Source organism: Phoca vitulina, unplaced genomic scaffold (genome assembly GCF_004348235.1).
Source record: "Phoca vitulina isolate PV1807 unplaced genomic scaffold, GSC_HSeal_1.0 scaffold25, whole genome shotgun sequence".
NCBI lineage: Eukaryota > Metazoa > Chordata > Mammalia > Carnivora > Phocidae > Phoca > Phoca vitulina.
The window spans coordinates 12411691-12555869 of NW_022589728.1; the positions used below are offsets into that span (position 1 = coordinate 12411691).

The 144179-nt window shown below is 40.0% G+C and overlaps 1 protein-coding gene and 1 pseudogene across 2 annotated transcripts; both read left to right on the forward strand.

Moving 5' to 3' along the window:
- The first annotated feature begins 5412 nt into the window (after positions 1 to 5412).
- Positions 5413 to 94776, forward strand: RAB2A (RAB2A, member RAS oncogene family). Its single transcript, XM_032421528.1, has 8 exons — positions 5413 to 5749; positions 38031 to 38102; positions 46712 to 46779; positions 55664 to 55746; positions 56156 to 56248; positions 65988 to 66099; positions 91430 to 91498; positions 93569 to 94776. The coding sequence occupies exons 1-8, from the start codon at positions 5704 to 5706 to the stop codon at positions 93662 to 93664; spliced, it is 639 nt and encodes a 212-aa protein (XP_032277419.1). The 5' UTR covers positions 5413 to 5703; the 3' UTR covers positions 93665 to 94776.
- Positions 68802 to 71176, forward strand: LOC116642911 (annotated as a pseudogene). Its single transcript, XR_004301431.1, has one exon. The product of XR_004301431.1 is annotated as a high mobility group protein B1-like (transcript).
- Positions 94777 to 144179: the final 49403 nt, after the last annotated feature.

The following is a 144179-nucleotide window of genomic DNA, read 5'->3' on the forward strand; positions in this document are numbered from 1 at the left end:
GAAAGATTAACTGCAACCCCATGAGAGAGCCCATGCCAGAACCACCCAGCGAAGCTGCTCCCTGACTTCTAATGCACAAAAATTGTATGAGAATCAATGTTTATTGCTGTTTTAAAGTTCTGGTGTACTTTTTCATAATGTTTATCTGAAGAGGTTCTTCTTTTTTTTTAAGATTTTATTTATTTTGAGAGAGAGCCCACGCAAGCAGGGGGTGGGGCAGGGGCAGAGGCACAGGAAGAGAGAATCTCAAGCAGCCTGCATGCTGAGCATGGAACCTGACGCAGGGCTCGATCGCATGACCCTGAGATCATGACCTGAGCCGAAATCAAGAGTCAGGTGCTTAACCAACAGCCACCCAGGTGCCCCTCAAGTTGAGAATTTAGAAGAACAGAAGTGCAGAAGTAATTCTTGGCAGAAACCTAAATTAGCCTTGCAGGTTATTAAATGTGAGAGCCTTTAGATCTCATCTCAATTTTGAAGAAGATATTTGTTCTTTGAATCATTTTTATTTTTTAAAAAATAAGAAAGTGTGGGAAAATATATTTCTGTGTTCTCCAGCTTACAAGTGAAATAATGATTCTGTGGTGGTCATTTTCCCCTCTTTCAGTCTATATGTTAAAAATTCTGACAGTGAGATTGTTCGAAGCAGAGATAAAGAGTGCATCGGAGGGAGGGGGGATAGCCGAGGGGTGAAATGTGATCTCATGATGCCCTGTACCACTTACTTTCTATGTTCTCTTCTCACTCAAAAGACATCAGTGACAGAAGGTTTTCTGTGTCTACATCTCCCACTGGGACACAGCCCGCTTATCATTTCCTCAAAAATGGAGAGAAAATGGATTTCTCTTTATCAAAATTTGAAGACCTTTACGGATAGAGATTAAAAGAAATTGAGGCACTCATGGGACAGGAAGTGGTTCTGTCTTCAGCCAATGTGAGATATACGCCTCATGCATCCCCATTCACATTCCAACCCCAAATTTGCCAAAACAAGGAACGCCTACCAGTTAACACAAGACTTACAGCACATTAGAGATAAATGGAGAGTAGAGTCTGAAGCAGTTGCATGCTGTAGTTTCTGCTGACGAAAAAAACTGACGTTGCAGATAATAAAATACTGCTGATATTTCACTGTTCTGTAGGAGTTGGTCTTTTATCTACTTATATACATTTGCAAAAAATCATTCACCTGCAATTTCGCATCTATGCTTGCTCCTGGGAATGACATGCTTTTCAGAGTGCTCTCACGTCTACCTCTCAGCAGTTTTATTATGTAAGCAACCAGAATTATTATCTCTTTTGAACAGATGACAAAAAAGTTTGAAGAGGATTTTCTCGAAATCAGCTAGTTAGCAGCAGGGAAGACTGTAATTCAGGCCTCCTGGAATTCAACATTAGGCCTTTCTCTAGACCACTTTCTCTGCTGAAAACACCAGGCAAAGGTAAAGGACTTAGAAAAGTAGTTAATTAGAGCGCCTGGGTGGCTCGGTTGGTTAGGCGTCTGCCTTTGGTTCAGGTCATGATCCTGTGGTCCTGGGATGGAGACCTGCATTGGGCTCCCTGCTCAGCTGGGGAGTCTGTGGTGGGGAGTCTGTTTCTCTTTCCTTCTGCCCCACCCGCTACTTGTGTTCTCTCTCATGCCCTCTCTCTCTCTCAAATAAACAAATAAAATCTTAAAAAAAAAAAAGTAGTTAATTAAGACCACTGTCCTGGGTTTTAGCTCACTTTAAGGTTTTTTTTAAATTATTAATTCAAAGTATTTTATGTAGTTATACTTTTTAATCTACTATTTTATAACATGAGCTTATTATTCTAATATTCACTGTTTCATCTGTGCACTTATGTAGGTCTCCTTTATTACAAATGATCAGTCCATTGGTAAAAAGAATAGCCTATGTATAAAAGAAAGTTTCTTCAAACACCTACACACACATTGACTAAGGATATGAATTTGTGATCATTAAATTTATATTCTTCAAGTAAACTTTTGAAAGATAAGCAGAATGAAGTGGAAGAGAGAGAATAGTCATTTCTGGCTTTGACAAGGGGTCAGAAATAGGCCACAAATAGAAAATAAAATAGGGAGGGGGGGCCTGGGTGGCTCAGTTGGTTGGGTGACTGCCTTCGGCTCGGGTCATGATCCCGGGGTCCTGGTATCGAGCCCTGTGTCTGGCTCCCTGCTCGGCGGGGGGTCTGCTTCTCCCTCTCCTTCTGCCACTTCCACTGTTTGTGCTCTCCTGCTCTCTTGTTCTGCCAAATAAATAAATAAAATTTTAAAAAAAGAAAACAGGGAATATTAAGTGTGTTACCCAACTAGAATATAAATGGTAGATGAGGTGGATAAGCTGAGTAAAGAACAAAGGGGAGGGCTGTTGGAGCATCTGAAAAGAATCAGTTAAAGCAATAACTATGAAAGATGATGCCCTTTAAGGCCCAACTTAAATGACTCTCCCTCTGTAAAAATCTACTCTCATTTCCCAGAACAAAATTCTGTCCTCTAAAATGACACATTACCTCTCCTGTGGACTTCATCAGGCCAAAGCTACCCATGACTTAGCACAAAGAGAGTCTAGTCTACTTTAAGGCAGGGTCTCTCTTGGGCTCATGGGAACTCCTAATCATTCTTAGTGACAGGTTGGAGGTGGAGAACAGGGAAAGGATGAAAGGAAGGAGGAAATAATTTTAATGTTTATTTAATGTCTACTATGAGCTTGACATTGTGCTAGAAACTTTGTGTCATCTCCTGAGACAACTAAGGCTTAGAGCGTTTGGTAATTTATCAATTTATCAACTGATAAGTACTAAAGTCAGGATTTGAACCTAGTTCTTTCTTTCTCTAACACTGACACTGAGCTGATTAAGTATTTCCTGGAAAGTTAGTTCCATCATGGCATTTACAAATGGCTGAAAGAAAACATTTCACAGTGGTTCTTAATGATTTCTGGGTCACAGCCCCGTACAAGAATTTCCCCCATAAAATTACATATATGCAAACACATACAACATTTTGCATACTATTTCTGGAGGATCCCAGAGCCCTCAGCGTGCATTCAAGGACTAGCTAAGGAACCACGGAAACTAAAGTAAGAACCTGTGGATTCCACTATTTCAAACCACCCCTCTCCCATCCCACCCACCCCACTGCTTCTTCTTTCCACAGTCTGAGAGCAATCAAAACCAGCGAAAATGTAAGCACAGAAGTTTGATTGGGAACAGTAAATGCAAAATTTCAATATAATACTGTATTTTAAAATGTCGTGGAGAACTTCAATGAGCAGACCTTAGAGAATGTAGTCTAACAATCTTTAAACTTCACAGTTTTGACCTTCAGACCAAATATGATGTAAGACTGAGAGATGAGGTTATCAGAATTCATGCCCAAGGGAGTGAAATAGCTGAGAATCAAACTGAATGGAAAATCCCAGAAAGTACACTACCACTTAGGGGAAAAGAGGTTTATTTCTGTCATTTTGCCTGAGGAATTTTTCTCGAAAAATGTTTTTGGATTTTGGGGGCTAAATCAAATGTTTCAAATGAAGCTTGTGGTTTTTATTTATGCCCTGTATTGTTTCAAAGAGGATTTAAGACAGCATATAGGCATAGAGCAAATATAACAAAATATTATGAATTAAATATAGAAAGAAAATAAAGGTAGAGACATAAAGCCAGGAATGGAGCTGATTTTAAAACATGAGTTCTTGGGGCACCTGGGTGGCTCAGTGGGTTAAGCATCCGCCTTCGGCTCAGCTCATAATCCCAGGGTTCTGGGATGGAGCCCCATGTCAGGCTCCCTGCTCAGCGGGGAGTCTCCTTCTCCCTCTGCCCCTCGCCTACTTGTGCTCTCTCTGAGTAAATAAAATCTTAAAAAAATAAAATATGAACTCAAGGTAATTTTAAATAATTATTCAGTACTAAAAGTTATGTATTAAGTATTTTTCATAATTTATAAAATACCTCCACATACAATATCTTATTTGATCCTAAATTGACTTTGTGAAGCAGTTATTATCTACATTGTCCAGATAAGGAAAATGAGGCTCAAAGGACTTGAACATCGAGTCTTTGCTGTTTTCATCAGATTATACTGGCAGGTAGCAAGCTATCATTACAACTCCTGTGCATCTCAGGAATGGAGTGATGCTATTCAGTACATATCCTCTACTACATTAGAGGATATGGGTTGGTAAATGAGCTTCCTCAAGCAACTTTAAATTCCATCAACCGAGCCATGAACTTTGCAGACTCTGCTCCTTTGCCTGAACTTCATCTCTCATTCCCAAACCTTTGTCCTTTCGACAAACTCTTACTCATCATCCATAAGCCTGGTTCAAACAGCATCTTCTCTAGGTAACCTATCCTAACACTTAAACGAACTCTACTACCTCCTCCTCGAAAACCGTGCTCCTTTGAACAGGGTCTGCCTTCAGTTGCAATGCCTAGCAATGCAGAAACATAGTATGTACTTAATAAATGTTAGTTGAATGAACAAAAAAGTTGCTTTGTTTTTTCCTTTACACATATTTTTTCAATGGGTAATTCATGAACACTGCAAAAAAGTTCAAACTGCACGTGGAAAATTCAGGGAAAAGTAGATCTTTCCTCCATGCCCATCCACCCTCCCCTTGGTGCCAGTTCTGTTTCCTTTCAGGTTGACTACACACATACGGGTATTTTGGTGCACCCCTGTCATTTTTTTTTTTTTGTAAAATGGTAAAAATATATATATTATCTATATGCCAATAAAATATAATTTACAAACATATGAACACATTTAGCATAATATAATAGCATAATTACAATAACTATTTAGCATAACATAATTGTTACACATCTTCTAGATAAGTAATACATATAACATAAACATGCATGTATGCACCGATTTCTGTGGCTTGTTTTTGCCTGTCAGGCTTTTTTTTAAGAGCCGTGTAATATTCCACCATAGGGCATACCATAATTTACTTCATATTCTCTGATTTACGGTTTGCAGTTTACAAATAACTCCATTTTCTCTGTCAAGCCCTGGTCCCCAAACACGGAAATATCATCGCCCTCCAACCCACCATTTTCAAACACCTTTCATAAGCCCAGGGCGGGGCCCCGCACCGAACGCGACCTCCGCCTTCCCACACGTGCCCCGCGCCCCCACTGCAAGGCGGAAAGACGCGGCGCCCATGCGCGTCGCGGCGACGGAACCGAACGTTCCACTTCCCTGCCCTCCCCCAGCGTCTCCCGGCCGCCGGCGTCGCCCGCTCAAACGTGCCGGAACGACCGGCGCCGGGCCTCGCCCGGCTCGGGGTGGACGGGGCGCGGCCGGGGCGCGGCCGGCTCGGCGCTGGGCGGGGCTCCGGCGGGGCGGGGCTCTGGCTGGGCGGGGCTCCGGCCGGCGTGCGGGGCTCCTCCCCTTTCCTCCGCGGCGCCGACGGCCGCAGCACTTCCGGGTCGACGCGGAGGCGGGGCGGAGGCGCCGCGGCGGCTGTTATTGTTCGACTGAGCTCGGCCAGGAGCTGTCTCCATCGGCTCTGCGGGTGTCAGTTTGTCCGGCTTCCTCTCGGCCCCTCACTCCCGGCGGCTGACGGCGACGGCTGCGGCGGGCGGGGCCTGGCGTTTCGAGGCCGAGCGGCGCCGGGGTGAGGGGCGCGGAGGAGGAGGAGGAGCAGTAGCCGGAGGAGGAGCCGTGTGCCCTGGCACCGAGCGGCCGCGGCCATGGCGTACGCTTATCTCTTCAAGTACATCATCATCGGCGACACAGGTGAGGGCCGGGGTGCGGCCAGGCGGGCGTCGGCGGCCTCCGGGCCCGGGCTGAGGGGCAAACGGTGTCTGGCAGGGGCGCGGGCGCCAACGCCGCCCGGCGCCTCCCTCCCGGCCGCGCCGCTCCATTTCCGCAGTGCTGGAGCTGGTGACGTGGGCACTGCGAGCGGCCGCGGCCTGGCCAGGCCCTGTCCGCGGCCCCCGCCCCGGGCAGCCCTGCAGCTGGGGGTCGCGGCAGCCGTTTGCGGCTTAAGATCTAGGAACTGTGTGACAGGAGGAGCGGCCCAGCCGAGGGCGGTCAGGACCTGACTTAGATGATTGCACCCGCTCGCCAGGGCCCCTTACCTCACCTTGGGCCTCTTCGCCGCCCTCGAGAAAGAAAAAGGCAGGCAGAAGAGAGCAGAAGGTGATGGGAGGAGGGTCTTGGATTTCCTGATCAGTCCCACCTTTTCCATCCTACACGCATCTGTCAGGGGCTGGGCAAAGTGCTCCTGGTGGGGGACAGCCAGCTGAAAAGGAGAGCAGGGAACCTTTAAAAATTTTTTGTTCAACACCCTCAGATCCCAAGTCAGAATAAGTCATATCCCATCGCTTGGCGGCTGGGGAGTCCCCGTCGAGGTCATTAAAGCGTGAAAGTTCTGTCGATTTTGCCACGTGTAAACTGGGGTTATTTGGTAGTAATGCAAGGCCGTTCAGTGCTCTGGGTGTGTGCTTGCGTGTAGTGTGCCTGTGCGTGTGTTGGGGGCACTGTGATTTCTTGGATATATCAGATTGAGGGTCGCAGCTGCCAATTTTCAGGTGACCCGATGTACATTGGAAGCAGAAAGAAATTCAGCTGTTCTCACTTGAAATAACATCTGAGTATATTTCACAGATAAGTAAACAAACTCATTGTAAAATATTTATTACCTGTGATTTTGGCATTATTTTGAATCTAATAATAAAACTAAGGCTTGTTCAGGTGTTATAACTATTTATATACCAGAGTCTGATTTCAGTGAGGGCTCTTGCACAACTTTGGGCCCTTTGCACAACTTTGGAAACGTAAGCAGCAGCTTGTGGTTGCACTAGTGATGTAGCAGATTCAATAAGTAACACAAGAAGCATGTTGATTGCAGCCTAAAAAACTTGCTGCTGTAAACATGTCTTTTTAGCAAGGTTTTTTTGATGTGTGTCTGTACAGAGTCTGGATGGTTTTCTATGTAATGTCTTGGGTAGAGGAATGTTTTGCAAATGTTTAGTAGCAAATGTATGTACTTTTTAAAAAAAAAAGCTGTGGCATGTTTTGAAGGAGAAGGAATTGGGTCCAAAGCCTATTAGAAAAGTTTTATTTAGGCTGTAAACCGAGTTGGAGAGGGAATTTATGTTAATTATGATATGAATGTGTTTGAGAGGTAGAAAGAAGAGTGAATGTAGACATTTAGCAGTGGTGAAGATGCAAATTATCCTTTGCAGGTTGCCTTCTTTCAGCTTATTAATTGAGCATCTACTGTGGGTAGAGTATTGTTCTGGGAGTATTGGAGCTACAAATCGTAGCAAGCTGGCGCTCTGTGCTCTTGGAATTTGCCTTCGTTCAAAAATAAGCCCCAGGCAGTTTAAAGGGAAGACACTCCTTTCTTGCCATTGCTATTCAGCACTGAATACTTGACAGCAGTATTTTCTCCCCACTCCAGCCAATCTAGTTTACTGTCAGATTAATCTTCGTGAAACCTGGCTGTTAGGAGACTGTTCCTCTGCTCACATTCTTTAGTTTGACCTTCCAGGAACTCCATTATTTTAGCCTCTGTTTTCTTTGCTAGCCTTCTTTCCCACTATTCCCTGCCTTCTGCCAGTGAGGCCCAGTGGCTGATTTCTGTGCTTTTTCCTGGTTCTTTCTGCTCCCTCTGCTTGGAGTGCCTTCTCTGTGGAAATTCTCTCAGTCCTTCAAAGTCTAACCCAGGTCTTCCATAATGCTTTCAGAGTCAGCATACATTAAACTCTTTGATGTGTCAGGCTTTTTCTGGTATCCTGGCTGGCAGTGACTACTACTTTATCTGGATGTTTCACACTTTGTATTTTTCTGATATTAATGCCAGACTGTTTTACAGATACTTGTGTAGACATCCGTATTTGATTATGTACCTCTGGAGAGCAGAAAAGATGTTCAGTATAGCTTTGCATTTCAGGAAGAGCCTAGTAGAAGGCCCTGTACATTTAGTTAAATTGATGAAAGAATAGCCAAACAGGCCACTATGTTCATGTTAATATACATTAATAACTTGACTGTAGGATTTTTTAGCCCGATTCTGCCACTTTTTTAACCGACTTTGGCTAAAATCCTTTACCGTGTTTCCTTAATTCCAAATATATGCACAGTTGTAAGGTACACTTAATGTGGCCCTCCCCACAAAAAAAGATGATATTAAATCAGTAGTGTGATACCTATCCTGATGTCTTCAAAAGTCATAGTATGAAAAATATGTGTCTTAGAATGAGGGAAATTTCTACTTTTCCTGTTTCTCACTTGCCATTGCTATTCAGCACTGAATACTTGACAGCAGTATTTTCTCCCCACTCCAGCCAATCTAGTTTACTGTCAGATTAATCTTCGTGAAACCTGGCTGTTAGGAGACTGTTCCTCTGCTCACATTCTTTAGTTTGACCTTCCAGGAACTCCATTATTTTAGTTAATGGAGTTAGTAAATAATCGCTCATTTTTAACTTTTCCTTTTCTCTCAGTAATGAGATAAAATGAGGACAAATGTGAAAGTACCATGCACATTTTGTTTTTCAGAGTTCCAGCTTCAAAGAAGAGATTTTTTTTAAAACTTTTCCCATGATCATGATGATACTGTTGAAATATTTGTTTTCTTAACTCTAGGGCCAAATGCAGTTAAATGTAGCTTTAAAATTTTTCATTGGTAGTGTCTTGTTCCTGAAAAATCATTTAGGTAAACGTGTCATTTAAATCTAGATATAAAGTGGAAATTGGTTTTTAACAAGCCTGGCCTAATAGCATAACCAGATAATTATCAAATATGGAAAGAGAAAAATTGTAATAAACCTGTAATTGTTGCTCCTAAAATTCTGGCAACTGCCTACCATTTTAACCAGATTACTAACTGTCCCTTCTCTTCTGTGCCACTCAACTAGGCACACAAAAGCTTAAACCCAGTTGTATTCTATCTGAAATGACCCTCTTGCCTTGCCCCCCCCACCCAAAAAAGAAGAAAAGGAAGGTTAGGTCAAAACTTTTTCACCTGACCAACTCTTGTTCATCCATTCTTTTAAGATTGTTAACAAACCCCACTCCTCCCTATTGCGTCATACTCATCCCCTCCACTCTTCCTTCATTCTTTGTTTCCCCTTCTCCCCACTCCCACACGCTTTTATTTTTTTTATTTTTCTTAAAATCTTTAGAGGACAAGTGCTATATAAGAAAATAAGTAAAATTTATAATAGGTAAGTAGCTGGGTCCTTGTGGGGGTGCTGCAAGGCTTTATTTGGAAGGTGATACTTGAGCTGAAATTAGAAGGATGCGTAAGGATTTGCCAGGTGGGCATGGGGGAAATGTCTGGTAGGTAGTTGGAAGTGCATGTTTACTGCTTGATCAGTCAATCTCACATATACTACTTACTGGTGATTTTAGAAAATTAAAAATAGAGCCATAGTGTGAACCATTTTATTGAAGACTGTGAAAGAGAGGGAAAGAGTGAGAAGTGAAGAGTTGACTGCAAGATCAGGCTGGCAGGAATGTGAGAGGGTGTTGAGTGTGTATGTGTATGAAGATAGGGGAGACCTGAAGTTGAAAGGTCAAAAAAATGCAACATAGAGGCAAAATCTTAGAGGACTTGGGGAAGGATGGCATCAGATTCTGTAGAGCTTTAGAGCTGTGACAGAAGGAAGACCTGTCCTCTGGGAGACTCAAACTTGAGTTTCTTTAGGTTCTTGTGAATCACCTAGGGTGTTTTTTTCTTTTTTTAAAATAAAGATTCAGTGGCCCAAACCTCAGAGATTTTGATTCACTAGGTCTGAAGTGAAGCTCGTTGTTGCAAAACCTGAGGCCAGAAACACCAACAATTTTATTTAATTATATGAACAAGTTTGTTAGATTATCTTCAAAAAACAAACGGGGAAAAACTAAGAAGTTCGAAGGTAGAAAAATTCCACTTATTTTATGATGAAATATAGCATGCATATAAAAAGCATATATATGTATATATTACGTATGTATAGTTTAATAGTTCTAAAGAACAGTAATGAATTATTACACACCCATGCTAAAGAAACACAGATCCCCGTCACCTATGTCTTCCTTTCCCAGGCTTCCACCAGCTTGAATTCTGTATTAATCCTGCCCTTGCTTTTCTTCATAGCTGTGGAACTTTTGCATCTCTATATTGTTTCATTTTGTCTGTTTTTAGATGTGTTTGTTTTATTCAGTGAGAGAGCTAAAACATGTCTGAAGCATACCTTTTAACATCATCTAGAATTTAGACAGTATATTATTTTTTTTAAAGATTTTATTTATTTGGGGCGCCTGGGTGGCTCAGTCGTTAAGCATCTGCCTTCGGCTCAGGTCATGATCCCAGGCTCCTGGGATCGAGCCCCTCATCGGGCTCCCTGCTCAGCGGGAGGCCTGCTTCTCCCTCTCCCACTCCCGCTGCTTGTGTTCTCTCTCTCGCTGTGTCTCTCTCTGTCAAATAGATAAATGAAATCTTTATCAGAGAGACAGCACAGGTGGGAGGGGCAGAGAGAGAGAGAGAGAATCTGATGCAGACTCCACGCTGAGCATGGAGCCCAACGCGGGGCTCGATCCCAGGACCCTGAGATCATGACCTCAGCCAAACTCAAGTGTCGGCTACTTAACTGACTGCGTCACCCAGGCGGCCCTAGACAGTATATTCTGGTCTACTTAAATTGTTGCTTTATGCATGTTATTTGTAGTCTTTCAAGATCTTTGACTAGCCCTTTCCTTTTCTCTTTCTCTTCTAACCAGTTTGTTTGCTGCTTGCTTCCCCTAACATGTATATTGCTACTGAGACTTCTGTTGAATCATAGATGCCATGGTCCCGTTCTTGTCTTTTTTTCCCTCATCTCTCCTGGTGAACCTGCTTCCTCCTCATCTCAAATAATGCCCCTCTCTTCTTCCTCGGTGCTCTTGTCCCTTTTGTTCTCATTCTGTTCCTGCTCCACCATGAAATGAATTTTCTCCTCTATCTGCAGCTCTGATCCCTTTCTCCCATTTTATCTCCCCAGCTCATTGCCTCTTGCAGTAGCCAGTAATTTTGCTGGGTTTTTTTGAGCAGATCCTAATTTTGCCAGCTCAGCTGTTTTTCCCTCTCACTCTGGCCCAGCTGTGCTTGCTCCATTTTGTTATTCTTTGCTCATCCTGATCTCTGAGGCTGTGTCCTTTGCTACAAAAGCTGCAGCCGAATACTGACCTCCCTTGTCCCCCTTTCTAACTTTTCTTTGCTTTCTATGTGAAACTTTCCCATTTGGTTCATCAGCCTCATTTATTTTCAAGTTTTAGAATACATTCTAGCTGCTGTTCTTCACTTAAAAATAAAAGACACCTGGCAAAAAGATGCTAGATTCCCTCTGCTATTGTTCACATGTAGTCACCTCCCTTTTAATTCTTACAGAATTTCTCAATGCAAACAGCTTGGGTATTATCCTTGGAGATGCTGTTTAAGAAGACCTGCAGTGAATCCTGGACATCTATATTTTTTAAAAGCACTATTTTTAATTTTTTTAAAGATTTTATTTATTTGAGAGAGAGAGAGCACAAGCAGGGGGAGAGGCAGAGGGAGAGAGAGAAGCAGGCTCTCCCCTGAGCAGGGAGCCCGATGCGGAACTCGAACCCAGGACCCTGGGATCATGACCTGAGCCGAAGGCAGACGCTTAATGACTGAGCCACCCAGGTGCCCCTACAAGCACTATTTTTAGTGGTAGTACTATGGCATTCCTCTGCAGGTCCGTCATAGGCCTTTGTATATATTTTTCTAGAATTTATCTTTTTTTTCCTATTGTCAAATTTTCTGCTGTCTGGAATTTTAAATCAATCCCTAAAGTATATCCAGGCTGAATTTATATGGAATTCTTCATCACATTAGTTTTTGGTACTGTTTATGTAGTAGATTCTTATGAGCCATTCTTCACACTTCTTCTAGTTTGTACACAGTATCAAAAGCTTTTCATTTTTTATTGCTTCAAAAGATATATGAAGTTACCATTTTGTAGATGAAGAAACTGAGCGTCATTTGGGGCAAGTTATTTATGTACTTCTTCCCTTGTAAGTTTTTACTCTTCACAGCTATGATGTAGCTCTTTAAGTTTCTCCCAGTTTGCTCTTCAAAATGTTCCTATTTTCAGGTGTGACTGACAGTGTGTTTCTGGTCAAATCTGAGGGAGAAAGGAAGAAAATGAATATTGATGGATGCACACTGCAGTGAAGCTCTTGGAGCAAGACAGTGCCTGGCGCAGAGCTGGTGCTTCAGAAAATCATGAGTGTGTGCTGGGTAGCCTACTGGGTAGGCTACATGCATTGGCCAATTTGTTTCTTTTTGTTTCAAAAAGGATTTAAAGGGACACCTGGGTGGCTCAGATGGTTAAGCGTCTGCCTTCGGCTCAGGTCACGATCCCAGAGTCCTGGGATCGAGTCCCGCATCGGGCTCCCTGCTAGGCAGGGAGCCTGCTTCTCCCTCTGCCGCTGCCTCTCTCTATCTCTCTCTCTGACTCTCATGAATAAATAAATAAATAAATAAAAATGAAGAATTTTCTAAAAAAAAAAAAAAAAGGGATTTAAGGACATTTATATAAAAACTTGTGATCGTTTTTATTCAAATGGGAGGAAGAAGGTACATTAGTTTTGCTACCATAACAAACCCCCATACACTAAAGCAGCTCAGAGAACACAAATTTATTATCTTATAGTTCTAAAGTTCTATATAAGTTCATGTACATATCAGCATATGTCGGAAGTCTGATATGTTTCTCAGCAGGCTGACATCAAGGTTTCAGCAGGACTGGTTCCCTTTTTGAGGGATTCAGGTTGCTCTTTCAGGTTGTTGGTAGAATATACTTTCTTGCAGCTTTGGGGCTAAGATCTCCATTTTCTTGCTGGCTGTCGTCTGAGGACTGCTCTCCGCATCTAGAGCCCCCCGCATACCCACATTCCTTGGCCTCCGGTCCCCTTCCTCCATCTTCAGGCACAGCAACAATAGGTCAGGTCATCCCATCTCTCTAACCGAAGTTGGGGAAGGTTCTCTGCGAGTAAAGACTTGTGTGATTAAATTGGCTTTATCTGGATAATCCAGGATAATCTCATCTCAAAGTCTGTAATTTTAGTCACATCTGCAGAGTGCCTTTTGCCATGTAGAGTAACATAGTCACAGGTTCTAGGGATTACGGTGTACATTTCTTTGTGGGGAGTGGCATTCTGCCTACAGCTGAGGGCAAAGGAGAAACAATAAAGTCAGAAGCAACATTAATACTTCACTTTTTGTGTACACCTTTTTGAAGTGGGCACTTAAGCTATGCAGAGAACCCTGCTCATTTACTTTAATTATAGTATGCATTATTTTTTTTTTCAAAGCATGTATGCGTATACTTAATTATTCCTGATCATGGGTCTTGAAAGGCATTTTTCCTCTGATTCGTCTTTAAAAGGCTACAGTGTAGTGTAGTAAAGAATGTAAATATACAACCAGTATATTTAAATATTTATAGGGCCTTTTCTACTGGTACAACTCATTGAATCTGAACAGTAATATCCATGATGAAGGCTCCGTTTTACAGGTGAGGAAAGGGAGGCTGTCACATCACAGAGCTAGTAACTGACTAAGCTGGAATTTGGAATTTGAACCCAGGTCTTTCTGACTCCAAAGTCCATGCTCTACCATATCATACGTATTTCTTGATTCCCACAAATTCCGTTCAGACCTCTTTTGTTGGCTTACCAACAGCTGCTTGGTTCGTTGAGTTGTTACGGGAGTACATAGTCCCTCAGTCGCCTTTACTAAAACAGACACCACATCCAATCATGCAAAATGGGGATAAAGGATAAAACAACAATGAAGTCCTATATAAAACAAGAATAAAGTCCTTTCTCTGCTCCTTATCAGCTATATGAGCTTGGGCAACATCTTTAATCTGCCTTGGTGTCCTCATCTATAAAATGGAATGAATAAATGAGATAAGATACATAATAGTGACTTGAATGAGAAATGGTTACTATTTTGTCTTAACTTTATATCCTGCTTCTTTGAATGTTACTGTAATTTCCCCCATGTGTGTTGAAAGAGTAACATGAACTTGACCAGTGCTGTATAGGTTTGAGTAATGCTGTTCATAGCAAAAATAATTTCTTTTGTCCTCTGTGTATCCTAATATGTTGATCTTTTTCCCCCCACATCCCTGCTTAGCTTGCTAGTTTGTGGCCACCTGATACTTTGAGGAGTCTAATATCCTTGACTCTTAATCGTTTCTTTCCTAACTATATTGGTGTTTTCTTTTTTTTTTTTTTTTTTTAAAGATTTTATTTATTTGACAGAGAGAGACACAGCGAGAGAGGGAACACAAGCAGGGGGAGTGGGAGGGAGAAGCAGGCTTCCCGCGGAGCAGGGAGCCCGATGTGGGGCTCGATCCCAGGACCCTGGGATCATGACCTGAGCTGAAGGCAGACGCTTAACGACTGAGCCACCCAGGCGCCCCTATATTGGTGTTTTCTTGCGCTTACTATATTTTTACTATATTTGTTTGCATGTAGCAGAAAGTTTTTATGGAAAGTTCCTTATTTTATCAACATTGTTTTAACAAGATCCAAAATTATTCATCAAGATTCATTCTATTCCAGATATATATATATATTTAGCACCTTTGCTTAATTTAGTCTACATGACCATTCAAGTCCACTAATGATTTAGAAAGATTGTAGGGTTTTGTTCTAGAAGGACCTTTTTGATTATAAAGAATGGAAATCTACTCCACCTAGCTCAAGAAAACAAGTTTTGATAATAATTTAAAGAGTGCCCATAGGAAACTAAGAAAAATTATAAACAAGTGTTAGGGAACTGGCCACTCTGAAATGTTTTCCTGTCATGGCTTTTCTTTCGACCCTTGAGATAATTAGGGATGTGTGTTTTTTGGGTTTTTTTTTGTTTTTGTTTCCAAAGATTTTATTTATTTGAGAGAGAGAAAGAGAGAGCCAGCATGAGCGTGCGAGCAGGGAAGAGGGCAGAGGGTCAGGGAGAAGCAGACTCTCTGCTGAGCAGGAAGCCCGACCACACGGGGCTCTATCCCAGGACCCTGGGATCATGACCTGAGCTGTAGGCAGACGCTTAACGACTGAGCCACCCAGGTGCTTTGTGTGTTTTTTGTTTGGGGGGGTTTGTTTTTTTTTTAAGATTTTATTTTAAGTAATCTTTATACCTAATGTGGGGCTCAAACTCCCAACCCTGAGATCAAGAGTTACATGCTCTACCGACTGAGCCAGCCAGGCACCCCATGTGTTTTTTGTTTTAAACATGTTTTTTTTTTTCTTTTTAACAATGTTTTTATTATTGATTTCTGACTTTATTTCACATAGGTAAGAGCATGTAGACTGTGTTTATTGATTCTTCAGTTTTTGAAGCTAATTTTGTAGCCAGCTACTTGGTCAGTGTGTGTACATATTCTGTGTGTGCTTGAAAAGTGTATTGTGTACATGGTTGGTTCAGGGTTCCATACATGTTCATGAGATCAGACTTGCTATCTGTATATTCTTGATAGTCTCTTGAGTTTTGGGGTAAGATGTTAGCATCTATTATGACAATGGTTTTGTTTTATTTTATTTTTAGTTTTGTCAGAGTGATTTTTTTCCCCCCCAGTAAATTTGAGGGCTAATTTGTAAGGTGTATATGGGGCTCAGGTCTTTACATCTCACTGAAGAGTTCTTCTTTGTCATTAAGTTACCCTCCACTTTTTACATACTGTGGAGTTGTTTGTTTTTTACATATATTTATTTGGTAGTGTAGTTTTGGGTACTCAAGTGTTTGATATTAATTTTGAATCTTATTTTTTGGTTCATATTTGCCTAGTGTATACTTTTTCATCATTTCTCCTTTTTTCTTTGGAAAATAAAGAAGGGTTTATTTTGTTGTGCTTTGTTTAGAAAACAAATATTACAGATACAGCTGAAGCCCCTGTATACCCTTCACTGCCCTTTGTCCCTGGAGGTAACTACTCTCCTGAATTTGGTGTTTATTATTTCTATGAAAGTTTCCAAATGATTACTACATATGTATGTGTGTATTTGTAAACAGTGAACAATCGTTTATGTATTTTTTTCAACTTTATATTAATGGAATTTTACTGTACTTGCTCCCAAACTTTTTTGTTCAACATTATTTTGGGAGATTTATCAGTATTAATATATTTTGTTCTATTTTACTGGTATTAATTGCTAGGTTGGTTTAATTTTAATTACATTCTGTTGGTTTAATTTTAATTATATCCTGTTGTTTGACTATACCACACTTTTCCCATTCTTTTCCCCTAAGGAAATTTTTGGCTGAGTTGTCTGTCATGTTACAAAAGACAGTATAGGGGCACCTGGGTGGCTCAGTTGGTGAAGCAGCTACCTTTGGCTCAGGTTGTGATCCCAGGGTCCTGGGATGGAGCCCCATATTGGCTCCCTGCTCAGCAGGGAGCCTGCTTCTCCCTCTGCTATTCACCCTGCTTGTGCTCGCTCTCTGTCAAATAAATAAAATCTAAAAAAAAAAAAAAGGCAGTATACTACATGGATTATTTTTGTGTGTGCCTCCTTGAACATGTATGCTAGAATTCTGGAGATAGACCTTGAAGTGGAATTGTGGGTGCGAGGTGTGCACATGTGCTTTATCTGTGAATCTAAATCATTCTTGAGAGTAGTTATCAGTTAACTCTCATTCTTGTTCTTTCAGCCCTATTGTCATTTTTCTTTTTTTTTTTTTTAAGGCCTTTAAGACCTTTTTCTTTTTTATAAAGCCCATTGCTATTTTATTAAAAGATTCAGTCTGAGAGGCTTTTACTAGGAGAATTTAATCATTGGTGAATTTATTTATTTATTTATTTTTAAGTGGAATCCATCTCGGGGTTTGAACTCAGGATGCTGAGATCAAGACCTGAGCTGAGATCCAGAGTTGGACACTTAACCCCCTGAGCCACTCAGGCGCCCAGTCATTGATGAATTTGAATTAATTTATGCTATCAGGTCCCATCTTTGTTCAGTCACATGGGCAGGGATCAAGGCATAGATCACAAGCATGCCCATTTGCCATGGGCTTTCAGATAAGGCAGGCACTATGTCCTGTTATGTCCTACTATGTCCCACATAGGAAGCAGTATGGTGGTCAGATTTCCCAAGCATGTATAATGTCACCTCTTCTTTTTAGGACAATGTAGAAAGAGTCTAATGGAAAGAGGATACCTGTCACTAAATCTTATTTGCCCAAATGAACAATTAATTAAAATTCCTGAGTTTCCTGTTTATGAAATGAATATAGTACCTGCCAAGTACACCCTGTAGGCTTGTTCACCAATGCTGTGGGTTTTTGTTTTTTGTGTTTTTTTTTCAAACTTTGTAGCTGTCTTTGAAATTCAAATGTCATTAATTTGTTTCCCTTCATTTATTTACAGTTGATATGTCAGTGTAAGTGGTGTATTCACGCTTGTTCTGCTGCCCCCAGTGTTATTAATGTCGATGAATGACTCCTTTAGCATTTGTCCACCTTTAGCAATAATTACTATGCATCTAGGAGGCAAATACAGTTGACCCTTGAATAACGTGGAGATTAGGGGCACTAACCCCCACACAGTCAAATCCACATACGACTTTGACTCCTCAAAAATTTAACTACTAATTGTATAGTGTTGATCAGAAGCCTTACCAATAATATAAACAGCCAATTAGCAAATACTTTGTATGTTATATATACTGTATTCTTATGATAACGTAAGCTAAAGATAAAATGTTATAAAGAAAACCATAAGGAAGAGAAAATACATTTACAGTACTTTATTTATTGAAAAAATCCACATATAAGTGGACTCATGCAGTTCAAACCCATGTTGTTCCAAGGTTGACTGTAATATGTTATTCTAAGTTCTCTCTGGTTATTTTAGCTTAGACTGCACTCTTGAAAATTTTCGAAGAGCCTAATACTTGTAATTACAATATCTTGATTTGTTCAGAGGCTCCTCTGCTTGTTACCTTGGTGAAGTTCAAACCTCTTCAAATTCTGTTTTCTTATTCCAGAAAAAGACAGCAGGAATGCCTGGCTTGTATCTACCCCACAGGATTTTTGTATTTGAAGTAAAAAAAAAAAAGTGTGCAGGTGCCTTGTAAGCTGCAAAGTGCTTTATTAATAGTAATATCTTAGAGATAATTTTTTTAATCTGTTGAGCATCCTAAAATTAAGTTAGTGGGGGAGGGGGGAGATCTCATCTGTAGAAAAAGCTATTCATTGTGCTGACTTCAAACTGTAATTACTTGAGTTGAAGGAAATAAAATCACGTGTTAATATGCAAAATGGCGATTCTTTGATCCTGAAGTTTTCTTTGGACTCCATAAAGGAAAGTCATTTCCTATCTCAGATATCCTTATAGGCCACTTGAGATTGAGAATAATATCAAATAGGAGGTGCTCTTTCTCAGTAGTCTTCAGGAAAGGGATGTTAAGATCAATTGTTTCCTCGATTTCTTCTACATCCACTCTTGGTACCCTGATACACCTCTTGGATGAGTTCTCTCGATTTTGAACCCCTTTGGAAAGAGGCAGTTTTTTTAGGTCTACAGAAGTCTTCAGTATAATGAATCTGTTGATCAAAGGTTATCTTTTTATCTCCTTGGACAAAGTATTGTTAGTTCAGTTGTAGTCTTAACCATTTCAAAGGTCAAAGTAAACGTACACATTTCCAAAATCACTGTGCTCAAAGCTTTACTTAACTTGATTCAAAAATTAAGAAATAGGGAAATGAGTTATTAATTATAAATTAAAGCAATAATTGTATACTTGGTGAATTGATTCACCTGTCTTCAGAGTAAAAGTATGTGTCAATATAACCCTTGGTATAAGGTGAAGAAATTCTGGTTTCACAGCTAGGTGGTTTTTTTTGTTTTTTTTTTTTTTAAGATTTTATTTATTTGACAGAGAGAGACACAGTGAGAGAGGGAACACAAGCAGGGGGAGTCGGAGAGGGAGAAGCAGGCTTCCCGCTGAGCAGGGAGCCCGATGTGGGGCTCGATCCCAGGACCCTGGGATCATGACCCAAACCGGAGACAGACGCTTAACCTACTGAGCCACCCAGGCGCCCCAAGCTAGGTGGATTTTTCAGTGGTTGAATAACTGTGTCCAGAAAGGGCTGTCCTTGTAGGCAAGCTGGAGGGAGCATGCTGCTGCATTCAGTCCTGGTTATTTTACATTTCATATTAGTAACAACTTGGATAAAATCCAGTTTGGTTAAAAGAGCTAATGTGTGGATTATACCAGATAGAATCCAAAATTACCTTAACAGGCAGAACGATTGGCTAAATTTAGCAAAATGGAAATTAATGAAATTAAAGCCTTATATTTACTTTAAAAACAACTGTACAGGGGCACCTGAGTGTCTCAATCAGTTGAGCATGCGGCTCTTGATTTTGGCTCAGGTCATGGGATGGAGGCCTGCATTGGGCTCAGTGCGAAGTCTGCTTGGGATGCGCGTGCGTGCTCTCTCTCTCTCTGAAATAAAAAAAATATATAAAATCTTTTTAAAAAAAATAAAAACAACCATACAAATACAAGATGGAGGTCAGCTGGTAAATAGCACATGTCTAAACACTTAAAGTTTTACATGACTTGATTCAGTATGAGTCAGATGAGGAATAAAACCAACAAAGGAATATATGTGATGCTGGGTTAATAAAAGTATAATGTACAGACAAGGTAGGTAATAATTCTACTCTACAATTCAATTATGGAAACTTGTTGCAGAGGGATATCTAAACATTGGTGTCTACGCTGAAGAGACCAGTCAGGGTAGTATGAAGACTGTATCAACCATGACATTGTAGGAACAACTAATGGAAACATTTAAAAAAATTTTTTATTTATTTGAGAGAGAGCAGGGGTGGGGAGGGAGAAAGCTCACATGAGCAGGAGGGAGGGGCAGAGGGAATGGGAGAAGCAGACTCCCCGCTGAGCAGGGAGCCCCATGTGAGAGTCTGTCTTAGGACCCTGGGATCATGACCTGAGCAGAAGGCAGACACTTAACCAACTGAGCCACCCAGGCATGGGAAACATTTTTGTTTTTAATTTTCCCTCCCCCTGCTCCGAAATAATGGAAACATTCTAACCTAAAAAAAGAGAAGATTTAAAGGAACATATAATAATGACTTTTAATACTTAGGTATTCAAATAAAAGAGATTTAAACCTACCCTTTGTAGGTTTTCATGGGCAGAACCAGGACCATGAGTAAAAGAGATACTTGGACTCCCTATGAAATGGAAAGGGGAGGGGGTGCCTGGCTGGCTCAGCTGGAAGAGCATGCAACTCTTGATCTTGGGGTTGTGAATTCAAGCCCCACATTGGGTATAGAGATTACTTAAAAACAAAAACTTTAAAAAAAAAAAAAAAAGAGGGAAAGAATTTGTTAAGTGGTGAGTTGGTTTGTTACTGGAGTTGTTCAGATAGAGGTTTGATTGACACATATTAGGGCTTGGAGGATGGAATTTATGCAAAGATTAGAGGATTTGATTAGTTTTTATTTTTTGGTTTTGTTTTTTGGGTTTTTTAGAGAGTGTGGGTGCACACACGAGTGGTAGGGGATGGGGAGGAGCTTAGGGAGAGAAAATCCCAGGCAGGCTCCGTGCCCAGTGTGGAGCATGATGCGGGGCTCAATCCCACAACCCTAAGAGCACAACCTGAGCTGAAATCAAGAGTTGGACACTCAACCAACTGAGGCACCCAGGCACCCCTCATTTTGTTTTTATTTTTTTAATTTTTATTTACTTTTTTAAAAATTTATTTGAGGGGCACCTGGGTGGCTCAGTCGTTAAGCATCTGCCTTCGGCTCAGGTCATGATCCCAGGGTCCTGGGATTGAGCCCCGCATCAGGCTCCCTGCTCAGCGGGAGGCCTGCTTCTCCCTTTCTCACTCCCCTTGCTTGGGTTCCTTCTCTTGCTCTGTCTCTCTCTGTCAAATAAATAAATAAAATCTTAAAAAAAAAAAAAAAAGATTTCTTTATTTGAGAAAGAGAGCATGAGCGGGAGGGGCAGAAGGAGAGGGAGAGAGAATCCCAAGCAGACTCCACGCTGAGCACAGAGCCCCACTTGGGGCTTGATCCCGTGACCCTGAGATCACCACCTGAGCCAAAACCCAAGAGTCAGACGCTTAACCAACTGTGCCACCCAGGCCCCCCCACCTCGTTTTTGTTTTAAAAGAAATTTAAGGTACTATGTGGGCAGTCCTTGTGCTAGAGTTAGAAAAATGGACAGGACTATCTCATCCTATTGGGAAGACCACTTTGCCACAGAAATTACAAGATAATGTAATAGCACTGGGCACAAAGTACTGAAGGAGCATGGAGAGGATTCATTCTAATTGCAGTGAATGGCTTGTAACATACTCAGATTTTCAGCAAACATTTATTGAGCACCAGCTGTGTGCTGAGTGCTGTGCTTTGGCTTTCATATTTGTTCTCACAGTAATCCTAGGTACCTGTTGACTTCATTTTACAAATTATATATCAGGTATGATACCATCAGACATGGTCTCATTTGTTTGAATAATTCCCCCACCTAACAATCCTGTAGAATCAGTTTGTACTTTTGCCCCTGCTTTTATATTTGTTATGTGGAGAACAGAAAATTGAGCTGAGCTTCTCGAAGTTAGATTATACAGAGTGGCAGGATAGGGTTTTTTTCAGGATTTTGTGGAGGCTTAAGACTAAAGGAGATCTGGGGACCATACTGTGAAGAATACTGTGTGGCATAGTTTAAAGAGTTGGTTTGTTTCTCCTCTGGATAGCTTTACAGAAGCCTTATTCCCCATCTCTAAATGGTATAAATTTCTGCCCTTCACTCAGATTTCTGGCAGGAATTAGTGATCCCTTTCCACCTTTTAATCTTTTTTTTCTTTTTTGGCCTTTTCCCCCCATTCTTTCTGGCTTCAGGTTTCCTTTCTTGGAGAATTTACCTTAGAAATGGAAAAACCATGTTGGATTTGAGCATGAATATGTGAATTTTCAGTCTTAGCTATGAGTAAATCTTGTTAAAAAGTACTACTGATTAGTATTCTTCAGCGGCTTTTAGGAATTTAAAAAAAAGGAAATCAAAATCTTTTCATAGCACATTATTTTACTCACAGGCTCTCATGATTTTCTCCTCAGACCAACATTTAATGTAACTATTTTTGGTCACACGGAAGTTTGCTAATTATTTAAAAGCCACATCAATATGGAGGTTGTTAGATGAGGCCCGTAAAAGTATTGCTTATGTAGTGTTTGATGCTAAAATAGATCCTTTGAAAAACTTATATATATTTTTAATGGTGCAAGTGATAAATGCTCATGATAAAAAATGAAAATACTCTACCACCTTATGTAAGTATGGTAAAAGATGGTTTTGTCTATCCTTCCAGAAATTTTCTCTCCATCTCTAAGCTTGTGTGTATGGGTGTGTCCCAATTTTACCAATAGCATTATACACTTAGTACTGTTCTACGTCTGTATTTTTTTTCTCTTGAGGGTACATCTTAGGTGTCTTAACATATCACATATATAAATCTATCTCATTCTTTCTAAACACCTGCATAGCTCAACCATAATTTATTCAGTTCCTGATTCTGTTATTCCTTGTCTGTGGTAGCAAACAGCAGAAACCTACTGTGGTTAATTTAAGCAGAAGCTTTTATTAGAAAGATTGAATATTCATAGATTGATAGGAAAGCAATATAATCCAGCTTGAAAATGGCAAAACCAAGGAAGGCAAGGCACAGTCAAATTCCTGCTGTCAGTGCAACCTGCTGAAGAAGATGCTGGGGACATGTCAGTGGGCTCTCATCTGCACTGTAGCCACCATGGCTTCTCTCTTTAGGTCCCTGATACTGGAGCACTCCTTCAAGATTCCAGATTCTGGACAAGAGCATCTGTTTGGCTAGGCACGTGTTTATACCCTACCTGCTGGGGCGTTCAAAGAAAAGTGCTCTGATGCTAGGTTGCCCAGAAATAACAAATGTTCACTTACGACCTGTTGATGAATATTGTTTTACACAGTATAACATGATTCTTGTGGGTTTGTGTAAGAAGTAAAATCTGTGGCCAACTAGGATTTATATTTGTATTTTGATAGATACTGCCAAATCACCTTTCATTAAAAATAATGGACTTAGAAAGAATATCTAATTTTGAGTGTGGTGTATATTTTATGTACAATTTAATTCAATCAACAGGCTAATCTCAACATTGTCTCTGTTGACTGATGCCTAGTCTTTGTTTAGGAATTTAGTAGTTTGATTTAGTTACTATTATGTGCTTCCTTGGGCTCTTGCAAGTTTCATCTAGCAACTGCATGAAATAGTTCTTTCTGCTTACAGTCTTTATACCATTTATAGCATAGCATACTACTTAGAGATCATGTACAGTAAATTTATTGTATAATATAGTGTACAATAATATCACAAAACACCTTCCTTCCTTCCATTACATCATGGAAAAGTATCCTCTGCAAGCTACTTGATTGAAATGTGATTTTGAGATGCTGCAGTTCTTATTTGGAATCTTTGCTTATGAAAGGATTAGGAAAATGGTCAGATTAAAGTGTAATATACCTGATATATTAACTGAAATGTTGTTGGGATAAAGTTAGCGTCAAGGAAGTCGTATTTATTTTTTTAAACCTTCCTTTTTACATTTCTGCTCTATGAGTCATTTAGTTACAGAGTATTCCCTTCTTTCTCTTAGTATTGCTACTAATAATACTTGGAAAGTGAGATAACATAATTTTTCGTTAGGAAAGGTATTGGTTGCCATCTATCTGAAAAGAATAAATTGAGGAGGTTGGGTGGTAGAGTGGAAAAATATGATTTAAGGGGCGCCTGGGTGGCTCAGTCAGTTGGGCACCAGACTTGATTTCGGCTCAGGTCATGATCTGAGGGTTGTGAGAATGAGCCCTCATTCAGCTCTGTGCTTAGCACAGAGTCCGTTTACGATTCTCTATCTCCCTCTGCCCCTCCCCCCACTCACATTCTCTCTTTCTCTGTCTCTCTCTCTCAAATAAACATAATAATAATAATAAAAAGAAAAACCGATTTGGAATTTCAATTCTGCCTCTTACTTGAGGCATATCACTTAAACCTCAGTTTCTTCGTCTTTAAAAGGAGGTTATCATTTCTGCTTTACTAACCTAGGCTTACTATTATGGTCAAATAAGATTGTGTGCGAGGAAGGAGCATATTTAGACCTTCAAACTGTCAAAAGCCTTGCAGATATTTTAAATAAGACAAAAGTATATTAGCATAACTTGATTACAGGACTTCTTAGATGCAATAAAAAAGAAAAGAAAAATATCTGTATTGAAGTGAGTCCTTTGGGTATTTGGCAGGTAGCATGTAGCCCAGCTATTCTAAGCCAGGTAATTGGCAAAGATACTAAGTGGAAACCAGGATAACTATGTTTTGAACTTTACCCTGTACTGTGGGGAAAACGTATCTCCAGTATTTTTAGTTGTGTCCTACCAACCATGTAGGGGCTTCACGTTAGTTATAGCTGAAAAACTAAACTGAAGAGTATTGGCCACTGAAACCAGCATTTTTGTTGGCTATATCTAGGGCACTGCTTCTCAAACTTCGGTGCACATCAGCAGCACCTGGACAGCTTGATAAAACACAGATTGCAGGGCTTCACCCCAGTTTCTGATTCAGTAGATCTGGGGTGGAACTGATTATTTGCATTCTAACAAGTTTCCAGGTAATGCATAAGCTTCTGGTGTGAGGACCATATTTTGAGAATGAGTGCTTTAGGGAAACCGTATAATTTATCATCCAAGCTGATCCATAATTTATTAGGAAAACAGGAGTTACTGAGCCTTCCCTGGCAAACCAGAGTGTAGGGTCATCCTAATTTCACCTAATGGAAAAATCTTTTTACAAAGAGGTTTCTGTAATAGAATTATCACCTGCTGGGTGACTCATGATACTGAAGTTTCTCTATTTATTTGTGTAGGTATGTACATTAAATTGCCAACAGACGATTCAGTCAGATTTTTCCCTTGATCTCTGTCCTTTTAAATGTTAATTAAAAGAGAATATAGGTATTCTGGATTCTTCAGCTGATTTATTTTGCCATGAATGCTAGCAAAAGTATTGGAGATGAGTTCTTTCATTGGATGTGTGGTTGGATTAGACACTGGAGAGTAATTTCCAAGTTTGGTTTTGTAAGTCACGGTAATAGGTACATATTTGATTGCAGCCCAGGGTTAAGATATGTGTGTAAGTGCATATATGTCTTTAAAATAGAAGTCTCCAAATAGTACTCATCCTTGTATAGTACCTACAGTCTCATATTTGCTATTTTCTAGGTCTTTTTTAATGCTGGTTGTGATCCACTAAATTGATTTCATGACCTAACTGGTTACAGTCTACTACTGTTTAAAAAACACAGCACAGAGGACCTCTATGGTTCCAGCAAACTGTGACACTCTTAAGATTCTGAGAGGTAGTTGTACTTCAGCTTTCTTCATTCTGATTCTTCTCAAACACTCCAGCCTTTTTCCACCATTAAAACAAGTGGGGGGAAAGTCCCAGGAGTTGGGGAGAAGAAAGGAAAGGTATGTTATTTTTACCACAGGGTGCTATCTTACTTGCTATTAGATTTAATATTTTATCAATTATTTCCTGTGGACATTAGCAAATGCTCCATTTTATTTTACAATTTTTAACAATTTAAATTGTATCTGGCTTTGTAGTTTTTGAAAATATTGCACTAGAAAACAAAAAAAAAACCACCTAGACCTTCCCTAAGAAAATCTAAACTTGCTTAGATTCAAAAACCTTCTACTTCACCAAATTAAATTTGGTTTGTCTTAATGAAGGATCTATTAACCATACTGGTTGGATCAGTCAGAGTCGAGCTAAGAGACTGAAACCACACAGGAATTTGCATAGGGAAAATCTAATGTAAAGAATCATTAACTATACCATGGGAATAGAGTAACAGGGAATTGGCTCAGAGGTAAAGAGAACTTTTAAAGAGTACAGTAACAGCAGATAGAGGGCACAGTCACTCCCCCAAGTCCCAGGCAGAGCCTGGAAGGAAGGAGCCAATCTGGCATCCAGAGCTTTTTGGAGGGGCACGGCTGAGGCCCGCTGGGTGGCAGAGAATTTCACTGAGGGGCTGTGATGGATTGGAAGACTGCCGTCTGTGTGCTGTGGGAAGCCTTCCGTGAGGAGGAGCTGTGTTGGGACCTTCGTGGGAAGCAGCCCGAAGGAGTGCCGGGGAAGCTGGCTGCGGAGAGGTGTGGAGGGCTGCCTTCTGCGGGTGACACTTGCTGTCTCGCCAGCTGGCCAGGGGGAGGTGTTCTGGCCTCTCCGGCAGGGCAGTGAAGGTTTGGAACTGGGAGGCCCTTGACTGGTAACTCCTGTACACACTGAAACGCTGAACTCCTCAAAGGAAAATCACATGGAAGTTAGGGACCGATGATAATCAGAGATGGAATTCTAAGTCAGCACAGTAAGGTTTTCATTCTCTAGCCTCATTTTCGTCTCTGAAAAATTCACTGTTGAGGAAAAAATTTTTATTTATTATTATTTTTTGAGAAATTGAATTTTTTTAAATGTAGACTAGAGTTTGTCATTACGTAGAAAAGGCTAGTTTCACTTTGTGACCTTTTCAGTGAGCATGCGGTACATTAAGCTAGTATTCACTGAGCATCTGCCTTCTAAATTGGGCCACAGTGCAACGTGGTTTTCAAAATACAAAAAGGTGAATGTTACTGCTCCTGAAGGAAGAAGGTAGATGTGTAAACTGATAATAAAGTATGATGTGATAAGTGCTTAATAAAGTATGTATAGAGTACTATGGCCTTAGCATGGGATAAAGTGTCAGCCTGCCTTTCAGCACTGGCGAAGGAAAAAGCAGCATAGACATGTGATCTGTGTGCTATCTCTTGTATTCCTCAAATAGCCTTATGAATAAAGTAGGTGGTATGATTACCATTACACAAAGAAGCAAATAAGGTCTAGAGACCTGAAACAGCTGTTCCTTCCAGTGTCACACACAGGATCCTAATCTAGTCCAGAAGATTTGTTATCTCTTAAATTAGTGGTGTACTTTGAAATGCAGAAGGCTTTACAGTAAAATTTTCCAAATGTAAAGCACGGGACTACTACTGTGAAGGATTTAAAAAATGAATTACATATGCCTCTGCCTTTAAGGGGTGTATAGTCTAGCCGGGCTGATTGAATACGAGAAGGGCTCTGATGGAGGTACTGGAGAAAGCTTGGGATTTCATGAGAAATTACACAATCCAGAACGCCTGTCTTCCTTCTTGGAAACCTTATGGTAAGATGACATTTGAAAGAAAAAAATTTGAGCATTGAAAGAAAAGAGAAAAAAAAAAAAAAAAGATGGCATTTGACCTGGTCCTTGAAAAATGGGTAGAGTTTAGACAAGTAGAAATAGTAAATAAGCAAAATGTAAAAATAGGGGGAAAAAAGTTGTCGTTTATCATCTATCTGTTAAGTGCCACACCTTGCACCTTCCTCAGTATAAACCATCCAGTTTAACTATAGTAGAGTCTCATATCAAACAATTACTGGAAATAAGACTGGAAAGATAAATTCATTAAACATATTGGACTTAGGTTGTGATAGAGTGTGGTTGAATTTGAACTTTATTCTGTAGGCAGTAGAAAAGGTAGAAGTTTTTTAAAAGAAGAGAGTACCAGACTGGAGTTATGATTCCATTAGAAACTAAATACACATGTGTGTATATTCAGATTCTAATACAGTAGCAGAGACATTCTAGATGTTAAATGCAATCCTTTCCTTCTGTCTTCTTTTCTCATCCATCCCTGGTACAGTCATATGTAGGATGGATTAGGAAGCTGGAGTGTATATAGTGAGGTGGTTATTACAGTGGTCCAGGTGGGTGGTAATAAAGGTCTTATGTAAGGCAGTGGTAGTGAAAATGAAGAGGTGGTTACTGGTGAGAGTTGGAATTAACAAGGTTTAGGGAAGGGCATTGTAGGGAGTGAAAATAAGGATGAAAGTAATTTTCAGGCATTTTTCCATTTTAGAAGAGTACTTCAAATACAGGCTATTTTTCATTTATTTTTAAATATAAAAGTAATAAGTACACATGATAACGTTAAAGCACTGTGAAAGGGCAGAAGATTGGCTAGGGGCAGCAGGACATGGTGGTGAAAGATGACAACATAGAAAGAGAAACAGGTCAGTGGTTAAAACTTTGGTAAGGTCCACTCCCCAAAGGAGTGGTCTATGGAAAGAGTGTAGTGTGGAAAGAGAAGGAAACAGTAACTTTACAGTGGAGAAACCTGTCAGACTACCTCAGGCAGGTGATCAAAGTTAATGTCAACAGTAATCAGTCATGTCGACGGTATGTACCCTTGTTATGATAGTGGGTCCACCTTTGAACAGGTGAGAAAATCTACTTACCTCTGTGGTCTTCCTCCCAAATGTCAGTAACTCCAGTCAGTCATGGGGGAAAAGTCCAACAGATCCCAATTGAGGGACACTCTATGATGCCTTGACCAGTACTCCTCAGTAATCCTCAAAACTGTTATGGTCATCAAAAACAAAGAAAGTCTGAGAAACTGTCATAGCCAAGAGACGCCTAAGGAGACATCACCAAATGTAATATGGTGTCCTCTATGGGATCCTGGGACAGAAAAAGGACAGTAGGTGAAAAACAAGTGAAAAAAAAATCAAAACTTGGGGAGAGGTAAAAGCAAAGAGGCTTCATAAAGAATGCAGGGTAAGGAATAAGCTATGAAGATAAGGCTTCTTCACTCACTATTATGTGTCCGTCGTAGGTTCTCAGCAAATAGTGGCTGAATAAATAGTAGGGTTGGAGCTCTTCCTAAGCCTGTTTTTAAAAATGAATTGTGCTCCTCAGTGAGGCCTGACTTCATCTTTTGGTCTTGAGCTCAGGTCTAGATTTGGTTTCCTAGAGTCCATGCCACACCCAGGGCAAGTGAGGTCATCATAGAAGGCCATCAGTGTTCTTCCTCCCCAGCATTTACAGCAGAGGATATTGTTTTTTTCCCCTGAAACCAGACAATTATATTATTTACTTTATACACACAGCCAGAAAGTCTCCATATTTTAAAGTTAGAAGAATACCTAGCTCACTTTGTGAAGGTAGGTTATGTATTACGGAAGCTTCCTAGGGGTTATGGCACTTGAGTTAAGTTGAAAAGATAAGTAGCTATTAGCTAAGTGGAACAGTCACTGAGTATTGGGGAAAGAACACTTAAAGTATGCTAAATAAATATGTGCAAACAGCCAGATGTGTAAGAAATACTGGCATTATCTGCTTTAGTCATTTTCATGGTTTTGGTCTCATCCCAGAGGTGTTTAAAGTACTTAGTGTACTTTAATATTTTAACACCAAAGATAACAGAAATGGGAGTAGATAATTTGCTTCAAGGGAAGGAGGGCTGTATCCTGACAACTTCCTATTTCCTTTTCACTTTATCAATTCTTTTCTTTCTTTAAAGCTTTATTTATTTATTTATTTATTTATTTGAGAGAGTGAGCACGAGCATGTGCCTGTGTTTGTGTGCTAGCAGAGGGAAGGGCAGAGGGAGAAGGAGAGAAGCAGACTCCCCGCTGAACACGGAGCCCCATGCAGGGCTTGATCCCGCGACCCTGAGATCATGACCTGAGCTGAAATCGAGTCCCGACACTCAACCGACTGAGCCATCCCGGCACCCCTCACTTTATTGATTCTTTAGCAACTCTTTCAGCCTTGTCAGCATACTTGTTTCCATACCTTCCATTTTCAGGGAAAAGATACGTTGTGTTTTGAAAGCTACATGTTCTTGGAAACTTTCTTTAATTTCTTTATTTTTATTACTAATTTATTTTTACTAGTGCCTGGAATATAGTAAGTACTCCATAAATGTTTTTTGAGTATCTCTAACCTTTGCTCCTAGCCTTCACTGACAGATTTCTCAAATAAATGTTCTATAGTTCCTGTTTCCTCTTCCCTTACTGCTCTTAATATTTCTGGTGTTTGAGGCACTTTACTGATTACAGTAAAATTATTACAGATGATGTCAACAAGCCTGGAAGACTAACAACATAAAAGTCCCAGGAGGAGGAAGAATGAAAGATGATTCTTGATAAGTGTATTGGTTTCCTAGGGCTGCTGTAACAGATTATCACAAACTTGTTTTAGGGCTTAACACAACAAAAACCTCTTCTCTTATAGTTCTGGATGCCAGAAGTCCAGAATCCAGGCATCTGCAGGGCTACTGTCCCTCTGAAGGCTCCAGGGAAAATCCTTTCTTGCCTCTTGCAGCTTCTGGTGGCTCCGGGTGTTCCTTGGCTTGTCATAGCCTGACTCAGTCTCTGCCTCTGTCTTCATGTAGCCTGTCACCTGTGTATCTGTCTTTGTCTCCCCCTGCCTTTCTCTTATGAGTACGTTTGTCATTGGATTAGCCAAATCCAGACTGAAATTATCTCAGAATCCTTAATTATATATGCAAAGATCCTTTTCCTAAATAAGGTCACATTCACAGGTTCTAGGGGTTAGTGCTTGGACATATCTCTTCGGGGCCACTCTTCAGCCTACTACAGTAAGGAACCAGATCAGTATCTAATTGAAGTAGTTGAGAGGACTGCTATCTTAGATGTGAGGGAGGACGATGTAAGGAGAACCAATAGTATAAGAACAACTCTGAAATCATTTTATTTAAAAGAAACTTAGAGATATGTGAATATTTTCTTCAGTTAATTTTAGAAAATATGTATTTAAAATTTTGAACTCAAGATCAGATGGGTTTGGTGGGAGATTTGCTGCTTAGCTGTATTCATCTTGAAGAATCCTCAACATTTTTATTAAAACTTCTGAATTTGCAAAATTTGAAATTTTCACATTTGAGCTTTATGGTATTCCTTTGAAGTAGGAATACTATATTTTCTTTTTCCATTTTATAGATGTGGAAATGGAGCATAGTTTCTATATCTAATTTGTCCCAGGTCACAGGTTATGAAATGATACAGATGGACTTGAACACTGGTGTTTCCCCTGTAAAGCTTATGTTCTTTCTAATACACTCTGCTGAGTTTATTATTTTCTGTTTAAAAAAAGCAGACTTTATTGTTTTTTCATTACGTGTTTCTCCATTTGGAATGTTAGTGCAAAGAAGAAGAAAATTTTCTCTGTTTGCAAAATAAGCTACTAATATTTCAGCCAGGTCACCACATCTCTGAATGATCTATGTTGGAGGTCTATCAGTTTTTTGGTATGACTTTAAAACATACAGTTCTTAAAACAAAAAAACAAACATACACCCCACAAAAAACAAAGAACGGTAGAACAGATCAGTGAAACAAAGCTGGTTCTTTGGAAAGATCAGCAAAATTGATAAACCTTTAGCCAGACTCATCAAAAGAGAGGCCTCACATAAACAAAATCAGAAAAATAAAATATACAGTTCTTCAGTGGTTTACTTTTATTCATTCATGGAACTTTTGTCACATTTTGTTTTTGAGAGCCAAATGTGGTAGATGAAAATATGCAGCCATGATTTCAGAATGATAGTTGGACAAAACTTTTCTTCAGTGGTTAGGAATTGGCTCTGGGAGGGCGCCTGGGTGGCTTAGTTGTTAAGCGGCTGCCTTTGGCTCAGGTCATGATCCCAGGACCCTGGGATCGAGCCCCGCGTCAGGCTCCCTGCTCCGTGGGAAGCCTGTTTCTCCCTCTCCCACTCCCCCGCTTGTGTTCCCTCTCTTGCTGTGTCTCTTGCTGTCAAATAAATAAGTAAAATCTTTAATTAAAAAAAAAAAAAAGGAATTGACTTTGGCTCTGGTACTTTTCATATGAACCTCAGTAGAATACCTGGCACTTGAACCTCAGTAGAATACCTGGCACTTACGCCATTGTTTCTTATGGAGAAGAACACCTTGCCTAAAAACCCCTGGAGGGCTTATTAATTCGATTTTTGGTCCAAGCAAAGAGTTCCTGAATCAGAAGCTCTGGGGTGGGGCTTTAGGAATGCAGTTTAATGAGTATTACTTGTAATTGTTTGGCATTCACGTGGTACTTAGGTACTCAGTTCTCACCACAATACTGTCCTACTGAGTGGATGGCAATGTGGACCTAAAGTAAAAGAAAAAGTTAAGGTGACTTCATGGTAGGCACTCTGACAGTGGCATTATTAAGTATATTTGTATTAATCAAAGAATGAATAGCCAAAGCGATCTTGAGAAAAAACAAAGCTGGAGGCTTCACCATGCTTCCTGATTTCAAACTATATTACAAAGCCGTAGTAAATCAAAACAGTATAGTATTGGCATAAAAACATAGACAAGGGTCAGTAGAATAGAGAGCCCAGATGAACCACACATATATGGTAAACTCACTCATGACAAAGGAGCCAAGCATATACAATGAGGAAAGGGCAATCTCTTGAATAAATGGTGTTAGGAAAACTGGACAGCCACATACAAAAGCATGAAACTGGACCACCAACTTAACATCATACACAAAAATGAACTCAAAATGGATTAAAGACCTCCTCAATGTAAGACCTGAAACCATAAAACTTATAGAAGGAAACATAGGCAATAAGCTCCTGGACATTGGTCTTGGTGATGATTTTTGGATCTGACACCAAAAGCAAAGCAATGAAAGCAAAAATAAACGAGTGGGACTACATCAAACTCAAAAGCTTCTGCATAGCAAAAAAACCACAGAGGTCAGTGGTTCATCCAGGGCCACCCAGCTAGTGCTTTTAACCACTACATAGTGCTGGCAATTCATTCAGAACCTCTGGGGTTGAGACCTCTTATGGATTTGGTGATTTTTTGGGTAAAGATCAAAAACTTCAAATGGGTAGAAAGTGGGAGCTACTTTACATAGAATGGTCAGGGAAGGAAGGCATCTGTGGTGGTGAAAAACCAGCCATGGGAGTCCGTCTGCATGGAAAGAGAGAGAAGAGGATGTTTGAAGGCCTTGCAGGTTCTAGATATAGAATGAAAACCAGGGGTAGAAGGATTGGGAGAGGCCACTTTTATGTTTGTTTTGTTTCTGTTTAATTCTGCTATTACATAAAACCAAACGTGTTTTTATAAAACATGTCTTTTTGCTGGTTCCTCTCTTTCTGTGGCTTTAAATACCATCTTATGCTGACAATTCTAATTTTTATCTCCAACCTCAATATCTTTCCTGAAGTCTAAACTCATATATTCTATTGCCTACCCAGTTTTACCATAAACTGGGATGTCTAATATCTCAACTCAAAATAACTAAACTGGAATTGATAGTCCTTCCTGCTCCACTTAAAATTTTCCCCATCTTCATTGATTCTTCCATTTGATCAGGCAAAAATATTGGAACCATTCTTAATGCAGTTCTCCTTCTCTCAAAACCCAAGTCCACACTGTCAACATATTCTCTTGCCTCTGCTTTAGAATGTTTATAGAATTCAGTCACTTCAAACCCCTCCACTGCTACCACCCTTGTCCAAGACACCATTTCTTGCCTCATTGAGAAAGCCTCCTTAACCAATCTCTGCTTCTCTCATCTGCATATACTTAACAGGTCATTCTCAGTATAGCAGCCACAATGATTATTTTAGAATTAAGGTCAAATTATATTACTCTTCTGCTCAAAACCCTCCAAAAAATCACCCATTTTATCACAAGTAAATTTTAAAATTCCTATGGAGTCTGCAAGATCAGGCCCTATGATGCCTGCAACCTCACGTCTTAGGGGCAGGACTCTCCCTTGCCTTCTGAGCTGTAGCCATATTTGGCTTCATGGCAGTTTCTCCAACACATTCCACATACAGCTTTTTCTCTAGCCCCCCCCCCCTTTTTTTTAAGATTTTATTTGAGAGAGCCCACGTGTGGGAGAGGGAGAAGCAGGCCCGATGCTGGACTCGATCCCAGGCCCTGGGATCACAACCCGAGCTGAAGGCAGACACTTAACCGACTGAGCCCCCTTTAGCCCTCTCCTTAGCCTAAAGTGCTCTTCTCTCAGTAATCCACCTGCCTGTTTCCTCACCTCCTCGAGTCTTGACTTAAATCTCACCTTCCCAGTGAGAGACCACCTCATTTAAATACCTTTTTCCTTTCCCCCAGTATTCCAGGTCTCATATATTTGCTCAGCTTTTTCTCCATACCATAACACATAACACTCTGCACTACCACGTCCACTTCATCCATCCATCTATCCATCCATCCAACCATCCACACTCCCCACCTCCCCAGTATATACACATACATACAAACATGCACACACACATTTAAAAAAAAAAGTTTTTTCATAGTCTCTTCTCACTCCAGAAGGGCAGACGCCTTTATCTTATTGTTTACTGATATTCCAGTTGCTTAGCCTTAGAACATAGTACATACTTAAATATTTCTAGAAAGTTTGAATTTTGGCATGCATTGGAAGTACATGTTGTGAAACTAAAAATGAATAAAATGTGCTTCTTGCTTTTAGGGAGCTTGAAGTATACATAGACATAGTAATAAGTAATAGTAGCATTAATAGTAACAAACATTTATTGAATTCTTTATTGAATTTTATTATGTGCCAGATACTGTTTTAAGCACCTAATGCATGAACTCATTTAATAATCCCAATAAACATCTGGGATAAGTATTATTAGCCTACTTTTTACAGATTAGGAAAGTGAGGCCCTGAGAAGATAACTAATTTGAGGTTCTGTTGATAGTGATTGGCAAGGCTGGGGTTGGAACCCGAGGAGTGTGGTATGGCTTTGGAGTCAGAAATGATAACCGCTATGTTATGCTGTTCTTAAGCATTAAATGAGCTGACATATGTAAATTGCTTAAAACAGTATCTGGCATGAGAGAAGCTTTATATAAGTTTATTTGTTGTTGGGAATCATAAATTTTAAATATTTCAAAGTTCTTGACAGTACAGTTAAAATAACATGAAAATATTCATTGGCCACTTAAACTATTCTTCATTATGTATCTTTTCTAAGTGTCTCCCCTCAGGAAAATCAACATATTTGACTATCATTCTCTATGAAAATGAAGGACGAATCAGTTACAAGTCCCGCAAAATATATAGGATTTCATGAAGTATGTAAAAATGTTGGAGCACTGCTTGAATTCCATATAATGCCATTGATGAATGGGGATCTGATATTTAGACTAATAAATAGCTGAAGAAGAGGAAAGATATGGAGGATGCTTTTAAAGAACTATCTGAATATCAAGGATTAAGAGAGGCTCTTAGGAAAATTGGTGAAAGAAACCTTGGAGATTTTTGCCAATTTTATATTATAAAAAGGACAAGTATTAAATCAAAGATGTCCTGCAAAGGATGCAAATTACCCAAACCCTCTAACGTGAAAGATAACTTGATTACCTGAAGAAGGAATATGGAGTTTTTAAAGTGAAGAACCAATCAGCAAGCCTTTTCTATATTTAACTAGCACTTGGTCAGAATAAGTGGTATCACTTAAAGTATCACTAAAGCAATACATGTTCTGTTGTGAGGTAAGAAAGATTTTTAGGCTCTTGTATTACTTAAATAATTGCCAGTCTGTTAGATGATTCTTGAGGTTTCACAATAAAAATCAATAAATCACAATAAAATGTGATTTCTAATTATAATTTTTTTGTATACCACATGGGAAAATTTGGATGTTTAAAAATAGAAATGAAGAAAAGACACAGGAATCTTAAATACATGGTACTGAGTGAAAGAAGCCAATCTGAAAAGGCTACATATACTGTTGATTCCAGCTAAATGACGTTCTGGAAGAGGCAAACTATGGAGACAGTGAAAAGATTAGCATTTCCCAGGGGTTGGAGGTGAGAGAGGGACTAATAAGCAGAGCATAGAGGATTTTTAGGTCAGTGAAACTATTCTGTATGATACCATAGTGGTAAATACATTATACATTTGTCAAAACCCGTAGAATAGACAACACCAAGAGTGAACCCTAATGTAAACTATGGACTTTGATAGTTATGTGTCAGTGTAGGCTCATGGATTGTAGCAAGTGTGATGGCTCTGGTATAGATAGTATTGGTGGAAAAGGCTGTGTTCCTGTGGGGCAGAAAGTATATGGGAACTTCGTACTTTCTGCCCACTTTTTAGTTTTAGTGAACCTAAAATTGCTCTTCAAAATAAAAAGTAAAAAAAAAAAAAAAGGAAAGAAAAACAAAAAGTCTACTTAAAAGGGGTGGGGGGCTGCCTAGGTGGCTCAGTCAGTTAAGCGTCCAGCTCTTGATTTGGGCTCAGGTCATGACCTCAGGGTTGTGGAGCCTGCTGAAGATTCTGTCTCTCCCTCTCCTTCTGCCCCCTCCCCCTCCCAATCTGGAAAAACAACAGCAAACCCTTGGGGCACCTGACTGGCTCAGTCCTAGAGCCTGTGGCTCTTGATCTTGGGATCGTGAGTTCAAACCCCATGTTTGTACTTAAAAATATTTTTTTTAAATCTTAAAAAAAAAAAACCTGAAGATTCATATCTCGAATGTTCACTTATTTTGTACCTTCACACTTAAAAAATGATTTCCTTTCTATCCTAGATCTGAAAGGCTATTCAGAGGAGCTAGAAATCTGATAAAATGAGTTTGGCTTTACACCTTTTGTAATGTAAAAAAGAAATCATGGATAAAAGAAAAGAAGAAAATTAAGGTCAAATATGTTTATTTTTAGTTAAAACATTCAGAAAACTTTGAACAAATAAAGTATTTCCCAAAGCATAACCATATACACACACATTTCTTTGATTTATTTACTGGGCATTTTGACAATCTTTGTAACATTTGACACTAGGGCCAATCATTCAGCAAAATCATTAATTGCCTTATCTCTGCCATAAGACAGCAAGGTATTCATCATCTTCTCTCATTGAGTTTATAATCTAGAAGACCTTGAACAGCTTAGTTTAAGTGTCACTTCTTCAGAAAGACCTCCAGCCCTTCAGTCTAAATTAATCTTGTTACTCTTCCTCATAGTCCTCTCTTCTTTGAAATGGCAGTTATAATTATTTCAAATTACAGTTCATATAGGTTGTCATTTGTAATGTTTAATTTTTCTACCTGTACTTGACTGTAAGGAAGGAAACATTCCACATGATTGTATCTTCAGGTCCCAAGTGCAAAGCACAGTTAGCATTTCAGTAAAGCCTTTTGAGTGCAAGAATGAAGGAAGCACAGGATGCTCTCAAGTAAGCAGAGTTGGTTGAGTGTGAAGATAAGGGCCTGAAAATGAGTAGGAAGATGGTGTGGTATTCAGTAACCAGTTCTCAGAGGATGAGTAGGATGAATACAGAAAATGTATCTTTAATTAGGACTGTGGAAGTTATTCATGACCTTAGGGAAGTGTAATTTGGTGATAGAGTGAAGGGATGCAATTCAGATTAGAGTTGATCCTGGGGGCGCCTGGGTGGCTCAGTTGGTTAAGCATCTGCCTTTGGCTCAGGTCATGATCCCAAGGTCCTGCCAACATTGGGCTCCCTGCTCAGCGGGGAGCCTGCTTCTCCCTCTGCCCCTCCCCCTGCTCCTGCTCTCTCTCTCTCTCTCTCTCTCTCAGATAAATAAAATCTTAAAAAAAAAACAAAAAAAAAAAAACCAGAGTTGATCCTGAAATGAATTAGCCAGAAGATAGAGCAAAGTAGATCCCACACATTTAACTGCCAATTTGGTTGGTTGGTTGTTTGTAGGAAGGTAAGATAAACTACAAAAAGAGATTACTTTGTTTTTAAATATTTTCACTACTACACAAAAAAACAAAGGCATTAACCCTTAATTGCTAGAGTACTGTGGTAGGGGCTACTAGGGGGACCTGCCTGGTTGTCTCCTAAGAGTTCTTGCCAGTTTTACCTTTCAGATTAAAATGTCGAATGAATAACGAAGGATGAAAAGGTGTTTTGGATTGGTTAACACCTTCCACCTGAATCATCAATCCCATAATTTCCCAGGAAATCAGAGCACCGAGAATTTCTGGTTAGATTGTTTACAGAGCACCAGAAACCCTAGCTGCCTCCTTTCTCTGTGCTTTCGTAAAGTGTTTCTTAATTTTTGTGAGTTTTGTCTCATAATATATATTTTTTTAACTTTCAGGTGTTGGTAAATCATGCTTATTGCTACAGTTTACAGACAAGAGGTTTCAGCCAGTGCATGACCTGACTATCGGTAAGTTTTATACAAGAGATGAGAAACATTCAGAAGTTTTGGGTAGTAGAAATGGAATGTGCTAAAGGGGTTCCATTCTATTGATGATGAATCAAAAAGAATCCATGAACTAGATTTGTTGCTGTGCAGTTTCATCCCATCACTTTTTAAAAATATGTGAGTATGGTAAAAATATTATCCAACTTTGTAAAAGTGGTCAGAAAACAGCAGGAAGACATAAATATTTTAAGATTTTGATTGTATTTAACAATTAAACAAATGATTGCAAAACAATATAGCATAGGGGTATGATCAGAGACTAGACCAGCTTGCCAGGATTCAAATCAAGGCTGTGCAACTAACTAGCTGGGTAAGCCACATTACCACTCCATGCCTCAGTTTCTTTTATCTGTAAAATGAGAATAATAGTGGTACCAATCTCACAAAGTTACTGTGAGCAATAAGTGAGTTAATAAATGTGAAGCATTGGAACAGTGCCGGGCAACATGGTAGATGCTTTAGGTTTACCTATAATTACTAATTGAGAAAAACTGCCAGCAGGCATTTTTAGTGTCCTAAGTTGCAAAGAATAAATGAGACAGTTACCAGTAACTGTTAGACTGAAATCTACTTTGATTTTATAACTGATAGCTTGGTGTATCTTCTCAGCCGGTGACTGCTTATTTTCTACAGATATCTTTAAATCATCCTTAAAAGCAAGTTGATTCTCATGTCCTGTGTATTTTTAGAATATCAAATCAAACATAGAGTTTGTTAATCAAATTATTAGATGAATTAATAATTTTCAGCCAAACCACATGTACTTTGTGGATATGTGGAAATCTTTTCCTAAGTGGCTCCTATCAATGAGAATATTCAGATTCCATTTTAATTTTACTAGTTTTAAGTATATACAGTAATGAAGGGTAAAACAGGTACTATTGTTTCATGCTGGTCCTTATTTCATTTCATAGTTTAACTTCAGTGAGCTCAGTTTTGTGTAGAATCTGCTCTTTGCCCAGATGGTCTAAACCTGGGTAGCTGTCTCTTAGGCCTGACTCAGTTGGTTTTAATATAGGGAACTAACCGAAAGTGTCTCCCTTTTCGTGAAGTTTTCGTATACATTTCTAAGGTGTTAGGGCACCTTAGAAGGAGAGGATGGGCTTAAGCCTGCTGTCAGAAATCGGCAAGGCCGATGTGGAGAGAGAGGAGGTGGACCAAAGGGGGTTGTTTGGAACTGTAAGTCCCGCAGCTGTACCAGCTGGCTTCCCTCTGGGTTTGTTGGTGGGTGGCTTTGGGAGGTCGGAGGCTAAAAGCAAAGGGAAGCCAAGCGTCTTCTTTTCTCTGTCTGCCTGGATTAACTTTATGTCCTCCAAGACTCTAGCCCCAACCTCTGGTGGTGACAGGCCCACTGATGGTCTGGCTTCTAAGGTCTGCCAACCCCGGATTCTCTGTTCCCCCAGCCTCGGGATGGTAGCACTTTCCTGCTGGTGTTAATCTCTCGGCTTCTTCACCATCCCTTCTTTGAGCTTCTTAGCTCTTTCTTTCCTGTAACTAACTCCCTACATTAAATTCCCTCTGTTTTAAATATTTAAATATGGTTTCTGTTTTTCTGGTTGGACCCTGACTGCTATACCTTATGACACCCATCGTGGCAATTTATTTTTCAGGTTAGTGGCATGTATTTGTTTTAAAGGAACATTGGAGTGTTTGCTGAAATAGGCATAAGACATTCTCTTGATTCTGCTGCATACTTTCCTTTGTCTGATGAATAGAAGAAGGTGAAAAAGCTAAGGTCGGGTCATGACTAAGAAGTATTAAACAGGGGAGCATAGAAAGTAAAAGACAAGGATGAGTCTATGAAATACCCCTTACCCTTTGACTACTGTCTCAGTGAGAATTGTTAACATAGGAATCAAAGAAGCAGTTTACAAATAGCATCCTGGATCCAGTTACACTGAAGGTCTAGACTAGAGCCTTGCTACTCAGAAGGTGTGTTCAAGCGCTGTTGCACTGACCAGCAGCATCAGTATTCTGTGGAAGCTTGTTAAAGAGTCTGCGGAGTCAGATTTTGCATTTGAGCAGGATCTCCAAGTGATTCCTATGAGAAGTTTGAGAAGCACTGGAGCAGTGGCTTTTAAATATTGATTACCCAGCTAGGAATTTGTTTTATATTATTGACTTATGCATACATGTGAGTGCACCCCCCATTCCCCCCCGCCACACACACACACATCCTGGCCTCTCAGTTGCTTTACTTCCTCTCCTCCTGTGATCTTGCTTCCCCTCTGCCTCAGCTACTCACTCCCATAGTCACGCCCAGGACCTGTGCATTACCAGTATCCGGAAGCACTCCAGAATCTGTTTCATGCATCTGGCCTTTTGACTGTTCTCCCATCCTTCCAACTCACACCCTCTAGTTGCTAACACTAACGATTTATTTGGCCCATCAGTCCTATAATCCATTGATCCTACTGTCTTTCTACTCTCACGCCTCTGGTGGTCCTGCTCCCCTCCTTACCCAGCTTTAATTCTAGCCACTGTAATTAAGTCATTCTAATCACTCCTGCATGCACCCTCAATCCCCCGTCCCCTCCTTTGCTTCATCACATTCTTGTGGCTAACCCATAAGTAAAATCTGACTACCCACTCCATCCTGCTTGGAGAAGAACACAGAGCTATGCTAACTAATGTCCTGTTAATTTCTTAGACACTAACTTCCAGCTGCTTGACAATTACACTTTATTCCCAGTCCATTCATTTTCCACTGCCCTGTACAACTGTGTTAGACCTTCTTGCTCTTGAAGCATGCAGCACCTTTCTTTCTCTCCTATAATAACCTTGGTCTCTATTTCAGAAAATAGAGGCAAGCAGAGGAGCATTTTCACAAGTCTCCATCACCACGTAGACCTACCTACCTGTGTTGGGCCCATAAACTCCACCTTTTCCTTGCTACCTGGATGAACTAGGAGATGCTAGCCAAGGCCTGCTCAAGAACACTGCTTCAGCAGTTCTTTTTTCTCCTAGGTGTCATTCATTTTTCCCTTTTTGATTGTCATTTTTCATGACTTACCTTTTCCAGCTTTCAATCCTTTTGTTCCCTTTTAGCAAAAGTCCTCAGAAAGAATTGTTTGTATTTTCTATCTCTCGTTTTTCTCCTCCCCTCATTCTTTTTTGAATTCACTCCGACTAGGCTCTCTCCTCCCCATGTGTACATATCCAGCTGCTGCCTCAGCATTCTCCTTTCTCTTAGGTGATCATTTAACGTGATCCAAACAGCTCCTGATTTTTTTCCTGCTACGTCTTCGCAAGTGTACCTGTATGCACGCACACACCCTCATACCCATCCTCTCGCCTAGATTTTTCTCCTTAACTTTTTATATAAGTGATTTTAAGTGTATATTGTCTCCCTCCAGTATAAAAGTTAAGTTCATGATAGCAGAGTTATCTGTTTTGTTCATTGCTGTATCTCCAGGGCCTGGTACATATAAGGATTCTATATTTAGAATATACTATCTGTCTGGGTAGAAAGCTTCATAAAGTAACATTTAACATTACAGTTCTTGATGGGTACATTTGTTTAATGCTGTTTAATTACATTGTATAGAGATAATTCTAGTTACAGTCCACTAATTCCCACTACATTTATTTGACTACCTACTAATGGACAGTTTGACAAACACTGATCTAGAGGCCAGGCCATTTATATGTTGATGCCATCTTCCTGCCTATCTCCCCCACGTTCTTAAACTAGTCATCCTATAAGAAATGACTGAGAGTAGTCATTGGGGGGAAAGGTGGTAGAATCAAAGCATTATTTCTTGTATCTGGCTTCCCACAAATCAGTTAAAAACGCATCTCATTTATTTGGGATTCAGTTTTCTGAGATAACTCTAGTTACCTAAAATAACATTGCCAAGAACTAGGAAGGTAGTTTAGAGGACCTGTGAACATCTAATTTAGAGCTCACAAAGTCTATGTTACCTGAATAATAAAATGTAAATGTATTTTCTTGACAGGGTGTGGTTATTATGAAAACATTGTTAAAAATCCAGAGAAAGTTAAATTCCCCGTATGACTTGCCTTTGGCCCTCCAGCATCCACTGGTGTGTATGTCGCCTTCTAGAATTTTAAAATGTATTCATAAGCAATCACACAAAGCTATTCTGGTTTGCACTCCCTCCACCGGAGTACTGAAAAAAGTACCTGTTGCTGTTTGTCCTTGCCCTTCGCTGCTGCTTCTGTGTTATTACTCTGTGAAATGGAGAGAGAAAAGTGTTTTTTTTTACTTTCCAGTTCCTGAATTTTTAGTGAGGCTGAGCATTTTTTATATGTTTAAGAACTACTTCTATGTCTTTTCTCTTTGAATTGCCTGTTTTTATCTTTGCCCCTTCTAGTACTAGTTTGTTTTTTGTTTTGTTAGATCCTTTGATGTTTTTCTTTATATCTTTCAGGCCTTATTAAGGAAGGCTCCCCAATACAAAACTTATATAATATTCTCTTAATTATTTTTCGAATACTATAAATTTGTACCCTATCTGGTATATGGCCATGTATATGATTTTCTTTAATCCACGTATAACATGTGGCCCCATACTATTAATTAAATAAGCCATCTTTCTTTCCTGTTTGAACTATTACCTCTATCCTATGCTAAATCTCCATATGTAAGCAAGCCTGTTAGGGTGCTCTCAAATCTATTCCATTTATGTTTAGGGGTTTTTCTTTTTGTTTTGGGGTTGTTTTTTTTCCCCCCTCTTTCATGAGAAAATATCACAGTGATATTTATAGTAACTGTAGTCTACTTAATTTGTGATGGGCATTTTTCCTTTTCTAAGTTTTCTTGATCATTCTTGTGAATTTGTTCTTCCAAATGAAATTTAGTCTCAGTTTGCCAAAATGCAAAATTTCTAGTGAGGCTTTTAAAGGTTGAGAAGAATTTTATTTATGGGTTAATTTGGAGACAATTTACATTTTTTAGTATATTAAGATCACCTGTTTATATACACGTGTGTTTTCATTTTTTCCAACTTTTTTAATGCCCTTCAGTAAAGTTTTATAATTTTCTTCATACAGGCCTTGTGCTTTTTTTAAGTTTATTTTGGTATTTTATAGGTTTCATTACTATTGTGGATAGAGGTTTTTTTCCACCATTATTTTTGTTTACTTAGTTTGCATGCTCTGGGTAGCCTGGTCATATCTGTAAGTCATAATTTTTTCTTTAGCTAACATTTGCACCTTTTAGTTTTGTTCTTGTAATTTGTGACCAAAATCTCTAGAATAATGTACAAGTTGAGGGCATTATAATCATTTTCTCTGTAATTTGAATTTCTCTAGTGGTTTACCTTTAAGTATGGCATGTGCTGTTCATTTTTCATAGAAAATTAGGGGAACTACTCTTTAATATCTCATTTTCCTCTTGTTTCCAGAATTAGGGGAATAAAGTCTTCTTCCCACAAGTCCCTGTTTTGAACCTCTATAACGTCTAGGTCCTGGAACAAGTCCATATGTTCTCTTGCTGGTCTACCTCTGCTCTCTGCTTTGGCAGCCCCACAATCACCTGGCTCCAATAGGTGGCTCTTTCTCAAACAGGCTGTCATCATTAGTTTATATGAGTGGTGGTTTAGAAATTTTGGTGTACAGTATGGAATAATAATAATAATAGCTCACACATACTGAGTACTTTATGCCAAACACTGTTGTGTTTTTGTGTGTAATAACCATTTTAGTCTTGAAAAAAGTCTTAGGAGATGGGTATCATTTATACCATTTTACGATAAGAAAACTATGACGCAGAAGAGATTTAACAATTTGCCCAAGGTCCCACAGTTAGTAGGTATCGATCATTGAATGCTCAATAAATGGTTACTCTGCAAGGTTTCAAGTTCTTACTATGTAAGGATGATAATGATCTAGAGAGAGGTAAAAAGTGTATGTATTTACATTCAGAGTATTTTGTTCTGGAAGGTTGCAAGTGAATAACATATCTGAAAAAATCAGAATTGCTCCCTAACAATGTCAGGTAAATGAGGCCTTCTTGCATTTGGCTCCACAGACAATTTCTCTGGCTGCCAAATTGGCTGTTAATTGAAAATGTATCTGGGAAGAGAGCCTCAAGGGCATAGAGGATGATGGTTTATCCCTTGAAAAAAAGATAGGGAAAATGGGATTCTCAAGCATATGTATATACTTAAGGAAAAAGATTAAAAAATTTTAATAATGCAGAAGAGAAATAAGGTTTTCAGTTTTTTGTGTGTTACCGAGTCTTACAGGACATTTAGGTTTCAGTATTTTCTTTTGCCACATAGACTACAAAGGTAAAACCCGCATTGAGCCCAGTTACAAGTAGGTAAATGAGAAAGAGTTACGGTTCTGAAGCTGAAATCAGATTGTTTTTGTTTCGTTTCAAACAACCTTTATTACCTTGAATAAAGAGATAAATGTACCAAAATGCAATTGTGGCTAAGTTAAGCAAAAGGGGATATATATTAGAATACCTGGAGTTTTATATAGAACCTACAGAAGAGGGAAGCCTTGGACTTGGGAGTGGGCAGGAATGAAGCATGTGAGGGGCCAGGAAGCAGGAGCTTTTCTGCGCCTTTCATCTGCTGGGACAGAATGCATGCTGGTCACTTGTCATATCTGTGTCCCTGTGCTCAAGATGTCAGTTCCCGAGAAGGAGCATCTGCTTGCCCTTGCTTGCCTTGCCTGTCCAACCTTGGTATCAGTCCAAGGGTCTATTTCTAGTTTTTAGTTGTTTGTTGTTGTTGTTGTTGTTTGTGAAATTTGACATTATGCGTTGGGTTGAAGAAATCTTTAATCCCGGTGAACAGTGCATCATTTTCGGATTATGGTTAAAAGCTCGCCTATGACAATGAAAGGAAAAACAGGATTTCTCTCTCTCGTTTGTGGCTAGAAACAATAGAGTCATGAAAAGGCTCCCACCTAGTTAAATGTCTAGCTATGTAGAATTTTGTATATTAGTACATTCCTTTTAAATACTGACACCTCAAAGAACATTTGTATAATATTTAGCCACTGGTTTCTCCCCTCAGCTACTCTCGTTTTCATGTCATTAATGGTAAGCTGATGGGTGGTTGTTTTGTGTGTCTCCCACCTTGCAGCACAGAATACATGTGAATATATGTATGTATGTATGTACATGTATTTGTAATGAATATATAGTTAGGTAGATATAAAAAATGATTTTATATGGCATAATTTTGGAATTTTGCATTTTTCATTCTAGTACATCATGACTCCTGAGCCTAGTCTCTACCTTTTCTTTATTTCTGAGGCTGAGAAACATACCATTAGTTTTTTGGTATTGGCTATGTCCCTAGGATGGAATCAGTATTAAAATGTAGACTAAAACCTTCAAGTTACATATCATGAAAGGACAAATTACCTGTCTATCCCATCCTCCTGATCATGGTTGGGGGAATTACAGGAGATGCTGAAATGGAATTCTGACACTGGGCAGTATGCCCTTCCCTGGGCAACTAGAAGCTGTTTTTCTGCCAGGATGACATCTGGTTTCTGAGGACCATGTGTGTCTTCCCTTCACCCTGACTCTGATCTAAATACTGATAGAGCACACTTCAAGCAGTAATGACTTGGTGTAATATATGTGATAGACTTCTTTCAGAATCTCCTTCACAGCTGTGTGCTGTTCTGAAATTATCCTCTTTTCTCCTCCTCCTGTTTTGATGATTGCCTGAGTGCTTTCAAAAAAAGATGATAAATGAAGGAAAAAAGCCTAAGTAGTTAACTTGTAAGTGTAAAGTATATACTCCCTTTGACCTACAATTCTGTTTCCTGTAATTTGCCTAAAATCATAATCATTGGCTGAAAAAAGTATGCAGAAAGTTCATTTCCATTTTAACTACTTAGTGAAAATTTGGGAATGACCTGAATTTGTAGCAATAGAGTACCAGCTCAGTAAAGTTGGCTTATTATGCAGCCATCAAAAATAATGGCATAGTTTTATATATTTATTGATGTGTAATGAGATTTGTGATCTGGAATAATGTTTATGTTATTGACTGAAAAGCAGATTGCAGAACAGCATTTATATGGTCCCATTTATATAAATTGTATACTTTTGTGTGTATACACAGAATATGCTACCTATGGAGCAATGTTCGGAAGTATGTTTAAACAATGGTTATCGCTCCTGGGTAGATTTGGAGATTTCTTTTCTAGTTGATAACCCACACTGGGAACCAAAACTGTGATGTTGAAGTGCATTTATCCCTTTCAGTGATTTTTATACCACATTACTAGTTTTTAAGAAATTTTAGTATTTGTTACTAATAATTATGGTTCTTGAATCTCACTTCTAGTTGTTTTTATATTATTGAGCCTGTGAAACAGGAAGACCACAGTTTGTTTTCTAACTGTACTAGACTTGAATATCTTAGTATTTTAATTGTGTCTTTACCTTATGCTTTTTAGCACCTCTGCCTTCGATTATATGTTTTCTAAGGATAGGAGCGATATTTGTTAAAGTTTATCTATGTATCACCTGGCATAGTATGTCCTGGAAAAAGACATCCTTTTTTAAAAATCCTTAAATGTGAAATATAGTCCTTCTAGTTTGTGTAACAAGTCATTTTTTGTCTGTTCAGGTGTAGAGTTTGGTGCTCGAATGATAACTATTGATGGGAAACAGATAAAACTTCAGATATGGGATACGGTAAGTATAGTAAATACATTGTATGCCCTCAATAAAGTTGTTTTGTGAAAGTACAGTATATGTTTTGTTTTGTTTTAATGTCATTTTATGCCTATTATGGTTTGTTGGATACCAACACCCCTGCAGTCATGAGATGAAATGTGGTGCCAGAAAAGATTAGGTTATCTTATGCAGCGTTTTTCAACAGGTGTACTGCAGGTGTTGGGTGTTAGTGAACATATCTGAACAAATGCTCAGGCTATGTGGTCTTAAGTGGAAATGCTCTAGAAACTATGTTTTTAAGAAAATAAAGCAGCAGCGTATTTAAAGTACACGTATGAGATAAAATAACGAATGTAAACCCTGTAGAGTCACTTGATCTGACAGTTTGTTAATATTAAACGTTTGATTTAAAAATAAAAGTTTGCGAGGCGCCTGGGTGGCTCAGTCGGTTAAGCGTCTGCCTTCAGCTCAGGTCATGATCCCGGGATCCTGGGATTGTGTCCCGCATCGGGCTCTCAGCTCAGTCAGGAGCCTGCTTCTTCTCTCCCTCTGCCTGCCTGCCTGCCTACCGCTCCCCCTGCCTGTGCACGCGTGTGCTCACACTCTCACACTCTCTCTCTCTCAAATAAAATTTTTTTTAAAAAATTAAAAAATAAAAAGTTTGATTTAGTCCCAACCACTTGAAGCCACCTTGCTTCTCGCACTTATAGTCACTGAGTGCCTGTTCCATTCCCTGCCAGGCTGTATGGCCTTTTGTTTTTTTGGATAGAGAGAGCACAAGCCAGGGGGCAGTGGGAGAGGGAGAAGCAGGCTCCCCGCTGAGCAGGGAGCCTAGTGCGGGGCTCGACCTGGGATTTGAACCACAGAACAGGATTTGAGTGACTGTTTTCTCTATTCTCCCAACTTAAATTCATAAAAGAGAAGTTACTTTATTACATACAATGGATGCCTTAAGGTAGTGGTTCTCAAACTTTTTGGTCTCAGAATCCCTTTCTTTATGCTTTTAAAAATTAATGAGGACCCCAAAGGGCCTTTGCTTATGTGCCTTATAGCTATCAGTATTTACCATAGTAAATAGTAAAATTGAGAAACTTTTTTTTTTTTTTTTTAGAGAGGGATAGGGAGAAAGGCTGGGGGAGGGGCAGAGGAGGAGGGAGAGAATCTCAGGCAGGCTCCCTGCCCAGTGCAGACATTTAAAAATAACCATAATGGGGCATCTGGATGGCTCAGTCAGTTAAGCATCTGCCTTCGGCTCAGATCATGATCCCAGGGTTCTGGCATCGAGTCCCTCATCAGGCTCCCTGCTCATCGGGGAATCTGCTACCCCCCTCTCACCCACTCTGTCCCTCCCCCCTTTGCCGTGCACACTCGTGCTCGTTCTCTCTCTCTCAAATAAAATCTTTTAAAAAATAAGCATAATAAACTCATATGTTAGGATAAGCAAAGCAGTTTTTATGGGAATTGACTATGTTTTTCCAAAACAAAAAATTGACTGTTTTTCGAAAACAAAACTTTTATTTTTCCAGTGAGAAGTGTTGGTTTGTTACATTTTGAAAAATCTCTTCACTGTCTACTTAATAGAAAACAGCTTGGATTCTCATATCTGCTTCTTCCTTGAGTCTTATGTGTGTTTAGTTGGAGTATAGAAGAAGATACACCCTCACACAAATAGGTAGTTGGGAAACAGAGGACCTCATGGACCCTTAAAGAGTCGGGGACTCTGAGGGGTCCTGGGATCACACTTTGAGAACCACTGCTGTAGGGCAATTAAGACTTAATTCTTCATGGATCCCCAGTTGAGAAAGATCAAAAAAGGTCACCTGTTAGGACAAAGAGCATATTCTCTAAACTATTAAATGAAATATAAAATACGGGGAATTTTGGGGCACCTGGGTGCCTTCAGCTCAGGTCATGATCCCGAGGTCCTGGGATCGAGCCCCACATCAGGCTCTCTGCTCGGCCAGGAGCCTGCTTCTCCCTCTCCCTCTGCCCTCCCCCCTTGTGATATCTCTCTCTCTGTGTCAAAGAAATAAAATCTAAAAAATAAATAAATTTAAAAAGTAAAATATGGGGAACTTTATCATTATATACCCGTTGTTGTTTTTTTTTCTCTTGTCACTCAGTCTTGGTTTCTTACCTGTCACCTATAATAATTACTGAAGGAAGCAACCTTGGAGAATATTCAGTCTCACAGACTTGATTCTCAAGAAGACCAAGAAAGTTGCTGCAGGCTGTCGTGAGACCGAGGTTTCCTTACCCTTTCTGCGTATCACATAATCGTCCCTGAAATGGAAAACTCTACATCTCTATCTTGCTCTGTCCCAGAGTTATACATTGGACTCTAGGTTCTTGTGGTTTCTTACCTCTTCTTTTTAAGTGGAGATTTATGCTTTTACTGTTTCTTAGGGTCCCTCCCCGACCCCGAGCCTGTAGTGTCTCATAACCTTTTTGATTTATATTCTCTCAGGCAACATGATTTCAAAACTGCATGGAAAAGAGAAAAATGAAATATGCAAAGTCCCTTCCTTCCTAGAGATTTAAAATTAATGCTCTCCAGCCAAAAGGAAGTATTTTCTACTTCTATATTAAAAGAGTTCACTCTTCTTTTTCAGAACTGATTGTTTTGCATAAGCTAGGTTGCTTTTTTACCTAATCAACCAACCAGTACAGTGAAGTGTGAACCAGACTACTTGCTATTCTATAATAAACACATTTTTCATACCTTGTACTGTGCATGAATACTTGCTTTGCTCGAAGTACTTTACTCCCTTTTTCCATTTAAGACCAGCTCAGATGTCAACTGTTGTGGAGCCTTTCTGACACCCATGGGTTAGCTGAGTCTCCCCATAGTATTTTATGCATATTTTTGTTGGAGCTCTGACCCTGCTGTTACTATAGTTGTTTGTTTACCCTCCTCAGAATAAGCATGAGGGAAAGGACCATCTGTATTGTACTCAGCTTTGTGTCTACATTCATAGATTGTTGACTGATAAAATGTTTGGTAGATTTTATTGAATGAATGAGTAAAGCATCTCATTCTAAGCAGCTGGTAGGATCATTGGATATGTTCAAGAGACATCATTACTGGGGTGCCTGGGTGGCTCAGTCGTTGAGCGTCTGCCTTCGGCCCAGGTCATGATCCCAGGGTCCTGGGGTCGAGTCCTGCATCGGGCCCCCTGCTCGGCGGGAAGCCTTCTTCTCCCTCTCCCACCCCCCTGCTTGTGTTCCTTCTCTCGGTGTGTCTCTCTCTGTCAAATAAATAAATAAAATCTTAAAAAAAAAAAAGACATTATTACTAAAGTACATAGTTCCAGAGGGAAGATTGATACTGTAATGAAAAGTATGTGACGTTAGAGGCACAAACGACTTCATTGTAGTTTATTCTAGTGTATTCAGTCATTCTTCTATCCCTAAGGTGTTCTATTAAATAATCCCCTGCCCTCCAATTTTTGAAACTTGAAAAAGTCATTCATTCCCCCAGTTGTTTCTTTTATAGATTAACTAGTCCTGCCTTTTTCCCCCCACCTTAGCTTATGAGTTGATTATTTTATACTGCAGTGATCTTTCAGAAGAAATCTGTAGTAATTACTTATTTTGGACCAGTATGAAAGGGAAATAGAGAAGAAAACAAACAAACAAACCTTGCTCACACTTCCTCTGTAAAGGCAGAGGAAGTCTTCTCTCTATCTAAAAGAGGAGACTAGTACCTTTGAAGACATCATGACTCCCAAAAAAGAATTCCGGGGCTTCCACATGGAGGGTGCTAGGAACACAATAGCCTGTTTCAGATTTTAAAGAATGTTCAAACAACTCTATTTACTTTTGAAAATTGCTTCTTGAGTCTCTGCCTTAGAGGTTTGCCTCTTACTGTCCATGGTTTTCTTCTTTCACCTAACTTCCAAAACTCTCTAATAGACATTATCTGACACACATTAAGGTTGGTTCCACACTTAGTTTTATATCTGAATGGAACACAGTTTCCCATATCATCAAATGTCTATACCTTTGGATAGGAAACTACATTTTTAGTAGCAAGGATAATGTCTTTTTCTGGCCCAGGACATTTACAAAACCATCCTAGGATCCTTCAGACAAAAATTTGCCAAATATTATTGTTTCATCAGCCTTAAAGAAATGATTTTTTCTCCCCCAGTGACTAAGTCCCAGTATCTTGGGATGTTTGTCATCCACTGTATATCCATTTCCATTCACAAAAAGTAAAAATAAGTTTTCCTTGCAAGATTTCCACATCCACCATCCAGCATCTTTGCTTTGTTTTGAAAATAGTAAGTATAGTTGCCAGGAGATCCTCCCCAGAGGCCTTGCTGCAAGCTGTGGTAACAGTTTATCAGTGCCTCCCATAAAGCACTTTCCTTTGGCCCTGTGTAACTTTTTTTCTTTGGTCAAAAGTCAAATGTGTGATATTCTTAGTTTCTGTCAGGGTGAGTCAAAGAAGAAAACAAGTTGCACCCAGTTCTTACTCCTTGACTGATGGAACGAGGGCCTAAGAAGTCCATTCTCACTCTTAGACCCTCATCCAGCCTTTCCCCGCCTTTTTTTATTCTTACTCCTCTTTTTGTTTTTTGTCACATTTTCAGTTGCCTTCCTAGTATATCCAAATAAATTTTATTCTCTCCCCCCAGATTTATAGTATGGATGTTTTAAGTCCATGTTTCTGCTCAACTTCCCTCAAAATATTTTAGATTTACCAATATTTTCCCCCTCAAATGAGACATTGGAACTGTATAAAAATAGTTGTGTGTGACCTATATGCTGAAAGTACCTTCTCAGCAAATTACAGGCATTTTTTTGGTCCTTTGTAAAATGTATCCATTTATACCCAACTTCTTACCCCAAACAATGAGTGTTTTTATATATCAGTGGGGTGCTAAGGATGGCTGACCAGAATTCAGTGCGACCAGGGAAAGGGCCTGGAACCAAGCACCAGGACCCAGTTCCACCTCTGCCACTCCTCTCCACTCCCAGCCCCACAAGCCCAGGGGTGGAGAGGCTTTTGCCTCCTGTGGCAGCTATTCATCAGCCTTCTCTTGAACAACTACAGGGACGGGAAACTATCTTAGACATTTCATTCTACACGAATATTTACTTCCCACCTGTAGTCTCCAGTTTCTCTTATTATGGCAGTGTTAAAAGAATCTGAAATCCTTTCTTTTTCAAAGTAAATATGCTTAATTTTTTAAAGAATTTAAAATCGCTATTCTTTCTAGATATTAACAATCCTGTTTCTCTTCTCAGGATGATCCACTTTTGTTTCTGCAGGAGACTCCCTTAGAAAGCCTAGACTTAAATAGTCCAGGTTGACTTTTTATCTTGCTGTGGACCCAGGCAGCCTAAAAATCACTTTGACTTTTACTAATGTTATTGTCATCCAAAAGAAAAGTTTTGTTCATGTGTGTTCATTTCAAAATCTTTTTTCCTGAATGATAGCAGTTACTTGATTACAGGTCTAGATTTTTAAGTTGAATCTTTAGTAAAAAGTACCCAAGATTTTATTCTTGGGCACTGGACAACTTACTTGGCTACTTATAAGTCCTTTTCTTCTTTTTGGTTCTTGGCTGGGTTCTTTGTAGCTGGAATTGTTAGAGAAATCATCAACAATGAAAGTAGAGGTATTATCTAATACTCATTCTCACAGATCTTGATTTTCTAACTTTATTGGCCCTTTGGGATCAGTCAAGATAACATAATGTGAGTGCCTACTGTATAGACTTGAGTATTCTGAGTTAGGCTATCCCTCAAAGAGAACTAAAGAGGAAACAAGACCAGCATTTGAGCAGTGTGTACCTTTTATATAATCAACAGTACTAGAACCAAATGATCACATGGAAGTGCTCTTGGGTTTGTGAGGAGAAATGGGTAACTATGGGCTATAGTAGGCAAGCTTCCTAGCTTTGTGAGAGAATCAGGGAGTTTGAGCAGGTCCTCAAGGAGAAGGGAAATTGGGTAGGTGGAGGAAAATAGTTTCTCAGGCAGAGTTACACAAGCCCAAAAGCAGGAATATTCAGAGTACGGGCATGATATCAGTAGGAAAACAGATTGGCTTTATGAACAAGACTTTTATTAAAGAAGATAAGGTTCTAGAGAAACAAATAGCAGATTCCCAAGAGCTTAAGACTTAAAACCAGGGTATTTAGAAATATTTGAGCAGTAGCTTACTGTGTATAAAGTTGTATGTTATGGAGGTAACAGGAGAAGAAGAGGAGTTAAATTCCCAGCCAGGTTACCACAAAAATTGTTGGCAAGAGAAAGACTCAGGCAAATGGGGAAGTGAAATTGGGGGATCTTTATCAGGCAGTTGGAAATCACTTTTAAAGGTACGGGCTAGGGGTGCCTGGCTGGCTTAGTCAATAGAGCATGCTACTCTTGATCTTGGGGCCATGAGTTCGAGTCCCACGTTAGGTTGACTTAACTGGGCAAGATTTGTTTCAAGGGTATCAATACCATTAATAGAGAGACTAGGCCAGTGTGTGGGGTGTCTTTCTTACCAGGCAGGTCTCAAGAATTCAGAAACTTCTGAATACTGATCTTTGCTTATTTTAAAGTAATCATAGATTTTAAGATGCATGGTTATGTTCATAGACCTTACTTGGAATGTTTGATTTTTATTTGCTCGAGTTTTTGCTTAATTTGTAATGGTAGGCAAAACCAGATTGAATGGATTCAGTATAAAGTGATCCATTATATACAGTATTTTCATATTATAACATGTTCTTGGTAAAGCAATATAGGAAGAATGAGAATGGTGTATAGACATGTGCTGTTCTCCTTTTTAAAAATCTGTTTTCCCGGGACGCCTGGGTGGCTCAATCGGTTAAGCCTCTGCCTTCAGCTCAGGTCATGATCCCAGGGTACTGGGATCAAGTCCTGCATTGGGCTCCTTGCTCAGCGGAGAGCCTGCTTCTCCCTCTGCTTGCTGCTCCCCCTGCTTGTGCACTCTCTCTCTCTCTCTCTGACAAATAAATAAATAAAATATTAAAAAGAAATAATAAAAATGTGTTCCCTTTTACTGTTTTTTTATCTGAGCTATAAACACTGAAGTTTTAAATCTTACAGTGGTATTCCTCTTGACAGTGTATTCATTTTAACTCATTTCACAAAATGTCCCTGCAAGATTGTTTTAAAGGACTTTTGCCTTTTCTCAATATTTAGAGCGCTAAACCTGATGACTAACTAAAGAAAAAATTGCCTTTTTTGTATTACCAAGACTCCTTAGTTGGTATATGTAATTCCCAGTGAAATAAATCTCTTAAAAATGTAGTCCTTAGTTTTCCCGTGCTAAGCAGTTAAAAAAGAAATTCCCATAATGCTTATATTTTGAACTTGGATTCATTAAAAGAACTTTTTTGGAAAGATACATCTCAATAAATTATACAAAAATAATTTTAATGAAATGTCGTGCTTCCAACTAGTATCATCTAATGTTTTAACCTCAAACTATGAAATGAGTTGGTTATTTGTACAGTTCTTTTGTGTGATGGCTTTCTCAGTTTTCAGTTTAGCCTAAGACATTATTTCAATGTGCCAGAATTGCTTGCAAGTTACCAAGAGAGGGCCTAAGCTTTAGTTTCCACTTAAGAGAAGTTATTTTTACTGTATCTTAGCATGTTAGTATTTACTGATGTCCACTTATTTAGGTGGGATGAGAGTAATGACCATTTTGTGCACTTGATTAAGACATTAGGATTCATTCTTTCATTGGAAAGGCTTTCTCTGCATGCCTGCCGTGTGCCAAACCCAGTGCTAGGCGCTGGGGTGGGGGGTATGGGAGGGAGAGGAGAGGGTATGTTGCCAGGGCCAAGAAGAACAAGGAAGTGTGTGGAGTATTAGAACAAGGCAGAACTTGGTCTGTGTGAGTTCTGAGGGGTGGAAGGGCTTCGTAGTTACACTGAAAGATCAAAATTCAGCATACAAACATGAATGTTTTCCAGGTTAGTGGATTTGAATACAAAAATTGTGAAAACTGGCTTTGTGTTTACTTAATTTACATATTTATTTTTTTCTCAAAAGTAGAAAAGTGATTAAAAATGCAAAAGTATTTTTGATAAGAGCCATCTCAATTTTAAACTCAGAGGCAGTATGTATATTCCTTACCAGCCTTTTTAAAAACCAGAACATTAGTGCCACCAGTAAAAGAGAGAAATTAACTAATTTTGCATAATCTCTGAAGTCTGTTTTCACAAGTGGATATAAAGATGACTTCTACATCCTGTTGCCTTTTGACAAGCATTGTATATCACATACAGAGGAAATTGATTAAGTGTGGAGAAAAAAATATATAAATTAAATTCAGAACCATTTTCTGTTTTTCATAATAAAATGATTGCTCAAAGAATTCCATCTGATGACTGTTGAAAGCTCACTGCAGTTTATGATATAACTGATAAAATCTGCATCCTTGGCCTTCCAACAACCTTTACACCAGCAGATGGTGGGCGTAAAGATGTCATTCATCATTTATTTACAATGGACTTTATTTATTCTAGTGTCAACAGCTGCCCCAGGGAGTGGGTTATTGAATTCAAATGTGAGGCTCTGGGTTATTTGCTTCCTTTCAAATTTGTCTTCAGAGCTTAGTTGCTAGGAGTCCATTCTGTGTCCTAATAATGATTCATGTATTGTGAAGCCATTCAGTAAATTGGGTTGTCAGGGATTGCCAAAAAAGGTTTAGAGGTCTTGTTGGGGGGGTGGGGGGTGCATGTGCGTCTGGTTGACTTTGAGCAATAGTGGTATTTTGTGACTTTTTCCTAAGACTGGTGAAGTTAAGTTTTCTTTTCCTTTACACGCTCATTCCCTACATGCCCATATCCTATATATGAATAAAAAGAAAATGTAGATGACAGTTTTTATTAAAGAAAACTCTCAACCTTTTCTTTCCTCACAGGCAGGGCAAGAGTCCTTTCGTTCCATCACGAGGTCATATTACAGAGGTGCAGCAGGGGCTTTACTAGTGTATGATATTACAAGGTGAGAACTTGGAAATGTATCCGTTCATTTGGTCAATGCAGAGACTTTCTCTAAATAAACATGATTGCCAGTTACAAAAGTATGGTTTTGCCTTTATTCCCTGGCTATCTGACTTTAAAACTTGTGTGTCTTTAATTAAATTTAAATTTACTACAGAGATCTGCAACAAAATTGTTTTCTTATATAAATAAGCACCCCCAAGTTAATCAATTTGGTAATATTGTTTATACATTGGAATTTTCCAAAGCAAGGTTACATTTAATTTCCAGATACTGTACTTGAGATCTGTTTCTCATTACATAAGTGGATATGGCTAAAAATAGTTACTTTTAATGGAATGTATACTGTTCATTGTACACTACTGGGGAAACACTTTGAAAATAGTAATCAAATTTTCTTTTATATTTAGGAGAGATACATTCAACCACTTGACAACCTGGTTAGAGGATGCCCGCCAGCATTCCAATTCCAACATGGTCATTATGCTTATTGGAAATAAAAGGTAAAAAGACTAATTTAAAGCTTTTGTATTAATGATGAAGACTGTGGATAGCTGTTTATGCAATAACTGCTTATCTTACATGTTTGTCCAAATGTAAGTTATTGGTTTCTTAAGTTTCAAAATTTTGAAAATCCTAAGATGTTTCTTTTGGTTTTTAAAATACAGATAATAAGCTTTGTTGGAAATCATTATCGTCATCATCATCATCGTTATTATTGTAAGAAATAGTTTTTGTTGGAAGGTAAACTTGAAAGAATAATCTGAAGGAAGTTCATCTGATTAGTAATTGAAAGAAAACCCACTGATTAATTTGGAGGATGGGTCACTGTTAAATATTGTCCAAATTACTTTAAATACTTCACAGTTGAAATATGTGTGCAGAACTCAGAGAAATACTTTTTCTCTTTTTTATGACTTAATGTGAATTATGAGTTCGTGCAGTACATCTCTTAAATCAGGTTTATTTCCACTTAAAGTTCTGAAATACTTTTAATATTGTTTAGTAGTAAGGCTTTACATTAGTGTCATCCTAATGTTGGTTTTTGTTTTAATCTTATTTCATTTTATAGCTCCTGAGAGCATGATTTGCAATGAATGTCCTTGTGCTCTACATTTAAAATAATAGTACATGGGAAAAGAGTTTTTTGGCCATAGTTTCTCTAAACTTTAAAGATTGTAGGAAAGTTTTCACTAATTTTAGTTGAAAATTACAGTGGCAACAAATAAAAGTAGCACTTTTACATGTTCATACTTTTATCTTACCAGTATTTTCCTTGTGTGAAACATGGTGAGTAACATCTTATTGATGACTTAAAATTCGTTGTTCCCCATGAGGACCTTATAGTCCCAGTATGAAAAAAGAAAAGCATAATATGTACAAAGATGTTTCTCACTACAAAATGAAATAATTATGTGATGTGATGGAGGTGGGAGAGGGAGAAACAGACCCCCTTTGGTGGTAATCATATTGTGTTATATAAATGTATCAAATCAACACATTGTACACCTTAAACTTACACAGTGTTACATGTCAATTATATCTCAATAAAAAATAAATAATCCCTGGGGCACCTGGGTGGTTCAGTCTGTTAAGCGTCTGCCTTTGTTTCAGGTCATGATCCCGGGGTCCTGGGATCAAGTTCTACATTGGGCTCCCTGCTCAGTGGAGAGCCAGCTTCTCCCTCTCCTTCTCCCCTCCCCCCAGCACATGCTCACTTTCTCTCTCTCTCTCTCCCTCTCTCTCAAGTAAATAAAATCTTTAAAAATAAATAAATAATCCCTAAATAATTTTTAAGAAAGTATTTTTTTCACAGCTATTTGATCCCCCAACTGTAAGCTGTAGTTACCACGGTCTTCCTAAACTTCCTATGTGAGATGACTACTTTCTTAACTGTAGAGTCCTTCAGTCAAAAACAAAAACAAAAACAAAAAAACCCTGAATTAATGGAAGGATATACTGTATTCATTGATTGGGAAACTAAATATTTTTAAGATGGCAGGTCTTCCCAAATTGACCTAAAGATTCATTGTAATCCCAGTCAGAATTCTTCAGGCTTTTTTTTAAGGAGGTAAAAATTAACAAGCTGTTTTTAAAATTTGTATGAAAATGCAAAGGTCATAGAATAGCCAGAGTTGGGGGATTTATTGGTTTCACTATACTGATTTCAAGATTTATTATAAGGTACTGTAATCAGTTTTGGCATAGATAGAGAGAAGTCCAGAAGTATATTCATACACACACACACAGTTAATTTTTTGACAAAGGTGCAAGGGCAGTTCAGTGGGGAAAGGATAATCTTTTCATCAAATGGTGCTGGAACAATTGAATAGCCATGTATCAAAAAATGAACCTTGACCCTTACCTCACATCATATACAAAAGTTAACTTGAAGTGAATCATGGACCTAAATGTAAGAAATACAAATATTTAAAAATTCTAGAGGAAAACAATTTTAGTGACTCTGGTTTTGTCAAACATTTTTTCTTTTTTTTTTTTTTCTTTCAAGATTTTGTTTAAATTCAAGTTAGTTAACATACAGTGTAGTATTAGTTTAGTGGTAGAATTTAGTGATTCATCACTTGCATATAACACCCAGTGCTCATTACAAGTGCCCTCCTTAATGCCCATTACCCATTTACCCCATCCCCCCACCCACCTCCAGTCCAGCTACCCTCAGTTCCCTGTAGTTAAGAGTCCCTTATGGCTTGCCTCCCTCTCTGTTTTTATCTTACTTTATTTTTCCTTTCCTCCCACTGTGTTCACCTATTTTGTTTCTTAAATTACCCACGAATGAACTCATATGGTATTTGTCTTTGACTGACTTATTTCACTTACCATAATGCCCTCTAGTTCCATCCACTTTGTTGCAAATGGCAAGATTTCATTCTTTTTTATGCTGAGTAATATTCTATTGTGTGTGTGTATATATATATATATATATATATATATATATATACCATATCTTCTTTATCCATTCATCCATCGAGGACATCTGGGCTCTTTCCATATTTTGGCTATTATGGACATTGCTGCTGTAAACATTGGGGTGCATATGCCCCTTCGAATCATCTAGTAGTATAATTGCTGGGTCATAGGGTAGTTCTATTTTTAACTTTTTGAGGAACCTCCATACTGTTTTCCAGAGTGACTGCACCAGTTTGCATTCCCACCAACAGCGTGAGAGGGTTCTGCTTTCTCTGCATCCTCACCAACATCCATTATTTCCTGAGTTGTTAATTTTAGCCATTCTGACCAGTGTGAGGTGGTATTTCATTGCGGCGCTTTTGTTTCTCTTTTTCTTTTTTTCTTTTTTTTTTTTTTAGATTTTCTTTATTTATCTGAGAGAGAGAGCAGGGGGAGAGGGAGAAGCAGATCTCCTGCTGAGCAGGGAGCCCAACATGGGGCTTGAGACCATGACCTGAGCTGAAGGCAGACTCTTAACTGACTGAGCCACCCAGGCACCCCCTCATTGTGGTTTTAATTTGTATTTCCCTGATGATGGGTGATGTTGAACATTTTTTCATGTGTCTGTTAGCCATTTGTATGCCCTCTTTTGAGAAATGTCTGTTCATGTCTTCTGCCCATTTTGTACCTGGATTGTTTATTTTTTGGGTGTTGAGTTTGGTAAATTCTTTATAGATTTTAGAGACTAGCCCTTTATCTGATATGTCATTGCAAATATCTTCTCCCATTCCATTGGTTGCCTTTTAGTTTTGTTGATTTGTCAAACATTTTTTAAATGGGACAGAAAAAAGGCATAAAAGGGAGAAAAAACAACTGTATACTTGACCCTTGAACAACACAGTCAAAAATTTGCATGTAACTTTGATTCCCCAAAAACTTAACTGCTAATAGGCTACTGTTGACTAGAAACCAGAGAGCAAATAGTCGATTAACACATATTTTGTATGTCTTATATATTGTATTCTTACAATAAAGTAAGCTAGAGAAAAGAAAATGTTATTAAGAACATCATAAGGGAGAAAAAATACATTTGCAGTACTGTACTGTAATTTGGGGGGAGGGGCAGCGGGAGAGAGTCCTAAGCAGGCTCCACACCCAGTATGGAGCCTTATGCAGGGCTCAGTCTCACAACCTGGAGATCATGACTTGAGCCGAAATCAAGAGTCAGACACTTGACCAGCTGAACCACACAGGCACTGCCCTGTACCATACTGTATTTACTGAAAAAAATTCACGCGTAAATGGACCCTTGCAGTTGAAACCCATGTTGTTCAGGGTTCAAATTCAACAAAATTGAAAACTTTTGCTCTTAAAAAAAAAGTTTCTTTTTTTTATTTAAAGGTTTTATTTTTTCATTTTTTTTAAAATTTATTTGACAGACACAGCGAGAGGGAACACAAGCAGGGGTAGTGGGAGAGGGAGAAGCAGGCTTCCCACTGAGCAGGGAGCCCCATGCGGGGCTTGATCCCAGGACCCTGGGACCATGACGTGAGCTGAAGGCAGATGCCTAACAACTGAGCCACCCAGATGCCCCCCACCCAAAAAAAGTTTCAAAAATGAAAGAGAAACTACAGACTAGGAGAAATATTATAACATAAAACCTATATCCGACAAAATGTTTGTATCTAATATGAAGAATTGGTACAATTCATTAATAAAAAGATAACCCAGTTTTTTTAAATGAGCAAAAGATCTGAACCAGCACTTTACTAAAGAAGATATGTATTGTTGGCAAGTAAGCACATAAAAATATTTAACACCACTAATCATGAAGGAAATGCAGATTAAAACCTCAATGAAGGGGTGCCTCGCTGGCTCACTTGGTTGAGTGTCTGCCTTTGGCTCAGGTCATGATCCTGGAGTCCCCAGATCGAGCACCTCGTCAGGCTCCCTGCTCAGCAGGGAGTCTGCTTCTCCCTCTGCCCCTCCCCTCCGCTCATGTTTTCTCTCTCTCTCTCTCTCTCTCTCTCTCTCACTCAAATAAATAAAATCTTTAAAAAAAATAAAACCTCAATGATATATATACCATTACGTATTCATTAAAATAGCTAAAATTAAAAAGATTAACATACCGAGTGTTGGCAAGGATGTAGAACTGAAACCCTTATACTGCTTTTGGGAATGTAAAATGACAGAACCACATCGCAAAACAATTTGGTGGTTTCTTTAGAAAGTAAACATACATCTAATGTACTACCTGGGCATTCCATTCCTAGATACTTACCTAATATAAACATGTTTTCATAGGGCCACACACAGAATTTTACACAAATATTCTACCAGCTTTATTTGTAATAGCCCAAAAGTGGGAAACCAACCCACATTTCAAATGATAAGTGAATGGGTAAATTGTGATATAGTCATACAATAGAATACCACTCAGCAATAAAGAAGAATGAGCTATTGATATGTGCAACAAAGTGGATGAATCTCAAAATAATTATGCTGAGTGAAAAAACCCAGACGAAAATGAAGACATATCAAGTGATTCCATTTATATAAAATCCTGGAAAATGCAGAAAGCAGATCATTAGTTGCCTGAGGTAAAGTGGGAGGAAAGGATGGATTACAGTGGGGTGTGAGGAAACCTATGGGAGGTGAATGGCTTCATAGGTAAACATGTCAAACTCATCATTTTATATTAAATGTGCAGTTTCTTTTATGTCAATTAGACTGCAGTAAAGCTGTAAAAATAGTAAGATAGCAAATAGCATTTTACTGTATAGGTTTAATTTTAGAAAGAGTTATTTTAATAGAAATCAAGGTTTGCTGTTAAGAGAAAATATTTACTTAAGTGATATTTCAATTGTAAAAGGCCAATTACTGATTACTTCTTTGTAACTGGAAATATCTATCATCTTGGCCTTTGCTCAAGGCCTTTCATGGTTATTCTTTCCTCATTTAAATTATCTCAATAAAGCTTTTAAGATTAAGACTATTGTAGGGAAACTTTAGTCTTTGTGATATAGAAGTATTCATACTACCATTCAGTGGTGATGTGTGAAATAATAAGAGGAGAATATTTGGAGAATAAAGAGAATTTTCATATTTTTAATCTTACCAGTGTTTTCCTTGTGTCTCAAACATGGTGGGTGGCAACTTAACTGATGGCTTAAATTTTGTTCCTGCCCACGAGGAGCTTATAGTCTAAATGTAAAAAAGAAAAAGCATATTATATACAAGAGGTGTTTCTAATGATTGTAGGTGGGTGGCCCTTATAATTAAGAGTATAGTAGCTATGGAAAGACATTTTAAGGAAGAAACTAGGAGAATGGAACAAAGAATGTATGACATGCAAAGAGTGAATGGGAATGAACAGAGATAAATGAGGTGATTATTATTAGATGAGGTGAATTGGGGTAGACATGGAAACAGGGAATAGGCAATTTTTGAATTAGATGCATTAAGCAGTAGGGAGCCAGTGAAGGGATTTGAGAAGGGCAGTGACCTAGTCAGAGTGACAGATGATACAGATTTTTCTTACTATGGCATTTTAAATTGGTTATACAAGAAATAGGAAGCAGAGTCTACAAAGATGAAAAATTCTTAATAGTCAAGGATTATAATACAAGCCTTAAACAAAAAGGGGGTGTGAATTAAGAGAATGGTTTAGGAAAGAAGGGTAATTAAGTAATGAAAACAGTTTAAATGTTTTATTTATGCCTGGAAAACTGAAGAAACAACCAAAGTAAAGAAGGGTGTGATTAAAAAAAAGATCATGCATCCTAAATTGCCACTTCCTTTTTTTTGAACAATCCCTCAAAGGTACAAGTCTTTAACCCTCTTTGCTAAGATAACATTTGCAAATGCAAATGTAATCAGAGATAATGGTATGGAAAACAGTAATTTTATCCCCAAATACAGTATTGTTTAAATAAGATACGGCATAAGCTTAAAATAGGATAAAGGGTACTTAAGCGGAGAGGTGTTTTCTTGAAGATTTTGTGTAATTGAAAGCTAATTTTCCCTTAAGAATGACTGTCAGATAAGGGGGCTGAATTCCAGGAGCATGTTACCACATCACTGTTGCTAGTGTTTTCCCCCCATTTTTTATTCCTACTAGAATATGAGCTCCTTGAGGCCTCTGGGGGTTTGGGATTTTTGTCTGTTTTGCTGAGTAGTCTGTCCCCAGATACAGGATAGGGCTTGGCACACAGGAGGCCCTCAGATTATAGCTGAGCATATTACCCCTACCTATGCTATAGTATTTGTAAACTTAGTTTGTCTTCCTTTTTGCTCTCATCTTACCACTAGTATTTCATAGCATGGGCATCTAAACAGCATGTCACATTCTTGTGGTTCCCTTTGTAATATTGTATATCAAACTTTCTAACATTTCAGAATTTTAGGAGTGTTTTTTGAGCACTTGCACCACTAAATGCTTAGATGAATTTTTATAAATTGTAAATTATTTTTTAAGTATAACAACTGTGAACGTTACAAAATCACTCAAAAGTTTCAATTACATAAACAATGGTTACTGATAATGAGCTAAGTGACAACTTTGTAAACATAATTGACAGCTCATCTGGTCAGCCAGCTTTAAAGGTATCCAATTCCTGGTGAATTTTGTAAAGTTGAAACAGTGATACAACTTAACACTAGGTGGATAAGACTTTAACATCTTTGTTTTGTTTTATCCCTAATTTGTGTGATGTCAGTTTGCATAAAATACCACCATTCTTTATGCTCAGTAAAAATAGTATTGTAAAAGACTGCAAAATGGGAAAATGATCCACAATATACAGTAAGTGAAAAAAAGGCAAAATACAGTCGTGGGTATGAGCATCTTCCAGTAGGAAGAAATAGCCAGTAATAAAGGAATAACATAGAATTGTATTCAAGATATTAATTACCTGTGGAAATTGAAATTATGGGTAGTTTCTTTCTTTGTATTTTTCCATATTTGACAAAAACTTCTTCAATTATTATGAGAAGTAATCCTTGTAGAGCACAGTGATCCAGATGGTGATTCTACCTCCTCCATCAGCTCCTCCTAGACTGTGAACTTGGTGGTTTCGCCTACCCTCTGTTCCTCCATTTCCTCATCTGTCAAGTGCATTAAATGAGATAATCCATGTAAAACACTTCACAGTGCCAGTTTTATACTTTATTCCTCATCATCCAAGGACATGGTTAAGTGAATTGTGATGGGATATTATTAATTAGTCACTAAAAATTGTGTTTATGGAAAAGATACAATGATACAGACCCTAATATTAAGTGAAGAAAGTTAGGACATGAAATTGCAGATATAGCATGGTTATGCATATATGTGAGAAAGGTCACTGTCAGGTAGAAAAACAGGCCAAAGAAGAAAGATTAAGTCAGTCAGTTTTAGGGTGACTACACTATAGAGTAACCTTCCTCCTCTCCCTGGCATTCCTGATTCTGCTTACTCTGCTTTTCCACATTTACCACTTGCTAACATACTATATTCTTTACTCAACATTATTGTCTGTCCTCTACTGGAATGTACACTTTTTTGTCTGACTTCTTCATTAATACATCCCAAGCACTTACTGAAATTCCTGGCTTATAAAAGGCATTCAGTAAATATTTGTTAAATGAAGGAATGATTTCCTTTTCTTGGATTTTTCTGTATTTCTAATTTAATAATGATGATAATAGGCATTTATGAAACTAATACTGAACTAAAGGAAAATTAACATAAATGTACAATACCATTCACATTCATCAGAGTGGCATATATTAACAAGTGTGATCTTACCATGTGTTGGGGAGGATGTGATGCAATGGGAACTTTCACACATTGCCACTAAGAGTATAAATTATACAACTGTTTTGGAAAGCACCTTTGTACTAAGTATATATAATCAAGTGCAATGGCTTTTGAGCTTTCTGATTTGACTTAAAATAAATATATTTTATATCATATCCTGGTACACAAATATATGTATACCTACATCAAAAACAAAAATTCCATGGAACAGTGGGTAATACACTCTGATATTTTCTCTCTTCTGTTCTGAGTCATGGTGCATGTACACCAAATACTGTACTTGGAAAATACAGTACTTTCTAACATTTCACTACATGGGAAAAGTTTTGGCGTATATGTACATGAAAAAGTATAAAATTTTTATTGTAACATTGTTTATAATAAAAAATTATAAATAACTGTCAGATGGACAATTAAAAATGTGTTGCATTCATTCAGTAGACTGTATAATATAGCAATAAAACATTAAGAAACTAGATCTACATATATTACATCGATAAATCTCAAAAGCATCATGTTGACCCACATCAAAATTAACACATTGCAAAGTAATAGCTACATCTGAAAAACCCTCTATTGTATGGCTATAAACATGAGTATACATATAAAAAACATGCATGAGAGTGAAAACACCAAATACAGAGAAGTGGTTACCTTTGAGGTGAAAGGGGGAAGAATGAGATCAGGAACAGACAGGTATACAGGACGTAAATCCATTTCTCCACAGTGAAGAAATCTGATATAAATGTGTCAAAATAATGTCAGGGCTAGATGGAAGTACATGGGTATTCTATTATTCTCCATCCTTTTTTGTGTGCTTAAAATATTTTATTATAGTAATAAAAAATACTTTATAATAAAGTTTTAAAATTTTTACAGTAAAACACAGTTGAAAGAGACCACTACTTTCCCCCCACCTTACTAATATAGTTCCCATACGATAAAAATGAATACTGTGCTTTCCCCCAAAACTTCTAGCTTAGACTTTTGTTTCACTCTCCTTTTTTCTATTAACAGTTTTACTAGGAGTTAAACCCAGTAAGATTAATAATCTAATTAATGTGTCTTTAGTACTTTGGACTTTATTAAGCAGTTTCCTAGAGCTTCTGGAAATTATGTGATTTATTTTTAAATCACATTCATAGAAACTCAGTCTGGCTGAAAGATTAGACTAGTGTAGCTCTACTCTCTTGAATTATTATTTTGAGTAAAACGGTTCCCTTCTTTGGGAACCTACTGTAATCAAGAGCAAGGTGTTGGGTAGATGTTCCATTTAGGTTTCTCTACTTTTAGTGTTCTAGGACTCTAACTCAGAACCTTCTCCTTTTGGATTGTTTGTTTGTTGACACTAAGCACTGTGTTCTAGCCATTTGACTTTCATAATACCCGGAATAATGCAGTTGATTATTACGTGTTAAAAATTAATTGAAAGAATAGTCAGCACAACTTTGAATCTTTTGGCACACTTTCCACAGATACCTCTATTTATACTGTAATGGTTAATAATACGGCCTTTTGTTTCCTATGTTTAGTGATTTAGAATCTAGAAGAGAAGTAAAAAAAGAAGAAGGTGAAGCTTTTGCACGAGAACATGGACTTATCTTCATGGAAACTTCTGCTAAGACTGCTTCCAATGTAGAAGAGGTAAATAAGAGGCCCTTCTAAATGTTCATCATCTTCTCACTTAATTGAAATGTATTGTATACTTTCATATTCACTTATTGATACATCTTCCATAAGCTTTTTAGTCTTTGAATATCATAGAGTAGGAAAATTTCTTCTGTTTGAAATGCCTTGCCTTGTAACATTCATCTTAAATCAGATTCTTAAATAATATTCTGAGCCTTCTCTTGAAGCCAAAATTCTTTAACACATCTTTGCATATATTTATCCTAGAGGGAAAAAATGAACACTAATGAAATTTGGAAATGTATCAAGATACTAAACATTTGTAGCTATTTTTTCTACTTTTGCTTAAATAGGGAAGGTATTACATTATTTCTTTGTAACATTATACAAAGTGTGGGAATTCTGCCATCTTTAATAAAATTTAAAGTATCTCAGTTATTTCCATTGATCAGCCTGAACTGCTACAAGTTTTCTGAACACATCATGTTCTTCTTATGCTTTCTGTACTTGGATATGGTATTTATATACTATACATAGATGAGTAGATAATTATCTCTAAGGTAAAAGTATTGCTACAGTCTATTTTGTAAAAGGCAGGAAAGATGCTAAAAAAATAAGTAGTTTGCCTAGAGTAATGCTGTACTTCCCACCTTCTGGGTAAGTATCTTAGCAGCAAAAAAAGGGAATCTAGAAAATAAATGATTTTAAAATGTCATTTTTCTAAGGATAGCAGAGAATAAGATGTTAGGCAGCAGCTAACACTATGCCTCACATAGTAAACAGTGAGTAAATTTTTATTAAGAATATACTTGGGGCTCTTCTAATTAACTTTTGAACCTAGAAATTGACTACAGTAATTCAACAGCATTGGTATATTCACTGGAAAATTCTAAAGTATGATATTATACTTATCTATACTTGATGAGGTGCTCATCATTTCCTACAGCCACCAGTTAATGCTTTACTTATTGCCAGTAATTACAATTTGATAACATACAAGAGTACTATTGCACTTTGCACAGTGAACCCAGAGAGAAATTTGTTCTCTTTGTTCAACTTAAAATAGACCGGTCAAGCTGCCTGTTTCAGAGAGGTGTTGCATTTGGAAACCATAATAGCCAATGTGTTGTGAGGATTTCAAGACCTCTGAAACATATCCTTATGGATTATTATTGATTTTCTTATTGATTTTGAGAACCCTAAGGCCAAAATTGAATACATTTTGATTTAAAAAAACTCATACCATGAGGCGCCTGGCCGGCTCAGTCAGAAGAACATACAACTCTTGGTCTCCGGGTTGTGAGTTCGAGCCCTATGTTGGGTGTAGAGATGACTTAAATAAATAAAACTTAAAAAGAAAAAAAAAAACATACCATGAAGTCAAATGACAAAACATCAAATACTAGAAAGTAATCATAGATTTCTAGTTCTGTTTCTGATGCCTTTGTGTTCATTTTCTTTATTCTTAACTAGTAACAGTAGGTATTTGTAAGCAGCAAATTACTATTCTCATTTGCTGAACACTTAAATAAATTCCATTAATGTTTTGGCAGCACTTATTACAGAAATTCTGTTTTAATAATAAAAATAATTGTTTAAATTTGATCTGGGCAGGAGTTTCCTATACTCATGAGAGAACTTAATTATGTAAATTAATTTGCTTCTCAGAAACCAAGGATATTAAGAAATAATCTTTTTTAATTCCATTTTTAAAAGATTCATAGACAAGCATTACATAATATAATCATCCATGAGATTTTACCTAAAAGCTAAAAATATTTCATGATCAAGTATTTTGAGAAGGTGGAGGACCATTTTGTGGTCCACAAAGGGCAAAATCAAATCTGAATCTCTATATGACTTAGGAACTGATTGAGCATGAAAGCAATAACCAAAGGGCTTCAGCATCTAGAAGAAGGGAGTAGACTTCCTTTCACCTCTTCCACCTGCCAAGTACAGCTAGAACTCTGAATATTGTATGTAAAACAATTGCAAGAAGACTGAAAGGCAGAGGGAAGAAGGTTGACCAGCTTAGAGGCCTTGGGGTCTGAGGAAGGTGACACAGCAGTGATTTCCCTTGGTTTTCTTCAGATTGGGTTCTAGAGAAACTGGCAATCCAGAAAAGCCAGCAGGTGCAGGTGGAAAAAAGAAGCCTACTTTCTAGCCAAAGGACCAGGAAAGCCTAGCAAGACAGAAAGCTTTTAGAAAATAACCATTCTACTATGGCCAAACAAGGCAGAAAAAATTATGGTGCTGCTTCTACCATCAGCTTACTTTAATGAGGTTTTCCCGTACTCATCATTTTCTTGTGGGATTGGTGTCAGAGAAAGCCAGCAAAAGTATAGGTTTAAGTAAGATCCAGAGTCTCATAACACAGTACCCAAAATGTCCAGATATCATTATAAAATCGCTCTTCATACCCAGAACCAGAAAGATCTCAAACTGAATGGAAAAAAAAAAAAATCAATAGATGCTAATAGCAAGATGACAGAGATGTTAGAACTGACAAAGATTTTCTAGGCAACCATCATAAAAATGCCTCAACAAACAATTAGCATTGCCGGGCACCTGGGTGGCTCAGACGGTTAAGTGTCTGCCTTCGGCTCAGGTCATGATCCCAGGGTCCTGGGATCAAGCCCCACGTGGTCTCCCTGCTGACCGGGGAGCCTGCTTCTCCCTCTCCCTCTGCCTGCCGCTCCCCCTGCTTGTACTCTCTCTCTGTGTCAAATAAAAAATTAAAAATCTTAAAAAAAAAAAATTAGCATTCTTGAAACAAGTGAAAAGTAGTCTCAGCAAAAGTAATACAAGTAAGAAGAACCAGATAGAAATTTTAGAACAAAAAATATAATTAACATAAAAAAGGCTCAGTGGATGGGGTCAACAGCAGAATGAAGGGGACAAAGGAAAGAAATAGTGAACTGGTTGATAGAAAAATAGAAATTACTCAGTCTATACTACAGAGAGAAAATAGACTGGGAAAAAAAAATGAGCAGTGCATCAGGGACCTGTGGAACCATAACACAAACTCTTAACATTGTGTTATCAGATTCCTAGAAGGAAAGCAGAACGAAGATGGCTCTAAAATACTCAATGACCAAAAACTTGCCAAGTGTGGCAGAAGACATAAACCTAGATTTAAGAGGCTGAGCTAACTCCAAACAGGATAAAACCCAGATAAATCCATGCCACGCCAAACTTCTGTCCATGGTCAAATCTCTGAAAGCTAAAGACAAAGGAAAAATTACAAGAGCAGTAAGAAACTTACCAATTCAAATGACAGCAGTTTCTCATCAGAAACAGTGGAGGTCAGAAAGAAATACACAGCAATTTCAAGAGCTGAAAGAGAATAATTTTCAGGATGGTAGAACTAGCAAAAATACCTTTCAAGAATGAAGAAAAGTGAAAACATTATCAGGATGAAAGAAAGCTAAGAACTTATTAATAGCAGATCTACAAAACAATGGCTAATAGAAGTTATCTAACAGAAATGAAATAAAAGAAAGAATCTTTGAAGGAACACCAGTAACCAAAAGTATGGATAATTACGATAGATTTTTCTTAAAACATTTTAAGTCTTACAAATTATGTTTGACAAATGAAGCAGAACAATAATGTCTAATGTGTTCTTGATGTACGTACAGGAAATACCATGGTGAAGAAGGGGATATCAGGGGAGGTAAGGGTACTGTAATATACTATACTTCACCTGATTTGGTAAAATTGACAACACTGGTAGACTGTGATTAAGTTTTTTATATATATATATTAAGTCTTATGTATATAAATGCAATACCTGGAGTAACTACTAAAAAATATACAAAGAGATACACTAATAAACAATAGGTAAATCAGTATGAAACTTTTAAAAAGGTTCAAATTAACCCTCAGAAAGGTAAGAAAAAGAAAACCAAAGCCAGCCACAAAAAACAAAGTGGCAGATGTAAGCCCTCACATTGCAATAATGACATGAAATGTACATGATCTAAATACACAAATCAAAAAAAATTGGCAGAGAGGATTAAAAAACATGACCCAACTATATGGGTGTCTATAAGAAACTCACTTCAAATATAATGATACAGGCAAGTTGAAAAGAAAATTATTGGAAAAGATATATCATACAAACATTAATCAGAAGAAAGCAAGAGTGGCTCTATTTATATCAAATAAAGTAGACTTAAGACCAAAGAAAATTGCCAGAGACAGAGTGGGACATTATATGAGTCTGCCAGGAAGACATAGCAATCCTAAATATGTATATATCAAACAATAGAGCTGCAAGATATGTGAAGCAAAAACCAATAGAAATCTGGAACTAAACTAAACAGTGGAATTAAACTAGAAATCAGTAATAGTCTCCAATTATGATTATGGATTTGTCTATTTCTCCTTTCAGTTCTATTAGTCTGGTTATCAATAAGCGATAACTGGGAAAAAAATCTCCAAAGACTTGGAAACTAAACAACACACTTCTCTGTGTCTAGCAGACATCTTAAAGGAAACTTAAAAATACACTGAACAAATAATTAAACATGGGCAAAGGAGATCCTAAGAAGCCGAGAGGCAAAATGTCATCATACGCATTCTTTGTGCAAACTTGCCAAGAGGAGCACAAGAAGAAGCACCCAGATGGCTTCAGTCAACTTCTCAGAGTTTTCTAAGAAGTGCTCAGAAAGGTGGAAGACCATGTCTGCTAAAGAGAAAGGAAAATTTGAAGACATGGCAAAGGCAGACAAGGCCCGTTATGAAAGAGAAATGAAAACTTACATCCCCCCTAAAGGGGAAACAAAAAAGAAGTTCAGGGATCCCAATGCACCCTCCTTCGGCCTTTTTCTTGTTTTGTTCTGAGTATCGCCCAAAAATCAAAGGAGAACATCCTGGCCTATCCAGTGGTGATGTTGCAAAGAAATTGGGAGAGATGTGGAATAACACTGCTACAGATGACAAGCAGCCTTATGAAAAGAAGGCTGCTAAGCTGAAGGAAAAATATGAAAAGGATATTGCTGCATACCGAGCTAAAGGAAAGCCTGATGCGGCAAAAAAGGGAGTTGTCAAGGCTGAAAAGAGCAAGAAAAGGAAGAAGGGGCGCCTGGGTGGCTCAGTCGTTAAGCGTCTGCCTTCGACTCAGGTCATGATCCCAGGGTTCTGGGATCGAGCCCCACGTCGGGCTCCCTGCTCTGTGGGAAGCCTGCTTCTCCCTCTCTCTCTGCCTCTCCCCCTGCCTCTCCCACTACGTGTGCTCTCTCTCTGTATCTCAAATGAATAAATAAAATCTTTAAGAAAAAAAAAAAAGGAAGAGGAGGAAGATGAAGATGAAGAAGATGAGGAGGAGGAGTATGAGAAGATGAAGATGATGATAATGATGAATCAGTTGGTTCTAGCGCAGTTTTTTTTTTTCTTGTCTATAAAGCATTTAACCCCCCTGTACACAACTCACTCCTTTTAAAGAAAAAAATTGAAATGTAAGGCTGTGTAAGATTTGTTTTTAAACTGTACAGTGTCTTTCTTTGTATAGTTGACACATTACTGAATGTGTCTTTAGATAGCCCTGTCCTGGTGGTATTTTCAGTAGCCACTAACCTTGCCTGGTACAGTATGGGGGTTGTAAATTGGCATGGAAATTTAAAGCAGATTCTTGTTGGTGCACAGCACAAATTAGTTATATATGGGGATGGTAGTTTTTCATCTTCAGTTGTCTCTGATGCAGCTTCTACGAAATAATTGTTGTTCTGTTAACTGAATACCACTCTGTAATTGCAAAAAAAAAAAAGTTGCAGCTGTTCTGTTGACATTCTGAATGCTTCTAAGTAAATACAATATTTTTTATTAGAAAAAAAAAAACAAAACACTGAACTGGGCCAGGGTGGCTCAGTCGTTGGGCGTCTGCCTTCGGCTGGGGTTGTGATCCCGGAGTCCTGGATTCGAGCCCAGCGTAGGGCTCTGTGCTCCAGGGGAGGCCTGCTTCTCCCTCTCCCACTCCCCCTGCTTGTGTTCCCTCTCTCGCTGTCTCTCTCTCTGTCAAATAAATAAATAAAATCTTTTAAAAAAAAAATATTGAACTGAATGAAAATGAAACTATAGCATATCAGAAAGTAACAGGTAATTCAGGTACAGAGAGGGAAATGTATAGCATTAAATGCATACAATAGAATAGAAGTCTCAAAGCAAGAATCTTAGCTCCCACCTCAGAAACCCAAAGCAAATAGAAGAAACAATAAAGGTAAGAGCAGAAATCAGTGAAATTGAAAACAGGAAAATTATGATAGAGAAAATGAATGAAATACTGTGTTTTTTCAAGGTCATTAAAACTGAGAAACCTCTATCAAGATTGACCAAAGAGAGAAGGCAGAGATTACCAATATCAGGAACAAAACAGAACATAAAACTACAGATCTTGCAGACATCAAATGAATTACATAAAATGGACAAAAAAACACGGACTACTACAACTCACCTAATGTGAGATTATTATTTTTTTTTAATTTGACTCTTTTTTTTTTTTAAAGGTTTTATTTATTTGTCAGAGAAAGAGAGAGACTGAGCACAAGCAGGGGGAGCGGCAGGCAGGGGAAGAAGCAAACTCCCTTCTGAGCAGGGAGCCCGATGCGGTACTCGATTCCAGGACCCTGGGATCATGACCTGAGCCAAAGGCAGATGCTTAACCAACTGAGCCACCCAAGTGTCCCTGAGATAGATTATTTGAATAGTCCTATATAATTATGAAGGAAATTTGAATTCATAATTTTAAAATTCCCTAAAAGGAAATCTCTCTGTCCAGATGGTTTCACTGGAGAATTCTACCAAACATACAATCATTCATTCATTTATTTTTTTCTAAACATTTAAAGAAAGAATGAACACCAATTCTACAGCATCTTTTCCAAAAAAAAAAAAAGAAGAAATGGGACATTTCCCTATTTATTTTATGAAGCTTATATTACACTGATAACCAAAACCAAAGAAAGTACCAAAAAAAAGTACAGACTGATACCTCTTATTATGTATAAGCAGAATTCCTTAACAGAGTATCAACAAATAGAATTTCAACAATATATGAAATCATACCCATGTACATGCATAAAGTATATATATCGTGGCCAAATGGAATTTATTCCAGGGATGCAAGGCTGGTTCAGTATTTGAAAACCAGTCGATATAATCTCCATTTTAATTAGGTGAAGAAATAAAACCACATTGTAGCAATCAATGCAGAAAAAGCATTTGACAAAATTTAACACCTGTACGTGTTTTAAAACTTAAAAAAAAGGAATTGAAGAATACTTCCTCAGCTCGTTAGAAAGCATCTACAAGGGTGCCTGGGTGGCTCAGTCGTTGAGCGTCTGCCTTTGGCTCAGGTCATGATTCCAAGGTCCTGGGATCGAGTCCTGCATCGGGCTCCCTGCTCCGCGGGAAGCCTGCTTCTCCCTCTCCAGCTCCCCTTGCTTGTGTTTCCTCTCTGGCTCTCTCTCTCCCTGTCAAATAAATAAAATATTTTTTTAAAAAAAGCATCTACAAAACAACCCACAGCTAACATTACACTTATGATGAAAGGCTAAATGCTTTTAGTCCTTGATCAGGAACAAGGCAAGGATGTCTGCTCTCACCATTATTTAAGATATTGGTGGAAGTTCTAGTTAGTGCAATAAAGTAGGAAAGGGAAATAAAGGCAGACAACTCAGAAAGGAAGAAATAAAACTTTTTGTGACTGACATGATTGTCTCTAGGAAATCCCAAGGAATTTACACACACACACACAAACTAGTTAATAAATGAGTTCAAGAAAATTACAGGATACAGGGTGCCTGGGTGGCTCAGTCCTTAAGTGTCTGCCTTCGGCTCAGGTCATGATCCCAGGGTCCTGAGATTGAGCCCCACATCAGGCTCCTTGCTCCGTGGGAAACCTGCTTCTCCCTCTCCCACTCCCCCTGCTTGTGTTCCCTCTCTCAGTGTGTCTCTTTCTGTCAAATAAATAAATAAAATCTTAAAAAAAAAAAATTACAGGATACAAGACAAATATATAAAAATCTATTATATATATGGGGCTCCTGGCTGGCTCAGTCAGTAGAGCATGTGACTCTTGATCTCAGAGTTGTGAGTTTGAGCCCCATGTTGGGCACAGAGTTTACTTTTTTAAAAAATCTATTGTATTTGTGTATATAGCAATGAACACCAAAATTTAAAATACAATACCATCTATAATCACACAAAAAGAAAATGAAATACCTAGGTATAAATCTAAAAATAACATACAGAACAGGACATATATGCTAAAAACTGCAAAATGCTAATGAAAGAAAGATATAAATAAATGAAGAGATATACAATGTTTATTGTTTGGAGTACTCAATCTAATAAAGATGTCACTTCTTCACAGATTGATAGGTTTAACCCAATACCTATCAAAGTTCCAGTAAGATTTTTGGTAGCTATCTGACAGTATTATTATAAAATATAGATAGAGGGGCAAAGGACCTGGAATAGCTAAAACAATTTTGAAAAAGAATAAAGTAGGGGAATCACTCTTTGATTTCAAGCCTTAACGTAGACTGTGTGATATCAGTAAAGGAATAGATACTTAACAGCAGTGGGACAGAATAGAGAAACAATAAATAGACCCACACAGATATGCCCAAATAATTTAACAGAGGTGCAGAAACAACTCATAGAGGAAGATAAGCATTTCAGTAAATGGTGCTCCAGCAATTGGACATTCATAGACAAAATAAATGAACCTGAGTCTCACACCTTATACAAAAACTAAAAACAGATCATGGAGTTAAATATAAAACATTTAGCTATTTATCTTTTGGGGGGGGAGGAGAAAGTCTTCAGGATGTAGTGATAGACATGCTTGTCACTAAAAGCATGATCCATAAAAGGAAAAATTGATAAGTTTGCCTTTTCAAACTTTTGCTCTATGAATGAGCCTGGTAAAAAGATGAAAATGCAGGCTACAGACTGGGAGAAAATACTTGTAAACCAAATACCAACAAAGGACTAGTATCTAGAATAAAAAACTCGCAAAACTCAATAGTTTAAAAAAAAAAAATCAATCCAATTAGAAAGCGGGCAAAAGACATGACCAGAGATTTCATCAAAAAGGACATATAAGAGGCATATAAGCACTCGAAAAGATACTCAACATCAACCAGCTGTTAGGAAAATGCAACTTAAGACCTCCATGAGATATCACTATACGTCCGTCAGAATGGCTAAAATTAAAAAAAGTGACAACACCAAATGCTGGCAAGGATATGGAGAAACTAGATCACTCATACATTGCTGGTGGGAATGTAAAATGATAGGGCCACTCTAGAAACAGTTTGACAGTTTCTTTAAAAACTGTACATTCAGGGACACCTAACTGGCTCAGTCAGTAGCGCATGCAACTCTTGACCTCGGGGTCATGAGTTCAGGCCCCACGTTTGGGGTGGAGTTTACATAATAAATAAAATGTTAAAAAAAAAAAAAGGAAAGAGAGAAACTAGACATTCACCTACCATGCTACCTAGCAGTTGCACGTCTGAGCATTTATCCCAGAGAAACAAAGATTTCTGTTTACCCAGAAACCAGTACACAGATGTTCATAGCATCTTTATTCACAGTATGGCCAAACAGTGAAAACAACCTAGATGTCCTACGGATGAATAGTTCGACAAAGTTACATAGTACATCCACACTACGGAATACTACTCAACAGTAAAAAGGGATGAACTATTGATACATGCAACAACCTAGATGAGTCTCCAGAAAACTATGCTTAGTGAATAAAGTCAAACCCAAAAGATTGCATACCATATGGTTCTATTTGTGACTTTCTTGAAATGACAAAATTAGAGAAATGGAGAACAGGTTAGTCATGGCCAGGTTTAAGAGGGGGTGTCAGAGTGGAAGGAAAGTGGGTATGTTTATAAAAAGACCAACACGAGGGATCCTTATAATGAAATGTTCTGTATCACTTATCAACATTTTGATTGTAACAATGTGCTATACGTTTCCAAGATACTACCATTAGAGGAAACCAGGTAAAGGTTACACAAGATCTCTCTGTATTCTCTCTTAAACCTGCATGTGAATCTATAGTTACCTCAGAAAGTTTGATCAGAACACAATAATAATAATAACCACACACAAACAACTTTAAAGTTAACCTGTTGTTAAAAATCACAGTGGCAGTTTTTTTTTAAATTAAAGATTAAGAAGCCTCACAGTTATATTATAATAAAATACCAGTGTGAGAGTATAGAGCATAGTTATAAAACCTTAAGTGATATTTTTTGAATTTACAAAGAACACAATTTCTTTTTCAAAATATTAAGTTACTAATTTTTTTTTAAGTATGGCTCTTTGGTGAGTCTCTGTCACATTTTTGCACAAAGCAAATTTTTTTTTTTTTTACAACAACCGGGTTTTTCCATGCTGAATATTATGTGTTTTAGCTTATGCCTAACAAATAATAAAGTCATTGTTGAGATTTTTATTATGCATACATAGACTTTCTTAGTAAGATTGTTCAGAAGTAACTGAAGAAAATTATACTAATATTCATAAAAGAGACAGCTGAGCTATATAGAATAAGAAAGACCTGGTTGGAAGATAATAATGAGTTTTATGTGGAGCAAAGTAACTAAGGGAAGAACTCCAAAATTGGGCAAAACATGAGATGTTTTGCACTTTCATAAATAATCTAGTATTTTTTTTTAAACAAACTGACTTCATTCATGACCTTTGTGCATGTCAGACGTTAAAACCCAATTAAGTACATCATTAAGTAATGAGCATTTATATGACAGTATATGTTTATGCATTAGTTTATTTTTCTACATCACCCATATTAAAGCATTTTGGTCAGTTCACAGTAAGGTTGGTGGTGCTATTTTAAATCAATTTAAATAGTTGTCACCACTTAAAAAAGTAAAAAGGTAAATCCATATATCTACCATCTATCATCTGGCTTCAGAAGTTATCACCATTTTGATGATGTTTTTTATTATGTCCTCTTTTTTTTTTTTTAAAGGAAATTCCAGAAATATTTTACCTATAAATATTTCAGTGGCAGTAATTTAAAAAACATAACCATGATACATTGTCCTATACTGTACTCACCTTTGTGATGATGTGAGACAGTACAATGCCTGTGTTATAAGATGAAATGAGGTGCATGACGTAGGCATTGTGGTGTAGCGTTAGGCTGCTCTTGACCTAACTGTACATCAGAAGGAGGATCATCTGCTTGTGGAGCATGGTTGACCGAGGGTAATAGAAACCATGGAAAGCAGAACCATGGATAAGGGGGACTACTGTATGTTAAAAGATAGAATGATTTATACAGAGCCAGTGTCCTGATCATGGACCATTTGACTAAAAGTTCTTTTTAGAAATTTAAACCTAGGGGCACCTGGGTGGACCAGTCGGTTAAGCATCTGCCTTTGGCTCAGGTCATGATCCCAGTGTCCTGGGATTGAACCCTGCAGCGGGCTCCTTGCTCAGCTGGGAGTCTGCTGCTCCCCCTGCTTGTGCGCACGCGTGCTCACTTTCTCCCTCTCTCTGACAAATAAATGGAATCTTAAAAAAAAAAAAAAATTTTTTTAAACTACATCATTATTCATTAAGGTTAAACCTGATGGAGTGATGATTCCTTTCTGTTTATTAACTAGACCTGTTGCCTTTTGCTGTTATGCTGCAATCTGTTTTTATATTTTAATCAAGATCTAGTTACTATAGTGCAAGTAGAGACCATGAAGTTTTTTAACTCTTATACTTCCCTGGAAGAGATTGGTTAATTTGCAGCATCAGATGACAGCATTTTTCCAACATTAGTTGAGTTGTTGCTGGAAGTAAGTTTATTATTAGTCCATGGATTTACTACTCAGTTAAATGATTTCATCTATGAAGGGTCTTTTGAGGGGAAGAACAGCCAAACTGGTGTTAGAGAAAAATGCATAGGATAGCTCCCCACAACAAAGAATCGGTGTAAATATCAGTAGTATCGCGGTTGAAAAACACTGAGCCAGAATAACAGGATACAGTTAAAATCAGTGAAGTGAAGCACCAACAACTCTGTGTCATACATGCATCCTCTTTATTCATTTAGAAGTAGGTGGGATGGTGTATGATGATCTTCAAAATGCTTTATTTCAGAGGGCCTGGGTGGCTCGGTTAAGCGTCTGCCTTCGCCTCAGGTCATGAGGCCCCACGTCGGGCTCCCTGCTCAGGGGGGAGTTTTCTTGTCCTTCTACCCCTCCCCCCACCAATCATGCTCTTTCTCGCTTGTGCTCTCTCTCTCAAATAAATAAAATCTTCTTTAAAAATGCTTTATTTCAGAAGCGCCTGGGTGGCTTAGTTGATTAAGTATCCGACTTTTGATTTCAACTCAGGTCATGATCTCAGGGTCGTGAGATTGAGTCCCACATCAGGCTCCGTACTGGGCATGAGCCTGCCTGGGATTCTCACTCTCCCTTTCCCTCTGCCCCTCCTCCCTCAAAAAAATATTTTTCAAATTATTTTCTAGAGAGCATAAAAATAAAATACCTTAAAAATAAAATTCCTCAGACAAGATCTACTATTTATAAAATCATATATAACATTAATACCACACACATATAAACATTTATTATCTACACACAAACAGAAAGCTTTCTCCATGTAAAACCTCTCTGTTAGCAAACTACTATAGTATACAACTACTGTGTTTAAGTATATTGGTTTCCAAACTGTAAGTTACAATTTCTGAGTTACAAGTTATAATAAAGGAATTCATCCTTCCTGTGAAGTAGATTTTAGTCACTTCATAATACAACTTCGGATAGCTCTAAACGTGCTATTATAATTTGTCCTTTTTGTTATTCACTGAGGAAATACACCCATAAATGTGATAGTAGAAATACATCCCGGAGTTCATCCCCTAAATGTCAATGAAATCAGAAAGCCAATTTCAACCAAAATAGTCTTGTCTATATGGTATTCCCACGGTAATAGGAGACCAGAACTTAATTCTTTACATTTTCAGTTTCTAGTACTGATTTTTTAAACATGATACTTGGGTGCTATACACATATATTTGAGTTCATAGCATATGGAGGGAAAAACCCATTTAGTTGCGTATGGTTTATTCAAGTAATATTTACGCTGAGTATACAGAGCATTTATAGTGTCATTACATTTTAGGAAAATGAGATTTAGGCTCTTTTATCTCTGGCTGACAAAAAAGAAAAAAATTACTTTGACCTCCATTTTACTGAAGATTTTGCTGATAGGAAAATTAAGAATCAGCTATGTGACTGGCAGTAAATATTTTTGAATATTAGTTTTGATTTCTGTTTTCAACTGAGACCTGAAGGTCATTGAGGACACCAAGATATCATGTGTACCTGGTAACTGTCCTGGCTCCTCATGGAAACACCTCCTCAGCTGCCACCCTCTGGCAGATCATTCTAGAACCACAGCTTTGTTTAGTGTCCTACTCCGCGGTGTCCCAGGAAAATCTGGTCTCTGTGGTCTGCCCTGTGACAAACTGAGGCGTTGGTATGAAGGTTACATACAAGAAGCTCCTTCTGTCACTCGAATCCAGTGATGTGCACATATGTGGTGTCCGCATTTAGAAGAGTGTCTCATAAGTGGAAAATTTATTTCAGAAGAATTTTCAGGTGATTAAAACATGCCAAGTACCTGAAATAATGCTGTTGTATATTTGTATGGCATGTTGTCAGAAGTTCTTTCACATTTGTTATCCCCTTTCTATTGTGCCATACAGTAGAGAATAGCAGTATTGAAGACTATCCTATCCTTCTTTGAGGAGCATTAATTAAAATGAGCACCTCTATGGACACCTGGGTGGCGCAGTCGGTTAAGCATCTGCCTTCAGCCCAGGTCATCATCCTGGGGTCCAGGGATCGGGTGCTGCGTCAGGCTCCCTGCTCAGCAGGGAGTCTCCTTCTTCTTCCACCTCTGTCACTCCCCCTGCTTGTGCTCTCTCTCTCTGCTCTCAAATAAATAAAATCTTTTTAAAAAATAAAATAATAAAATGATCACCTCTGCATAGGGTTCCATGGTCAGACGTGTTTAGGAGGAGCTGGTGTGTATCTCCCTTGTAGAAAACCAGAATTCACAATAGTTTATTAGTTTCTGAGAACCCCCATTAAGAAGCTTGTTCAGTTTTATTTAACCTAGAGGTTTCCAGTGTGATTTAACCATTCTCCCCCCGAAAATGGGATAGGGGATATATAATATCTGAAAGAAGAACGTCTTTTTTATTTTGCTTATTCTCTTACTTCATGGTAACATATGGGTTGCAGTTGGTGGTGTGGAGATTGCTTTTTCCTTAGCTCAGAATATCTTATAAAAACATTCTTTTCCAGGGGGACCTGGCTGGCTCATTCAGTGGAGGATATGACTCTTGATCTTGGGGCCGTGAGTTCAAGCCCCACATTGGATGTAGAGCCTACTTTAAAAAATAAATAAATAAAAATAAACAATTTTTTCCCTCAAATCAGTTGTATTTAGAGCTGTGCTTCTCAAACATTAATATGCACGCAGATCACCTAGGAATCCTGTTAAAAGGAAGATTCTGATTCCATAGGTCAGGGGTGTGAGCTGAAAGCCTGCATTTGGAACCAGCTGTCTCGTGTTGTCCATGCTGCTCTCCTGGGCAGGCTTTGAGGAGTGTGGAGACTGAAGTTCCTTCAGCTCTGTTACCTAACAGAAGAACCTGAGAGACTACTGTCTTTTTCTGTTCCTCAGAAACATTCCTTCAAACGATTTCATCCTCTCCTTCTCTAGGCTATCAGCATATAATTACATAATCAAAGTTAAACCATTTTAAAACAAAAACCTGTCATTCCCAGTTCTGGATATGTTCTCTTCTAGTAAGATCCATCTCCATTTCCTCATTCTTTTTCACACCGCAGTTCACAGGTCAACTTCCTCTACCATGGCCAAGGTTACCCTGGACTTCCTAAAATTGCCTATCCTAACAAATACTTTTCTGTTCTTACCTTAAACAGTTCCTTCCGGATATTAGAATCTTCAGTAGCCTCTGTCCTGAAGTGTTTCTTTTTCCCTACCCCTTTATAGTCAATTATAATGACATTTATAATTCAGTGGTGAATATATATTGCTTTCCACTGTGTCTTGTTATTTCTACCTGTTAAATATCTCCCCAAGTCGTTCTCTTCTATCATTGCTCTTGGATTCCCTGTCTTAATTTTTCAATCCTCTAAATTGTTGCCTCTGAGATCTTCATAAAAATGAAAATTGAATGTCACTCCCCAATTTTATTAACACCATGTGTAGTGGGCTCCTCACAGCTTCAGAATCAAACTCATTAGCTTGGAAAACAAGTCCCCTTATTGGCCATCTCCTTACAGTGTGCTCTCTATATTATACTAAGAGCTCATCAGCTGGGTGGTGCTCTTTCAGCCCGCCTCTGCAGAAAGTATTCTCGACCCTTGAAATGCCCTTTCTTCCTACCTGATCCTTCAAGGATATAACAAAGTCTCATACCTCCTCTTGGAATGCCATGACACACAACACACCCTCCCTGCCCCCTCCACCACCAGCCACCACACACATGCACACATAGCAATTATATGCTCTCTTCTCTGTGTTCATTCCTAAATCTTCCTGAGCATGAATTTATCTTAGCACTCTGTCATGACGCTTGTTTTTCATGTTGGTTCAACATAAGGGCAGCATTCTTTGAAAACGGACTATCTTTTCATCTCTGCATTCCCAGCACCTAGCATAGTTTCTCCTCTGCAAAGTAGATAATAAATGTTTGGATGGTTAAGTATTTATTTAATTACTTCTCTCTTGTCCTTTTTCCTTCAGTCTTTAATCTTTTATGCTTTGGTCCCACTTGGTAATATGTAGGTGGAATTCTGTCCTAAACCTTCTTTGCTTCTAAGCATTCTAAAATTCATGAGATTTTTGAAAACCCAGAAGAACAGATTGGCTTCTCCTTTGATAGGAGCTTCCTTCAGTAGCTACCTAATGTCCTAGTAGTTGGAAAAGATTTTTTTTTAGACCCAGGAATAAATGTCACAAAGATTACATCAGGCTAGGAAAAATACCCCTTCCCAAAAGCCTCATGCTAACTTCATGAAAATTTCAGAATGCCCCAGAAGTGATGTATTACTGTATTATAATTATATATGTAACTCTGTTGTGTGTGTGTATGTAGTTACATATATCCTTCCCTGTCTTTCTCTGTGTATTTTCTCTATAGAGTAAAATTCCATTTTCTCAGAGTTGTATATTACCAAAACTCAGTATTATATTCCCTCTAGGATTCCAAAGGATTGTGGTGTGAATTGCGGTTAAACTTGCCATTTGCTTAACAGTTGTCTCCTTATCAGATATTCTCACTCTCTTAGCCATTTGATGGGTTATTTTTCCGTATGTTCATCAATTTTACTATGGGAACCCAGAAAAATACATACACATCAAACAATGTTGAGGCAAAAGTCTAATAACTTAAAATATCTTAAAAAAACACCTTAAGCTCTTGGGGTACCTGGCTGGCTCAGTCAGTGGAGCACTTGACTCTTGAACTCTGGGTTGTAAGTTTGAGCTTCACGTTGGGTGTAGAGATTACTTAATATCTTGAGGGGCACTTGGCTGGCTCAATTGGAAGAGCATGTGACTGATCTTCATCTTGGAGTCATGTGTTCGAGCCCCATGTTGGGTGTAGAGATGACATATTAAATGAATAAATAAACTTAAAAATCTTTAAATAAAATATCTTAAACTATTGAAAAATCAAGGCTGGCAATTCCTGGCTTAGCTGCTAAAGTACTAAAAGAGACAACCAAGGGCACCTGGGTGACTCAGTCAGTTAAGTGTCTGCCTTTGACTCAGGTCATGATTCCAGGGTCATACGATCAAGTCCCGCATCAGGCTCCCTGCTTGGCAGGGAATCTGCTTCTCCCTCTACCCCTCCCCCTTGTGTGTACGCGGGCTCTCTCTCTCTGCCTCATACTCTGTCTCAGGCACACTCTCGCTCAAATAAATAAAATCTAAGCAAAAACAAAAGATACAGCCAAGATAATAGTTGGAAAGCATAGTCAACTAGCTAGCTGGCCCTAAGACAGATTGCAGTAGCTTGCCGAACCATCTAAACTGACAGGATAGGTGGATTTCTATGTTTAGGGAAAACACATGACTTGTGTAACTAAGAACACCAATTTCAAGGCCCCTTGAATATGCTCGTGTCCTGTCCCAGTACCTCCAGACTTAATTTGCATTGAGAGCACATCTTTCTTGCCTTGGGCTGTATTAGAAGTGGTGGAACAGGTAATTCTATAAAGCTGGAATGTGGCGTAAACTGAAGGCTTTCTTGTCCCCTTCACCCTGTTCTCAGTGTCAAGGGTACCATACGAATTTTTCACTGGAAATTTGGCCTGACCGTATCAGGTTTCCAGCATCCTTGGAGGAGTGTTTAATAAATATTTATTACTCTCTTCCCCTAATGGGAAGATTTTGCTGATAGCATCAGTTTCTCCACCCCTTACTTGGCCATCACCCAACAGAACTTGGATCATCCAAGCCAAACTAACTTTGAAAGTTACATCTGCTTTCTCTACTAAACTAAGGTAGCTGAACATTACTGGAGAAAGTCCTGCTGTTATGTGCATATCACACACTTACATCCTCACACACTTATAGTGCATATTCATAGATAAGCACACAATTATCTAGATCACCAGCTACCAAGACCTTTCCACTTGTATCTGACATAAGCATTGGAATTCCATGTGTCTAAAATAAACTCTTCATTCTCTCCTTGAAACCTGATTTTTTACCTTTTTATTTTTTTTAAAGATTTATTCATTTGTTTTAGAGAGAGCACTAGCAGAGGGAGGGTCAGAGGAAGAGAGAGAGAGAGGCAGACTCCCCACTGATCGCGGAGCCTGACACGGGGCTCAGTCTCACAACCCTGAGATCATGACCTGAGCCAAAATCAAAGAGTTGGACGCTTAACTGACTGAGCCACCCAGGTGCCCCTCCTACTTTATGTATCTCAATTCATGGCATACCCTTCCGTGTCAGTCACTTTAGCCAAAAGTGGAGTCACCCTTAAATACCTTACCATTCTTTCCCTATTATTTACCAAGTCCTGTTAATTTCTCCAAAGTAGATACTAAGTTTGATCTTTGCTTTCCATTCTTGTTGCCACAGTTAATTTGTCAGGCCTTCATTTCTTAACTGGATTATTGTTTTAGACTCTGTACTGGTCTCCCCATGGCCAACCTTGCCTCCTTATAAATTCATCGTAAAATAAAATGAAAACATAAAAAAATGAAAATTCCTTTGAGTCGTGTTAAAGATAAGTGATCCTGATAAAGGGAAGATAAATGTGGGCAGAATGTCAGTCCTGCTAATCTTGCTTCTGCTGCAGTTGTGCATGGTCTCGGATAAGTCTTTTCTCCTTCTGCAGCTCAGTCCTATCTATAAAGTGAGAGTTACTGTAAATCAGTAGATTTAGCAGTGGCCCTCTTTCTTCTAATGAAACACAGGAAACTGTATGAAAGAAAAGCAGAATGGGATGCCATGGAAGATGAGGGGGGAAAGAGGGATTTCATTCTCCTTTTACTGGGTTCTCCCTACTTCCTACCTCATCCCAAGAGGTGGCCCCTGCAAGATGTCTGTGAGATACAATATGAAAGCCGTTGTATTGGATGATGTATGTATGAGTTCTCTCTTACTGAAACTAAATCAGATAGACTTTTTTTTTAAGATTTTATTTATTCATTTGACAGAGAGAGACGCAGTGAGAGAGGGAACACAAGCAAGGGGAGTAGAAGAGGGAGAAGCAGGCTTCCAGAGGAGCAGGGAGCCCGATGCGGGGCTCGATCCCAGGACCCTGGGATCATGACCTGAGCCGAAGGCAGACGCTTAACGACTGAGCCACCCAGGCGCCCCTAGACTTAGAGCATTTTAAAGGCAAAGAATTTGAAGGAGTTTGTGTTTAACTTCTAGTCTGGTGTTCGTTTCACAAGACTTTCTTGTCTTTGCATAATATTTAAGCAGTATCTCAATATAGTTTATTTTCAGGGCTCACTGTACACGTTGTATATTGCTAATCTACTTTTCTAATGTTTAGTTTTTATTTAACCAAGTTATTTTAATTCACTGAAGAATATTGGTTACCATTTTTTTTACCTTTTTTTTAAAGATTTTATTTGAGAGAGAGACAGAAAGAGTGAGAGATATAGCACGAGTGGGATGAGGGGCAGAGGGAGAAGTGGGCTCCCCGCTGAGCAAGGATCCCAATGCAGGAATCCATCCCAGGACTCTGGGATCGTGACCTGAGCCGAAGGCAGACGCTTAACCAACTGAGCCACCCAGGCACCCCTGATCACCATTTCTCTCCTTGATCCTGTCTGCCATGTTTCAGGACACATTCGCATTTCACATGTGTACCCTCTTTTGTTGTTCCCCACATATCATTGCACTCACACATTTATGATGCTGAAGGCTAACAAGCCATGAGTGCTTACCACTTGCTAAGCACTGTTCTCAGTGCTCTACACATTCATCCTCCCAACGATCCTATGAAGTAGGCACCGTATTATCCTCATGCTACAGAGAGGCTAAGCAGTGGGTCCAAAGCAACATATCTAGTAAGAGGTGGTGCTAGAGTTAGAACCTAAGACAGTCTGGTTCTAGAGCTCCACCCTTGGCCATTCTGTTAATCTTACAAGGATAATTTCATCCCACAGATCTTCTTGGAAGCAAATGAAAGAAAATTAAAATGAATTTCCTTACTTTTATACATATTTTGAATTTCTTGCAGAAATAATGAAAACCTATGTAAATGACTTAGCATAGTGACCAGCCCATTAGTGAGTACTTAGTAAATATTGGTTATTATTAGCATCGTCACATGGACACCTGTGATGTTCATAGCACTGATTAGGAATTGAGAAGAAAATTAAACAACATTTTAGTTACCTCACATTTTCCAGTTCTAAGGAAAAAACTAAAGAATCACTGATTTCACAGGGTACTTTGCTGTCTAGCATCTATCTGTTCAAGATGTTTATTTATTTAAAGACTTAATTTTATGCAATCTCTCCACCCAACATGGCGCTTGAACTCACAACCCTCTGATCAAGAGTCACATGCTCTACCAACTGAGCCAGCCAGGCGTACCCCTGTTCAAGACGTTTAAATGGAACTGAGATACTTTGATTTATTTGGAGTTCTTACCTATCAGATGTTACACTTTTTATCTTGCCACCAGGTGGCAGCATGTGACATAAAGAAATAATTTAGATCTTTTACTCTGTTGTAGACAATCTATTTTCAGTATTTTGCTTTAAAAACTGTTAAACCATAATAAAAATGAAACATTGTTCGGTGTTCCCCTTTGCCTCTGTTCTCTCTCCTCGGCTGTGAAGGAAGGTCCTCTAAGCACATTGTCCTTGGCCTACATCTAGACCTGCCTCAGTCCTGCCCTGCACACACTCTCCCTCTGTCAGTGCAGAAAGTTTCTTTTTCCTGCATCTTCAACAGAGATTTAAGCCCTTGTGCTTAGAATCTCCCAACTAAATTGTTGTAGTTCAGCAGCAGTAGGAACTTTATCCTCCTCTCCCCTGTATCTCTAATAGTACCTAGGGCTGTGCTGAGTCTAAGGTAACAATTTAATAGGTACCCCTGGGTGAATGACAAACGATAGGATATGCATCAGCTTGTGTGTTGAATATTTATTTGAATTATAATGCATTTATGATTCTTTGTGGTTATGTTTCTTTTAATTTTTGCTAGGGAAGTCACTGAAAACTGACTTAATTTTAGGTATTAGGACCATTCAGATGACTACTGCCCAGGGCTGAAAGATTAGTGTCTGAGCTGGAAGGCAGTTAATGGCCAATGCAGGTAAAGAACTGACCATGGCAATTAATCAAAGTAGGGCAAAGGGGAAGAGTTAATGGTGAAATGAGAGAGTCAGGCCTCTGATCCTGGAGTAGAGTCCTGCATGGGAAAGCAAGAGGCTCCCCAAATTAAATTGGCTACACAGAAATCTGTTTCTACTACGTAGTTGTAGATCTGCCTAGATATTGTTTCATGGTGCTAATAATGAAATCTTTTGACATCAGTTTCTCAGCAAATTTTTTTTTCCTGTTCTATAACCCATTTGTTAATACTCAGATTTGATTGTATTTGTGGAGTATAGAAGTATACAGTGTTTTTGCTTACAGTTCCAACTTACGTGTCACAAAACAGTGATCTTTAGGTTGTTATGCTTTGAAAGTATTGCACTAACTAATGCTAAAAATTTTCTGTAGGTGTGCCATCAACTTGCTTCATTTTTATGATAATAAAGAAATAAGTATTCCAGGTAGATTAATTTACCAGGTTACAGCCTCTCTCCTTAATGACATGGACCGTCATCATTAGCACTTGTACTCCGCCATCAGGAGCTGTTGAGTTGTCCACAAGTTTGCTGTCCCCACAGCTGCCGCCATGTGCAGGCTCCCCCATTGCCTCTGCCGCTAATACTGCACGGGTTCGTCCCGCCTACCACTCACAGACACGCCCTCATGCATGCTCCCCTTTTCTTTCCTTTCTTTCCTTTTTTTAAGATTTTATTTGTCAGAGAGAGCGAGAGCACAAGCAGGGAGCGGCAGGCAGAGGGAGAAGCAGACTCCCCCCTGAGCAGGGAGCCCGACGCGGGGCTCGATCCCAGGACCCAGGGATCATGACCCGAGCTGAAGGCAGACACTTAACCGACAGAGCCACCCAGGCTCCCTTCCCCTTTTCTTTATCCTGCCCCCTCCTCAGAATTTGTATAGCCTGAAAAACAGAAGTGAAACTGGTTAAAATTATGTTTAGAACTGGAAGGAATTTCAAGTTAAGACTATCCTATGAAAACATGAGAGCTTTAGTGTAAAGGCTTTGTAGTATCTAGTTAAATTGTTGCTCATTTCCTCATTGTTGTCTGTGTTCTAGAGGTATTTCACATTAAGTTGCTACGTTGAAAAACAAATGCAGGGATTGCTTTTTAGTGACTAGAGTGAAACAAGCAATTAAAATTCTAGCCAGTTATTGTAAGAGGCATCCCTTGTCTTTCCGAGTTCTTGAAATGCTTGCAGCTGTAGGGATCAGAGATTGTCTGTAACACCCAAGGCTCTTTTCTTAGAAGTTTCATTTCATCTCTAATAAGCCTTAAAAGTATTTGGTTAATGTTCGTTATATTTGGGGATTCAACAGTTTCAGTCGATAGCCACGGGCTTTTAGAACATGTGAACTAATGTCTGCATTTGTCACATCGGATTTTAAACTAAGGATTCGTTAAAATTGATCATTAATTAATCATTTAATAATACAGATTAAATATAATTAATTTTGCCATCATGTAAACAAAACAACCCATTTATATAATACTCTCTTTATAATGTGCCCAGAGGAGTGGAAGATATTTTATTTCAGTGTCTTCAGCATATAATCATGAGTTGGATGCCAAGTAAATGTAGCATTGTCTAAAGACTGTTTCATTGAGATGATGAGAATTATGAAAGGAAATATAACCATTTGTATATAATTCAGTTGATTGCATGTTCTTCAGATGTAAAATACATCTTAAGTCCATTGGGTACAACTGTTCTTAAAGGTGTTTAATAATATTAAGTACTGTTCAGGTCATAAAATTAGTAGTGACTTAGAAAATTTCATATAGCATAGCTTTCTTGAGCCAGTTTTTAAAGTGATTCGTCAACAGATTAGCAAAAATGTCCACTTCTTTCCATAAATTGGCACATTTAATGTATTTTATAATACAGATGCTGTTTATATGAAGTTATAACTCCTTTATGGGATCTTGTAGTTCTGTCTGATGTTCGAGGGAGATGTACACATGCGGGGGCCCCTTTAAGGATTTCGAGCCCTGTGAATTTATGTCTGTTGACTTCAGTATTTAGTTAGCCTGGTTTCTAAGGCCATCACCGTAATTGACATGTTATTGGAAATAAAGTTAAGTTTTTCCTTATTTATAAGGGTAACTTCAATTTTGAGGAATGTGAATCAATTCAGAGTTGGCTGGAAGCCAGTTTCTCCTTCACTGTAACTCCCGTGCACACGAAAAGCGCACTTGCTTCCTAAGTGCCTTGTGAATCTGCAGTGATTAATTCTTCTCATTATTTTGCTGCAAATTCTCATGACCCTCTCTGATGATTCGATCAGCCACTTAGAGTTTATGCATATTCATATCTCTGCGCTCCTGCCGCAGTCACTCGCGTCTCCGCCGCTGACTGGTGTGTTCTTGGTGCAGTAATTGAGCTGCAGTAGATTGATTACTCTGGGGAGCTGTAAGGCCTTTAAAGGTGAAAACAGATCAGTCCTGTTAATTAGGAAACAAAAGCTCCGGTGGCAAGTTCCGCAGTCAGATGTTTCCAGTGTGGAAAAGACGAGAGGTAGGATTGGTTCCTCTCCGTGAACCTGTTTACTTTTTTTTTTTTTAAGATTTTATTTATTTATTTGACAGAGAGAGACAGCGAGAGAGGGGACACAAGCAGGGGGAGTGGGAGGGGGAGAAGCAGGCTTCCTGCCGAGCAGGGAGCCCAATGCGGGGCCCGATCCCAGGACCCCGGGATCATGACCTGAGCCAAAGGCAGACACTTAACGACTGAGCCACCCAGGCGCCCCGAACCTGTTTACTTTTTAAATTTGGAATTAAATCTGTGGCAGTGCTAGCGGAGAATTGCCCTGTTTATGACTTTTCAGAGAATGCTCACTGAAGAGGACCTGACTTAGAATGTGAATGCTATTATCTGTGCTCTCTCAGATGGGATAGTTTAGAACGTGAGTTTATAAACAACCTTCGGTAGCATTGGCACTATTTGTATAAAACATCTTAATATTCGGGGCGCCTGGGTGGCTCAGTCGTTAAGTGTCTGCCATGGGCTCAGGTCATGATCCCGGGGTCCTGGGATCGAGCCCCGCTTTGGGCTCCCTGCTCCGCGGGAAGCCTGCTTCTCCCTCTCCCACTCCCCCTGCTTGTGTTTCCTCTCTCACTGTGTCTCTCTCTGTCAAATGAATAAATAAGATCTTTAAAAAAAAATCTTAATATTTTATTTGTATTTATTTGTGTTTTTAGTACTCTCTACCCTCAACATGGGGCTAGACCTCACAAACCCGAGATCAAGAGTCACATGCTCTACCGACTGAGCCGGGTGCCCCCTAGTAGCTTAATATTTTACATAGATAGAGAATGCTTATGGATTCATTTGGTATTTAGAGGCTTAATTTGGTCAGTCTTTTAACACTCATTTTTTTGTGTGTCAATTTAGTAGTATACTATATGGGAAAAGGGTGAAACTTCATTCAACATGGCACAGAAGTTGAGCTGCTTTTTATGTCTTTATCATAAGCATCCTTTGATTCTTTCCCTCTTAAACTGTGTATGAAGTAATACATTGCCCTGGTGAACAGGATCCTATGTGGAACAGTGGCCTCTAAAAGTAAGCTAGTTTCAACATGGAAGTTTATGCAATGTATCAAACTGACATCTTTTTCTTATGTGTGCTGTTCTCACATTATGCTATCCCTGCCCGCTCCCTCCAGTGATGAATTCTTCTTTTGGAATATAGTTCATATACCATAAAATTTACCCTTTTAAAGAGTACAAGTCAGTTAAGTTTTAGAGTTTTCACAAGGTTGTGCAACCATCACCACTATCTGATCCCAGAACATTTTTATCACCCCAAAAGAAACCCCATACGCATTAGCAGTCATTCTGCATTTCCCTAATCCTTGGCAACCAATAATCTACTATTTCTCTCTATGGATTGACCTCTTCTGAACATTTCAATAAATGTAATCATGCTATGTGTGGTCTGTTTTCAAGGTTCATCCACATTGTAGTATGAATGAGTACTTCATTTTTTTTATGGCTGAGTAATGGTGCATTATAAGGTTATACCACCTTTTGGGTTTTATTCATCAGTAGATTAACATTTGTGTTGTTTCCACTTTTTGGCTATTGCTGCTAATAATGAACATTCATATACATCCTTGCCTTGTTCTTTATCTTTAGGAAAGCTTTCAGTCTTCACCACTTGGTATGATGTTAGCTGGGAGTTTTTCATAGAAGCCATTGAGGAAGTCCCCTTCTAATCCTATTTTGTTGAGTGTTTTTATCATGAAAGGTTGTTGGAACTTGTTAAATGCCTCTTCTGCCTCTTTTGAAGTGATCATATGGTTTTTGTCCTTTATTAATAAACAGGCTGTATTACATTGATTGATTTTCTTATATGGAACCTTATGATATTCTACAGAGTTTTTACATAATGTTCTTTTACTACTGTGATTTTAAATAATTCGAATCCATTTCTCTATATTTCAGGCATTTATTAATACAGCAAAAGAAATTTATGAGAAAATCCAAGAAGGAGTCTTTGACATTAATAACGAGGTATATATATTATGCATAAATAAATACTATTGGCTAGTATTAATTTAGAGTTGAATTTTAGCTACTACATGGATTCATGAGTTTATATTTTTTTAAATTCCTAAAATGGGTCTATGATGTCAGTTAACACATTATTAGTTTATAATCCTCTAACTGAAAATTTGTCCTATGTTCTATAATAGGTAAATGTTTTTATGTTCTTAGTAGAGCATCACTTTGTGAAAATGGATTAAGATAAGTGACCATTTTGCAAGCAATGCAAAAAAAGATAAACCCTCCAAAGAGAGAAGAAAATCCACTTTCATCCATGCCTCCATATGGTGTCATCTGCTTTGGGGAATAATTTTCTAGTGTGTACATGCACGTACTATGTTACTAATGCAGGATGCTCTCTCTCTTGTCTAGTATGAAAGAGGGAAATAACCAGTTTGGAAATGACTCCCAGTATAGCATAGCATGTTTTCAGGAGACTAATATATATAATTGGCAATTGGCATTGTTTTTGGTTTTGTCTCCTTTGTAAAATTACTTGATGAATATGATTAGGATAAAATGTAAAGCTTTGAAGCATGTAATTCAGAGTGTTTACCAAAGGTTATCATTCTGACCTAAATCCCCACCTTGCATTGATTTATTTCAGAATGTTTATGTGGATGTATGGTAGATTATTTACTTTGACAAATATTTTTGCCGTTCCGTATTGAGACTTTGTGCTTCCAAGAGAAAGCCCTTAGCCCTCCCACAGTCGCAATTAGGAAAGCCTGGTGTTAGGGATCCTTTATTGCACGTGTGGCTCTTGGCCTGTACATACACGAGGCTCTTCGATACCTGCCTCAGTATTCTTTGCTGAAACAAACAACAGTTTTGCCTAAGGTTTCCAAAAAGTGCTTGATTTTCTCATTTCTTTTAATTTGGAGTGCTCTATTTTCTAAATCCTATCTTCTGGGCTCATAGGGCAGTAGATTCGGAGTTACTTGGAAGCCACCACCGTTCAGAGGCTGAGGCCGGATAAACGGAGCAGTAATCGGGCGTGTGTGTGAGAGGCACGTTCAGCGTTGCCGTGTGGTTTCATATAGTAGCTGACTGCTTTGCTGCGCGCCGTGCAGCTTCCATTGTACGGCGCTGTCAGGAGCCAACAGGCCGTGCGATTTATTTGGCTTGCTGCCAAGTCTGACTCCTTGATTCCTCAAGAAGTTGCTACCAGCCCAGAGGGGGCAAAACCAATGAGCCATAGGGCATGCTTTTTATTAAAGAGGAGTCAAAAGAGCGAAAAGAAACCACATCAGCTGCTGTCAATACCGAGCGAGTGCCAGAAACCCCCAGGCTACTCCCGTTGCAGAGCAACTGCCAAGCGCTATAAATCTGAGATTTACTGTGACGTAAAGTTTCCTTAAGAGCTTAATTTCTGAAGCTACTGTATTACTTTTCTCAAAGTGTTGTATTTGTAGGTAAAACCCACTCGAGGGAGTGAGGGCTAAGACAGAAGTGTGAGTTTGATGAATGAAAGCACTACTCTGTGTGTGGGTTCTTGGCAAGCTGCCATGTCTTTGGGGATCATAGAAATTATTGATGACACAGAACACTCACATGCCCTCAGCCTGCACAGCTGATTCAACATGGAACAGAAACGCTGTCTCGAGAAAAGCTTTGACGTCGTATTAGAGCGGCCTAGGGCTGGGCCTGTTTTTATCCTTTAAAGATTACTTGCAGTCATCGTTTTAAACAGCGTCTCCATCGTGAGAGCGCCCGGGGAAGTGGCACTGCCCGGGCTCTGTCCACGCACGACGGCCTGGTGGGGTAAAGAAATCTTTTCAGAAGGATTTCCACGGTATTATTTTTACAAGGAAGGAACATCCCCTCAGAGATACGGTTGTAATTGTCGCAAAAATCTGCTTCGTGTCTTTTTTTTTTCCCAAGTCGTTTGGTAAAAATTACATCATTAAGAATTCAGTGGGGGAAAAAAATTTTTAAACATAAAAGGAATTCAGCGGAGTTCTTCAAATTTAGTGAAGCTGTACTGGTTGGACGGGTCCGGTTAACATTTGTTATCCCTTCCCCCTTCTGTTTCAGGCGAACGGCATTAAAATCGGCCCTCAGCACGCAGCTACGAACGCCACACACGCAGGCAATCAGGGAGGACAACAGGCCGGGGGGGGCTGCTGCTGAGCCCGTTTTTACTGTCTCGCTGCCCAGATGCGGCTACTCACTTCCTCTTTCGCTCTCTCCTCCTGCTCAGCTGAGACATGAAGCTGTTTGAAATGGCTTTATGTCACAGGAGACTCTTAATCCTTCAAATTCTTGTATAACTTTGAATAAATGGTTAATGTTCACTTAAAAAGACAGATTTTGGAGATTGTATTCATATCTATTTGCATTTGATTTCTAGGTCAATTGATGTGATTATTTTTGTTAAATGTTGTCTTGTGCCCTTACCTACGAACTGAAAACTGTATTAAAACACTACAAAGTCATCTTGAGTATTTTAAATCAGTTTGTGTGGTTAGGTTTCACACCTGTGGTGACCTACTGTTTAATATTCTAGAACTGTCCTCAAAAAGTTTGTCAATTTTCAAGGCTATAAGGAAAACCAGAAGGACTCTTTTAATTCTGTATTTATCATTTCCTTTCTGTATATACAGTTTAACCTGCTTGGGTGTAATTTGCCAAGCTTGAATTCTTTAATGCATTTGCATAAATTCTATACTGTTTAGAGCTTAAAGCTACAGAAGCATTGTTAGGAATTGCTTGGACACTGAATTTTAAACTTTTTGACATTGTTAACAAGCATGTTCATCTTTTCTTGTCACTAGTCCAAGAAAATATGCTTAATGTACATTACTAAAGGCTATGTATGTGTTAACCTGTTTTAATGCCAAAAGTTTGCTATATGTCCACAATTTCTTTAAGACCTCTTCAGAAAAGGATTTGTTTGCCTTAATGAATACTGTTGGGTAAAAACACAGTATAATGAGTGAAATGGGCAGAAGCAAGAACTCCCTACACCTAAGCGACTCCAAGAAGAATGAATGTCCACATTTAGATGGCACATTATGAGGACTTTAATCTTTCCTTAAACACAATAATGTTTTCTTTTGCTTTTATTCACATGATTTCTAAGTATATTTTTCATGCAGGACAGTTTTTCAACCTTGATGTACAGTGACTGTGTAAAATTTTTCTTTCAGTGGCAACCTATAATCTTTAAAATATGGTAAGCATCTTGTCTGTTTTGAAGGGGATATGACAATAAATCTACCAGATGGAAAATCCTGTCAAAAGTAGAAAAGCTTTAGTAATTTACTCAGTGTGGTGGTTTTATCCTTTTTTTTTTTTTTCTCCCTCTCCCTTGGTCTATAATGAAATTGTTACAGCAGTGCAAAATAAAATCCTATGTATAAAAGTGTTCCTTTTTTATTACGACCACATCATTTTTTTAGTCCGTCCACATGTATTTATTTGAGCATATTTTTTAAAGGGTCAGCCTGTTTAACACCCTTTTTAAAAAGTTTGCTTAAATGGGATCAATCTCTTCACAATATTGAAGTTCTTTTTGTGACTGATGATGTAAGCAAGTATTTCCTACCTCTCAAAACCAGCACAAAGGCACATTCAAACTACGAGAAGCGTTTATAAAGAAGTTCTAAGTATGAAACACCTTTCAGTTCACTCACTGACTTCAACCTTCTGTGGGTCTTCCCTGAAGATTCAGCAATACTCGGTCAAAGCTCTGCCGTTACTCTTGTGGGAAAACACCTAATGTTATCTTAGGTTTGTTTTAAGGAACTCCTGGAGGCCAGAGGGAGAGGTGAGAGGAAATCAAGTTTCTTGAGTATTGTTATTATAAACTTGTCTCTCCTTAAAGTGGTCATATAAAATTCACTGATCTTACCATTCACTGTCATTAATGATGAGTAGAAAAAGTTTGAACGACTAGGACTTGTTCTGCTCTATCCCGGGAAGGGGATGATTCTTTGGAAATTGTTAGTTTTAAACCACCGTTAACTTTTCCAAAAGTTCAGTGTGTTTCTTTTCCATGCCATCTCCCCTAATTCTTTTATAAATCATGTATAGGAGGAGAAACAAATGGTAAAAACAAACAACAGCAGACTAGCACGTGTATTTTAATACCCTAAGGAAAGATGGAGCTCTCCTACAGCCCCTCCCACAGCAATCTTAATCCGCTTCCGTCTTGGGCAGCAGGGGTGAGTAGTAGACTTCTCTATAATTCATTACCACCTTCTCCACAGATCACATCTACCGTTAAGGAGTATGTGTGATGAGTCCTTTACTACGTTGGTTGACAAAGCAGTGTTAGTGTCTGGTTTCTCCTCTTTGCTCATTTTATTAGCCCTATCATAAATACTATAATATCGGCACCTGTAATTGAATCTTTAATACCATAATTGAGTCTTTAATTAATATTTGATCAATTTTTGCAGCATCTGTGAACACATGTAAGAGCTAGAAAATCAGTCCTTAAAAAAACTAAATAGAACTTTTAATGTCTTACCAATGTAACATTCCAAAGTCATAATCTTCATAAAGACAGAGCGTTAACTATTTGTCTTAATTTAAGACAGCTGAATCAGGAGCAAATTTTTGAAAGAGTAGCATATAATTTGATACATAATTCAAACAGCATGAGAGCTGAACTGAATCTTCATACACAGTTTGTTTTTAATTTTAAAATAGCCTGTTAACAGGAAAATAGTCCCTGTTTATCTTCTCATAGTCAAGAGAGTGGGAATGTAAATGATACCAAAATGTGTCTAATCACTCAATGATTTATGTCTGGCTTTGGAACACATTAAAAATCTCTCATAGGTAATGGAACCCTTTCGAAGCTCAGTACTAAGGTTGACAGGATAGGGTTTGACTATATAAGCTAAAAAAAATAATATAAAGAAAATGTTACTTCATAATAAGAATTGACTATACAAAGAGACAAACTGAAATACCAACCTGTGTTTCTTAGAAAAAAAGAGTTTACAATGTGCTTTGGTGTTCAAATGAAAATGGAAACTAGCCCCATGGTAGGTTTCATATTACACTGGTATTTACTAGATAGTAGTACTTACTTGGTTGAAGTCATGATGGGGAACTTTAAAGGGCCAGTGTGTATATTTCAGTATTCATAAGCTTTCTAATGCCATGAGGCCAACTCCTACTAAAGTTGAAGGACAAAGGACCAAAATCCCGATAGAAAAAGGAAAAAAAAGGAAAAAGTTCACCCTTAAGATTTTGAAATATCCCTAAAATATAAAAATTCAAACATACAGAAATTAAAACAGATAACATTTCTCACCTGTGAGATTGGAAAAAGTTTAAAGTATGACAACACATTCTGTTGGCGAAACACTCTCATGTTGCCAGTGGAAGTGCAAACTAGTACTGCCTGGAGAGGAACTTGGTCATACCTAAGAAAACCAAAATGTACTTACTTATTGACCCAGCGATCTCACTTCTAGGAAAATATCCCGACAATAACCTTCCAACAGTGCAAAAAGCACACGCATAATGCACGAAGTTGCTCACTGCAACATAATTGGAGATGACCTAAATGTCTATACATAGAGTGAGTGAATAAACTATGGTACATCCACCCAAGGGAGTCCTACACAGCTTACAAAGCATGAAGAAGAGCTCTATGAATTGATGTCATCATATCCAGGATATATTAAGTGAGAAAAGCAAAGTGCAAGGGTGTCTACAGGTTACCATAATATAATAAGGTAATATAAGAAAATATGCATGTATCTGCTCACTTGTGTAAAAGAAACACAGCAAGAATAGAAACTAATGAGACTGTTTACCTACAGAGGGTGAGTGGGTTCAGTGTGGAAAGTAAGGAGGATTGGGAATGGGGTATTTGGGACAAGTGACCCCTCTTTCAGTATACATTTTTGTTTAGCTCTGACTCAGAACCATAGTAGTGTTTTCCGTAGTCCAAAAATAATTGAGACCAGCCATGGTGTTCAGGGAACTCGAAATAAAAAGTAATGAATGAACCTGCCTATATTACAAATGAGTGACATTACCACACTGAAGGGGACAGGAAAGAAAACTAGCATACAACCAGCAACTTTGAGAACAGGATGTGACTGTATAAGGCTAAAGACATAACAAACTATACACAATTATACTGTAGGTAGTAAAGGGTTATGGATTAGCAATTCTAAAAACACCTTTAGCATATTTGGATTGAGCAAATAAATATACTGTGGATAATGAAAGATCCATAATGAAAACAGGTTTTCATTATTGGAGAAAAGGAGTCACAAAAGTTGGGAAAGACTAGAATGAACCCTGTGGTGTTGGATTGAAATTGGAGGTTTTTATATGTACAGATGCTTTGATAAATACAGACGGATGAGTGAGAATATACATATACTTTTCCTAGTTTTGTCCACTGAGAGAAGGGCCTAAAAGTAAAGACACCCCAGCAGCAGTGAGCACACCTAGTACACAAATACTGGTTTCTAAATACCTTCTATAAAGGGAACTAGGGCACCCTGGAGAAATGGTTGATTCCAGGGCTGGGGCAGGGAAGTCATAAAACAAGTCTGGAATATCTGTGATGCCAAAAAAAGGGAGTGCTCATAAAATGGTGGGGATGGAAAGGGGGGTATGACAAGGGACTCAGGAGCCAACTTAATGCTTCTGATGGCCAAATCTGGAATGCTTTGAAAAAAATAACTCAATGCTAGCAATCAATTGTAAACCATGGAACCAAACATCCATGATATAAGTGAATACTTGCATAAATAAATGAGGGAAAGAGACAGCTTTTCCTTACAGTAGAATACCAATTAATAGAGCTAGAAGGCGTGATGTAAACAAAATCCTCAAAAACACAGTAACTGTTAAAGATAGGAATCATTAATGAACGTTAAATGCAGTGGGCAAAAGAATGACAAGATATGTACGTAGGCTCAGCTCTGTGCTCAGTGTAGAGTCTGCTTGTATCCCCACAAGATATTATTGGAGAGGGAAGAATACTAACTTGGTGGTTAGCCAACTTGACACCACCTTCATCAAATGATCAGTAAGATGTGAGGACATCATGTACCATCTGATGGATGTGCTGAGAAGGGCATGATTCTGTGGGACTCTCGCCAAAAATGTATAACGTCAACCTGAAGACAAACCCAAACTTTGGCACGTCCTACAAAATAAGTGACTAGTGGGACGCCTGGGTGGCTCAGTCAAGCTTCTGACTCTTGATTTCGGCTCCAGGTCATTGTCTCGGTCCTGGGATCGAGCCCCATGTTGGGCTCTGTGCTCAGGGTAGAGTCTGCTTGTCCCTCTCCCTCTGCTCCTCTCCCCACTCCTGCTCTCTCTCAAATAAATAAGATCTTTAAAAAAAATGACTAGCACTCTTCAAAAATATCAAGGTCATGGAAGATAAAGAATGAGGAACTGTCACAGATTCAAGGAGCCATGACAACTAAATTCAATGTGGGTTGCTGGATGGACCCTGGAGGACGGTTCTGACAAAGGAGGGGTGCACAGGGGGCTTCTCTGGTACTAGCAAGATTCTGTTTCTTGACCTGAGTGGGGGTTACATAGATATTTGCCTTATGATTTTTTAACTATGCTTATGTGTTTTATGCACGTTCTTGTAAGTAAGATGTTGTCTCATTAAACAAAAATGCTGCCTTATGAGTTGCCCTCAAATCTGTGAGGTTTACCTTATCCCCTAGTAATGGGTTGAATTGCACCCTCCCACCCCCAAAAGAATATACTCAAGTCTTAACCCCCAGTACCTTAGAATTTGTCTTTATTTGGAAATAGGATTTTTACTGATGTTAATTAGTTAAAATGAAGTCAGTGTGACCGGGGTCCTGAGAAGAAGGTAGCCATGTGAAGACACAGAGACACACAAGGGAGAAGGCCATGTGACAGTGAGGGTGGAGGCTGGAGTTCTGCAGCCTCAAACCAAGGAATGCCAGAGATGGTCAGCAAACCAGCAGAAGCTAGCATGAGGCAAGGAAGGGTTCCCCTCCAGGTACCAGAGGGAGCACAGCCCTGCTGACATCTTCACTTGGAGCTTATTCTAGCCTCCCGAACTGTGAAAGAGTATGTTTCTATTTTCAGCCACGCCATTTGTGGCCCTTTGTTACGGCCACCCTAGGAAACTGACACACCCCTTATATCTTGTGAACGGGGACATTTTTGGATGGGTTGTCTGTGTACCTTCAGTAAAAGGTCGCGTTGAATCCATGGGCTTATGGGAGGGTAAGAGCCGCTTCACCGCCCAGCACATGTAGAGCTCATCCTGAGAGAAACATTCGTCTCCAGGGATATTACATCTTCCTGCCTCAAATTAACTTAATCTACACATCAAGATGCTCTTCAGAACATGAAATAGTTGTACACAGTGATTGCATGAAAAATCATAGATAGAACACATAGGACTTTCTTGATAGGACATTAAAGATAGAATTTTTATCATTCCTTACGCCCGGAATTCAGCTCCAAATCGAAGCAGGTGTCAAAGGTATACAACTGTGATCTTCCGATGGGGATGATGATGAGATGCAAGTGGAGATAACACACAAATTCTAGAAATGATGTCCTTCCTGTTGTGGAAATAAACGAGAAAAAGAAAATTACAAAGTGGGTGGGAGCTGACCAAGAGGGTTGTGTTTTGGGGTTGAGATGCTGAAATCATTTATGAGAATGTGAATACTGCTAGCAAACTATGGAGCATTGAGGACAGAAGGCCGGCACCTAGCTAGAGGGTGAGCTGGTCACCAGAGAGCAGGCCCGTGCAGTCTTATATCTGACAATTAATTTTGCATTAAAATAGCCACGTTCCAGTCCCCAGGAGCTGCTGCCCAGAATTCACATTTACAGGAACTTGGTAAAAGGCCGCAAAATCAACCCTCTGCTGCGTCCTTCCACACATGCCCGTGCGTGACTTGGGAGCCGCTGGTGTACAAATCAGCCAGACCCCACGTTACACCTTTCCCTCAAGCAGGTGCTGACTCATGTGAAAGCACGGATATTCCAACATCCTCCTTGCAATTAGTATAATAAAAGTACTTATGGAGGGGGTGCCTGGGTGGCTCAGTCAGTGAAGCGTCTGCTTTCGGCTCAGGTCATGATCTCAGGGTCCTGGGATCGAGTCCCGCATCAGGCTCCCTGCTCAACGTGGAGCCTGCTTCTCTCTCCCTCTCCCTCTGTGCTCGCTCTCTCTCAAATAAATAAATAAAATCTTTAAAAATAAATAAATAAAGGACAGTGAGTTTATTCCATTGACCAACCATTGCACGATGGGCAAAGTATTTATGCAGACAATGGGCATATTAGGGATGAAAAGCAAGGATTATTATATAATGTATCGTTAGTTTGCTAGGGCTGTCATAACAAAGTATTAAAAACTGTGTGGTTTAGGGGCACCGGGCTGGCTCAGTCGGTGGAGCATGTGACCCTTGATCTCAGCGGTTGTGAGTTTGAGCCCCATGTTGGGTGTAGAGCCTACTTAAAAAAAAACAACTGTGTGGTTTAAACAACAAATGCATTGTCTCACAGTTCTGGTGGCTAGAAGTCTGAAATCAAGATGTCACAGGATCGGTCCCTTCTGAGGGCTGGTGAGGGAGGATCTGCTCCCAGCCCCTCTCCTTGTCTTGGAGAAGGCTCTCTGTCCCTGTGTCTCTTCACATCATCTTCCCTTTGTGTCTGTCTTTATATCCCCACTGCCCCTTCTTATAAGGACACCAGACATATTGGATTAGGGCCCACCCCTCTGACCTCAAATTAACTAGATTACCGCTGTAAAGATTCTATCTCCAGATAAGGTCACATTTGGCTGTACTGGGGGTTAGGATTTCAGCATATGAATTTGGGAGGTAGGGGAACACAATTCAGAGCATAACAAATGTGGTTGTGGATTATGGATTTAGAGAGTAAGAAAGAGAAGCACTTAGCTCTTTAATCGGCCCAATATGTGTTTATGATGAAGTTGGGATTTGGGGAACACTACATGGGACATGAACAAGCTGGCGGTAAAGAGATTTTAAAGAATGCTCCCTTAACGTTTCTTATGTTTATCTGTGTCTACTAAATCTAGACAGAAACTCAGCACATGGAATTCTCTTCCTGATTCCAAATATCTCACTACATAATCAAGACCCATTGGAACCCAGGCCTTCTGCCACTGGAGCTTCCATGACTTCATGGGGCTGGCACGTGTATGTCCCATGGGGTGGCCTGTTCCAAGGGCCTCGTGTCATCCTGTCAGGCAGCATCACCTGCCTGCGTAACAAAATTTCTCAGAACAGGACATGTGCAGTGGTGCTGTGCTTTCCAATTCTTCTTGCCTTCCCACTCCTTTCTCAGCCTGAATGCTTTTTTCTTTCTTTCTTTCTTTTCTTTAAAGATTTATTTTAGGGGTGCCTGGGTGGCTCAGTCAGTTAAGCGTCTGCCTTCAGCTCAGGTCATGATCCTGGCGTCCTGCGATCGAGCCCCGAGTCGGGCTCCTTGCTCAGTGGGGAGTCTGCTTGTCTGCTTCTCCCTCTCCCTCTGCCCCTCCCCTCTGCTCCTGCTCTCTCCCCCTCAAGATAAATAAATAAATTCAAGATTTATTTGGAGGGAGGGGCAGAGGGCGAAAGTCTTCAAGCAGACTTCCCACTGAGCATGGAGCCCCACATGAGACTCGATCTCATGGATCATGAGATCGTGACCTAAGCTGAAACCAAGAGTTGGACGCTTAACCAACTGAGCCACCCAGGCACTCCTCTTTCTTTCTTTTAAACTGAGGTGGCATTGGGGCACCTGGGTGGCTCATTCGGTTAAGTGTCCAACTCTTGGTGTCAGCTCGGGTCATGATCCTAGGGTCGTGGGATCAAGCCCCACGTCAGGCTCCTTGCTTAGTATGGAGTCTGCTTGAGATTCTCTCTCTCCCTCTCCCTCTGTCCCTCCTGCTCGTTCTCTCTCTCTGAAATAAATAATTTAAAAAAATAAAAAACTGAGGTGACATTCACATAACATAAACTTAGCCATTTTAGGGTGAACAATTCAGTAGTATTTAGCACATTCACAGTCTATGCAACCCCCCCATCTAGTTTCAAAACGTGTTTATCACCCCAAAGGAGACCCCATACCTATTTAGCAATTAATCCCCATTAGCCCTTCCACCCAGCCCCTGGTGACCTCAAATCTGTGTTCTTTCTCTATGGATCTACCTGTTCTGGACATCTCCTATAAATGGAATCATACAATACGTGGCCTTCTGTGTCTGGCTTTTTTCATTCAGCACAATGTTTTTGAGGTTCATACACATTGTAGTGGATATCAGTACTTCATGCCTTTTTATACTTTAATAATCCACTGCATGTGTCCACCACACTTTACTCAGTCCTTCAGTCACTGATGGACATTTGGTCTGTTTCTACCTTTTGACGATCGGGGCTACTGCTGCTATAAGCAAGTGTGCGTGTGTATCAAACGGATTATCTAATGGCACTCAGCACCAATCTAGTTCTGATTTTCTCACATTTAAATGATAAAAATATCCCTTTGGTCTTTTATTTAAAAATTACTAATATATGCGCATCGCTTCCAAAAAGTCGAATAGTACTAGAAGGCTTATAATAAAAGTGACCATCCCTTGTCCCGCCTGTCCCCACCTCATAAGTGACTCCCCAGAGTTCTCAAACCCAGCCTGCACCACCGTCAACCTCCAGTTCCTGTGTGAGGAGCCATGGAGTTTGGACCCCTGGCCCTGCAGTGTTGAGAGGAGACACGGAGCCACCTTCCATGGTAGCTGTGCTCGCTATTCACGGACATTTCACTTTGCCAAGTCCACATGGTGGTGGCATTTCCTCTCCTCCTTGCCCTTGTGTATTTGCATATTGTATTCCTATAATGGCCTTAATTGAGGTCTTGGGAGGGAGATAAAGGCATGTGCTCAACCCACCTTGTTTAACTAGAAGTCCAGGGAGTTCCTTCCTTCCTTTATAAAGGAAGACAACAACGCTGTCTTCCTTTATACCTTGTTAAAATGCAGTGCCTACTGCAGTAAACAAAGAAAACAAACAAAAGGTGGAAAATTAAAATTAATCTCCAGGTTTGGATTCCCCACAAAGCCAACTCTGAGACAAGATTTAGGTGCAAGGAATTTGGGGAGGGAATGCTCCCAGGAGCATAGTGAGGGCGTGAAGAAATGAGATAGGGAGAGGAGGAGAGAAAGCTAACAGGAGCGCCTGGTTAAGTGTGTGACTTCAGCACAGGTCATGATCTCCAATGGAGCACCCCCTCCCAGTATCGGGCTCCATGCTCAGCTGGGAGTCTGCTTGTCCCTCTCCCTCTTCCACTTCCCCAGCTCATGCTCTCTCTCTCTCTCAAATAAATAAATAAAATCTTAAAAAAAAAAAAAAGAAAAGAAAAAGCTAATAAAGGTGCATTGTTGGATGCATTACTACTATGTGTACCCCAGGGCTCATTCCCATTGAGGACCCTCTGGGAAACTGACAAGGACACACCCCAGCAAAGGGTGACTTCTGTTGTTCCGGAACCCGGACAGGATCACCTGATGGAAGAACCAAGCAGCACCCAGAGATCTTGGAGGATCGGAGGTTTATTTAACACCAGCGGGCTCAGAGGAGAGTGATCTCCAAAGGTCTGAGCCCTGAGCACAAAGGGGGCAATTTATGCACTTCAACTTCCACATATTTGGCACTTTTGGCACGTGCGCGAAGCGGGGCAGGGAGAGGAAACTGGATTGTTGCGCGGGAAGCAGAGCAGGGAGAAGAACCGGGAAGAGCCCCGGGGCAAGGACTGGGACTCTCTCTGGCTCGGTCAGCCATCTTAGGACACAGATTTTCCTTATCACTGTCATTGGAGGGAGTTGCTCTGGGGACATCAGCTCCCTAGCACTCTAGCTTGCCCTGTACACCACCAGACATGCCCTTAAGCAGAGAGACTAGAAAACTTATGGCCTGTGATAAAGGACTCCGGGTGATGACTTGGGGTGGGGACCAAGGCACCAACAGCATCTGTTCAAATGACCTAGAACCCCAGCCCCCAGAGAAAACGACTTGGCATTTTACTGTATTTCTTTCCAGGTTCTTTCTATGATTATACACTCGTATGTTCTTTTATGAAAACAGAATCATACAGCATATACTATTCTTTTTCACCTATTCTATTATATAAATTTTCCATTGTTGTTACCTAATCTCCTCAATTGTAATGATCAGGAGTATGAGCTCAGGAGCCCCACTGTCTAGTTCAGACACAGGTGCTACTACTTACTAGCAAGAGCTCAGACCCCCTCCCTCCTTCAAGTTCTTCATCTATAAAACGGAAGTAATAATTGCCCTGCCTCATAGGGTGGTGGGGAGGTGAAATGCACTCTTACATGGAAAGTTCTTAGAAATTTACTTGGCACATGGTGAGTACTCAATAAATGTTACCTCATTGATTTTCTACATAATTTTGATGGCTGTATAGTACTTCATTGTGTGGATGTGCTATAATTTATCTATTCCTCTCCTTCCGTTGACTAGGTTTATAAATAATTTAGACAGGATAATCAAGACTCAGTTAACATTCTTATAGCTAAATCTTTGGACACATAAACAATTATTTCTTTAAAATACATTCTTAGAAGTAGGGGCACCTGGGTGGCTCAATCGTTAAGCATCTGCCTTCGGCTCATGATCCCAGGGCCCTGGGATGGAGCCCCACATCGGGCTCCCTGCTCAGCAGGGAGCCTGCTTCTCCCTCTGCCTGCCATTCCCCCTGCTTGTGCTCTGTCTCTCTCTCTCTGTCAAATAAATAAATAAAATCTTTAAAAAATAAAATAAAATAAAATAAAATAAAATACATCCTTAGAAGTAGAAGCACTGGTTCATAAAGTATAGACATTTTTAAAGATTCTATGTATGTAATTTCTCTCCAGAAATGTATCAGTTTAGGGGGGGCACCTGGCTGGCTCAGTCTGCAGACCTTGTGACTCTTGATCTCAGAGTTGTGAGTTTGAGCCCCACATTGGGTGTGGCCATTGCTTAAAAATAAAATCTTAAAAAAGAAAAGGAAAAGAAAAAAGAAATGTGCCAATTTATATTCCACTGGACCTCAAGAGTGTTCTGCTTTCTGTACTATATTCCCAACAATGGAAATTTTTATTTAAAAAAAAATTTTTTTTTGCAAGTTGATGGGCCACCTCCAAATCTTTGGTTTGTGTCATTTATTAAGCAGTTCGTCTTTTCCTCATTACATCTAAATGCTTTAATTTCAGATGACAAAAATTTAATATGCATATTCGGACCTGTTTCTGATGTTTTTATTGTGTCACAGATTTCTACATTTCTGTTACCACTACCCCTCAAACTCCCCAGATTCTTTTTTTAAAAAGATTTATTTATTTATTTGAGAGAGAGAGAGAAAGAGAGAGAGCATATGGGGGAGGCGTAGAGGGAGAGAGAATCTTAAGCAGACTCCACCCGGAGCAGGGAGCCCATTCGGGGGCTCGAACTCACCGCCCTGAGATCATGACCTGGGAGGAAGCGAAGGGTGGGTCGCTTGACTGACTGCACCACCCAGGTACCCCAAAACCCTCCAAACTCTATTGGAATTTTTAAAAATTGTGCTTAATGTATAGCTTAATTTGGGGGAAAGTTGCTATTGTTGTGATATTAAATGTTCCCATCCAGGAACAAGAAATGTCTATCTGTGCAACAAGGACTTTTAAGATAATGATGTTCATTCTAAAAATAGAATTTTGAGGAGCTCAGTTTTTTCAAAATCTAAAATTAATCCCACTTCCGCGTTTTCAAATTCAGTGCAACTTAGGGAGGAAATTTCTGCCCATTTTGCTTTTTGTTTGACCAGTCTAAGACATTTCACAATTTCTACTAATTTTTATCATTTCTCATCTACTTTTATTTTTCAACTGCTTGTTTTCTCTTCTATACATCTCTTAGTTCCTTATCCTAAAAAATAGCCTTTCTCTTCTTTTAGCTATAAAATGTCATCCAAAAAGAAACAGCAAATATTCACTCTGTATTCATTTCATTCAATTCAATATGAGTGAACTTTCCGCAAGTACTGAGTATTTGCCAAGTAAACAGAGTAAAATCATATTAATATGCTACTTGATAACATAATGTGATATAGTTTCATATTTAGCCCCCTAATTATTGAAAAATAATACCTATCAGAGTCCTCGCTTGTGGCTTAATAATCAAGTTTTCCACATGGTAGCCTGCCCAGCAGGCTGGCTCTTGTTGACCTTATCCTCAAGACAAATTGTACTTGGTTGGCTCCATGGTCTATTCCTTCCTTAGAAAAGCTATAAAGATGTGTTCTTTCTGGAGACTGTCTATGGATCATACCATGTGCCCTTAGCCCTTCTTTCTCCTGCCTGTTTTGGCACCTCCTTCCAACTTTCTCGGCCACTCTGGACCTGACTTCCTGCCGCTCCCTTACTCAAGCTTCTCGCTGGCTCCCTGGGATGTTTATTGCAACACTATGCGAAAGAGCAAAAGATTGGAAACAACTTAAGCCTATCAATACGGGAATTGTCAAGTCAAATTTTAATCTATTCTGTAACTGACCAGCAGTGTGATCTTGAGAAAGTACTTAACTTTTTTGTAACTTAGTTTCCTTGATAAAAATGGGGATCTCAGTAATATCTACTCCACGGGATAGTTGTGACGATGAAATGGGCTAATTTTTATCAAGCACTAGAAGGGTACCTTATGCACAGTAAGTAGTATATACTTGTTCATTAAATAGGAAGGAAGAAAAAGACAAAAAATTTATGGAATACTAAATAATGGTAAAAAAAATCAGGATTCTATATAGATGTATATGGCATCTTATTAAGTAAAACCATTTATATAATATATAAACCTATACAAAATATATTGTTAAGTTAAAAATGTGATGGAGAATAATATATATATTGTGTATATATATACACACATATGCACATTGTATATGTATGTATCCCACACACAGGAAATTAGAGAAATACATCCCAACTTTTGACTATGATAACTAATTTCTTTTTTTAAAAAGATTTTATTTACTTATTAGACAGAGAGAGCACAAGCAGGGGGAGCGGCAGGCAGAGGGAGAAGCAGGCTCCCCGCTGAGCAGGGAGCCCAATGTGGGGCTCGATCCCGGGACCCTGGGATCATGACCTGAGCCGAAGGCAGCTGCTTAACCGACTGAGCCACCCAGGTGCCCCTGATAACTAATTTCTGGGTGGAGAATTTTTATCTTTAATTCTTTACACTTCTACACTGTTTGAATTTTTAAATCATAATATTACATTAATATATGACTTGTGCAAACGAAAATTACATGAAGAGAAAATATAGGCAAACGACATGAGCAGACAATTCACAAAAGATGAAATACAAATAGCTTCCAAGCATATGAAAAGACATTCAAGATCAGTAAATATCAGTTGAAACAAAGAGATACACATTTTTGTCTTTCAAATCAGCAAAAAATAAAAATGTTTAATAACATTCAGGATTAAGGATTTACTTGTTCATGAAATGTTGATGGAATTTAAAGGGGGGAAATCATATATATGAGTGACTGTGTGTGTGTGTGTGTGTGTGTGTGTGTGTAAATTGACCAGATGATAACAATTCTAGTCTTCTGACTCTATCCTACAGAGGTTTTAGCACAAATGCATAAAGACGAGTATGTAGGATGTTTACTTAAACATGATTTTTAATGCAAAATTGTTTAAATTTCCACACCAGGAGAAGGGATAGATTAAGGAATACATTCCAGCCATTACAAAAATAAGGTTTAGGGACCCCTGGCTGGTTCAGTTGGTGGAGCATGCAACTCTCTTGATCTCGGGGTTGAGAGTTCAAGCCCCATGTTGGGTGTGGAGATAGCGTAAAAATAAAATCTTTTAAAGAATAAAGTTTTTATGCCTAAGCTGAAAAGTTCATAACATAAAGAAAACAAATTATGCTAGCAGGACATTATTTATGGTAGGATCCCGTTTTTGTGAAAATAAGGACAAAAGAAAACCCTACTTTTGTGTAAATATGCTTGCAAAGCATGGGAAAATGATGTCAAGCTTACACAGGAACTGAGTGATGACCAAGACAGGGGGTGGGACAGAGGAAATGATGCTTATGTAACACAGGTGTGCATTGTGTATACTTGTTTCTGTGAACTGCTATTGCTCTTGAATTTTAGAAGTTGTAGGGTTTTTTTTAATCAACATTTTCATTAATAAATCTACATGTAACTATATTTTTATAAATGACAGCATTAAAAGGGACACCTGAGTGGCTCAGTCAGTTAAGCATCTGCCTTCAGCTCAGGTCATGATCCCGGAGTCCTGGGATCGAGCCCCGCATCAGGCTCCTTGCCCAGCAGGGAGCCTGCTTCTTCCTCTGCTGCTCCCCCTGCTTGTGCTCTCTCTCTCTCTCTCTCTCAATCTCTGACAAATAAATAAATAAAATCTTTAAAAAAAGTGACAGCATTAAAAACAAATGTGGGGAGGGGTATATGGGAACCTCAATTTTGTTGTGAACCTAAAAATGCTCTAAAAAAATAGTTTATTCTTTAAAGCCAAATGCCCAAGAAGTTATGCTAAAAACATTTTTTAGCTTTGTGTTGTGATGTGAAATACAGTTTCCTAAACTGACGAGCTCATATCAAGAAAAAAAATTACATGCAACATAGTATTTTAAGACAAAATGTTATGCTGCATTTTTTTTCTGCATTCAAAATTTTACACAAAGGAAAGAGTTTCTTGAAGGAAAAGTATAAAGGTTAAACATTTTTTCATCATGTGCTCCTACAATAACTCTCCTTCGCATTTACCCATATAAGTTGAAAATTTATGTTCACACAAAAACTTGCACATGAAAGTTTATAGGCAGTTTTGTTCATGATTGCCAAAACTTAGAAGCAACCAAAACGTCCTTATAATGGATGAATGGAAACACGAATGTGGTCCATCCAGATGATGGAATAATATATAGTGTGAAGAACAAACGAGCTTTTAAGCACAAAAAGACATGTATATCTACATATACACATAGCATATACATTAAATGTATATCACTAAGTGAAAGAAGAAAATCTGAAAAGGCCACATATTGTATGGCTCCAGCTATGTGACATCCTGGAAAAGGCAAAAACTATGGAGATAGTAAAAAGACCAGTGGTTGTCAGAGGTTCAGGGGGAGGACAGATGAATAGGCAGAGCACAGGGGATTTTTAGGGCAGTGAAATTATTCCATAGGATGCTACCATGGTGGATATATGTCATTATACATTTGTCAAAACCCACAGAACGTGGGGCGCCTGGCTGGTTCCCATCAGATGAGCATGTGACTCTTGATCTCGGTTGTAAGCAAGCCCTGCGTTGGCTGTAGAGATTATTTAAAAATAAAATATAAAAAAAAAAAAAAACCCTCACAGAATGTACACCACAAAGAGGGAACACTAATGTAAACTATTGACTTTAGTTAATAATCATGTGTCAATATACATTCATCAATTGTAACAAATTATCACACTAACACAAGATGTTAATAATAGAGGAAATTGGGATGGATGAGGGCATATACAAAAACTTTTCTATAAACCTCAAACTAGGGATGCCTGGGTGGCTCAGTCGGTTAAGCGTCTGCCTTCGGCTCAGGTCATGGTCCCAGGGTCCTGGGATCGAGCCCCGCATCGCTGAGCAGGGAGCCTCTTTCTCCCTCTGCCTCTGCCTCTCTTTCAGTCTCTCATGATTAAATAAATATAATCTTTAAAAAAAAAAAAAACCTAAAACTACTTTTTATTTTTTTTTCTAAAACTGTTTTTAAGAAAGCCTATTAATTTTTAGGAAGTATAAAGATTGAGGTCGATGCTTCCCACCCAATGTCCTGATCGGAGAGCCATCAGCAGAGACCCAGTAATTTATCATAGCTCAGTGGCTACCTGGGTTGAGGGGCATGCCCAGATACTGGAAGAATGAAGAAGAAAGCATGCAAATGACAAACAGATTTGGCTAGTTTCTTTGCATGAACAGAAACCCTATTAAAAAATTAAAATCACTCTCCTCTCTGCTCCTTAAGATCCCTTCCATCTCACCACCCATCTCTTGCACTTGTACTCACATCTGGATCAAACTCTATTCTCAGGCTCTGCTTCTCAAGTGCTGATGAGACCCGGACATGCAGTCCTTCACCTGGTCTGACTGGCGTATCCTCTGAGCAGTCCTGGGCACGGCAGGTGGCGATTTCTAACCTCATGCCCACCTTTGTACCCCTTGCGCCTGGAGGTCACCGGGGGACACTTGGCTGGCTGGGACATCCTCTTCCTTTAGCTTCTGTTGGCTTCTCCCTGTTCATATGACTTGGACTTCTGTGTCCCAATTTCAGATTCAGTTCCCACAGGAATATAAGTCCAAAAAGGCAGGGAATGGTGTTTGCATTGTTTTGTTCTCTGATGTACTCCTCCCACCTGGAACAATGCCTCATTCATAAAAGGAGTGTGGAAATACTTGGAAAAAAGTGATGGATGAATAAAAAAAAAAAAAAAGGAAAAATATATACACATATTTTTTCCCCTAACTGTTCCCTTTTGGGAAAAGCTCTCTTTTTTCTCTAAGATTATGTCCTTCTTATTTCTTTGGTGTTAAAATGGCTTTTCTCAAGTAACAGCAGTCACCTCTGTGGGAGAGACATTCACTTTGTACCGTCATCCTTTGTACCTTTTGGTTTTACCTATTCAGAAAAAAATACATACAAATGTAAAATAAAATAATTGATGTCCTTGCTGTGATGATGGCAATTTTTACATGTCCAAAATGGGCAAAATCAAAATGTGTTATATTAATTTCCTAAATTTAATTTTTTTAAATTAAGAGCAAACCCCCCAAATCCCAAGGCACTGAGTACAACTTGGCACTGAAGTATTGGATGAATGAGTGAACCACCTCTGTTTTGAAATGCTTGAGGTTAGTGTATAGACTTCACCACAATAAAAGTGTCTGTCATGACACTGTGAGGGCTCTTGTCACCTGTATTCTAACAACCAATTCCTGATTGCTTTCTCCACAACTAGGGTCTCCTGCTCAGATTCATTCTTATATACGCGCACGTGCACACAAACACACACACCGTCGTCTGTCTGCAAGCACACTTGGGGGCCGCTCTGGGCGAGCTGGGAGGCACGGGGACCTCTGCTGGGATCCTGATGCCTCTGGCGGGGGATTGCAAGTGAGGCTGTCTGCGTCAGAATCGCTTGGGATTTGTTACACATCCAGGTTCCAGGGCCACGGAATCATTGTGGGGGTGGCCTGGAGTCTGGCTGGAAAGACACCCTGGGAGCCCCTCCTGCTGCTCTCCTGTCTCCCTCCTGACCGGGATCTCCTCCAAAGGCCATGTCTTCTTCATCTCGGGATCCCCAGGTCTAGCAGAATGTGGCCTTACTTGGAAAGCACAGCGTTGCGGGTGAGGCCATACTGGAGTTGGGGGAGAGGGGGCTTAATGATCACCAGTTTCCACAGAGGAGGAAGAGAGCCCCAGGTGCGGAGGCAGGCACCCACGGAGAGTGCCATGTGCCGAGCCAGGCATGGGGCAGAGCCAGGCAGCTGCAGGCCAAGGATGTGGGAGCTAGGAAGACGCAGGGAAGGGCTATCCCCAGAGACTCAGAGGGAGCGAGGGTCTCAGACTTCCAGCCTCCAGAACCAGCGGATGCTCTGTCGCTGAAGCCAGCCGGCCAGTGGTACTTTGTCACAGCAGCCCTAGGAAACCAACACAGATCCGAAATGTAACACCTCTCCACCACATGACACTTGCGCCCAACATAGTGTTTCATTTTGTTTACCATGAAGGTGATCATATAATTTGAACTTTATGTATTGATTAGGCTCAGTAAGGTGAGTACTCTTTTTTTATCCCCCCACCCCAAATCTTTCCATTCCCTGGAAACATAGGCTAAAATATAAAAGGGGGTAAAATATACTATATATAAGGGGGTTCCCACTTCCCCAGGGGTGGCACTCTTGGTTTATCTTCATTTGGGGGTGCTCTAAGCCAGGCTTCTCACATCAGGGTTGCCCTTGGTCCCCCAAAGACCTTATGAAGATGCCGATTTGGATTCCAAAGGTCCAGATTCAGCCTGAGCTTCTGCATTTCCAAAGCGGTCACCGGTCATACGGATGCTGCTGTACCCCAGACGGGCGTGGAGAAGCAAGACCTTTAGCTCACAGTCCGTCCAGGTCCTGTGGGAAATGGCGGGCTCCTTCAGAAGAGAGAAGTGGATCTGGGGAGAGGACGAAACAGGTTTCCAAACATGGGTGTGAGTCGAGGGACAGAATCTGCCTGCTCTGGGATGCTCACTCTAACAGTGACGCAGAGGGCAACATCTCTTCGCCATGGTTATTAGTTTTATTGCCCCGGGCTTATCTTTTGGGTTTTTTAAATTTTTTTTATTTAAATTCAATTAACTAACATATAATGTATTACTGGTCTCAGAGGTAGAGGTCAGTGATTCATCAGTCTTATACAATACCCAGTGGTTAAAAGTCTCTTATGATTTGTCTCCCTCTCTGATTTGTCTTATTTTTTCCTCTCTTCCCCTATGATCCTCTGTTTTGTTCTTAAATTCCACATATAAGTGAGATCATATGATAATTGTTTTTCTCTGACTGACTTATTTTGCTTAGCATAATACCCTCTAGTTCCATCCACGTTGCAAATGGCAAGATTTCAATTTTTTAAAAGATTTTATTTATTTATTTGAAAGAGAGAGAGAGAGAGAGGGAAAGAGAGCACAGAGAGGGAGGAGCAGACTTGCCGCTGAGCAGGGAGCCCGATGCAGGGCTCGATCCCAGGAGCCTGGGATCATGACCTGAGCTGAAGGCAGATGCTTAACCGACTGAGCCACCCAGGCACCCCAAGATTTCAAATTTTTTGATGGCTGAGTAATATTCCATTGCATATATATACCACATCTTCTTTTCCAGTCTCCAGTCAATGGAAATCTGGGCTCTTTCCATAGTTTGGCTATTGTGGACATTGCTGCTATAAACATTGGGGTGCCCCGGGCTTATCATTTGGATTCTAACTCACTGATGAAGAAAAGGTTAAAATGCCTTGCACAAAATCACAGAGATTGTGTTTTCGGCTCCACAGCTACCTGCTTGCCAGTGCCTCTGATTTCTCTCTGGGATTTTAAAGCTCTTCCCAAGTCCAGATGCCCTAAATACTTAAAGATCCTTCATTCATAATAACAGTGGTGGTAATAATAATGATGACTACAACACCAATAAATCAAGTAACAATTTTAAAGGAAATCTACATTTTTTTCAATTGTCCAATATCTAATTATTAAAACAGAGAAAGTTATTTTGGGACACCTTAACCACCTCCTAGGAGTGATGGGGGGGTGGATAAAATATAAGCTAGTGTTGCTTTTTTATGTTAGCATTTGACAACGTGAGAAATAAATTTCATCAGATTAAGAATAGCCTTCCCAATATATCAGAAGCAGGTAGCTCAAACACGCTTTTGTTCCTTCTGAGGATACGGCATTAAATTTAACCGGAACGTCCCACTTCCAACCCAGCAAGAAGAGCTGGACACTGAGGTGACCATAAATCCCGGGGTGGCCTCAGCAGGGTAACTCTCACCCTATGCACAAGTCATTGATTCTAGTTCTATAGTGGGTTTTATTACTGTGAAGAAAAGCTTTTTATTTCTACCACATGATTTGACACTAAAAATTATTAAAAAGAACTTAACAAACCAAAGCCACGACAAAAAAAAAAAAACAAACACAACAATGTGTTGTGTATGGATCATTTTTATGCTTGGGACCAGCTTTATTATTTTTGGAACTATTACAAGACTTCTGTTAAACATGTTGAATGTTAAGAGGAAACAGACTCTTGGCAAATGTGGAAAACCAATTACAGAAAACGTCTCTGCTAGAGCTAGAGAAACACAGGGAAGGGACGGGGAGAAGCTGGTCCGTCCCCTGCTCTCGCTGCCAAAAACATATAGACAGTGGTGTTGCCTTGAAAAGAATAGGACTGTTACGTTGTTCTCGATATTTTTGTATTTACAGGCAAAAAATAGCAAAATGATACTTCTCAGTTGTAGTGGAGTACAACACAGAATTACTTTTCTTAAGGCAAAGCTGATACAAGGAAAGCAGCATTTGCCAAATAAATAACCTAGAAAATGTTACACAAAAGAAAAAGCTTCGCCGCTAATAAAGAAATCAGATTACCTTGGGCGCCTGGGTGGCTCAGTTGGTTGGGTGACTGCCTTCGGCTCAGGTCATGATCCTGGAGTCCCAGGATCGAGTCCCACATCGGGCTCCCTGCTCGGCAGGGAGTCTGCTTCTCCCTCTGACCCTCCTCCCTCTCATGCTCTCTGTCTCTCATTCTCTCTCTCTCTCAAATAAATCAATAAAATCTTTAAAAAAAAAAAAAAAGAAATCAGATTACCTTAAATTGTAAACACTTGAGGGGCACCTGGGGGGCTCAGTCATTGGGTGTCTGCCTTCAGCTCAGGTCATGATCCCAGGGTCCTGGGATCGAGCCCCGCATCGGGCTCCCTGCTCATCGGGAAGCCTGCTTCTCCCTCTCCCACTCCCCCTGCTTGTGTTAACTCTCTCACCGTGTCTCTCTGTGTCAAATAAATAAATAAAATCTTTAAAAAAAAATTGTAAACACTTGAATTAGAAATATTAATTTACTCAAGGTTTGAGAGCAGATCTGGTGTATCCAGTGTAGTAAAAGCATGCTACCACGTAAATGTTAATTAGAGGGTATCAATCATTTTATCTACATCAATATTGACAAGATTGAAATAAATGAAACTTCAATTTTGAATTGATTAAATTTTGAAAAAGCCAGACAGCTGATCTGGATAAAGAATCAATAAAGCAAATGGCGATCTGTATTTAGCTATTCCTTCATCATGTTCTTGTATGTGTTTGGCATGGTGCTAAGCACCAAGATGTGCAGATGAATGACGTGAGCTCTGACCTCAAGGAACCTCCATTTTTCAAAGGGCCAAGCAGCAATTCCAATACAATGTGGTCAATGTTGTAAGAGACGCAGCCCATGTGGAAGGAGCCCAAGGAAGTCTTCATAGAGTTTTCCTGACAGAAAGAACAGCATCCTCGAGGGTCAAAGTGTGTGGGGGACAGGAGTAGTTTGCTGTGTGAGAGAGGGAAAGGCCACAAATGAAACTGGAGATGTCAATAAGGGGCCACATCATGATGGATGTCTGAGGCAGGCCCCATCCAAGAAGGGAAGGAAAGGCACATTCACTTGGATTTTCGGAAAAGACTTTTAAGAAGTGTGGGCCGAGTGAAAGGAATCAGCACGGTGAGGCATCCGGGGGCGGCCACCATGGGAAGCCATCCCCACCCCAGGCTGAGGGGTTAAAGAAGGAAGATGGCGTGCCAGAATCTGGTTGTGTGCTGGAGCCCAGGAAGAGAGGGTGGCCACCTGTTGAGTGAGAAGTACTAGTACAAAGATACAGGAGGGGCACCTGGGTGGCTCAGATGGTTAAGTGTCTGCCTTCGGCTCAGGTCATGATCCCAGTGTCCTGGGATCGAGCCCCACATCGGGCTCCTGGCTCAGCGAGGAGCCTGCTTCTCCCTCTCCCTCTGCCTCTCTCCCTGCGCATGCTTTCTCTCTCTCTCTCTGTATCTCTGTGTCTCAAATGAATAAATAAAAAAAAAATCTTTAAAAAAAAAAACAAAAACAAAGATACAGGAGTAGGTGCTTGCTATTAGATTTAAAACAGTTTTACACATTCATAAGATGTTTAAATATTTGGATTTGAAAAATATCAGAAGGGGGGTCCCTGGGTGGCTGAGTCGTTAAGCGTCTGCCTTCGGCTCAGGTCATGATCCCAGGGTCCTGGGATCGTGCCCCACATTGGGCTCCCTGCTCCGCAGGAAGCCTACTTCTCCCTCTCCCACTGCCCCTGCTTGTGTTCCCTCTCTCGCTGTCTCTCTCTCTGTCAAATAAATAAATAAAATCTTTAAAAAAAGAAAGAAAAATGTCAGATGGAAAGAGCTTCGTTATGGAACACTGTAAAACTACAATAAAATAAGAAGACAACCCCTGGCTAATGAGACCACGCTTCGGTCAGACCTGCCCCTCTAGGCGCCTTAGGGACTAAGACACTGATGGCAGCAGGACTTGTGGATCGGGTCGCCCAAAGCTGGCCTGTCCTCCATGCTGCGCTGTCCACCTCCCTGTCAGTGTTTTGCAGGAGATGGAGAAGCACTTGTTGGCCAAGGACAAAGAGCACTGGGTGCTGGCTGTGGGGCGGGTGGGGGCGGAGGACAGCTGAACACAATTCTTTCATCCCTCTCTGTCCCTGGAACCTCAAATCCTAGCGCTGATCCTTAATCACAAAAGTTAAACAGACTTAGGCAACTCAATTTTCAGTGATAATGAGCATCAGAAATCACATGGATTAATGAGTCGCAAGTGATCCCCTTCAGAATAATTTTATTTCTAATTTCTTAACCCTCCCGCTACAGGCACCGTGAACAAGCAATGACAGGGAATGATTTGAGACTGAAAGCCCCTTTCCCCCGGACTTTGGCAGAGCTCCCCGGGAGCATGACCTGTCTACTGCCTGTAGCACCAGGCCTCTAGAGGCCAAGGGGAATGTGAGAGGCAGCAACCCTCTACCCTTGATTGTCATGAAGGATGTGCCACTTCTCAGCCGAAGGTACAGACTGAAGAAGAAAGGGGTGGGGGGGAATGTCTTGAAAGTACCAGCCCTTTCTCTCAGCTTTATGCTACTGAACCCCCAAATTCCTGTCACGCATTCTTGGTCTCCCCTCCTTTCTCCGTCTTCTGAAGAACTGAGTGACTTGGCAGCCTTTGGCCGATACTGAGTGTGGACACCAGCACCTCTGCTGGGATGGACACCGACCCGATGTACCCAACATGGCCAGCCGGTATTCTCGGGGTCTCATGAAGCCATAGGCCTGAAAGAAGAAAAAGAACAAAGAGAAAGAGAAAACACCGAAAAGCAGAAGGTGAGCAGACTTTCCCATGTGCTACTGCCCATGTCCATGTCTGGTTAAAAGAGAACAGAGATGCAAATTTCAGGGGGTGTTTCTCTTCAAAGGTGACAGGCATGCTTGACTTTCCACAGCAAACTAAGCACAGATGGCTCTCCGGCAGCCACAGGCTCACCTGAAATATAAAAGGATGAAAGGGCAAAATATTTAAATGTGTAACTGTTGAAAAAAATCTGATCAAAAGTGCATTAATGATCACACCCATAGAGATAACTAAGCCTGCTCAGGGATTGAGAACACATGGCCACATGACTTTGAGCAGAGTCAGACAGGATTCTAGGCCCGATTCCCAGCTCTGCCCCCCAGCTGTCTGACTTCAGGCAAGCTACCTAACCTTTCTGCATCTTTAAAATGGGGATAATAGGGGCGCCTGCGTGGCTCAGTCCATGAAGCATCTGCCTGTGGCTCAGGTCCAGATCCCAGGGTCCTGGGATAGAGCCCCACATCAGGCTCCCTGCTCAGCTGGAGGAGAATCTGCTTCTCCCCTTCCCTCTGCCCCTTATCCCCTACTCGTGCTCTCTCTCTCTCTCAAATAAATAAATAAAATCTTTAAAAAAAATAAAACATATCCTATTTAATAAATAAATAAATAAATAATAAATAAAATGGGGATAATAATGTACCTGCTCCCTAGGATTTTTGTGAGCCTCTAAGAAGATACTTAAAACAGTGCTTGGTATATACCAAGTGTTCGGTAAATATTATGATTCTATACAGCTTATTCTATAGTTATATATGTAATACCAAAGCAAAAGTCCTAAGGAAAAGACTTGCTGGAAAAGTCTCAAACTTACTTGGCTAGTCATTTCATGCCTTATAGACTATATCATACAACCTGCTGCTTATGTTTATTACAAACAGCTTATTTCACTCAGCTTAATCCCTAACTTTTAATCATTTATTCAATAACTTTCAGGTAAAATTAGTTTAATTCTAGAAATTAACAATTCAAATTCTAGAAGTTTAAGTAATCAAAACTAAATTCGCATCACTCACAGACATCCACACAACTATTCACGTTTCACTTCTGGGGACAGCTAGAATCTTTATGCTGATTATTTCTGCTTTTATTCCCATATTATGATGGGTGAGGTAGAGGAGATTGGAACAACTGTCATTTAAGGAAGTTGCAACAATGTTTTAAATTTTTCATTGTATCTCTTCTCTTTTTTCCTTTTCCATACCACAAAACAACAATGACAACAACGAAAAAACATATTAAATTAGTATAATTTTGAGGAAAGTCTGTACAATAAATTTATTTAACATCAAATCTGGTTTAGTGGAAATCCCTCTAATAAGGAATGAGGTCATGTCTCTTGCAATGAATCATGTCCATTAAATTTATCTTGTTTTCTGGATGTTTTCCTTCCTTCATTTGTTTGTCATTTCCAAGTCTCTAATTCTTGTTGATTGTTCAATTAAATGAAATCATTGACTTTTTTTTTTAATTTTGAAGAGGGCATTAAACTGAAGCTATAATATATTATAATCTATATTGGTAATGTCTGAAATTGTTGAATCACTATTTTGTACACCTGAAACTAATGTAACACTGTATATTAACTATACTGGAATTAAAATAAAATCCTTAAAAAACTAAAACAGATTTAAATATATGCATATGTATACATATACATACATATATAAACACACAGGTAATCTGTATTAACACAAGTCTGCTTTTAACTGTACAATAATTTTTCCTACCCAGCTTTTTAAAAAGCAAATGCAACTTAGTTTTATTCAAAACTCTCCAAACATTTTCCATTTGTGTATCTTTTATTTCATATGTGTCTTCTTTCCTTTGCCATCTTTCTACTCCTTTGATACTGGGAACAAAATAGGAAAGATGGCTATTCTTTATTATAATATTCCATTACCTAGAAAACTTATTTAGGATGAAAGAAAACCCTGCTCTTCACATTGACTAATAACTGATTGATCTCCATACATTTCTCTACTGCTCTCATTTCCCTTTACTCCAAAATTACACACTGAAAGATTACAACTCCACTTAAATAACTCCCACATACATTCAAAGACGATCTGAGAACTGAAATCTCCTCGAGGGCTCTTTAAAAGATCTCATTTATTCCAAGACCTTGAGATGTGATCCAACACATAGGACATATCAGGAGTTTAAGTCTAGATTTAGAGTCAGAGTTATTTTAACAATAGAAACAAACTTGGAAAGCTACCAGTCCAGTCTTTTTTACAAATATGGAAACTAAGACCCAGAGAGGCTGTACTATCCAGAACAAGGTTATTTCATATACATATGAATATGTATTAATATATAGCTTAAAATTTCATAAAGGATATTCAGAAGAATTATCACAGGTCTTAAAGGACTCTTGAAGACAAAACTAATCCGCTTTTATGACAGTTGGCCCTTTTCAATTACCTTAATATTTTTAATTTTAAAGGAAACCTTTATATCAAACACAATTTTATTTCCTTGTTGAGAATGATTTTGTATTTTGAAACAGCACCTTTTGCCATTCTCAGAATCCGTGATCTCGTAAAAGTTACGTTTTCCCACTGTGGTGTTCCCACCATTGAAGGCACTCCCTGGCCGCGGGCACCTTGGCGACCAGAGCCCTCGCTCCGCACCCATCTTGGTCTGTGGAAGGGCGGCGGGCAGGGACAGAGACGGCCGCGACCAGACAATGTCCTGCATTCACGGCGGCCTCGGCCAATCACAGGCCGGCGCCTCCCGGCCCCGCGCGGCGCCACCGGCCACGGCTCGGGCCCGAGAAAACCCGGCCTCTGGGCGGCCATCTGCGGCCATCCCAGGGCAGGGCGCGCCGCGCTCCAACTGCGCCCCGCCCGGAGGAGGGGGCCCATGGCGCGGGCGCCGCGGCGTCCCCTCAGGACACGGGTCGCGCACGGAGGGCAGGATGCGCCGCCCATTCCGGCACGAACTCGGCGCTGTCCCTTTAAGACGAGCCTCCTCCCGGGGCCTAGAGGAGCGTCGGCGGCCCCGCCGCGGGGGGCAGCGACATCCGGGCTACCGGGCTGGCGACGACGACGGCCCCTCGGGCAGCTCCCAGTCCCTGCGGGACGCCCGACTGGCCGCGGCTAGGGAGCGCTGCCGGGGCAAAGGGGGCGCCCTTCGGGGCCACGTGAGTCCCCAGCCCGGGTACAGCCCCGCCGCCGCCGCCGCCCGCCCCCACCTCGCGGACGCCCGGGCCCGGACGCTGAGGCCGGCACGCGGGTCACGGACGCTTCGCCCGCGGGACCGCGCCGCGCGCGCCCGCTTCGGGGCCCGCCCCACCTCCTGCGCGTGCACAGGGGCGGGGCGCCGGAGAGACAGCCAATCAGCGCCGGCCGGCCAGGGACCGCCTCTGAAGTCCTCGCGGGGGGCGGTGCGGGAGGGAGAACTTCGTGGGGGGCGCGGCGCCCGAGGGCGGGCGGGGAAAAGCAGGAGTGCGGGAGGGGCTGGGAAGCTAGGCTTGCGGCGGTCCGGCTCGGATCCTGAAGCACCGAGGAAGTGAAAGGGGCGGGAGCGGCGGGGTGGGCCGCGGGCGGTGCGTGAGAACCGGCGCGGGCGGGCAAACGGGAGGAGAGGGGGAGGCGCCGGGAGCAGGTGGTGCGGCCGGAGGGGGGCGGGGGAAGGAGGGAGAGGGACGGGGGTGGGGGAGCGATTAGGCACGTCCTCGAGATAGGAGGACTGGGGATGGACTTGCCGAGTTAATAAGCGTAAAGCCAGAATCTGTCAAGGTTTATTTATGCAGCTCAGAGAACTTGAAGAAGTTGTGAGCTTACTGGTGGAGATAGGTTCTTAAAATTTTCCTCTATCCGAATTTTTTTAAACATATTTTTAGTATCTGGTGGTATTTATTAAAACAAAGTTGATCACAGTATTTCATGAGGGTTGGGAGAAAAGGAACAAAAGGCATTTAAAAAGAAAAATCGTATTTCTTGATGCACTCTACCGAAATTTTGAGAAAGAGTATGTTTCAGCAATCGGATACATTGTGTTAATTTTTAGGGCAGAGTAGGGGCTCTGTTGGTTGGGAGATGGAAAGGCAAGACTCACCGTCAGGTGATCATGAACAAGCCCTACACTAAAGCCTCGTTTTTCTCACCTGAAAAAAATTAGAGCAATGAACTCCCCTACTGATCTCGCAGCGTGTCTTGTAATTCAGCGTATATTTGATGAAAAGTGGGATATAAGCATTGTCCAGTTGCGTGGGTGGGGTTCCCTGGGGAGCGGTCGTGGGCTGTCTTCTCTGTGCGCTCTCCGGATGGCGTTTGGTCCACTCGCAGAGGGCCATCCTGCTTCCAGACCGCCCTGTTCTGAGATCCGGGCATATCTAACTTGGGTGCCACAGAAATCTGACAACTTGTGTGTCCTAAACGGAGCTCCGCACCTTCCCTCCGAACTGCCCGAGTCTCCCACCCCAGCAACTGCTTCACTACAGCTTGGACATCAGCCCCCAACCCCATCCCGCAGTCGTGAAGCCCCAGGATCCGTTTTACTTCCGTCCTTCTGGTCGTCTGGTTGTCGCTCCTGCCACGCTCTGACTTCCTCTGTACAGGCCACGAGCATCCTCCACCTGGACTACCGTAGTTTTCTGCTTACTAGTCTTTCGGCCTCGGGCTTCGCCCCACCCCCATCTCGACACTGCAACCGGAGAGGTATACTTTATTGGAAAGTAAATCCGATCGTGTTATTCCCGTTTAAAATCTCTTAGAATATCTCCGTTGCCCTCAGGATAAGTCCTATCTCCTTAAATTCGCTTTGTAAGGCCCTCCTAATCCTGTTTCCGTCCCGGTCCCCAGCAGGATCGTTTACGACCGGCCACTCCTCCCACCCTTCCCCGAGTTCCAGCCTACCTGAATTGCTTTCAGTTCTCCAAGGCGAGAGTCCTCTAGCTTCTGCAACACTCCCGGTCTCCTTCTTTCTGAAGAGGTGGCTTCCTTCCCTTCCCTCACCTCCTATCCCCAAAGTGAAGGACCAGTTGCATCCCTACGTCCACGGTGCACCCATCGCCCTACGCTGCGGTCGCCTGTTGTGCCGCCTGAGTGTTACATCCCACAGCAGCTTTTCAGAACGGGGGCCGCATCCTGCTCACCATTGTTCCCAGTTCCCAGGATGGTCCTCGGCAATACTGGTCGGAGCCCAATCACCCTTTAAGAATACACAGTGATCGGCTCAGGAAGACAAAAATCAGGGTAGCCTTAGGTATCTACTGATAGATTTATTTTATATTGCTGTGTTTTTCAGTTTTGGATGCTCCTCTCTTAATAAGTTTCTCTATTAAGAACCAATTTAAAAAAAAAAAGGTATAATAAATTTTACTTAAACCATTCGGACGTTTTTGTCACAATTAACTATAAATCTCCTTTAGCAGCAATACTGTGTGTGGTTTGTGAAGTGAAATTCTGGAACAGTGGCTCCCTGTTTAATGCTAATAGGCAGAAATGTTCATTTTAATCCCAGGCTCTGAAATTTTAAAACTGAGCTGAAACTAATGCCCCAGTAATGATAGTGGAAGGAAAGAGTATCATGGTAAGAGTTCTGATCCTTGATTCTTATTATTAATTTTTAGAACAGCAATTATCAATATGTTAACGAATTGTCCTGATACTGACTTAAAAAAAAAAAATCCTGTACTCTTAATATTTTTCTTTTGTTTAGGAGATGTCATGGTAACAAACTGAAATTCTCATTTTCCTTGTGCTCACTCAGAGCTAGCAATGCTACATATGTACATTTAGATCGGTAGTGTTTCTAAACACCACCCTGCTACACACTTTCAATAAAGTTAAACAAGAATTCTTTGTTGAGAGATGTAATATTTGGAGGGGAGGATAAGGGAATAAATCTTAACTACTACAAATTGTTTCCCTTCAGCCTTACTCTGAAGGAGATCCTTGTTGGTTTTCTCATTACTGTACAACTAGCCTGTTGACTTTGTTACACTTTGGTGGAAGGGAGTATAATTTAGTAAGAAATAAAACTTTTTAAAAGAAGAGAAAGTTTCTTTAGTAAAATAAGCAAAAAATAAATGCGATTATATAAAGGTAAAAGCAAGTAATGTATTTAAAGTATTTGAAGCAGAAAAAATATGCATTATAATTATTTACTATTTCTGTAGGTAAGTATTCTCCCAGTTATGTATCATATCTGTTTACAGGACAAACCAAGTGATTATTGTAAACAAATGATAGGGGAAAAGTAAATCCCAAAGAGCTTCTCTTTGTGTATGTAGGCTTGCATAATTTTGAGTTTAAGAAAACATTTTAGGCACTGATTTGGTAACAGTCCTATAAGTACACTTTACTGACATGTTGGCTAGCTGCATTTTTCAGTTTTAAACCTTTTTAAAAATCTTATTTCCAAATTTTGTGGCGTGGTAAATGACATTTAAAAGTGTTTATAGTGAAACATTTTTTAAAAAATAGACCATTTTAAGAGTGTATCTACAATGAAATACATTTCAGCCTTATTTGAGCATGGCAAACCTGATTAGGCGAACACTTGAAAGAAACACACATTTAAAATGAGATCTAAGATTGCCATTTGCTACATTTGTTGGTTTTAGCAGAGATTTCAAGTTAACTGGGCATTGAGAATAAACTGCCAATCTAGCAGAGATATGCAGATAGTGATGACTAGCACATAATATAGTGGGGAAAGGTTGGGATTTGGAATTAAGACTCAGGTCCAAATCAGCTAGTTTTATGCCTTCTGCCAGTTATGTTTGAGAGTCTCCACATTATAAATTAGCAACTATTTACCATCCTGACCAGCTCACACTGCTGATGTGAGAATCAAATGAGGATAATGTATATCACCAATCTTAAAATACTGGCCAAATAGTAGTTACCCTTACTGTTCTATACATTATGCTTTGGACCTGGAGACATTTGGTTTTCACAGAAATCACACACACACACACACACACACACACACACTGAAAAAAATCTAAGAAGAAAATAAAATTACTTTTTCATAAACGGATTCCCTAAGTAGGGATTATGTACTGGCATTTATTCATGGGTAATCCTGATATTAGAGGAAACTGGGGGACTCTATATAAAAAATAACTATTGGAGTAAGTTTAAGAGGATTCTGGTACAGTCTGGATTTTGTTATGCTCTACATATTATACAAGAGCAAGGTGTGTGTGTGTGTGTGACACTAATAAAAATGGATAAAGAAAAATAAGGCAAATAATGAAGCATAATTGCTTCAGTGCTCACTGTCAAAGGTTAAAAGAGGAAGATGTTCTTCAATGACAATATTTACGTATTATTGACTCATGATAAATCTGAAGGATAAAGTAGCAACAAAAGCCCTTCTATTATTCCTGGCTCCTTCAAGCAAGTCTGAAATATTTGGCCAGTGGTTAATCGTCCTCCCAGGTTTGACTGAGAACTTACTATGTGCAGAAAGGGACAATGCACACTGTATGGATGGCAGAAGAAACACAAGATGCATTTTTTCTCAAGGAAGCTAAAATCACATTTTGAGAAAGAAAAAAAGCAAAGCCCTAATGCGTCTGTGAGTGAGCCTCCATTCTTTCGAGGAATGGGTAGCTGGGCAGACACTTTCCCACCCACCTTTCTCTGCAACCTTCTAACCCCACCAGCAAGCAGAGGAGGTGACTCCCGCCTTGAATACAGCACTCTCACCCCCCTGCCATTCTACTGTTACAGCCCCATTCTCTTGGCTCCTAAAATTTTCAATTTTCTAAAGCTGTCCCTTAAAATGTAAATCTCCTGGGAGGGGCACAGATGGCGCTTTAAGTTAACACCTAAATAATCTTTCACCTGGTCAACAGAGATGGGTTTTATCCTGCTGAGATGAAGAAAGGGAACAAGATGGCTAAATAAGAGACCGTGAACAGCAAAGGTAGAAAGGAAGAAAAGATCAATGACCCAGTGAGGTGGGACCCAAAAGAGCTTTGACAGTTTTGCCTGGAGCTTCTCGGGCTCCATTTCTGTGCTGGTGTGGCGTCATGCTGTGGGATTCCAGCCTCGCTCAGACTTCCAGGATCTGTTCATCTGCCCCACCCATATTCCTCCTCGGTCAGGGAATTCCACTGAATTCAGACCAGCTTGGGGGTAAACACGGGACTAGAAGAAAAAGCAGTCTGAAGGTCAGAAGACTTGAATTCTTTTTGACTTTGAGCCATTCAGACCTTCCATAGACTACAATTTCCACATTTTTATGTAAAAGGAGAGAGTGGATTACATTCCTATTCTGCTCTGGGTTTCTCCCTTTCCCTGCTAACTTCTCCAACTCTTTTTACTCCAAAGGCGAAACACCCCAAAAGTCCATGGATGAATGCATGAATAAAATGTGGTATATACATACAATGAAATATTGCTCAGCCTTAAGAAAGGAAGGAAATCCTGACACAGGCAGCAACATGGATGAACCTTGAAGGCATGATGCAAAGTGAAATAAGCCAGACACAAAAAGAAACATTGTATGATTCCCCTCATAGGAAGTACTTAGAGTAGTCAAATTCACAAAGAAAATAGAACAGAAGAAAGTAGAACAGAGGTTTCCAGGCACTGAAGTGGGGAGGTAACGGGGAGCTATTGTTTAACGGGTACAGATTTTTAGTTTGGGAAGGTGAAAAAACTCTGGAGAGGGCTAACGGTGACAGTTGCGGAGCAATGTGAATGTGATTAATGTCGCTGAACTGTACACTTAAAAATGGTTAAAATGGTACATTTCATATTATGTATATTTTATCACAAAAATTATTTTTTTATTTTAAGGTCTTATTTTTTATTTGAGAGAGAGAGCGAGCCCAAGCTGAGGGAGAGGGAGAAGCAGGCTCCCCGCTGAGCAGGCCCAGGACCCTGGGATCATGACCTGAGCCAAAGGCAGCCGCTTAACCGACTGAGCCCCCCAGGCGCCCCACCACACACACACAAAATTTTTAAACAAAGAGACTTGGAAGCCCACAGTGGGATCCCTGCTTGAAGACCTGTTTTGTGTCATCTGCCTCATGCCTTGCCCCTGACTTTTCCGTGTGGCTGTTTGAGTTTTGACCCATCCTCAACCTCTGCCTGCATGACAGGACCCCCTCCCTAGCCCCCTGCAGGGAACGCTCCTCATTCTCCCTCAAACCCACTCCTGGACTCCCCTAGCTCTTCTCGAGCAAACTCCCTTCTTACAGTGCTCTGCCACGACTCCAGAGCTGTCATCCCAACCCTGAGCCTTGTTCTCCCATGTTCACGCGGGACATGGCCTGGAACCACCCCACTTCTGAAGTGCATCCACGTGTAGTCTATACCCACAGCCTTCGTTCTTCCCCCACGGCTTTGATTTTTTCTTTTAAAGAGTTTATTTATTTATTTGACAGAGAGAGGCACAGCGAGAGAGGGAACACAAGCAGGGGGAAGGGGAGAGGGAGAAGCAGGCTTCCCGCTGAGCAGGGAGCCCGATGCGGGGCTCGATCCGAGGACCCTGGAATCATGACCTGAGCTGAAGGCAGACGCTTAACGACTGAGCCACCCAGGCGCCCCTTTGGCTTTGATTTTATTACACCTGCTCTTCAACCCCATCCCCTTAGCCTCTCCCCCAGCACTGCTCTGTACTTCGGGGGTGGATACGGCACCCTGACACATGGGCTTACTGGCTGCAGCCCCAACGGAGCCAAAGTGAAGCCTATCAGTGCTTTTCTCCAAGGCCCTTAATGATTTCCTCTTACACTCTAAAACGGCACTCTCGAAGCCTCATTCCGTGTCACCCTCGGCCTCTCCTCATGCCATGCGACAGAGCACTGCCCCGTCATGGTCCCGCACTGCCCTGCATGAACGGACCTCATTTGGCATTGCCCATGCTGAGTGCTCCAGAAGTGCTACCCTCCCTCTTGTTCCAAGTCTCTGCACCAGCAGATCCCACTGCCTGCCAAGCCGATTCTCTCCTCTTCTTTGTCTGGCCAGATCCTATTTGTTCTTCGGGTCTCAGCTGGGACCTCATTTCCGAGAAAGCACTCACTGGGCCCTACCTCAGTCTGCAGGAAGGGGGTGCGTGTGCCCCTAGTACCTGCTGCTTATCCCCACTGTTATAATCAGACTGCAATCTCCCCAGATGTGGGATTCATCGGGCAGAGACTGTGGCTTATTCATAGGGCATCCTTCGCGTCCAATACAGGGCCCAACACAAGAAAATTGGTTGGAAATTGGTCACTGAATATACTTTTAAGAACACATGAAAAAAAAAGAACACATGGTTATAGGTTTGATCTAATAGACGATCATCTGGCTTACAATTTTACTTCTGTGATTTTATTATATTCTTATAAATAGCAAATCATTACCTTTCACATTAACTTTTTTTTTTTACCAACAACTAGTTGATTTTAATACTTTGTATAACAGTTAGAATTAGGTTTGACTGCACATAACAGAAAATCCTCAAATAACGTTAGCATAAACAAAATAGAAATTTTATCCCAGATCTGTACAAGTTCTGGGCTTGTACTATGTACTTCCAGGCTGATGTGTGTCTCACTTCAAATCTTTAGGCATTGATTTTCTTTGACTTCGCCATTCAGAAGCTTTGCCCCTATCTCTGTGGTCCGAGATGGGGGCTAGAGTCAAATTCGGGGCAGCAGGGTGGAGGGAAGAATAAAGAAAGGGTGAAGGGCATGCACCAAGTGTCTTTCTGGAAGTTCTTCCGAAGCTCACATCCAACGTGTTTGCCTATGCACTGTTGGGCTGATTTAACCACCCCTAGCTGCAAGGGAGGCTGACATACACCCTCTTTGTTTTGAGCAGCCATGTGCCCAGCTAAAATTTCTATTGGTATGGAAGAAGAGGACCAACGAGTATTGGGGGCCAAAAGAAGGGCGGGCCATCCCTGAATTTGAAAAGTTATAGATATGTCAACATCATCATCCTGATGAATCTAGATTTGAAACATCTTCTTCCCAAATCTTCATCTCCTTTGTCAAAAGGTCATGACATTTAGACCCAGCAGTTTTTACAGCAAGCAAGTTATTAAATTTCCAGGGTTTTTCGTATTAGCCAGTAATGTAAGAAACAAGTGCTACCAATTCGTCCTCAGAATGAGGCTCAGAGATGAGGTGATGGGGGGTTGGAAGTGAAGGGTGAAAGTAGAGTAGAGGGCTCAGAAATAATAGAGAAAGGATTGCACATTTTCACACTCCTAGTATGACCCTGAGTCTCCCTGGGTGCATTTGTTTTGTGCTGTGTTTTCCCCTTGGCTCTCTGGGGAGTGTTCTAGCCCTTCCTTCCTCAAGCCCCTGCAATCCCTCCTCGGGAAGCTGGAGGTGTGTTCCACCACGGGCCACCTTGGATGCTGCTTTAGACCGGTGCCAGTGCCCTTCTCCCATTGCCCCAGTGGAGAGGTCAATCAGAGCAATCTCTGCAACAGGACAGGGTGCACACGCTGCTTGCTTGGGCCTCAGACAGTGCTTGGGACCCCAGTCTGCCCTCCATAAATCTGCTCTCGCTCATCCCCAGCCTGGTCGTCCTTGTCATCCTCAGCCCCTCACCCAGACACCAAGCCCCGTGCTCAGCTAGTCTCTCTTTCATTCTCCCTTCCGTGCTTCTCTGAGCTTCTCCCTTGCCTGTCTGAGCTCCCCTCTCTCTCTCCACAGTCCCTTCCAGTGCTCTTGGGAACCCTGATTCCTCTGGAAGCTTCATCCTGTTTTTATTCTCCACACCTCACTCACTGTGAATCAACTTCCCTGAATAACCTCACCCAAAGGTCAGCCCTCTGTCTCTCTTCCTGAGCTGAGGACCCTGCTCCTGCCTCAGCCCCTCGGCTACTCCCCCTCCATGGGCCGCAGACTTGCCAGAGCTCCCTCACTTGGAGAAAGGGCTCCCTTGTCTCTGCTGCTCTATCCCTTTCCTTTCTTTCATGGCCAAATAGGGAGATATACAGAATCCACCGCCCCTACCCCCCTTGCTTCCCCAGCACTCCAGCTCAAATCCCAGTCATCAGGTTGTACTGGCCACATCTTTATGAAACTAAGATGTTGACATCATCCGTGACCTCCAAACCACCTAATCAGATAAAGGCATCAGATTCCTGGATTGTAACCTGGCACCATTGTCATTGCCCTTTCATCAGAGTTTTCTCTTGCCTTCTGTCAGGCTGCATACTCCGGTTCTTTTCTTACCTTTTACGACCACTAATCAAACAGCAAACGCCAATAGCGAATGCTTAATGAGTGTTTATTTTGTGTCAGGCGGAATATAAGGTGCTTTATACACATTATTGCACTTAACTTTTGTATTAACTCTAGGAGGCAGATGTAATTATTATCCCCACTTTATGGATAAGGAAACTGAGGCTTGTATGCTTACGGAGGAAGATGATGTGCTCAGAATGATGACACTGGTCAGACCCAGATTTGTGGAATTCCAAAGCCGTGCTTTTGCCAGTGGAGCACATTGCTTCTACTTTACCCGTTGTTCCTCTTTTCCTGATTACACCCTAACTGTGAGACTTCCCAGGGTTCTGCTTTGGACTACCTGCTCATCTGTCTATAGATATTTACTTTAGCAAGGAAGTGTTTGACTTTCACGGGCTGAACTCTCTCATTCATTTATTCATTCATTTTTACCTATTTACTATGGAACATTTTATTTATTTTTTTTGAGATGTATTTATTTATTTGAGAGAGGGGCAGGGGGAAAGGGGAAGAGAGAATCTTAAGCAGGCTCCACACCCAGTGCAGAGCCTGACAAGGGGCTCAATCTCATGACCCTGAGATCACGACCTGAGCCAAATCAAGAGTCTGATGCTTAACCGACTGAGCCATCCAGGCACCCATATTATGGAACAGTTTAAATGTATGCAATGGTAGAGAGGATCTCCCCAGGTATTCTCAACCACACCCAACAATCATCCATTTATGGCCACTACCATTTCATCTCTACCCCCCATTCCCTATGTCCTACTCCTACTGGATTCTTTTGAAGCAAATCTCAGAAACTATATCAGTTCATTTGTAAATATTTCAGTATATATTTTTAAGTTTTAAGGACTCTCTTTTTTTAGTCTTAACTACAAAAATATCCAAATATCTAATCAGATCAAATTTCCTCAATTGTCTCATAAATTTTTAGAAGAGTCAGTTTGTTCAGATCAGGATCCAAATAAAGTCCACAAATTGCACTTGGTTGATGTTGCTTTTTATTTAAATCTCTTTTAATCTTTAGATTCTCTTTCCCTCTCTCTCTCTTTTTTTTCCTTGCAATATATTTGTAGAAAACACCAGCTCATTTGTCCTGTGCCATGTCCCACATTCTGGAGTTTGCTGATCACATCGCCACTGTGTTGTTTAACACATTCATCCCACCACCCACCTAAGTTTCCAGTAAACTGTAGAGGTGTGATCTGATTCAAGTTGATTTTTTGGCAAGAAGATTTCATAGGTGAAATGATGCACTTCCATCAGGAATCTCATTCATTTAGATAGCTTCATTCTTTTATCATCAGCTAACTGCTGGATCATTTCACTGGGATAATCTGCCATCATCTCAAAATCAACATGTCTAAAAACAAATGTATCCTCCCCCACACAAACTACCCCTTTTGACACCATATCTGTTTCTGCAGTTTCTACAGTCCTCTTAAATCACTTGGCCTCCAGGTCTCAGAGCCATCCTCCACTTTTCCTCCTCTCTCATATTCAGTCATGAAGACCTGTCAGTTCTCTCTCTATAGAATGTGAACAGCTTTTCCCTTCGATTCTCACACCTATTGCCCTATTGCAGGCTTCAAAAATATTACAATACCTTCTCCCTGCTGGTCTCTTTTTCCTCAATTCCACTCGAAACTGTCACTGGATTGACCACCTACACATCATGTGCTCCTTACCATGTACTTCCTAGTCACGAACCTTCAATGGCTACCCATTACTTTTGGAGTAAAGTCTAAACTGCTGAGAGTACTCTAACACAGTCTGGTCCCAACTTACATTCCCAGCCTCCCCCCCCACAGTTCATCTTGCTTAGCATTAGATGTTTTTCTATAGCCATGAAAACCAAGTGACTTGAAGATGTGTAGACCAGTGTCATATCTGACATCCTCTTTCAGTGCTGAATATCAGAGAGTCAAATGAACAATTATCCAAGCACTGCAAGAAGGCAAAGTTTCTCTCTGAGGATGATTCTACATTTGTCTCAAGGGACACCTGTGGTCCCGTGCTAGGGGAAGGGGAAATTGCCTGTCACTCTGGCAAAACACTGCTTGCTAGCTTTCTCAGCTTTCCTAATAAGATGTTCACACTTCTACCTGTTGTCTGGTCTTAAAACATGTGACTGGCCATTGACCAGTAATACAGAATGCCAGCCACTTAGGCTCTGTCCTCATGTCACCTGTTCTCTGGCTCTAATTATAAGTCAAACACACAACCCCCCTCCCCCAACAACACAAAGAACTCCCAGCTGAGAGAAGGATATTCAGGCAAAATTCTCTAGGAGACATGATATTCATCCACTCTTTCGAGAACTTTGTTAAGGTAGACCGCTGAACGTCTGCATCCTGGATGACCTTCAACCAAGATGCTCCTGATCATTACCCTGGCTTACACAGATCCTGCTCAGGGTCATGACTCACTGTCTCCTACGTGAATTCTCATGCGAGACTTTCTTACAATTTTTTAAACAAGCTTTTATTTGTTTGAGAGAGAGAGAGAGAGCATGTGTGTGCGGGCAGAGGGGGGGCAGAGGGAGAGGGAGAAACAGACTCCCTGCGGAGCCCGAAGTGGGGCTCAATCCCAGGACCCTGAGTTCATGACCTGAGCCGAAGGTAGACACTTAACCAACTAAGTCACCCAGGCGCCCCACTTTCTTATAAAATTTGACAGAAAGAACCAGTACTCAGAAAGCTGTTATGCATCCTTTACATAGCAAAAGCCATGTATTTATGGTTTTGCTTCTTTACTCTGGCCATCAAGAGGCACAGATACAATTGCAAAGCTTAATAACTGGTTACTTCTCTTGATTAAAAATTTGTTATTTTCCCCTAGGTCCTGATTTCAGCTTCTATTTCTTTCTTTCTTTCTTTTTTTTTTAAGATTTATTTATTTATTTATTTGACAGAGAGAGTGAAAGAGCACACGCAGGGGGAGCAGCAGAGGGAGAGGAAGAAGCAGTCCCCCTTCCGAGCAGGGAGCCTGATGTGGGACTCGATCCCAGGACCCTGGGATCATGACCTGAGCTGAAGGCAGATGCTTAACCATCTGAGCCACCCAGGCGCCCTCAGCTTCTATTTCTACTTTAATAATTTTGTGTTATTTTTCACCCTGTAAGTGTCTTAAAATGCATGTTGGAATGAGCCAGTGTATACATTACATAAATAAAATATTGCTACATTCCTCCACCCAGGCAAAGGTCAACTGATTTACTTCATAGACTTGAAGTTTGCTTATTGTGTGCCTTCTCTTTGGAATGCCATCCCACCCTACCTCCCACCACTCCTCCCTCTGCCGAAAGCCTGCCCGTCTGCCCATCTTCCTTGAAGGACCACTCCACTTCCATGAACTGTCCTGACTGCCCCAGCCTAGAGCCAGCCTTCCTTCCTCTGAGAGCCTTTCATGTTGTTTATACACTATTCATTTACTGCTTCCCATACTCTGTCTTCTATTGTTAGTTTTAGAAACATTTTTTTTTAAATTGAAAGTAATATGTGCACACAGTCAAAAATTTAAACTGTACCAGAGAGGTTGCCCAGGAAAAAGGTATTCTGTCATCTGCAACTGCCTGAGAAGCAACCATGCTTGTTAGTTCTTTGTGTTATCATTACAGATATAGCTATGCATTTACAAACACATGCACATGAATACACATATATGTACACACATATATATGTATATATATATGTATATATAAATTCTTTGGTCCTTTTGCCCCCAACTATAAACATACCATATACATTCTTCTGCATTCTTCTGCATCTAGACTTTTTTCCCCCATATAACAGTATAGCTTGGAGATTATAGCACCTCAGCACAAAAATATATACCTTATTCTAATAGCTATGTAGCTTCTATTATAAAGATAAACCATAATTTATTTGAATTGTTAGACCATCATGGTCCATGTCTTGGACTAAATGTACTCTCTCTGAGGGCAATGGAAGGGATATGTCTACATTTAATATATTCCTTCACAAATCCCAGAGGAAAAGCTTAATAGGGGCGCTGGATGGCTCAGTTGGTTAAGCATCTGCCTTGGCTCAAGTCATGATCCTGGAGTCCCAGGATCAAGCGCCATGTCGGGCTCCCTGCTCATTGGAGAGTCTGCTTCTCCCTCTCCCTCTACCCTTCCCACTTCTTCTTCTCTCTCTCTTTCTCTCTTTCACTCATTCTCTCTCTCAAATAAATAAATAAATAAATAAATAAATAAATAAATAAAATTTTTTAAAAGGGGAAAGCTTAATAAATAACTGATTGTCAATTGTTATCAGTAAATAGTCAAGTATCAAGCAATCCTATTTTATAAAAATATTTAACTTGAAAAAGTCTTATAGCATTATCCAATCACAACCACACCTGCCTTTCACTAAAATTTTCCATGTTGTGGTATACTTTTGCTATTATCTACAGCATGTTTTGGAAAGGTCTGACCTTGAGGCATACGAAGCTTTAGCTCATGAAGAGAAGGGCTGGGTGTGCCTGATCTTGTGACAGCGGCTTCCAGGGAAGACAATGGGTCCTGCCAAGCTCCCACACCCAGAGACAGGAGCAGGGAATCTGCAGCGCCAAGTGCAAGAGAACCACTCCAAGGAGAGAGCACAGCAGTACATGAGGAAGCCAGCCTCAGTTCTGCTCACAGGACGTAAGGCCTTCACCGTGGAGTAGGCAAAGGGACAGGGGAGCTGGCATGAACCGGACTCAGGGAAGGAGGAGTTACAGAGTGCCAGGACCTTGGTTGAATGGGTCCTAGTCTTAAAAAAGATGAGGCTATACCCATGTTGATAACAGTGGTATTCACAGTAGCTACGAGGTGGAAGTAGTCCACGTTTCCATTAACAGATGAATGGATAAGGAAAATGTGGCACATACTACAATGGAATATTATTCAGTCTTAAAAAGGAAGGAAATTCAGACACATGCTATGACATGGATGAACTTTGAAAACATGTGCTAAGTGAAATAAGCCAGACACAAAAGGACAGGTATTATATGATTCCATTTACATGGGGTACCTAGATTTGGTAAATTGACAGGAGAGTAGAGAGTGCCAGGGGCTGGAGGGAGGACAGAATGGGGAGTTAATGTTTAATGGGTACAGAGTTTCCATTGGGGGTGACAAAAAAGCCTAGAGATGGATAGTAGTAATAGTTGCACAACATTGTGAATGAACTTAATGCCACTGGCTTGGACACTTAAAACTGGTTTCTTATTATGTATGTATGTATGTATGTATGTATTTATTAGAGAGGGGGAGAGAGGGGGGAGGGGCAGAGGGAGAGAGAATCTTTTTTTTTTTGCTATCAAAAAGATTATTTTTTTAAATTTTATTTTATTATGTTACGTTAATCACCATACATTACGTCATTAGTTTTTGATGTAGTGTTCCATGATTCATTGTTTGCATATAACACCCAGGGCTCCATTCAATATGTGCCCTCTTTAATACCCATCACCAGGCTAACCCATCCTCTCACCCCCTCCGCTCCAGAACGCTTAGTTTGTTTCTGAGTCCATAGTCTCTCATGGTTCGTCTCCCCCTCCAATTTCCCCCCCTTCATTTTTCCCTTCCTACTATCTTCTTCTTCTTCTTCTTTTTTAAACATATAATGTATTATTTGTTTCAGAGGTACAGGTCTGTGATTCATCAGTCTTACACAATTCACAGCGCTTACCATAGCACATACCCTCCCCAGTGTCTATCACCCAGCCACTCCATCCCTCCCATCCCCCACCACTCCAGCAACCCTCAGTTTGTTTCCTGAGATTAAGAATTCCTTATATTCCTTATATATATATATATATATATATATATATATATATATATATATATATATATATATGTCTCACATCTTCTTTATCCATTCATCTGTTGATGGACATGTGGGCTTTTTCCATAGTTTGGCTATTGTGGACAATGCTGCTATAAACATTGGGGTGCACGTATCCCTTCAGATCACTACATTTGTATCTTTGGGGTAAATACCCAGTAGTGCAATTGCTGGGTTGTATGGTAGCTCTATTTTCAACTTTTTTTTATTGTTATGTTAATCCCCATACATTACATCATTAGTTTTAGATATAGTGTTCCATGATTCATTGTTTGTGCATAACACCCAGTGCTCCATGCAGAACGTGCCCTCCTCAATACCCATCACCAGGCTAACCCATCCTCCCACCCCCCTCCCCTCTAGAACCCTCAGTTTGTTTTTCAGAATCCATCGTTTCTCACGGTTCGTCTACCCCTCCGATTTCCCCCCCTTCATTCTTCCCCTCCTGCTATCTTCTTTTTTTTTTTTCTTAACATACATTGCATTATTTGTTTCAGAGGTACAGATCTGAGACTCAACAGTCTTGCACAATTCACAGTGCTTACCAGAGCACATACCCTCCTCCCCAGTGTCCATCACCCAGTCACCCCATCCCTCCCACCCCACCCCCCACTCCAGCAACCCTCAGTTTGTTTCCTGAGATTAAGAATTCCTCATATCAGTGAGGCCATATGATACATGTCTTTCTCTGTTTGACTTATTTCGCTCAGCATAATACCCTCCAGTTCCATCCACATCGTTTCAAATGGCAAGATCTCATTCCTTTTGATGGCTGCATAATATTCCATTGTATATATATACCACATCTTCTTTATCCATTCGTCTCTCATTGGACATCTTGGCTCTTTCCACAGTTTGGCTATTGTGGACATTGCTGCTATAAACATCGGGGTGCATGTACCCTTTCAGATCCCTACTTTTGTATCTTTGGTGTAAATACCCAGGAGTGCAATTGCTGGATCATATGGTAGCTCTATTTTCAACTTTTTGAGGAACCTCCATACTGTTTTCCAGAGTGGCTGTACCAGCTTGCATTCCCACCAACAGCGTAGGAGGGTTCCCCTTTCTCCGCATCCCCGCCAACATCTGTCGTTTCCTGACTTGTTAATTTTAGCCATTCTGACTGGTGTGAGGTGGTATCTCATTGAGGTTTTGATTTGGATTTCCCTGATGCCGAGCGATATTGAGCACTTTTTCATGTGTCTGTTGGCCATTTGGATGTCTTCTTTGGAAAAATGTCTGTTCATGTCTTCTGCCCATTTCTTGATTGGATTATTTGTTCTTTGGGTGTTGAGTTTGATAAATTCTTTATAGATTTTGGATACTAGCACTTTATCTGGTATGTCATTTGCGAATATCTTCTCCCGCTCTGTCTGTTGTCTTTTGGTTTTGTTGACTGTTTCCTTTGCTGTGCAAAAGCTTTTTATCTTGATGAAGTCCCAATAGTTCATTTTTGCCCTTGCTTCCCTTGCCTTTGGCGATGTTTCTAGGAAGAAGTTGCTGTGGCTGAGGTCGAAGAGGTTGCTGCCTGTGTTCTCCTTTAGGATTTTGATGGACTCCTGTCTCACATTTAGGTATTTCATCCATTTGGAGTCTATTTTTGTGTGTGGTGTAAGGAAATGGTCCAGTTTCATTCTTCTGCATGTGGCTGTCCAATTATCCCAACAAAATACTAGCCAATAGGATCGCAGTACATTAAAAGGATTATTCACCACAATCAAGTGGGATTTATTCCTGGGCTGCAAGTTTGGTTCAACAATCTTTGTTGAAGAGACTGTCTTTTTTCCACTGGACATTTTTTCCTGCTTTGTGGAAGATTAGTTGACCACAGAGTTGAGGGTCCATTTCTGGGCTCTCTATTCTGTTCCACTGATCTATGTGTCTGTTTTTCTGCCAGTACCATACTGTCTTGATGATTACAACTTTGTAATAGAGCTTGAAGTCCAGAATTGTGATGCCGCCAGCTTTGCTTTTCTTTTTCAACATTCCTCTGGCTATTCGGGGTCTTTTCTGGTTCCCACAAATTTTAGGATTATTTGTTCCATTTCTTTGAAAAAACTTGATGGTATTTTGATAGAGATTGCATTAAATGTGTGGATTGCTCTAGGTAGCATTGACATCTTCACAATATTTTTCTTCCAATCCATGAGCATGGAATGTTTTTCCATTTCTTTGTGTCTTCCTCAATTTCTTTCATGAGTATTTTATAGTTTTCTGAGTACAGATTCTTTGCCTCTTTGGTTAGATTTATTCCTAGATATCTTATGATTTTGGGTGCAATTGTAAATGGGATTGACTCCTTAATTTCTCTTTCTTCTGTCTTGTTGTTGGTGTATAGAAATGCCACTGATTTCTGTGCATTGATTTTATATCCTGCCATTTTACCCAATTCCTGTATGAGTTCTAGCAGTTTTGGGATGGAGTCTTTTGGGTTTTCCATATAAAGTATCATATCATCTGCAAAGAGTGAGAGTTTGACTTCTTCTTTGCCAGTTTGGATGCCTTTTATTTCTTTTTGTTGTCTGATTGCTGTGGCTAGGACTTCTAGTACTATGTTGAATAGCAGTGGTGATAGTGGACATCCCTGCCGTGTTCCTGACCTTAGGGGGAAAGCTTTCAGTTTTTCCCCATTGAGAATGATATTTGCTGTTGGTTTTTCATAGATGGCTTTTACGATATTGAGCTATGTACCCTCTATCCCTACACTGTGAAGAGTTTTAATCAAGAAAGGATGCTGTACTTTGTTGAATGCTTTTTCTGTATCTATCGAGAGGATCATATGGTTTGTTCTTTCTTTTATTAATGTATTGTATCACATTGATTGATATACAGATGTTGAACCAACCTTGCAGCCCAGGGATAAATCCCACTTGGTTGTGGTGAATAATCCTTTTGGTTAGTATTTTGGCTAGTATTTTGGTGAGAACTTTTGCATCTATGTTCATCAAGGATATTGGTCTGTAATTCTCCGTTTTGATGGGGTCTTTGTCTGATTTTGGGATCAAGCTAATGCTGGCCTCATAAAATGAGTTTGGAAGTTTTCCTTCCATTTCTATTTTTTGGAACTGTTTCAGAAGGATAGGTATTAATTCTTCTTTAAATGTTTGGTAGAATTCCCCTGGGAAGCCATCTGGCCCTGGGCTCTTGTTTGTTGGGAGATTTTTGATGACTGCTTCAATTTCCTTGCTGGTTATGGGTCTCTTCAGGTTTTCTATTTCTTCCTGGTTCAGTTTTGGTAGTTTATACATCTCTAGGAATGTATCCCTTTCTTTCAGATTATCTAATTTGCTGGCATATAGTTGCTCATAATATGTTCTTATAACTGTTTGTATTTCTTTAGTGTTGGTTGTGATCTCTCCTCTTTCATTCATGATTTTATTTATTTGGGTCATTTCTCTTTTCTTTTTGGTAAGTCTGGCCAGGGGTTTATCAATCTTATTAATTCTTTCAAAGAACCAGCTCCTAGTTTTGTTGATCTGTTCTACTGTTCTTTTGGTTTCTATTTCATTGATTTCTGCTCTGATTGTTACTATTTCTCTTCTCCTGCTGGGTTTAGGCTTTATTTGCTGTTCTTTCTCCAGCTCCTTTAGGTGTAGGGTTAGGTTGTGTATTTGAGACCTTTCTTGTTTCTTGAGAAAGGCTTGTATTGCTGTATACTTTCCTCTTAGGACCGCCTTTGCTGCATCCCAAAGATTTTGAACAGTTGTGTTTTCATTTCCATTTGTTTCCATGAATTTTTTAAATTCTTCTTTAGGGGTGCCTGGGTGGCTCAGTTGCTTGAGCAACTGCCTTTGGCTCAGGTCATGATCCTGGAGTCCTGGGATCAAGTCCCGCATCAGCCTCCCTGCTTGGCGGGGAGTCTGCTTCTCCCTCTGACCCTCCCCCCTCTCATGTGCGCGCTCTCTCTCTCTCTCAAATAAATAAATAAATAAAATCTTTAAAAAAAATTCTTCTTTAATTTCCTGGTTGACCCATTCATTCTTTAGTAGGATGCTCTTTAGCCTCCATGTATTTGAGTTCTTTCCGACTTTCCGCTTGTGAGTGAATTCTAGTTTCAAAGCATTGTGGTCTGAAAATATGCAGGGAATGATCCCAATCTTTTGGTACTGGTTGAGACCTGATTTGTGATCTAGGATGTGATCTATTCTGGAGAATGTTCCATGAGCAGTAGAGAAGAATGTGTATTCTGTTGCTTTGGGATGGAATGTTCTGAATATGTCTGTGAAGTTCATTTGGTCCAGGGTGTCATTTAAAGGCTTTATTTCCTTGTTGATCTTTTGCTTAGATGATCTGTCCATTTCAGTGAGGGGGGTGTTAAAGTCCCCTACTATTATTGTATTGTTGTTGATGTGTTTCTTTGCTTTTGTTATGAACTGGCTTATATAATTGGCTACTCCCATGTTAGGGACATAGATATTTACAATTGTTAGATCTTCTTGTTGGATAGACCCAAAGAGTGAAAATCTTAATCAAGCTCCACGCCCAGCGTGGAGCCCGATGCCAGGCTCAATCTCACAACCGTGAGATCATGACCTGAGCCATAGGCAGACACAACCCACTGAGCCACCCAGGCGCCCCAAAATTCAATCCCTCTTGTGCCACTGCCTCAATCTGTGCCATCTCTGAGCCTGCATGTACTATTTTACCCTTGCTGAGTCAGGTCTGGTAATGAGACATTTTCTTTTCCTGAGAGGCAATAAACGAATAGGCTGTTGGTGAAACATGTGAAATTATACTTAATCGACTGTAGACCCAGGTGACTTCAAAGTGATTCAAGGGCTGTGGCTTATGAGGGCCCCACAATGGAACTGTGAGGACGGGACCAGGAATGGGATGGTGTGCTCCTCTGCGGCCAGCTGGCTTCTGTCTTATTGATCTCATGAAGCTCTACCCTGTGAACTGAATTTACAACAGCTTACACCGCAGAGAAACTCCAGAGAGGAGCTTAGGAGATGGGTTAATACGAATTTTTGCTAGCTATCTAAATGAAAAGGCCCAGTATAGCAGCTCAATCATATTATAAACACATTAGAAACATATTAAAAAGTAATTACTTCAGAGGAAGTTAACTATGTTAAAATACAAATTAAGATAAAATTAGGAATGTTTTCTCCTTTCAGATTCAAGTACACAGAATCTCTTTTAAAAATTAGTTTTGTCTTTCTGTGCCCAGTCATCCCAGCACCTTAAATGTAACCCTCTTTCCATGAGCATTTGTCGTTGCTGGCCTCCTACATGCCAGACACTGTCCTAGGTTCTGGTACTGAGCCCAGCGCTCCCATATCCGAGTGGTGCGCTGCATATGCGCATCCCCATGACCGCTACATTTCAATGTGGAGCAGTTAGACAGAGAGTAGTTAGCAATTCTACCCAGGAGAAGGGATTAACCGGCACTGGTTGTCCAATTCTCAAGTCCGTCCTATCCAGAGCTGCAGCCTAAGGCAAGATACTGTGACAGGGTACAGATTTGTCTGTCAAATGTGACTTTTCCCCCTTTAAAAAAGCAGAGGAGGGGCGCCTGGATGGCTCAGTTGGTTAAGCGGCTGCCTTCAGCTCAGGTCATGATCCCGGGGTCCTGGGATTGAGCCTCACATTGGGCTCCTTGCTGGGCAGGGATCTTGCTTCTCCCCTGTCTGCTATTCCCCCTGCTTGTGCATGCTCTCTCTCTCTCTCTGTGTCAAATAAATAAATAAAATCTTTAAAAAATAATAATAAAAAATAAAAAAGCAGAAGAAAGGGCAAACAGTTGGATGTAAAGGAGTTCAGTCCACAGTGGATCACAGGAAAGGCAAGTAGTCTTTCAGCCATTATTAGATTTCTATTTGGGAAAAAAACACTAAGCAGGGGTTTAGGAGGTCTGGGTTTCAATCCCACCTTTGCCTTTCGCAGTAGGGCAATCTCTCAAGCCTTTGATTCTTCATCTATAAAGGTTGTGTGTACATGATTCACAAAACCCAAATCTTATATTCTATCTACTGTGAATATTTTGACCAAGGAGGAAGAAGCCTGGAGCATCCTGTGCTAGCAATAATTATTGGCAAATATCTAAACCAGAGTAGAATGTAGGCATATCATGAGATCTGACACATGAGATACAGAATTAGGTGACCTTAAATTATGACCTGTTCTCATTTTACATCTCAAAGTACATCTTTGAGTTTGACATAGTTTAGCCTAGAACTGTCTAAGAACTTGCAGCGATAATGTTATGTCCTACTGTTTGACATTGACACTCCTGAGGTCGCCAGAACAAAAACAACACTCAAGGCTTTGGCCTGGTTAACATTGGAATTCAACCAAATGGGCCAAACAGCCACCCAGAGTCTTAATGAAACAGAAGGAAGAGGAGACATACTTAGTTATTTCTTTGTTGTCGTGAACATATCTATTCCCAAAAAAAGGATTTGAGATGGCCAGAAATCTCTCACATTATTTTATATGCAACTCATGTCCTACATTTAAACGAAGACCGTGATTGTGGCTACTTCATGGCTCCAGGTAACAACGCAAGCTGATCTGGCATGGCTCTGGGGGACCCTAATTTGGCTATGTGGCCAGTGATCCCTCTTGGTCTCCATAAAAGAGAATGACTCCCCCGGGGTGAACCTGGCAATCCACCATTTGTATTCCTTTTCTCCAGGGGTGAATATCACTTCAGAAAGTTGCGTAACAGCTTAGAGCTGCTACAATCTCATCTCAGGACTCAATGAGAGTCCTTTTACTTTCTTTTTGCAGCTTCTTTCTTCCCTGTAGGGACTATTCCAAAACTTGAACTCTTTCCTCAAATCTCGTGACCATCCATGAACATTTTGATCTCAGCAAATGATTAGCCACTGAATTAATAAGAAAAACAGAAGCTACTATAAAATGAATCTGCTTAACTTTCTGTCATCTCTCCCTGCCCCAACCTATAAACTTATTGCCATTTTCACCCACCTTTCTTGGGTTCCAGAAAGACAGGGGTTTTTCCTGTCGTCCACCCAGGGCTTGATGACATCTTCTTCCCCATGAGCCTCACTCCCTGATGTGGTTGCCCACTCCCCTCCTGCTCCTGTCTCCTACTCTACAGGAATGCTTATCATCCCGATGGTTGTTTTTGTTTTGTTTTGTCTGTTTGTTTGTTTGTTTGTTTTTTAAACCTGCTACCCTCTCTTTGATGTGAGGTCTCCTCTAGCTACCATCCCATCTCTCTTCATTTCATGACTACACTACTACAAACAGTCTGAAGTCTACACCAACTGCCTACACTTCCTCAGCTCCCATTAAATTTCTCACCCCTCTGCAATCTAGCTTTTGCCCTCAACACTCGAAACTGAAAAGGTTAACAAAGACTAAATCCAATGAACACTTTTCGTTCCTTTCCTTCTTGCTCCCTCTGTGACATTTGACTTGTTGCTCTTTTCCTTCTAGAAACTCTCCTCTCTTGAGGTCTTATTTTTCCTTTCAGATTGATCTTCATGAGTTGTCTTCAGTGGCTTCTTTTTTGATGTCTCCCTTTATTATTTTTTTCTGCCTGTCTCCTAACAGTTCACATGGATAAGTAATGCTCCCCAGTGAATTACTCCTCAGGGTGGTCACGGAATTTCCCACTTTCCTTCTCCCGTCACATCGATTCTGGGCTTGACCTTGTGACTTGCTTTGGCCAGTAGAACATCAGTAAACGCAAAGCCAGCAGAGGCTTGATAGGTGCTTGTGTTTTGGGGCTTGCCTTCTTAGAACACTCCTCAGAGACTGCCATGTCATCTGGATGACTAAGATAAAGACCAAGGGGAGAGAGAGAGTGAGAGAGACAGAAAGATCTACCCCAGGTTTTCCAACTGAGCCCAACCCCCAGTCAATCCACCAGATGAATAATACATTTTTGTTTTAAGCCACTACTTTTTGGGGTGGTTTGATACACAGTAATAAATAACTGAGAAAACATGGTGTTTTAAAGATTCCTGTTAGCCTGTTTTTGTCTCATGTTGCATGTCTTTCCAAACAATGCCGTCCATGCTAACGGATTTTTTAAAAAGATTTTATGTATTTATTTGACAGTGAGAGAGGGAACACAAGCAGGGGGAGTGGGAGAGGGAGAAGCAGGCTTCCCGCTGAGCAGGGAGCCTGATGTGGGGCTCGATCCCAGGACCCCGGGATCATGACCTGAGCCAAAGGCAGACGCTTAACGACTGAGCCACCCAGGTGCCCCGCTAATGGATTTAAGTACCATTCATACCTCATGATTCTTACACCTACATTTCTAGACCAGATCAGTCTTCTACATTCTCATATCTTACTTACTGGGCATCCCCACTTGAATATTCCACAGATCACCTCGAATTCCCACCCCAAAGCACTGTGTTCTACAAACTGCTCCTGCCCCTTATTCTTTATCTTGGTTAATGATGCAACTGGTTACCACTCAAGGAGGACACTTAGAAGTGAATCTTCACCCTTACTTTTTATTCACTTACCAATTATCAGTCATTCACCAAATCTTATCAAATATGTCACCTAAGTATCTCTTGCATTTATTCCTTTATCTCCATCACTTCGAATGCTGCCTTGGTCAAGGGCTTTGTCATGTTGTACTTTGACCATCGGCGATGTCTCTTCATTGTCTCCTTGCTCTGAGGATTGGCTCACCCAGCCAATACA

What these genes read in the sequence shown, in the direction of transcription:
- RAB2A (XM_032421528.1), top strand. Translation starts at nt 5,704, where the DNA reads ATGGCGTACGCTTATCTCTTCAAGTACATCATCATCGGCGACACAG. An exon ending in CATCATCATCGGCGACACAG is followed by an intron (nt 5,750 to 38,030) that starts GTGAGGGCCGGG and finishes TTTAACTTTCAG; the next exon opens with GTGTTGGTAAATCATGCTTA. An exon ending in TCTTTGACATTAATAACGAG is followed by an intron (nt 91,499 to 93,568) that starts GTATATATATTA and finishes CTTCTGTTTCAG; the next exon opens with GCGAACGGCATTAAAATCGG.